The 144,179-nt window shown below is 41.5% G+C and overlaps 1 protein-coding gene and 1 pseudogene across 1 annotated transcript; one reads left to right on the top strand and one right to left on the bottom strand.

Moving 5' to 3' along the window:
• Positions 1-7,987: 7,987 nt before the first annotated feature.
• LOC111143577 lies at positions 7,988-9,639 on the bottom strand (annotated as a pseudogene).
• A 13,505-nt stretch (positions 9,640-23,144) lies between these two features.
• Positions 23,145-102,151, top strand: LOC111143587 (leucine rich repeat containing 8 VRAC subunit C). The gene is made up of 3 exons (XM_022497413.1): positions 23,145-23,194; positions 69,185-69,325; positions 99,139-102,151. Exons 2-3 carry the CDS (start codon positions 69,188-69,190, stop codon positions 101,410-101,412), a joined length of 2,412 nt encoding a protein of 803 aa, XP_022353121.1. The 5' UTR covers positions 23,145-23,194; positions 69,185-69,187; the 3' UTR covers positions 101,413-102,151.
• The last annotated feature ends 42,028 nt before the right edge of the window (positions 102,152-144,179 follow it).

Consider the following 144,179-nt stretch of genomic DNA (forward strand, 5'->3'; position numbering starts at 1 on the left):
ACCACCATTTTAATGCTTTTTCACCATAGAGATTTTTAACATAAAATCAGAGGAAAATAATGCTTTTTTTTTTTTTAAGATTTTATTTAGTTATTTGGGAGAGAGAATGAGTAAGAGAGAGCATGAGCTGGGATGGGGCAGAGGGAAAAGCAGACTTCCCACGAGCAGGGAGCCTGCTGTGGGACTCTATCCCAGGACCCTAGGATCAGGACCTGAGCGGAAGGCAGATATCTGCTTAATGACTGAGCCACTCAGGTGCCCTGGAAGATAACATTTTCAGGTACAGTATCAGGATGACAATCCACACAAGCAGAAATTTTGCTCTTGGATCTTTCCTTCATGGTTTTTTTTCTTTTTATTTTGATTCTACCTGTGAGAGGTACTATTTAAAACAAAGGAACAAGTAATATCTGAGCCTGACTGACTGAAAATATACCAGGTTTCCAGAGTTGAATGTCAGGCTCAAAAAATATAAAGCAAAAGAAAAAAAAAAAACCTGCCTATTGCCATCAGAAACATGCTCTCCAGTGTGACAGTCCCTAGCCATGTGTGGCTATTAAGTTCTTGAAATGTGGCTAGTTTTAATTGAGATGTTCTGTAGGTATAAAATACACACTGGATTTCAAAGAATTAGTTAAAAACAGAATAGCATATATCGATATTTTTATATGGATTACATGTTGAAAGGATAATACTTCAGGTTTAATAATATCAAAAATCAATTTTATTACTTGTTGTTTTAAATGTGTATACTAGAAATCATAAAATTATCTATGTAGTTTGCAATATTTCTCCTTGGTAGCACTGCTCTAAAATGAAGTCTCAACTTTGCCTCTACCTGATCCTTAAGTCTCTAGGACCTTAGAAACATTTATATATATATATATATATATATATATATATATATATATATATATACACACTAATATATAGTAGTATATATAACTAATATATATAGTATATATATTATATATAGTATATATATAACTAATAACTAATATATATATTAGTACCTAATATAAAATTAGTATACAATATAAAAATATAAATGTATTAATATATAAAGTGACTACATTCATATCTGGAAATAAGTACATTTGTTATGTACCTACTAAGAGTACAAAGACTAATAACACAGGGTTCTTGTCCTTAAGAAGAAGTGAACTAAGATTCATTGAGTCCTGCTATGACCCAGGCCCTGGGCAACCTTGCAAACAAGATATTATAATTATGATTTTCACTATACAGCTTGACTCCAGCTTCCCAGTTCTCTTTATTTGGGGGCCTGAAAGTTTGTTCAAGCTGAGATGAGCATAGGTACCATGGTCTTCTCTACATCCTTAGTCATAAATATCCTCCTTCCAACTCTGGCCTGTATGTCTTAGTCATTTGGGATACTATAACAAAATCCCACAACCTGCGTAGCTTCTACACAACATTTATTTTTTGTAGTTCTGGAGGCTGGGAAACAACATCTGGTGCCACATGGCTGGGTTCGAGTGAGGGTCCTCTCCTGGAATGTAGACTGCTGACTTCTTGCTGTGTCCTCACATGGTGGAAGGTGCAGGAAGCTCTGTGGGAGCTCTTTTTTAAAATATATATATACATATATATATATATATATTAAAAATATATATTTTTATTAACACATATTATTTGTTTCAGGGGTACAGGTCTGTGATTCATCAGTCTTGCACAATTCGCAGTACTCACCATAGCATATACCCTCCCCAATATCCATCACTCAGCTTCCCCATCCCTTCCAACCCCCTCCCCTCCAGCAACCCTCCATTTGTTTCCTGAGATTAAAAGTCCCTTATGGTTTTTCTCCCTCTCTGGTTTCATCTTATTTCATTTTTCCCTCCCTTTCCCTATGATCCTCTGTCTTGTTTCTCAAATTCCTCTTAGTAGTGAGATCATATGATAATTATCTTTCTCTGATTGACTTATTTCACTTAGCATTCCATCCATGTCACTGCAAATGGCAAGATTTCATTTTTTTAAGATTTTTTGATGACTGCATAATATTCCATTGTACATATACGCCACATCTTCTTTATCTATTCATCTGTAGATGGATATCTAGGTTCTTTCCATAGTTCGGCCATTGTGGACATTGCTGCTATAAACATTGGGGTGCACAGACCCCTTTGGATCACTACGTTTGTATCTTTAGGGTAAATACCCAGTAGTGCAATTGCTGGGTCATAGGGTAGCTCTATTTTTAACATTCTGAGGAAACTTCGTACTATTTTCCAGAGTGGCTGCACCAGCTTGCATTCCCACCAACAGTGTAGGAGGGTTCCCCCTTCTCCACATACTCACCAACATCTGTCATTTCCTGACTTGTTAATTTTAGCCATTCTGACTATTGTGAGGTGGTATCTTATTGTGGATTTGATTTGTATTTCCCTGATTCTGAGTGATGTGGAGCCCTTTTTCATGTGTCTGTTGGCCATCTGGATGTCTTCTTTGCAGACATGTCTGTTTGTGTCCTCTGCCCATTTCTTGACTGGATTATTTGTTCTTTAGGTGTTGAGTTTGGTAAGTCCTTTTGTGGGAGCTCTTTTATAAGGGCACTAATCCCATGTATGAGGGCTCCGCCCTTATGACTTAACCAACTTCCAAAGGCTCCACCTCTTAATACCATCACATTGGGAGTTAGGATTTCAGCATATCTGTTTGGCTAGGGTGTGTGTGGAGGGAGGGGGAGTGGGGATACAAACATTCAGACTATATAGCACCATGTAACTTTCATAAAGAAACCAAATGAATGGGTGGGTGGATGGGTGCTTTCTCTCTCTCTCTCTTTTTTTTATTAGAGAGAGAGGGAAGGACAGAGGACATGGGAGAGAGAGACTCTCAAGCAGGCTCCACGCCCAGCATAGAGCCTGATGTGGGGCTTGATCTCACGACCCTGAGATCATGACCTGAGCTAAAATCATGAGTCAGACGTTTAACCCACTGAGCCACACAGGCACCCTGGATGTGTGCTTTCTTTATTGTATGTTCCCATGACAAGAGCTTCCTTTACCTTTAAATTTGTGAACTTTTGGAATCCCTTTAGATAATTAACTGCAAGGAGATAACGATAATAGTGACCATGCAAGGAAAGCACAGAAGCTTCATTTCTCAAAATGACTTACTTCTCAGGCATCTTGGCTTCTCACCACACAGTGAGAAGACGTTGCTCTTTTTTTTTTTTCTTGAAGACAAAAGCAGTCATTCTTTCAGATCTAATTCATTTGATTAAGTTTTACTGTGTGTTGAGCAGCATGTTTTCGTTGTATCCATTTGGATTACCTATTGGCTGTTCACACTTCCCATGCACCCAGCTGAATTCCAGATGTGCCATGCCTCCCCACTTGTCCCCCTAAACTACTGTCAGTCGCAGAAAATGAACACTCCTTTCTTCCTGGTAACCAGGCTAAAAACCATGGAGTTGGCCTTCCCTCCCTTATTTCTTTCCCACCCATCTCTCCTCTGGTAGCCCCAGCAGCTCTACCTTCAAAATAACATATAGGCTACAGTTCAAGTGCTTCTCACCACCAGATGCCAAGTCCCCGGGTCCCACCCATCACGGGGCCTCCCTTCAGTTGTGGCGATGGCAGCCCGACCCCGTCACTGAAGAGGGACAGCCACAGTTACCTTGACACAACTTAGAGCATAGCTCCCCTGCTCAGAACCCTCAGAGAGCAACCACAGGCAAACCCTCGTTGGTGGCCTCTGAAACCCCACACTCACAGATTCTAGCCATTTCGAACTTCTTGCCATTTCTCAAAAACAGAGGTAGTCCCCGACTTGAGGGCCTCCCCTGCAAAATGCTCTTCCTCTGCCATCCCCCCGGCGCACCTCATACCTGCTTCCGGCCTCTCGTCAGCGGCCTCCTCTCTCAGGAGGACTTCCTACCCCAGTGTATTTCTCATTTACAATCATCCTGCACAAACACTCCCTTGCCCTGTTCTGTGTTACTCCATGACCCCTATTGTCAGCTAATGTATTATGCCTTTTACTCATTTGCATCTCTCCCCCACAAGGGTTTTAAACTGCACAAAGGTGGGGATGCTATTTTATTCATTGTTTCCTTCCCAGTGCTTAGAACAGTGCCTACCACAAAATAGATATTCAGTAAATATTTGGTAGGTGACTGAATGACATTTTCATGATGAGGAAAATGAGGCCCGTGAGCTGTTTTAGCCCAAGGTCACAGGAGTCGTGAGTGCAAGGGTCACACCCAGGACTCGGCTGGGGCACATTCCACTCTCTCCATCTGGGTCAGGAGGTAAAAGGGGCAGCTGCTCTGGAAGAGAGGCACACACCAAAGTTCAAATGTGTATCTTGCTGGAAGCACGGAGCTGCAATAGAAACAATGATTCTGGAAGCATTTTGGACAGTCTCTGAGATTAGAGAAAGTCATTTGAAGGCATATGCGGAAGCTTTCTAGTTTTAAGACTGGCTTTAACTATTTTTCTTTCAGCTGTAGCTTTCTGGGGTAATGAATGTACCATATGTCGATATCTCCAGGTTCTCATACAAATTAGGGAACTAAAAAAATGCCAGATGACTAAAACAGATTTCTGCTTGTTTCCATGGGAAATCAACTGCTGGGGAACCTTAGGAAATGGGAGGGAGAATTTGTTCAGTTCGAGGTGTTCGTTCTCTGGTGAGTGGTGACCCTCTGCCTGCAGCCCAGGCTCCAGCCCCCGGGTCTGTTCAAAATTTTGGACAGGCAAGACACTGTCCTAGGCTGCTGCTGTGCTGGTGGCCAAGTAACACCGAGAAGATCAGCATGTCTTGTGTGTCTCAAAGTGTCCTTTGAGCGTCCACTACCAGGGTCTGGCGCTACACTCCAGGCCCCCAAGTGTCAGGGCCTGGCCAACCACGCTACAAAGGCACCTGCTAATGACTCATAGACTCTTGATAATGTAGGTCCTCCAGCCTCAACCTCCCAGGGTGTTTTCAGCATGTTTCGAGCCTTCTAGAGAATCTTCTGGCAGTCAGAGGGATGCACCATCAAGGATTCTTGCTGAAAGAGTCACTGTTTGCTACTTGCAAGTAGATGGAGCTAATTCAGGGGAATGGGGGGAGCACTCTGGAAACACGGCCAAGTATGCCCTGGGAGGCTGTGCCAGCAATGTCTCCAGGAGGCTGTGAGGAGGACTCATTCCCGCCTGCCCAGAATTAGCACCAATTACTTCAGTAAGAGAATGCTGAGAGAAAAGACTGCAAAAGATTTCAGTATTTTTTTGCCAGTGGCAATCTCTGGCTTGTCTGGGGGTAACTGGTTCAGGAGCATACTCTAGACTAAGCTGAAAGGGAAAAGGTAACATTTCTCTGCTTTCTTCACCCAGAGTGTAAGTCAAGCCTGCCAAGTTGCGGCCCAAAGCTGACACATCATCTGTCATCTGTAACAGAGAATGGGGGGGTTTAGATTTGGGTTCAGACAACGCTGAATTCTCCTACTTCTTCTCTTACGAGTTGGGAGACCTCCAGAAACTCACAGACACAGTTTGGGTCTCTGTGAGGTGGGATGATCAAGCCTCCTCCTCCTCCCCAGGGAGGTTATGAGGATAAAATCAGCTAATTTAAGTCAAACCACTCACTGGTAGGCAAGAGGGGTGCAGTGCATTGGAACTTCTTTTTTCCATCCCTCTGCCGCCATGTTTTACTGCCAAAATTGGAAACTGATACCTTGGTGAGCAACAAATAGACAGTGGCCTCTCTCTTGCCATAACCACTCTCACTAGCACCAGCAGCTCGATTCTTCTCAGAAGTGCTACTAGGATGTAGACAGCCCAGAAAACTCCAGATCTTCACACAGAACATACCCATTGACTTATAACTTGTCAGCCAGGCTCAGTTGTCTTGCCAAAGTGGAATGTTCCTCAGAGAAACTAAGTGGAAAAGGACACTTATGTTGTCTTTGTCAAAATAAGCCATTGGTAGGACCCATCCCATGGAATCAAGACCATAGATCATAATGCATTTCAAATGCCTTCCGCTAGGCTAGTCAAAATATTTTGATTCTTCTTTCTTCAAATGACTCACAGGCATGGTTCCTCAGCATGAGGCCAACCTAACTTCCGGGTTCTGCTTAACCCAGAGCACAGGAAGTGGTATTATCATTTTGTGGTCCCAGGAGCCTTTTAGTAAATCAATCTTTCCATTACAGCTATGATATCCAAAGTCATGCTCTGGTTCCATGGTCTATTTCTGTAGATTCCAGTAATAGCCACTTAATACTGGATTTTGTTTCTACCCAACCCAGTTCTGACACCGACTATCTGGAGTTGGTGCAGACTCCACAAGTTCAGGGCAGAGCCCTCCACAGGACTGCCCTCCCATTAGATGATAGTCACAAGTTTCAGGGAGTCCCCGGGCCACCAAAACTTCTGCCCAACTGCCCAATGTGAGGGTTCCGTGACTCTTTCAGGTTTGATAATTCACCAGAATGACTCATAGAACTCAAGAAAATGCTATACTTATTACAGTTGTATTCGAAAGGTTACAACTCAAGAAGAGCCAAATGAGGAGAGCCTAGGACAGAACTCAGCTTATGTGCCCTCTCCCCATGGACTGAGAGAGAATGTGTCAGCCTCCAGGCACTTCTGTGAGTTCACCAACTGGGAAGCTCCAATGAGCCTTGATGTCAGAGTTTTTATTGGTGTTTCATTATGAAGACATGACTAATCTCAAACTCACCCCTCTCCAACTTTCCCTACAACTTTCCCTCACCCCATGTGAGGCTGGGCCAAAACTGCAACACTCTAATCACATGGCTGGCCTCTCTGATGTCCAACCCCCATCCTGAAGCTATCTGAAGGCCCAGGCTGATGAGTCATCTCATTAGCTTAACAAAGACACTTCTATCATTCGGGAAATTCCAAGAGTTTTGGTAGCTCTTTTACCAGGAACCCGGGGCAAAGGCCAAATATATTCTTTATTATATCATAGTCTTTTTTTTTTTTAAGATTTTATTTATTTATTTGACAGACAGAGATCACAAGTAGGCAGAGAGGCCCGCAGAGAGAGAGGGGGAAGCAGGCTCCCTGCTGAGCAGAGAGCCCGATGCGGGGCTCGATCCCAGGACTCTGGGATCATGACCTGAGCCGAAGTCAGAGGCTTTAACCCACTGAGCCACCCAGGCGCCCCATATCATAGTCTTTTATTATTATTTACAAAACATTAGGGCTCAGAGTTTAAGCTTTTTCCTTTGGGCAATGTGGAATCACTTAAAGCAAGTGATTTTCTGAGCAGCTACTATGGGTGGCTCATAATATACATGCTGAGAGCTATACTTTTGGAAGATAGATGATTGTATGGAGGGTGGTCTGCATGAAGTGAAGACAAAAGACTAGGAAGGAGCCAGTAGCCCCCGTGTACCCATAAAGCAATGAGAGCTAACTAACCTAGGGGGTACAAGTGGAAACGGAAAATTTTGGAGGCATTTGAGAGAGGTTTTGAAGATTTCAACTCGCAATCTTTTTTTGTTTTTGTTTCTATAGAACATTCATCAATCTTTGTTAGATTGGATAAAAATTTGCATTATTAAAAGACAGGTAATAAAATTTAAGCTTATGTTGAACCTAACATACTAAGTTCTGTAGTATTTAGAATAATACATAAGAAATGTCAGCTGGGGAAACGGGTAAAAGCATCACTATATCTGCAGGTGTTGTCCATAGTGTGCAACCACATAAAAATAATCCCAGGGACACTGCAATGGACTTACATTTTGTAACGTGTTTTTCCTTTTGGGGTGAAGAAGGGTGGCAAAGAGGAGCAGGAAATGAAAGGCATAAGCAGAATGGCTTCTCCCATTTCAAAATGGTAATAAAAATATTTAGATCGTGGCACTAGGATACCTTTGAGGAAAAAAAAAAAACACACCTTGATCAGAGTAGGCTCATTGTATAATTCTTTAGTAATATCTATAATTTTTGTGTAATGGAGAGGGCTTAAAGAACAATTTTACTTTAACTGTGTGCTATCTACTTTTCTTCTCACTTTCTGGGGTTTGATCTATTTCAGCATCACACAGATACTTCACACACTTTCTAGAAAAGCAGACTCTTATTCTTGAAACACCTTCTATCAAAGGAATCATCAAGAATTTTACCTCTAAGCAATCAGTGTCATAACCATCTCGTGGCTGAAAAGAACTCCCGTTTCTATATCTTTATTTGAAGCTCTTCAGTAAAGGGGCTTGTGAAGAAGGTTTTCATTCCTTTTGATTCCTTTAGTCAAAGGATAGCAAGTACCACTAGAATCTTCTACTGCTTTATACTGAAGGCTTCGTCTTCTTCCTTTTTTTTTTTTTTTCCCCTAGAGTCCATGGTGGGGAGCGGGGAAGGAGAAAGAATCTTAATCAGCCTCCACACCCTATGCAGAGCCCAACCTGGGGCTCAGTCTCATGACCCTGAGATCATGACCTGAGTAGAAATCACAGGTCTGATGCTTAACCAGCTGAGCCACGCAGGCTCCCCCAATTCTGACTCTTTTATCTGTTTTTTGTCTCAATTGTTCTACTGTTAAGTTCTACTGGTGACAGCCTTCTGTAATTGGCCACTCTAGCCCATCTCCTTCAGGGACCCTGACCATGTAAATACCCATTTAAAGTTCTTCCATCTACTTCCATATCGTAAGGTAAAACCTCATCTAGTTGGTAATATTTTTTTTTTTAAGATTTTTTATTTATTTATTTATTTGTCAGAGAGAGAGAGGGAGAGAGAGCGAGCACAGGCAGACAGAATGGCAGGCAGAGGGAGAAGCAGGCTCCCTGACGAGAAAGGAGCCCGATGTGGGACTCCATCCCAGGACACTGGGATCATGACCTGAGCCGAAGGCAGCTGCTTAACCAACTGAGCCACCCAGGCGTCCCTCTAGTTGGTAATATTGAATTTAATCTTTAGCCTTTTCTTCAACCTAGGATTCAACAGAAGTTTTGTTTGTGAAAATTGTTTTCATCTGGTTACAAAATAACATCCCAACAGCGATGGTTGTTCCTAAAACTAATCTCAAGGCAAACAAGGTGACCGCAAATGCTGCTAACTCGAAGGGAATAATTGGAGAGGATCCTTGGAGAGGATCTCTCCAAGCTGCATTCATATCAATCTTCAGCGTATTTCTCCCAAAGGAGAGCCAACTATAAAGCTGTGTAAACATAGTCATAACAAAAATGAAGGCAGCATGAATACAACCCAGGGGTGCTCAAGGAGAAACAGTGTGGAGGAAGCATGATTTTGGGAACTATAGCAGTTGTTCATCCAAGGGAACCAATGGTACATCTTTATCACACACCTGTTAGATCTTCTGCAGTGATGCAATCATAGTGCCTTATATGCTTGGCGGGCTTTACTATCCTGAGAATTTTCTGGTTTCCACCCCAAAGGGACAAACCCAGGACCCATAAACACAGCACTGGAGTAATTAAAAAGAATTTTATAATTTATAACTCATCAACATGATGAAATAAAGTCACACTTCCTCCAGTGATATGCAAAGGCCAGGACCACAATGCAGGGTCAATCATGGCCATGGTAGAATGTGTTGCTATATCCCTAAGGGCTCTGATGGGACTCCAGGAACACAGTCTTCTTAGAAATTTTCAGATTTGATAACCAAGCAGAATGTAGACATTTTGGTGGGAAAGAATGAATGTCCTCCTATGTTTAGAAAATCATAGGTCTCTTTTCCTGTGCACACATTTTCCATGTGCCACAAATCTATGTGTGTTCTTTCATCATCATGCCTTCAAACTATGGGATGTTAACACAGATTATGCCATTTTCACTTTTAACATGCACAGAGCTCTTTATCTTGACCAGAGGAGTCCAGGATCTTGACTTAAAACCCAATCTCTGGTCCCTGGTGCCTGTCCCTCAGCCATTGCATTTCCTGTTCCACCAGGAACAAGTTTTCCCCTTCTCAGATAACTCCATCTGGGTACCTCAGACCAGTGCAAGCCAAAAGCAAATACTTGTTGCAAGAGGGCAGAATGTAGAAACTGCCCCAGCCAATCTCGTCTTCCCTCCAGTTTGCTCCCCAATTCAAAGTTTTGTCTCCATTACAAACTACTATGTGAAGACTAGAGGAGACTAGTTGAAGGGTTAAACTACTTTCTAAAGAAATCCAAGTAATACTGATAAACTAGCTCCTTTGTGATTCACAGAGCTTTGTGTTCTAAACATTGAAAATTCAACTAGCAGAAAAGATCTTAGTATTTTAGCTCCTGAGCAACCTTCAGCACCTCTGTCCTGGTTTTTAATGCCATATTTCCATTATTCTTCTGAACAAAAATGTTGACTCCTCTTGTCTTCAAATGGCTGAACTATTTCTGTTTTAAAATTAACATGGTCAGTTTTTACCCTTCAAATGGACTTTTGAAATGTGTTCTCTTTGGAGCGCAAGGCCCTCCCTCCCCCTGCAGATCACAAATTCCTGAAGCAGCTGGGGGAATGTTGGAATGCACCCCTGTGGAAATCAGGTACAACAAGAACCTGTAACATTGATATGTTAAAACTGGCTATTTCTTCCTACATGCAGATTTCGGTAAACAATAAATGTAGTATTTCAAAAGGTTCAGTGAATACTTTTTTTTTCCATAACATTAACAAAAGACACTGAATCACTTTTATTCACAGAAGTTCTGCAACATGATATTTTACACAAGAATTTCTCAAAAAAATAATTTCATGGGTTTCGATTGGGGAAAGAGAACTAATTATTATTTTATATATCATGGGTGTTATGTTGAAATAGAAACAAAAGTATAAAAAATATACTTTATTATGTTTACTTTTAAAAAAAATTTATATATCAAGCATCAAGATTTTGGCTTTTAAGAAAACTGGCAACTGGCAGTTCTTCATGTTTATCAGTTCATAATTTTCTTTTCTTAAGTAGACTCCACACCCAACATAAAGTCCAACATGGGGCTTGAACTCACGACCCTCAGACAGAGAACTGAGCTGAGATCAAGAGTCAGATGCTGCTCAACAGAGCAATTTATTTATTTTTTATTTTCTTTTTTAATTTTTTAAATATGTGGTTTATTATTTTAAATAATTTTTTATTTTTTATTTTTTTATTTTTAATTATTTTTTAATTTTTTAAATTTATTTTAAAATTTAATTTATTTTTTTAAATTTATTTTTTTAATGTGAATTTATTTTTTAAAAAATGTGAAGGAAATACTCCCCCTTTGACTCAATGTTAAAATAATTAACTCAACAAATAAGTTTTGAACCTCAACTATGTGGGAAACGAAAAAAATATAAAGTGTCAAAAAAGAGAAGATATAATTAACTGTTGAATATTAATAAAAATTGACACATTGCATATTTATGATCAGGCACACATATTAAATCACCTCATCCTCTCAACACACTATAAAGTACTGTAATTATCCCCATTTATCTATGGAGAAACTGAGGCTCAGAGAAGCTAAGCAACTTATCTAAGTTTTCACAGCTGTGGAAGCTAAAAAAATGATTAATTACTATAAGAGTTTTCAGAAAATAAAGTGTTAGAAACACTTCACGGAGCTAGGATTTGGATAGGGCATTTAAAGACCAATACAATTTGGAGGGGAGGAGAAAGAGGAGAGAAGAAAAGTGAGAGAAATTAAAAGGGGGAGTAAAGATACATACAAAATCAAGGAGGTGGTGAAGAGCTGTGAAGCCACTGAAGGCACATGCAAATCTGATGGCGGCGTTCCCTCAGAGTAATCCAACTGTAACATTTGGGAACTTGATTTTGCCAAAAAAAATTGGGTTTGTAAGAATTCAGTTATATGGGTTTTTTGTTTGTTTGGGGTTTGTTTTTGTTTCTGTTTTTTGTTGTTGTTGTTGTTTTTTTAAGCAGCGCTAGTTAAAATCAAGATAAATCCAAATCCTTTTAGTTAAGGAATTACAATACTTCTGTGCAGCTGCTTAGGACCCTGAGATCATGACTTGAGCCGAAGGCAGTGGCTTAACCCACTGAGCCACCCAGGCGCCCCTGTGCAGCTGCTTAGGGTCCCAGAAAGATTGGAAGATGGATTCATCTGTGATTCTCTTGAACCTCTAGCTTCACTCTATTTATCAGAAGCAGACAGGCAGGAATCTCCACTCAACTCTTGGCTTTTCAAGGCCTTGACAGGAAGAGGGAAAAATCTCCACAAAAATTGTTCCACAAAGACCATGCTGACTCCCTCATTTTCCTCTGAAAATGTTGGCAGGGTGCACAGAAGCGTATTTCCCTCTCACATTTGAAATTTGTACCATGCCATTTGTCTTCAGAACTCTGAACAGATCTAATCGTGCAGAAAGTTCTGCCTAACTTTGCTATCACTAGTTTTCAGAAATATTTTGGAATTTCAGAGGCTGGGCAGCAATCTATAAAGGCTGTCCTCACCATTCTAAGAAGCAGTCCTCCAAGATTTTGAAAATTCTGTTCCCCTTCAAGCGTGCCAAAGTCCCCTAGTCTTCCCACCTCCATGCTCCTTGGGAGATTGGAGGGGATAAGGGGCCAGTCTGATTTGAGGAAAAGCATTGTGATGCTATTGCTGGTCTAGACAGAGTCACAATGTGCCCATCTGGGGACTGTGGCAGTTGTGGTTGATTTGGTATTACCTACCACTCCTGATCATGAAAGATTAAAGCTTACCCAAGTACATAACTGATAACCTTTAATATATTGTTGCTTTTTTCTTCTTCTCTCAATACAGACTTAAAGAGAAAACTCTCTTTTAGATTATTAAATCTATAGTCTTTTAGATTGTTAAAAGATTTTTCATGTTAGGAATTCAAGATAAATCAAAATCTTACACAGAAGATTTCAAGGTGGCTTAACTGTAGTGTCTCCCCACTCAAGTGGGCTACATAGTATCTCCTTTCTCTGTCCACATGGGCTGATGACAGACATAATTCACCCTTAGTGGTCCTGAGGTATATTCCTCATAGAAAAATGAAGCATTATATCTGAGAAAATAATAATCTAGAGATAAAAATCAGAAGAAGTAAGAAAATTGATGTTGATTTCTTTTAAGAATTCTAAGAGGGAAAAAATCACTTTCCAGCAGTTTAAAACATTGTGATGTTATAAAGTAAAAAGGGAGTAGTAAGAGTACAGGCTTTGGAGTCAGGTTGCCTGGATTCTGTTTTTGGCTCTGCCACTTACTAGCCACGTGACCTTAGGCAAATGACATTACCCATCTGTGCCCCATCCTTTCCGTCTGTGAAATGGGGACAGTGACAGTACCTATTTTATGGTATTGTTACATGGGTTGAGTGAAATAATACATGTGAAATGCTTAAATGGTGCCTGGCATGGAGTATTAAACAAAGCTTACTTTACACCCTATCTGTGGCATTCAGATCACTGTAGCACGTTATCAGACTACCACTTATGATTTCTAGACTGGGTTTCCAAACCAATTTCTAAAGTCCCTGCAAACATTTTCTGATTGTTTCAAAGCAGCTGATCGGAAGCGTTGTTATAGAAAGCACGATTTTGACTTCTGGTTTAGCCAATGAACTCAACAGTTAATGTGAAATGACATCAGATCAGACTGTTGTCAGGAGCATTTTATAAGCTGAAGAATATTGAGGACGTTCAAGAAAATCTGGATGTTTTCAGTCTCCTAAAGAAGGCCATGATTGTTTTCATGTTGTAGTAAAATGATCCTCCCTTTGGTCACGTAAAGCAATTTATCTTATCTGAACTCGTCTTTTTCTACATTGTTTTTGGAAGCAAAGAGTGCAATTAACTCGGAAGTTTCCCTGACACCCCCTACCCCCACCCCGCCCTGTGCTCACACACACACACACACACACACACACACACACACACGTCCATTCTTTACTATAAGATGGTACTTCCTTTTCATTGAGGATTAATTTTTCAATTTCTTTTGAAAAACGAGATCACATGTAAAATAATTTCTAAACATTTTAATGAAATGTTATCATGCTGAGCAGAATTCCTGGTGTCTTTCTTTGAAATTTCATGATCAGAGCATGTCACTTCTAATAGCCCTCTACTGAAAGGACCTCAGAAACAAGGAGAGACAACCATAAATGCTACAACAGGTCTAGAAAGGCAGTCAGAGAAGAGAATAGTCACAAGACTGGGGATGATTCTGGGAGGGAGAACACCTAAGGATACAAACTTATTCTACCAATGTCCAATTCATAGAGGGAGGAAAAAGCCAGTTATTGTCAGAACTGTGGAGGATCTGAGACTTTATCACTTGCAAGCTTAAAAAAAAAAAAAAAAAGGCCACCACAGTTTCTTGGATGGTGATAGAAGACAGGAAACTCCTGGATCAGATGAAAGTTCATTACTCAGCAAAAGCAGAAGCCAGAGTATTAGCAATTTTGTGTTGGTTACTTGGGTCCCAACACAGTAATAGGTTGTGCTATAGGAAAGGAACTATGAGCTTAGGGAATGTGAATGTTTTATAACAAGTGTGAGTACACCTGCCTCTTCCTCTGAAGAGAAACATTATTATACTGGACAGTAGGTTTGATTGCCTTTTGCTCCAGAGGGAGACATTTTCTTTATCTTCAAAGGTTATTCACTCTGTAAGTATCCCTGAATTTTACAGTCTGGAAGAAAGGGCCTTGCTTACAAGACGGGCAGTGCCTTGTTCATAAGATGTGTGAAAATACTAGAAACCGATGGAGAACTATCTTCCAAGACATTAATAGATAAACTATTCCACGCCATGTTATTTGTTATGCTCCACAAATAAGTGAAACCGTATGATAATTGACTCTCTCTGCTTGACTTATTTCACTCAGCATAATCTCTTCCGGTCCCATTCATGTTGCTACAAAAGTTGGGTATTCATCCTTTCTGATGGAGGCATAATACTCCATAGTGTATGGAGGACATGGGGAGATGGAGAGAAGGGAGTTGAGGGAAATTGGAAGGGGAGGTGAACCATGAGAGACTACGGACTCTGAAAAACAATCTGAGGGTTTTGAAGGGGCGGGGGGTGGGTGGGAGGTTGGGGGAGTCAGGTGGTGGGTATTAAGGAGGGCACGTATTGCATGGAGCACTGGGTGTGGTGCAAAAACAATGAATACTGTTACGCTGAAAAGAAATTAAAAAAAAAAAACTAGATAAAACTAAAAAAACAAAAAAAAAAACTATTCCACGCCAGCCCTTTAAGTACTCAGAATGTTTGTGTTTGTCTTAAACCAGTTTCAGGTTTCTAAAAGGTGTCAAAGAACCCAGGGACTAATAAGAATATGTAAAGGCAAGGAAATATTCCTCAATGTAAAGGAGGAAGGCCACACTTACTGGTGAGAATGGGTGCTCTTTGTCCTATTAGAGATGAAAGGCACTCTATTTAGGGCTGATGTTTGGAAGGAAAGTAGCTATGGAAAACATCTACCCAGAAGGCTTATATTGGTAAGCATTCATTAAATGAATTAATAGGGCTGATAATTTCCTGTGCTTTCCAAAGAAAAAAGGTCACACAAAGGTTCTGCCGTCTTCAACTCTGGAATAACAGTTCAAATGTTCTATTCTGAGAGATTTTGTTCTTCCTGGAATGTTGGTAGTTGTGACAAAGGAAACAGCTCCATTATCAAATAAAGCTAGAGAAATGCTAGGGTCAGCAAAATTAAACAAGTATTTTTAACTCAGGACTACTCAGAGTGCTAAGCGTGTTAACACACATTGTGAATCTCCAAAAGGGAAATAGTATCTTCCAAGGGAATTTGACCATGGACACCCTATTTCTCCAGAAGCTCAAAGGAGAGAGTTCTAAGAAGAGATGCTTGGAAATGCCTCAGCAGAGGAATGGCCCTAGCTCACTGGCCATGGATGGTGAATGACAACAGTGCTTTGGGAAGATGTTGCCTGATGGGTCTGCCATGCTCCAGGCAGATTTCCTATGGATTAGAGCAATGTGGGGCCTTCCCCTTTCCTTGATCAAATGTTGGTGATTATATCCATTACTGACGGAAATCTAGGGAGGATAAATATGTATCATTTTAAGATAGATCTGAAAAGTTTTGGCACTGAATAAGCCCTAATAAATTACCTATTCCAACCCCTTCAGTGCAAGTAAGGACACTGAGGATGCAAAGACATTAAGAGACCTGTCCCAAGTCCCAGAGTTAGTTAATGGCAGATCCACACCTGGAATCTAGGTCTCATTAATCCCGATTTACGCTCTCTTCACTAATAGCGATAAAAATGACCATTAATGACCATTGCCATTGATACTGAGAAGGAAAACCAGGCTTTCTTAGTTTTTTGTTTTGATTTTGTTTCTTTTTTTCCCAGAGAGGTAGACAACATGGGTAAATTCAGGAAATTATTAAATGAACTCGGGAAAATGCATCATATATCAGTATGAGTGATGGCTTTAAGAAGAGATCATCTGGGCGTGGTTTTTAACATTTTCTAAATACACAAAGCACCTTTCATGATCGTTTTCCTTTTTTTTAAGATTTATTTTATTTATTTATTTATTTATTTATTTATTTATTTTAGAGAGTGAAAGGGAGGAAGAGCCCATAAGTGGGGGGAAGAGCAGAGGGAAAGGGAGGGAGAGAATTTCAAGCAGACCCCAAAGCCAGCACAGAGCCTGACACAGAGGTGGATCTCACAACCCTGAGATCATGACCTGAGCCAAAATCAAGAGTAGAGTGATTAACTGAGTCACCCTGGGTGTCCCCATGATAATTTTCCAAAGAGAGTCATGTTTATGTGAGTAACAAGAGCATCTTCAATTTCACTACCCTGGTAAGGTTTCTTGAGCCATCGATAGCCATGCCTCAGGGAGCAAGCAGCTTCTTAGTGAAAGGGAAGAAGCAATTCCTTAGGCTTGAAATTAGGTGCTTTGTCAGGGCTGATGTCACTGAAATTTGAAACAAGTCAGTGTTAAACTGTGATCTGAGATGTTCTATAGTACATTCTATATGCACAATAAGATATGGAGTTAAAAGACTGGAAATGTGGAGTCCTGGGAAAATTGAGTTACCTTCCTTAGGAGGTACAGCTTAGTGTTTTGTTCTGTTTTAATAAATAAGGATGTTCCAAACCCCTTAAGGATGTTTCATTACCTTCAGAATAATTCACTGCATGGCTACAGCTAGTCATTTCAGATTTAATTAATGAGTTCACACATGTAAAGTTCTTCGAGCAGTGGCTGCACGTGCTTCATAAATAGTAGCAGGAAGGTATTATTTAATATTAGAATTATAGTAGTGAGATTCAGATGCAAAAAATAAAAGCCACCATTGAGAATGTCAGACTCATTTTTTACTGTAAGCTTTTATCATATATGTATTACATGAAAGTTACTTACTTATCACTGGCCCATATGAATAATAATTGTAAGAATGAGTTTATCTACCTGGTATATTTCATATTGCCTAAACTCAAAGCCACAGACACTTTATGATCTTTCATTAAGAAGTTTGTTTTCATTCATAAAATGCTTTTCAGTTAGAGTAAGCTGAAAAAATCTCATGAAGACACATTTGGGATGTGAGTAGGCTATTGGGAAAAGCACAAACTAATGCCATTTCAAAAACTCCTTGAAAAGTACCTTATCAAATATACTTGATGTATTCAATTTTAAAATATTCATTTTCCATCTGATTGAGCAGTGGTTAAGCAGAAGAACTCTGAAATTGGACTTGCCTGGGCCCAAATCCTAATTTTTCTACTCATTGGTCATCTGACCTCTGATTAGTGACTTGCTTATAATGTGCCTCAGTTTCCCCCTCTGTCAGTAGGAGGAAATAACACTGCTTGGATAGCGAGGTTAAATAAATCAGACAATACGTATAAAGCTAGTACCTAGCACACAGTATGTACCTAGCAAGTGTTTATTATTATTATTTCCAAACTATATCACAGATTAGTGGGGCTGACCACTTCAATCTTATGTGTCTGTGTGTGTTGATGGTGGGTGGGGGTTGGGGGAGTGATGGTAAATAAACAAGACTGATTTTAGAAGAATTTGGCCCATAATTTTGTAGTATTTTATCTTTAAATCCTCAGCACCAACAGCCTCTCCTCTGGCACACATTCAACTGCCATTTTAGGGTCAAGACCACATTTGACCACATTACCTCTTGTGCAACTTCCTGCTCACACGACATTTTCTAGGGGATGTTTTATTCTCCCGGTCTTCACATTTTTAATGGCACAGAGTCAAGGATTTCAAAACTGTTGCTAAAGGTGGGTTTTAACTGGCAACCATTAATTCAGAAACTGCTAATTGTTGCAACAGTGCTATAAGAGCTGAAACTTAAAACAACAATGCTTTCTGTTAGCTCAGGACCTTCCCACAAAAGCTCAGAACCGCTCTGGGGAACAGATGTGCATAGGGTGGGTAGAGAATGCTGGGTTAAACCCTGCTGGTGGTTTTGGTTTAGAATTCAGATTTTACTTTCACTATTACTAGGCAGGATCAACTGACATCAAACATAAAACAAAACAAGCATAGCAGGTTGGTCTTCAAGAACAGGCCCAGCACTGAAAAAGCAAGGTTTAAGCACATGCATATACATAATACATAATGTCAGTATAAATTCTATGAGCTAGAGGATTTCGCATTCTAGAGCCTGATGTTTAATACAAATTATTGTATACTGAAAGTCAGAACCAGTAAAAAATTTCTGAAAATTTAAAAAACGCATTCTTTCAACATTTAATTCCAAGCTCTGTGCTAGGTGTTGACAAAGAGATTGAAAAAAAAAAAAAAAAGTACAGTAGTGAAACAAAAATGCAAAGAGATAAATAGTACCACATCATGGTAAGTACTAGGGGAACACAAAGAACGGAGAATTACACTCGCCTGGAGCCTATAGAAGCTTCACAGAGAAAGCAACTTTTGAAATATGCCTTCATGGAATGCTATAGCCCAGCCTGCATTTTATTATAGCTAACAGCAAAACGATATAATTACCACTTCCGTACTCTTTCTAAGTCTCACCAGAACCTTAAAAAAATGTAGGTACTGATGTTCAAATAGACAGATGCAGAAACTGGGGTTCAAAAATTAAGGCCAGGGCCACATAGTAAGAGTGGACTGAGGACTTGAGCCCAGATCCGTATTACCTCAAATCTGTTACCACGCCCCCACACTGCCCAGAAAGATCCACTTCAGCTCCCTACTGCCAACCAGTGCACGGTGAACTTGTAGCTGTGTGGAATCTTGGTGTGGGAACTCACTTTTTTTTTTTTTTTATTTCTTTTCAGCATAACAGAATTCATTGTTTTTGCACCACACCAGGTGCTCCATGCAATGCGTGCCCTCCATAATACCCACCACCTGGCTCCCCCAACCTCCCACCCCCTGCCCCTTCAAAACTTTCAGGTTGTTTTTCAGAGTCCATAGTCTCTCATGGTTCATCTCCCCCTCCAATTTCCCTCAACTCCCTTCTCCTCTCCATCTCCCCACGTCCTCCGTGTTATTTTTTATGCTCCTCAAATAAGTGAAACCACATGATAATTGACTCTCTCTGCTTGACTTATTTCACTCAGCATAATCTCTTCCAGTCCCATCCATGTTGCTACAAAAGTTGCGTATTCATCCTTTCTGATGGAGGCATAATACTCCATAGTGTATATGGACCACATCTTCCTTATCCATTCGTCCGTTGGAGGGCATCTTGGTTCTTTCCACAGTTTGGCGACCGTGGCCATTGCTGCTATAAACATTGGGGTACAGATGGCCCTTCTTTTCACTACATCTGTATCTTTGGGGTAAATACCCAGTAGTACAATTGCAGGGTCATAGGGAAGCTCTATTTTCAATTTCTTAAGGAATCTCTACACTGTTCTCCAAAGTGGCTGCACCAGCTTACATTCCCACCAAGAGTGTAAGGGGGTTCCCCTTTCTCCACATCCTCTCCAACACATGTTGTTTCCTGTCTTGCTAATGTTGGCCATTCTAACTGGTGTAGGGTGGTATCTCAATGTGGGAACTCACTCTTGAAAGCCCATTGAGAATGTCAAATTTTGATCTAAAGAATTGGGTGAGTGAAAGGTGAAGATGGTGGGTCTATATACATAGTTCACCGAGGTATAGTGCCCTCTCCTTACTCTGAAAAGCAATCACATTTAGTTCGAAACTCTTTGCTCTGACTCATGGGCTGCCAGATTCTGTCTCTCAAGCTCTGTGAATACCCTGAAGTCAGGGAATAAGCCTCATACAGCATTCCCCCCCCCCTTATCTGAGGTTTTTTTCCATGGTTTCAGATGCCCAGTGAACTGTGGTCCAGAAGGAGATGATCCTTCCTCTGACAAACTGTCAGAAGGCTAACATTACATCATAACGCTTATGTCCCTCACATTACTTTATCTCGTCACGTAGGTATTTTATCGCCTCACATCATCACAGGAGGAAGAAGGGGGAGTACAATACAATATGATATTTTGAGAGAAAGGCCATATTTACATAACTTTATTAAAGTATATTGTTATAATTGTTTTATTTTATTACTGTTGACTTCTTACTATGTCTAATTTATAAATAAAACTTTATTATAGGTATGTATATACAGGCAAAAAACCAGCATCTATAAGGTTTGGTACTATCTGCTATCCACTGGTGTATTGGTGCTTCTTTCCCACAGATCAGGGCCTCTGTGGTGCTTCTTTGAGACCCTCAGAGGTCAGCACTCACAGGAGTCGGCTGTGGATTCACCTGATGGTTTTCCAAGGGCTTGATAAGTGTGGATGTTGATTTAAGTCAGGTTGACTGAGGTGAGGTGACTAGACTTTGGGTGTACATGCTCTAAAATAAGAAGACATGATCTAAGCAGTATAACAGTGGTTTTCAGATTAGTGCCTCTCAGACTTCACAGTGCATGTCAATCTCATGACTATGTGTAGCCCTACCCAATACACCCTATTTAAAAAGAAAGAAAGGAAGAAAGAAAGAAAGAAAGAAAGGTCATGTCCAGACAAAAGTATTGCAATTAAACATGTGACAGAGGCAGGAGACTCAATTTTCAGGATTCATATTCCATTTCCAAGCCTTGTTGCCATTCCTCATCCTTTTGCTTTCAGGTCTATGAAGAGTAGATTAAGTCCATAACAGCTACCATTTATTGTGTACTTACAAAGCGCTTGGCATTGTTCTTGCTGCTTTAAGCATGTTATCTAATTCACACAGCATCCTAGAGTACTATCCTTATACTGCAGATGATGGGGGGAAAAAATAAAATTAGCAGTAACTCCCTTACATTTACACAGGAAGAGTAGGGATTTATTCCTGATTCACCTGAGTCCAAAGTCTAGTATAATAATTCCTTGCCACTGGGTAATGAGGAAGCATTTCAGGGATGTGTAAGCTTGAAGTCAGGATGGGATGGTACAGAAGGATGGAGATGCTCAGAAAGCGCTTGCATAACAAAGCCCCTGACAGGAGGTTTGTGCCCTTAGTATTTGCCTCATTAGAGCGTTTAAATCCACGGGGGGGGGGGGGGGGGTGGTGCTTAGGAGCGGGAGCTACCTCAGATACTATCTGGTAGCTTGCAAGGTGCTTGCAATTTTAGCACATTGCTGAAGCCAGCCTCTCCCTTTCCCCAGGAACTCTCCACTAATTTTTCCTCCTGCTATCTAGGAGGAAAGCTCCACCCTAGATTTTTGTGAGGAACTATGGAAGTTAAGGCTGGTGGTGTTAGAGTCAGAGGATTTAAGGTTGACTTCCACAACATACTGGATTGGAAAAAAGTGTGGTAGTTTGCCCAGCGAGCGGGGACGGGGGTGGGGGGGGGAACACCAGAATAACAGTTGAAAGCTTAAGAGAACAACCTCTAGACAAATTGTCTTTTCATTTTGACTTGGAACTAGAAATGGGGTTAAAGGAGGTGCCTGCTTTGTTAAGGTTTGCTTGTAAGCACCAGTCAACTAGTGAAAGACGATTAGGAATATCAGCCTTTTCCTGACTGCCAGGACAGAGCAGTAGGTTCATTTTCAGTACTCTTGGAATAACTAACATTGAGAAGGCATCCCAGGAGACTTTATATAACCTAGTAATGTTGTCTGCACATTTTTCACTGGGAAGGAGATTTTCCATCGGAATAGCTGTCAGCTTTCAAGAACATAGTTTGCTTTTTCATCCTGAAATTGGGTAGGAGACTGTGGAGAAGAAAATCATGCTTCAGCTCAATCAATAGGGAGAGCCCCTCCCCCCATACTCTTAATAACAGGTGGTTTTGATGAGGACGGTCAACTCCTTTATGCACAGTTCACAATTGTAGGCGGAGCGTTCAATTTCAGCGTCTCTGAACCTGTTGCTGAGAGACGAGGGAGCCCAGCTCTCAGTGTCCGGGAACATGGGGTTTCCTGCTGAAGAGGAGACGGAGGTGTCCGGGGAGATTGGTTTTAACCATTCTCCCTCAATGCCTTACCACCCCACCCCCGCCCCGACTCATTTTTGTGTTCTTCTGGGGTCCTTCTGTTCTCCTGAGGAGCGGGAAATGAGGAGGAGGGATGATCTCCATCCTGACCCCAGTCCTGCAGGGGAGTTGCCAGAAGGGCTATTTTTAGTGGTAGCTGCTCCCCTCTAACACCCAGGGGAGGAGCTGCGGCAGTGGAGCTGCCGCCCAGCGCAGAGAAGGCTAGGTTTTCCGCGTCCTGTTAGGGATGGGGGAGGTATTAGGCGCAGCCCGTTCCCCAGGCAGAGGCAGCCAGGTGGCCGCCTCAGAGGCCCGGGCGGCCCCGCCGGGAAGCGCGGGAGGGTTCGTTTTCCACATCCAGGGGAAAGCCTCCGGCGGCCAGCGGCAGCCTCGCCGGCCAGTCCGGGCGCGGGGTGATCTCCGCAGAGGAGGAAGTTCCCGGGCACCGCGGCCTGCGTCACAGCGGGGCTGGGACCGCGGGGCGGGCGGGCGGCGGCAGCGGCGACCCCGGGGCCGGGCGCTGGGCGGCGCTGGCTGCCGCTGGCCCGGCTGCGCGCGGGGCGGCGCTGGAGGCGGCTCTGTCCGCGGCCGGGGAGGCGGAGGGGAGGAGGGCTGCGGGGCTGGGGCGGTAGCTGCGTCCCGGCTCGGAGCCCGCGAAGAGGACGAGGAGGAAGGCGCCGCGGTAGCCGCGGCCGCAGTGCTCCGGGAGCCACACGCCATGAGCAGCGGCCCCACCGACGACCCCGCTGTCGCTGGCCGCCGCTGAGCCGGACAGGGAGACAGCTCGCCGCTCCCCAGCACCCTCCCCGCCGGCACCCTCGCGCCCAGAGGTAAGGGCGGGGACCGCCGAGGGATGGAGAGGGGTGGCCCGCCGAGGACCACCGGGCTGGGTCCGCTAGGTGCGCGGGAGCCACTGCTCGCCCCGCCTCGCTCGCGCCCTGCCTGCTCCCGCTCTCGGGCGGGCGGAAGGTGGTCGCCTGCCCAGTGTTTGGTCCTTGCAGCCACGCGCTATTGGGGCTTTGGGACCCGCCAGCCCCTACCCCACCCATCCCAAGCCAGCCCCAGCGTCGGGGCCGGGGACCCCAGCCTGGCGCGGAGCACCGCGCGGCAGCCGCAGGTTCTGCGGACTTGGTGGGGGGTGGGAGGGATTGGGGGGTGGAGGACGAGGAGAAAAGGTGGCCACCGCCGGGGCGCTCGTCCTTCTTCCCTACCTGATAACCCGGTGAGACCCCACGGCCTGTCCCTCCTGGTCTGCTCTCCCTTTGTACCCCCGAGTCCCTGAAGTTAGCACTTTCGGGGGGAGAGGAATTTGATGGTCTCCGACGGGAACCGGAGCGCCGTGCCTGCCCCTTTGCAGGACCGGAGGGGAGAGAGGGTTTAGCCGGGTCGGGAGAGCCCCAGAAGCCAGGTGTCTAGGCCGGCGGTTGAGACCAGGACTGCCACCTTCAACCCAAACCCAGAGTCGCCGGTCTTTCCCTTTCCAGCTGGTTCCAAGCAGCGAGATGCCTAGGGATGGAGTTAGCAACTCCGGAACCTTGGGATGTGCTCCTGTAGACGCTAATTCTATTCTTTTCTCCCCAGCCAGTTCTTCCCTCCCCCACCCCACGCCTGCCGGTGTACATCAGATTACAGTTCCTTCAAAAGCTCGCACGGTACCTAGCTCTGAATAACCACAGACACCTAGCCCACATCCCAGGACGGGTATTTCAGAGTGTGAAGATCAAACTTCACTTGGTTTCAAATTCTTTTTAAACATTTGAAACTCAGCAAACCCGTTAGGTAAACACTTGCAAGTCCCCATCCTCCTTAAAGTAAAAAATAAGAACCAGTCATATTTGTGGGAGTGCTGGCGTTGGGCAAAGGGAGGGTTGAGTGGCCCTATTTATTGTAGCTTTATGGGGGAGGAATAGATAAAAAAAATGGCAGTCTTATTTTATTCACATACTTCTTATAATGTAAGAAATGGAGGTTCGACCCACGGGCACATTTACGGACAGGTATGGAGTGCTTTCCTAAGGCATCTGTGAGGCTTCTTCATGGACTAGTCAATAAGATGCCATCTAGATGGGAAAGGAGGCAAAGTGATGGTAACCCCCTTGCTTGGGCCAACACTGCAAAATCGCTAGAACCAAGGAACTTTATACGTGTGTACGTTTTTAAATTTTTTAACGATTTGTGTAAACCCAAAATGTAGATTTAACTTCCCCAAATTTGCTCAGATTCATAAACCGTGTGTTGGGCATGTGGATATAGATAACCCATTAGGTGTATACAGCTCTAATCTATGATATTTGTATTTCTTCTGAATTGCTTAATTAGGAAAGACCAGGGGTGTAACCCTGACTTACTTTACGTTGGAGTGATTAATTTAAATACACTGTTGAGATCAGTTTGTTTGTTTGCTTTTGAGGGGCAGTTGGGGACCAGCTTTGCAAGGATGGCTACTTTTCATGGTTCACATAATGGATTGTCCACAGATGGTTCCTACCACTTCAACAGTGCTATCAGAGACAGCAAGCATGTTTAACAATTTTCTTAGTAATAAAATTATCAAAGTCTTTGTTAATGGTACTAATCTTTTATTTCTCGGATTGACTAAGCACTTTGTTTAATGGAATGCTTTTAGAAGAAAATGCTTTTAGTGGAAAAAAATATGAGGGAGTATAAAAGAATGAATAATTTTCCATTTATGTAAATTTTAACTTTTAAAAACAATACAAGGTTAGCAATTTTTTAAATGCCTAAGGTGTCTAATTTTTACCAAATTGCTGTTACGATTTTCCAATAGTCTGTTGTATTTTTAAGTTATAGTCACCAGGAACATTGTAATAGAGCCCAAGTGTAAAACAAATGGGGTGGAAAGTTATACAAATTTTGCCAAGCATTGTGTTAATGATTTAATATGGTGGGTACATTGTTATTATATAGCCGAGCACTGTAGGTACCTAACCTACATTACACTTAGATTCATAAAACAAATTCTTTTTTTTTTTTTTAAGATTTTATTTATTTATTTGACAGCGAGATCACAACTAGGCAGAGAGTGAGAGGGAAACAGGCTCCCCGCTGAGCAGAATATGCGAGGCTCCATCCCAGGACCCTGAGGTCATGACCTGAGCCAAAGGCAGAGGCTTTAACCCACTGAGCCACCCAGGCGCCCCCATAAAACAAATCCTTAAAGTAGATGGTGCCATCAACTTTTTACAGAAGAAAGAGGGTCAGAGTTTGTGACTTGCCCAAGACAAGATAGCTAGCTTAATGCCTGAATGAGGCCAAGCCTCTTTAGCCTTATTGATGTATTTTTTTTTGTTATCCAAAGCTGCCTATCTTTTTTTCTACAAAAATGTATTGTTAGCTTGCTGTAATGACTCTGTGAAGAAGCTGAGATTAAAGAAGTAGAATCACCTGTCCAAGGTTTTCCATGGAACTAGTATATAGCAGAATTCACATCTGGAATCAGGGCCATCGATTTCCTAAACCCCTCTTCTTGCCACTGATTTCCATTAAATGACAGATTAAGAACTTAACCTAATGGACATTTCACTTTTTTTCATCAGCTGTTCTCATCCACATGACAGTGACGGTCTCATAGGCTCCATTACACTCGCAAGGTTTTATACTCAGTCCCTGGAGTGCTGGCTGTATCTCCAGCCCGAGATCACTGATGAAAGCATATTTGCAACCAATGAGGGTGACATGACTATAAAGGTATCTTTTTTTTTTTTTAAGATTTTATTTATTTATCTGACAGACAGAGATCACAAGTAGGCAGAGAGACAGGCAGAGAGAGAGGAGGAAGCGGCTCCCTGCTGAGCAGAGAACCCGATGCGGGGCTCGATCCCAGGACCCTGGGACCATGACCTGAGCCGAAGGCAGTGGCTTAACCCACTGAGCCACCCAGGCGCCCCTAAAGGTATCTTTGAATGGACTTCATTTCTCTTAAAATATAAATCAGGCTATGTTGGCATGGGGGAAAGAGCATGGTCTCAAGATGGGAAAAGCTGGTATTAGATTTTGGCTTTACTGTCCAGTAGGAGTGTAAACTAATTCCTGCCGTGGAACTTTCCTGAGCCCATTTCCTGACATAAAATGGAGTTAATAAAACCTACTTAGTTGGAGTGTTATCCGGACTAAATGTAACAATCCATATAAAGGACAGCTCCTGTCACCTACTAGGTGTTCTGTAAATGGTAGGGATTAGCACCCCTGTATCCCAGTACTGAAGAAAATTGCTGCTGGATTTTGTTCCATCTATATTTTACATGCATATAGTGATTAGTCATTGCTATCAGTGATTCATTCTTCATATGGCTAGACAAAGGTCTAATCTAGTCTCTAGCATCTTTAACTTTTGAATCACATCCTTTTTTGTAGTCCTGACTTACAAACATTTACTCACCTTACATAGTTTTTCATTTGCTCCACTCTGCATTTTTTTTTAGAACTTTATTAGCCATACTTCAGTGAGTTGGAATTTGTAATTTTTGGCAAACACACTTTCCTGTTTTCTGTGTCTTCTGATTTCTCAGCCTTGCTTATCACCCAAGGCACCATGACAATCCCACTATCTTCCCACCACATACCTCACCCCTGACCAGATCACCACTAGCAGAAAAATTCCCTTGCCCTCAAAGAGTGTACAGACTCTTTGAGGGCAAGGGAATTTTTCTGAGCTGAAATCAAGAGTCTGTTGCTTAACTGACTGAGCAACTCAGACATCCCTGGAAGATCATACTTCTTAAAGGCTTGGCCATTTGGGACCAGATAAGATAGCTATGTTTCATTAATAAATGGCTCCTGTGGTGGTATAGAAAACTCATTAATTTTGCAAGTACTGAGCCCATCAACAGTATTTGAGTAGTTTGGTATTTCCAGTGGTCCAGATGGATTTCTTTAATTAGGAGTAGGATTTACCCGAGGGAAAGGAATACCTGCCTTGAGAGAAGGTTGAGGTAATGAGCAAGGAGGATTTCAAACCCCTTTGGTTGGTAATAGGACTAACCATGGCACAGTGCAGAGACTGCAACCAGAAGTGACCTTCATGAGAGAATCAGCACAGGGAGAAGACGCAGACCATTTCCCACAAATATGAGAGGTGGGAAAAATGGAAGTGGTAACAGAAATGAAGCACAACTACAATAGTATATGACTGAGGCCTGCTAGATAGATGGTATTCCTGGAGTGTAGAAATAGGAAAGACACTGTGAGGCAAGATAGGCAGGAGAGGAGAGGAACTAGGGTGGCCTCAAACGCCCAGTACCTTAATATATTCTCCTTTGCTGCCTGGGCTGGCCCAGAAAGACAAGAGGATAATCTCAGAGGTTTGCTTACAGTAGATAGTTTGGCAGGAACATATTGAAAGTTTCCTAATTATCAGGAATAGAGAATGACTGAACTCTTCAATAGAAAATCTGGGCTATCTGCTTAGAAGTGTAACACACTGACAAGTTCTGGGAGTGAATTTAGGATCACTTTATGGTGTTAGATGGGTATTCCTCTAAAATATGGTTCTTTAGGGGCTCCTGGGTGGCTCAGTTGATTAGGCATCTGCCTTTGGCTCAGCTCATGATCCAAGGGTCCTGCATCAGGTTCTCTGCTCAATGGGGAGTCTGCTTCTCCCTCTCCCTCTGCTCTCGTGCTCCTACTCATGCGCTTTCTCTCTCTTTCTCTCTCAAGTGAATAAAAATAAAAAATCTTTTAAAAAATCAAATAAATAGAATAAAATAAAATATGGATCTGTAGTCTGTGGTGTATCAAATTGTGAATGGCAGCTGGTAGAGAAATGGTAATGTGGATTCAGAAAATCAATAGGATTTCGAAAAGGGGCAACCGGCAAAATTCAGAAATCATTTTTAAGAAAGATGCCTTAAAGCTTAGGGAAGTATCTGAAGATGTTTCAGATGACTGAAGTATTTTGAGTCAAAGGAATCCAGAAATATATGTTGTTTGAAGAACTCTTCTAAGAACTGGGAAGAACCAGAGCTATTCTGTTGGAGAAGGGCCGGAAGGTAGAGCAAAGAGGAGCTATTTTGGCTAAGCCATAAAACTGCCTGAATGCTTGAAACACTAGGGAGAACATAATGGAGCTCATAGAAAAGTGTTTCCAATCTTTTTTTTTTTTTTTCATTATTACTCTCCCTCCATGAGTTTTTTTTTTTTTTTTTAGATAAATTGTAATATTGCAGATATGCTGTATATCTGTTCATGAACTGTGGCCTTTTGGCAGGCTACAAACAATTATTTAAGATTTTTTTTTTTTACCCTGCCTTTCAAAACTGATTTTTGACAGCGACTAGATTGCCCCCCAGTTGAGAACATATGCTGTGGCATGGTTCTATATTATGCCCGAAAATCACAAAAGGGCCAGAACTATAGACATAAAGAAAAGTCAGTATATGTATTTGTATGACTGTGTATTGTAACTTAATTCACAAATTCTCTGGAATTAGATTGTTCTTTTCTTTTTTTGCCTTTATAAAGAGAAGCATACTCTATCGGCTCTTAAGCTGAAATATACTTGTAAAAAAAATAAGGCTTCTTGTTGTCCCAGTTCTCCCTTGGCAAAATTATTAAATTTATAAAGTTATCTTCCAAAGCCCCCTCTACCTGCACTCTTTTCTTTCCTGGATAGGAAGCCCTCCCCAGACTTTAAATGCTCAATACCCTTTATTTACTTATGTTATGCTGGGAAGGCTCTGCTATTCACTATTCATTCTTGTATCCGGTCATTTATACATGAGCATAAATTAGTTTGTCTTTAATAGAGCATTTGTATTTTAAGCCATTTATTTATACTTATGAAATACTACGTTCCCTTCCAAAGAGATTTCAGTTCGTAACAAGTAGATATTTGCAGGGGAGTGGGGCTGTGATGTCATTCTTTGCTTTTTCATGTTCTGTTCCTTACTCCAGTTCCCTAGGGAGCATAAGGCTGGGCTTCTGGTGTCCAGTCTCAGGAGCTGCAAGCATTAGAAGAGCTTGGCTTTTTTGTATATTGACTTCTTTCAGCATTTGGAGCCCATCAGCCCTGGCACGGTCCCTTCCCTGCAAAGAGCTCATCCTCGTCTCCTCCAGCTTTTGTTTTAACTATATTGTTCTTTTTCCTTTCCTTCACTGTCAAACCTCCAGTAATTGTTTTTCAGCATCTTTCCTTTATCATTTTTGGAGCTGCACTGAAACCTCCCTGAGGGCAGAGACTGTATCTGTCTTGTTCAGTTCTGTACCCACAGCACTTACACGGAGTCTGGACATAGCTGCTCAAGACAGTTGTGGGATAAATATTTACTGATAGATGTTACAGTAACATTTCTAAGCTACCAGTTTGGAGTGTATCCTTCTCCCTTTCTGTTATTTTAAATTCTGATTATGAAATTTGATAGTGTAACTAGAAGTTATCCTTCTTAATAGGGTCATGAAATATGTACAGGGAAATATTTCTATATGTGATTGGAAATTAGGGGCTAGCATTACATAAAATATATCTGAGGCAAAAGTCACTAAATAAGCTAAATGAATGAAAACTCAGGAGTCCTGTGATTTCATTCTGTGTACTTGAAGAACTTATCAAACCAACAAAAATTATTAAGTACTCTTTCTCAAATATTGTTGAGGTTTATGAAAATTAGGAAAAGGTTCAGGGGGTGCCTGGGTGGCTCAGTCAGTTAAGCATCTGTCTGCCTTCAGCTCAGGTCATGATCTCAGGCTCCCTGCTTGGTAAGGAAACTTCTTCTCCTCCCTCTGCCCTATTCCTTGCTCATGCTCTCTCTCTCTCTCTGAAATAAATAAATAGTTTTTTTTTTTTTTTAAAGGTTCAACTATCTTTTTTTTTTTTTTAATGGGAAATATAACCAATAAATCCAACTTCCGGAAAAGTATTATAGAAGATTCTTAAGCTAATAACACCTTGATTTTTCTAAATAACTATGAAAATAGCTTCATTAGAAAAACACTCCAAGGCTAATTTGTATTATCTCCCTTGACATTAGCTCTAGGATAATGTTCTTATCAGCAAAGTTGGGAAATACTCTCCAGCACACACAACTTTCTAGTTTGTTTGAATATGTTCATTTCTGTATCACTAGTATTTAGAATAGTGCCTCATATGTAGCAAAGGATCAATAAATATTTGTTGAATGAGTAAATGAATGAAATCCAAGATGGAGAAAGACTAACCAGCATGAGGGCAAAAGCAAATTCATTCCTAAGGAAATGGTGCCAGATGACTAGTAGACTGAATAGACTGTTAGAAAAACTTCCTAGACAAATCATTTATTTATGAGCATACGTTAAAGTTCTATTCCAGTCTGACATATAAGAGAAAAGTTTTCTGGTAAGACAGTTTGAAAATTCATTCTTACTAGGAACATCTTATAAAAGTAATGGATGGTTAGACATCATTATGAGACTAGATAAAGAATGTGGGTTGAAGGTTATTAGACTGTGGAGTAACAGTTGGCAGTTAACTGAGTGGCTTGGTAGCTGGTTTCCAAGGACAAGCCTAATCCCCATTCCACATTATACAGGAGGCTAGCCTGTGCAGTAAGGATGAAAAAATTAAGACATAAAGATGAGAAAGGGTGAAGTAAAAGTGTCTCTCCTTATAAACTTTGTGATTAGAAATTAGGATATCATATACTAAGGAATCTACAAAGCAGCAATTAATAATAAGTGCCTCACTAATCTCTAACTGACCTGCAGGTATTTAAAATTTACCCAAAAAAACTTAGAAGTAAATATGTTGACAGTCATTATTTCAGTCAATCCTTGTACATAAACGTGTAGAAGATTTTACTTGTCCCAAGAGTGTATCCTAAAAATGTAATCACATTAATAACATTTTGTCTAGTAGCTTTTTTCCCCCCACATGACAGCTTTCCCCATAATGTGATTACAATAAACAGAGGAGCCTACTATTGACCTAATTAAGGAATTAGGGAGCAAATCAATTAAAACTAATGATCTCCAGCCTTCTCTTTTACTTATGAATGCCATGTTCTGGATTATAGGAGAGGGAGGAAACCTTTGATGCTACCTAGAGACTGTCTAGTGTATATCAGATATATTCTGAGTATAAAAAAATCTCCTGTCTGTATTGCTCCAAATTTGGAACATAATCTTAAGACAACATTGTAAAATGTTGTCAGAGAAAAATATAGATGTCCAATGATAAGATAAGGCCATATTGTTGGTTGTTGCATTAACTACTAACCACTTAAATACTAACCACTTAAATAAACCACTTAAACTACTAACCACTTAAATAAGTCTATTTTAAAAAGTCAGAATTCTAATTTCTCTAGAGGTCAGGAATCTCTAATTATTCTGCTTGTTGACTTTCATATATTTACAATTTCAATTCCAAAAAACAGTATAAAAACAAAAAAGCTGGGGCAACTGGGTGGCTCAGTCAGTTAAGCATCTGCCTTTGGCTCAGGTCATCCTGGGATGGAGCCCCACATGGGGCTCCCTGCTCAGCGGGGAGCCTGCTTCTCCCTCTCCTTCTGTCGTTCCCCCTGCTTGTGCTCTCTTGTTTTCTCTCTCTCTCTCAAATAAATAAAATTTATTTAAAAAAGCACAAAACCTAATTGCTTCTTTTGAAAGAACACATTGGGTTGGGTAAAGACAAAAATAACTTTTGCTACCTGGGTAGGATATATAAGTAAATAATTTTACAGCCTCACATTGATAAAAGTCCATCTCAAAGGTTATTTTGAGTTATTTATTCTATTAAGTTATTTATTTTATTAGTTATTTATTCTATTAAGATACTTTAAGAAGTAATTTTATCTCAGTATGTGTTATTTTTCGGATAAATCACATAAGCTAAGCTAAGCCATAGTGGATGACAGTATTTAAAATTAAATTAAATAGTATTTAAAATAAAATTAAATAAAAACTTTACTTTTTAAGATAAAATTAATTTTATAGAGCATGTTATAAAATGATTATGACCTTCTTTGAGTGTTATGAAGAACAGATAATGTTTGTATTTATGATATGTAAATTTAAACTATTCCTTGATAGTATTTTGTCAAAGATTATTCATTCATTATCTAATTTTAATATTAGTCCCAAGCTTTAAAATTAATTATCTTGAATTACAATTTACACTGCCATTTAAAAATAGTATGAGGGTGTCTGGGTGGCTCAGTCAGTTAAGCATCCAACTCTTGATTTCAGCTCAGGTCATGATCTTGGGGTTGTGAGATCAAGCCCCAAATGGGGCTCCATTCTCAGCCCAGAGTCTGCATGAGATTCTCTCTCTCTCTCTCCCCCTTTGCCCATCCCCCCATGTGTGTACAGGCTCTCTCTCTTTAAATAAAGAGATAGGAGCGCCTGGGTGGCTCAGTGGGTTAAAGCCTCTGCCTTCGGCTCAGGTCATGATCCCAGGGTCCTGGCATCAAGCCCCACATCGGGCTCTCAGCTCAGCAGGGAGCCTGCTTCCCTTCCTCTCTCTCTGCCTGCCTCTCTGCCTACTTGTGATCTTTGTCTGTCAAATGAATAGATAAAATCTTTAAAAATAAATAAATAAATAAAGAGATAAAATCTTTGAGAATAGTATGATTCCTATTCATATTAAAAATCTGTCAAATAAATATGACATTCCACAGTTTCACTTTACTGCAGCATTGCCTAAATTTATAACCACCATTAAAAAAACATACTAGCTGTAATTCAATTTTGTTGAACATATCTACAAACACTTAAATTTTTAGTGTAAATAATGATCTGACCTATGATATAAATACAAGGAATTTAGTAACTTCCAATTAAATATGCATCTTATCAGAGAACAGATCAGTCATGCATAAGCTAAAATGCATTTTAACTGCTTTACTGAGATATAATTTCCATACTATAACACTTAGCTTAAAGGATACAATTCAGTGTCTGTTAGTATAATTACAGAATTCCTCACCATAATCTAATTTACATTTTTGTCACCCCAAAAAGAAACCTGTACCCATTAGCTGTCCCTCCCCACCATGCCCCCCCACTCTCCCTCCTCCCAAGCTCTAGGCAGCCATCAATCTGTTTTCTGTATCTATAGATTTGCCTATTCCAGACATTTCATGTGAATGGTATCCTACAGTACATGGTCTTTTGTGACTGGCTTCTTCACTTGGCATCCATTTGAGGTTTATCCATGTTGTGGTATGTATCAGTACTCCATGCCTTTTTATTGCCAAATAATATTTTATTGTATGGATGTACCATATTTTCTTTATCCATTTATCAGTTGATGAATGTTTAGGTAATGGTCTCATGAATGTTTGAATACAAGTTTTTGGGTGACATATGTTTTCATTTCTCTGTTGGATAGATTTATGTAGAAATGGAATTGCTGGGTCATGTATAACTTTGTGTCTCAAATTTTGAGGTGAGTTTGATGTAAATGAGGTATAATTTTTGCATCATGTCCCAAACTAGAATAAAATCAGGGCTGAGATATTAAATTCACTAATTTTCATTAAAAAAAAAAATAGTTTAACTTGTCCAAGTATTCATCTTTAGGAATATCCATTGAACTTTGAATTTTAGTATACTTCAACCACAGTTTGCAAAGTACTATTAAAGCACCGCTAGATCTCTTTAAATTTTGGATTAAAAATTCTGGTTAAGAAATACAGAAAAGGAGGCACCTATGTGGCTCAGCTGGTTGAGCATCCAACTCTTGATTCCACCTCAGATCACAGTCTCGTGGTCCTGGGATCAAGCCCCACATTGGGCTCTGTGCTCAGAAGAGAGTCTGCTTGGGATTCTCTCTACCCGTCCCCCTGCTCATGTTCTCCATCTTTCTCAAAAATAAATAAAATCTTAGGAAAGAAAAAAGAAATATAGAAAGCACGACTGAGGGCTAACTCTATAGCTATTTTTATATTTTTGGATCCCTGATCCTTAGGAACTGAACACCACCGGTTAATGCCAAACTTCTGTGCATTTTCCCCCTTTTTGTTGTATGGTGGAGGAGGGATATTTTTCATACCCCTTACTCTAGAAATAAGTGTGTATTAGCTTCTGCCTAGAAAATGTGAACTCCATTCATTTGAAAGTCTACTGTCTTGTTAGTTTCCCTCTGGAAAGGGGTAAAGTCACCTATAAAATTAAAATTTTTCTTATTGGTTAAAATTTCTTTCAGGTACTGCTCTTTTGCCTGGGATGGTGATAGAGAGGCTGTCTTGATAAATTGGATCTGTTTCAGTCTATTTCACACTATTCTTCTAATTCACTGTCAGACCAAGAGCTGGCAGAAATTTACCTTAACCCTTTCTCCCCACACCCTTGTAAAATCACCTAGACAGATTTCCCTTTTCCCTTCTTTTCAAAGTGAATCTGTTTGTTTAAGGAAGTATTCTCCTAACACACAAGAGACAAACTCCTGCAACCACTTAACCTTCATTCTTAGAGGTGTCCTAAGCAAGTGGGAAGGAAGCTAAAGGTCTAGAAGGGGCTCAAGGGACTCACTCACCATAAAAACAGAATACTATAAATAACCGCTTCCAAACACAGGCGAATGAACAGAAAACCTCTGAAAAAAATTCCTATGTACAATTTTCACGGTTAGACAGATGCAAATATCTACACATTCCGACCACAAGCAAAACACAGAAAACTTAAGACTTCTATGAATGTTGTCAAAGGATAATTTTCAAAAAGTTGAATGTGACTCTTAATATAGAATGAACATGTTAAGGATTTATTCAAGCTCTTAATAAAGAATCCATCTGGTTCAAAGAGCATTCAAGAAACTATCTGAAAAAAGAATCTTAGAATAACATTGCTAGGTGATATAGAAAAACTAGGTAATGTCCTTCAGGGCCATGAAAAATAAACAATATTTGGGATTTTCTTTTATACTGGGAAAAAAATGTACAAGTCTGGAATTTAATCAGCAATATTTAGCAAGTCCAAGAAAGTTATATTTCTCTAAATCTTTGGGTGAGCCTGTCAAACAGGTCTTTAGTATTACATCAAAATGGCGTACTGCCTTCCCTTTGTCTCGTTTCCAAGTTTTGGGTAATTTTTTCTTAATAATGCATACTTTTGCTCACCCTAAATTTTCTTTTTAAGGGCTTTGACTGTTTCTTAGTAAAGTAACAGACATTTAGCCATGGAATATGTCAAATACAAAACACTGGCCATGGAAATCCTTAAAACATGGGACAGAAACTTTGGGTTCTACACTTGACTCCTTGGGAGTCCTTTATGTCTCTCAGATGTCAGTGTACCTCTTTAACCTCGTTCTGGGAAGGAGTTCTATTTGAACTTCAACCCCATGTTCAACCACTTCGTAGGGCCTAGACTGCTCTCCAAGCTCTCAACTTGGATGGCAAGTCATCTAAGCCCAGTAGAATGAGAATCCATTCAGATGGCCAGTAGACTTGGGCATTCAAGTGCTCAAATTGCCATAAACCAGCAAAAACTCCAAGGCTCAGGAAGAGAAACACAAAGCATGTCAATAGTATGCATGTCATGAAGTCTCTTAATCCAGAGGCTACTTCCAGCTCTGCCTCTTCTGAGCTGAGTGAGTCTCCATTGAACCTTCAAGAATCATTACACTAGGCATTGGCAAACTGTGACCCACGTAGTTTGGGTCTGCAACCTGTTTTTTATCTGGCCCACTTGCTGAAATTGGTTTTTACGTTTGTGAAGGGTTGTTTAAATTTTTTTTAAAAGAATATGCAACATAGACTATATGTGACCTGTAAATCCTAAATATTTACTATCTCTCCCTTTTTAGAACAAGATACTTATACCTGCACTTAAAAAAAAAAAAATACAACTTTGTTGTTAGTATGTATCAAAGTTCTATAACCAACTTCCTGTAAAAGAAAAGCTTTCTTGTTGGCTATAATTTAAAGATTTGCTCTTGATAGGGACATTTTGTGGGAAAACAGAATGGTTAGAAAAGCATTAGATTTGACATCAAAAGAAAATAATATTTGTTAAAGGGCACTAAACTTGGTTGACAGTTGGTCAACTGTGTGGGTGGTAACTTCCCAGAACAAGTCTTAATGTCATTAAAGTTCATGAGAATCAGTTACTTGAGGTTGTATTGAGAGCACATTTCTTTCTGGAAAGAGGTTGCAACTTATATCATAGAAACAGATTAGGAACAGTTTTTCTTTTACAAGGCAATGTATTGTGTATTTTAAAAGCATACACTGGGATGCAGTAAAAGAAAAGTAGGCTTTAGGAACCTTTGATGCCACACTAACTCTTACAGTTTAATTTGGGACTACATAAATAAATAGGAAGATGAAAAATTTGGAAGGGAGTCAGAAGACCATCACAAAGAGGATTAAAGCATTGAAAAACTGAATCTATGTGGAAAAAATGAAAGGAATTGGATGTTCCAGCTAAGATGAGGATGACAAGGAGAAATCTAACAATTACTTCCATGGGTATAAAGGGGACTCCAACTGAACATGAAGAGCAATTATACATCTCTTCTCAAAAGAGGTAAAAATTTAGGGCACGTGGGTGGCACAGTCAGTTAAGCATCTGACTCTTGGTTTCAGCTTGAGTTATGATCTCAGGGTTGTAAGATTGAGCCCTACATTGAGCTCCGTGATGAGCATGGAGTCTACTGGAGATTCTCTCTCCCATTCCCTCTGCACATCCCACTCATGCTCTCTCTTTCTAAAACAAATAAATCTTAAAATGAAAAAAGAGGTAAAAAAAAATTAACTTGCAGCATGAAGATGACATCAAGACATCATCCTTTACACAAATTTTCATAGAGCCTGGGTCTTTAAGACACTTTAAAAATAGAGTAGAATTGGGGCTCTCTGCCATGGGTCGAATATGGTCTTGCCTGAAGGCTTAGTCAGATAACCCCTTGAGTTCATGTATTTTTCATTTAAGACCATACTGGATACAAGTCATCAGGTCTGCTATCCTTTGAGGAGATTAAAACCAGCATTGTCCCTGAGGACTTACTCTGTGCTGGAGAGGGTAAGGTAAACAAATATATGAGTGGCAAAGGTAAGGGGTAGCACTACCACAGGGGACAAGGAAATATTTGCAAGTATTTTAAATATCTGGAAAGAGAACCAATGAAAAATATGGCTTAGAAGGCAAAGACCTGAACTCAGGGAGAGAGCCATCCCTATCAGAAGAAAGAGCAATCCAGGCAGAGGGAATAGTGAATCTAAAGGTGTATCCTTGGCATGATGAAGAACAGTAAGAGGGTCAGGGTGAGGGAAGGCACTGAGGGGGGAGAATAGCAGTAATTAAGAGAGGATATTGTAAAAAGAAAAAAAGAGAGAGAGAGAGAGGATATTGTAGGCTCAGGGAGTGTCTTGCCCACTTCTTCTTCTTCTTTTTTTTTTTTTTAAATAAGAGTTTAATTTTAGGTAATCTCAACACTCAATGTGAGGCTCAAACTCACAACCCAGAGATCAAAAGTCAAATGCTCTACTGATTGAGGCAGCCAGGTGCCCCCCTACCCTTTTTAAAAGATTTTATTTTTGTCCACTTCCAGTCTGAGTGAACTGAGGAGCTGTTAGAGGATTGCGAACAATGAGGGGGAAAATCTAACTTAACTTTTCAAAAGATTATTCTGGCTGCAGTGTAGAGAAGCCCTTAGCCAATTTTTTTTGGCCTTGGGCCCTTCACTCTTACAAAATTATTGAAGACCCCAAAAGAGCTTTGTGTGTCTTATATCTGTAGATATTTTACTATATTAGGAATTTAAAACTAAGTATTTATTTTAAAATGACAATAATGAAGCCACCACAAGTTAACACAGATAATGTATTTTAATGAAAATAACTGTATCTTCTTCCAAAAAAGAGATAATAACATTGTTTACATTTTTATAGTTTCATCAGGGTCTGTTCAGCCTCTTCACTGTCAGATGTCATGTAGCTTCTAGAAAACTCCACTGTATACTCAGGAGAAAATGAGAATTAAAAGGCAAATAATGTGTAGTATTCACCTTACTGGTCCCCTGAGAAGGCACCCTTTGAGAAAAAGAGGCAGAGAATGGACCAGACTATAAGAGGCAAGTGGAAGCAGGGACTAGTTAGGAAGCTGTTGCAATAAACCATGAGATATCCACTGGTGGCTTGGGTTGTAGCAGTCAATGTGGTAAGAAATAGTCCTATTCTGGAGATAATGTAAAGGTTGACCCCAGTAGGCTTTGTGGACAGAATGGACCTGGTTGTGAGAGAATAAAGTCAAAATTCCAGGTTTTGAACCAGAAGAACTGAAATGTGGAAGATTGTGGGAAGAGCAGATTTGGGGGTTAAAGGAAGAGTTCTGATTTGGACTTAATAATTTTGAAGTATCTATTAAACATCCAATTATAAATATCAAGTCTGCAGCTGGATATTTAAAGCTGGGATTTAGAAGGATTTTTAAAAATTGCCTTTAGATCCCTCAGTACTTTTTATTTTATTTATTTATTTATTTATTTATTTATTTTTATTAACATATAATTTATTATTTGCCCCAGGGGTACAGGCCTGTGAATCGTCAGGCTTACACACTTAACAGCACTCACCATAGCACATACCCTTCACAATGTCTATAACACAACCACCCTCTCCATACCCCACTCCCACGGCAACCCTCAGTTTGTTTTGTGAGATTAAGAGTCTCTTCTGGTTTGTCTCCCTCCTGACCCCATCTTGTTTCATTTTTTCCTTCCCTACCCCCCAAACTCCCCATGTTGCCTCTCAAATTCCTCATATCAGGGAGATCTTATGATAATTGTCTTTCTCTGATTGACTTATTTTGCTAAGCATAATACCCTCTAGTTCCATCCATGTCGTTGCAAAAGGCAAGATTTCATTTCTTTTGATGGCTGCATAGTATTCCATTGTATATATACACCATCTCTTCGTTATCCATTCATCTGTTGATGGACATCTAGGTTCTTCCCATAGTTTGGCTATTGTGGACATTGCTGCTATAACCATTCAGGTGTACATGCCCCTTTGAATCCCTACATTTGTATCTTTAGGGTAAATACCCAGTAGTGCAATTGCTGGGTCATAGGGTAGCTCACTTTTCAACTTTTTGAGAAACCTCCATGCTGTTTTTCAGATTGGCTGCACCAGCTTGCATTCCCACCAACAGTGGGTTTCCCTTTCTCTGCATCCTTGCCAGCATCTGTCATTTCCTAACTACCATTCTGACTGGCGTGAGGTGGTATCTCATTGTGGTTTTGATTTGTATTTCCTTGATGCCGAGTGTTGTGGAGCACTTTTTCATGTGTCTGTTGGCCATCTGGATGTCTTCTTTGCAGAAATGTCTGATCGTGTCCTCTGCCCATTTCTTGATTGGATTATTTGTTCTTTGGGTGTTGAGTTTGATAAGGTCTTTATAGATTTTGGATACTAGCACTTTATCTGATATGTCATTTGCAAATATCTTCTCCCATTCTGTCAGTTGTATTTTGGTTTTGTTGACTGTTCCCTTTGCTGTGCAAAAGCTTTTGATCTTGATGAAGTCCCAATAGTTCATTTTTGCCCTTGCTTCCCTTGCCTTTGGTGATGTTTCTAGGAAGAAGTTGCTGTGGATGAGGTCAAAGAGATTGCTGGCTGTGTTCTCCTCAAGGATTATGATGGGTTCCTTTCTCACATTGAGGTCCTTCATCCATTTTGAGTCTATTTTTGTATGTGTGTAAGGATATGGTCGTTTCATTTTTCTGCATGTGGCTGTCCAGTTTTCCCAACATCATTTGTTGAAGACTGTCTTTTTTCCATTGGACATTTCTTTCCTGCTTTGTCAAAGATTAGTTGACCGTAGCAGTGAGGGTCCATTTCTGGGTTCTCTATTCCATTCCATTGATCTATGTGTATGTTTTTGTCCTCAGTATCTTTTAAAGAAAGAATGCATAAAAGTAACTTTTCTGAGCCTTTAAGTGTTAAAAATCTATTATTTATTCTACTCTCAGACTTGAAAGTTAGTTTGGCTGGATATTGAACTCTAAATTAACAATTACTTTCACTAAGAATTCTAAAGGTTTTCTTTTTTACCATTATCTTTTGGTATGTAGTATTGTCACTGAAAAGTCTCATGCTGGTATGGGTTTTGTTTCTTTGTGTGTATCCTCTAACTTCTCTCCCACAGAGGCTTTTGGGATTCACCTCTTTATCCCTGAGTTCTGAAACCTCATGATGGCAAGGTATTTATATCCATTCATTGCTGGACACTTTGGTCAGCCTTTTTTAATATTGAGTCTCATATCCTGCAGTTTGGGAAAATTTTGCATTGTTTCCCTGGTAGGTTCTGCATTCATTTTATCTTTTTACTCTATGAACTTTCTGTCTTTTAGCTGTCAGATCTGGAATCTATATATCTATTTGTTCTTCCCCTTTGCCTTTTTTATTTGACTTTAAGATGAATTTCCTCAGCATTATAATCTAACCCATATATTGACTTTTTTATTATCTTATTTTTAATTTCCAAGTTTTTTCTGATATGTTTGTTTTTTGGACACAATATCTTCTACTAGTACCCTGAGAATATTAGTTATTCATTTAAATGGGGTCTGTTTGTGTGTTTCTCCTGCTTTTGGTTTTTCTGTGCATTCATTCACTGTTGATTATGTGTTTATATCTGAATTTCAGGTTGGAAGCATTCCCCAAATGGCTGGTAATCTATAATAGTGTTTTCACATTTAATAATGAAGTATAGAAAGCTGTTTAGGAGTATTGTGTGAATTGTAGAATTTATCCACCGAAGAGCTTCCCAGTGGTTGTTGAGATGGTAAGCAGCCTTTTGAGGAAAGCTTCCACTTAGACAACATTGTTCCGGGATTACAACCTAGCATCTCATTGCCTTTCAAGGTCATGTCTACATCATCTTTATCCCACACAAAACCCAGTAGTGTGTGTGTGTGTGTGTGTGTGTGTGTGTGTGTGTGTGTGTGTATAATAGTGTATATTGACTGGACACATAGGGGTGAGACTCTTTTTATTGATGAGAAAATACCAAGCCTGTAGGACTTGTCTAATATAGTGTGGTCAGAGGTGGAGTTTGGTCTCGAAACTTGAACTTCCAGCCTACTGTTCTTTCTACAACTAACACTCTTCACACTTTCCATCAGAGCCTCCCACAGGATAGAAGAGATTTTCAGAAATCAGACTTTCAGAATTTCAGCTTATTTCAGAAATCTAGAGTAGAGCTAGAAGCATTCTGTTGAAGGACCAATTTTCATTTACTATCTTGTATTTTAATTTTAAAAAGTACATTTAACTACACCCTTGTTGGTTTCAATATAATACTTTCTTTTAATCCAAAATCTTTGAGTAACGTCAGTGTGCCTATAAAATCTGCCATGTGTATCCCATGGCTTCTCATCCTCCCCATCTGGCGTGCATTCACCTCCTCCACCGTGAGCACTGGCCCATGCAACTAGAGAGTTAGGATATTATTGCAAATACTCTTAGAGTCTCTGCTTTCTCCATCCCTAACAGTGACTGAAATAAGAAAGGACATTCTTTCTTTCTCTCTCACACCAGTGGGAACATAATCCTCTGGGTATATGATGTCAAGGTTCAGCCTCCTTGCCTTTACATTCCAGCATTGGTATCATGTATCCCTCACTGGTCTGATTGAAGATGATGAATACGAAGCCTTCTTCCCAACTCGCAATTGGGGAGGAGGATACTTAGAGGGTATAAGTGCCCTTGCCTTGAAGGGCACAACTCAGAGTTGATTATATTTTTTTCTCTTTCTATTTCACTGGCCAGGACTAAGTCACATGGTCACCCCTGGAGGACTGGCACATGTACTTACCTATTATCATGTAAAAAGGAGAGACTGGATGTTGGGAGACAATAAGTGATCTTCTCTCCCACCATGATATTGCTGTCTTATAGCTGAAGGCACAAAAAGCATAGGCGCACACATTGTTGACCATCCCATAGGCCCCAGAAAGGCAGCTATGTTGGTAGATGGCAGTAGTCAGAGGAACAGCCTTTCTGAAGTTGTGTGTTCTTCACAGAAGCAGGTCTACCCACCTGACGGTGTGCAGTAGGAAAGGATTTGTCCTTAGGTCAACTGCTCAGTTAACCTTATCATCACTTTATCATTATCTTTAAGATTTCCTTCTACTCAAGAGTTTCCTAAAACTCCAGGTCATACTCTGGACATGCTTGGTGCTGAGTGAGTAAGCTCCAGGAGCCAATAAGCTGTGGGGGACCTGACAGATTTGCACATCTGAGACCTCTGGATTTGCAGACACCTGGTTCAAGAATTGAGGCAGGGCGGCATTTTCATGGGGTTTGTTTCAATATACCCATGCAACAAGGACAGGTAACACTTGGAATTGGGATGGTTGATTGGAAGAAACTGGGCCATCTTGAAAAAAATTCATAAACATTTTAAGAAGGACACCACAATTTTGGGGTACTTTTTGGACCCTCTCCATAAGCAGTAAATATAGAGAAACATACAGTAAATAGGATTGTTGAGGACCCAAAATCTTCCAAAGAGAGAAGCCTAGCTCATATTTTCTTAATTAAATAATGAGGTTGATAATTGTCATATTTACTGCCAGGCACTTTTCAAACTGTGCATAATTTAAAGATGTTGACACAGGGCTAAATTTTAAACCCAGGTCTTCTGGCTGTAAAATTTGCATTGTAACCACTACATTAGGTTGAACAAAATGGTGAGTGGGGATGACTTTTTATTTTTGTAGATGAATGTGGCTGTTCATGACTAAACTTCGTGTTCTGGGAATGTCGATGTTCAGTGATGTAATATATACATGCAAGGTTAATAACAAGGGTGTTATTTATTAGTTTTATTGTGGGCATATAGTTGTTTGGGACTAAGGACTTTAGATCACCCTAGATACACAGAACAGCTGTAATCACTTCACAGAGAAGGAAATTTGCACAAACTACCTTTACATTTTATATTAAGATGCTCTGAAATTCATGCTGTGTCCTAAGTAGGAGCACATCCTTTCTTTGTAGGTTCACCTAAGGATGGTCGTGGGCTCAGTAAGCAGCGGCCCCTGGGGTTAGAAGAAGGATGCTGAATTTGATGAGAGCATGCCTCTGCAGAAATTTTCAGGGGATTTGTTCTGCCATAGAAGAGAAAAAAAAACGTTAGACCCAAACTGGAGCCACACACAAAGGAGCATGTCACGTTAGAATATTTTATATACATACCCAAAAATGGTGTAAGGGAGGCGAGGTGTGTTCTCAATGTCAAGCAGCAAACATATTTATAGAGAACCTCGGGAATGTGAGTGTGTGACTTCGAGCATCTTTACACTGACTCAGCTGTATTGAGATTTTTTTGTAATCGAAATACACCACCGTGCTTTTCAAAAGCCCCCCTGTGCCACATCCAAATACGAGCAGAATAGGTCCCTTATATGAAGAAACCACAAATCTTGAAAACAGTGGTGTTCCTTGATGTGCTTTGGCCACACTACTGTTTGGCTTAACTAACATTTTTGGTAATGGAATTGCTTGAGTCTCAAAATTAGTTTGCTTAGAATTTTTATGTTTCTGCCAGACCTCTTCCTGTTGATATATACAAACTGAATCAAAATTATTTGCATGACATCATAAGTAGTGTAAGTATAGCATCTGAAAACAGCCTAAGGCTTTGATAGATTAATTAATCTATTTGGGTGTGTTTGCTTGGAAACCTGGAGCAAAGCCTGTTGTAAAAATATATTTGTTTTTAGAATATAATCTGAAAAAGAGTTAGAAAGTTTGTAACCTCCATAACATTTTAAAATAGTCATTCCCAGGAGCCTGGGTAGCTCAGTCAGTTAAGCAGCTGCTGTTGGCTCAGGTCATGATCCCTGGGGTCCTGGGATGGAGCCCCAGCATTGGGTTCCCTGCTCAGTGGGAAGTCTGCTTCTCCCTCTTCCTCTGCCCTTCTGCCTGCTTGTGCTTGTTCTCTCTTTTGCAAATAAATAAATAAAATCTTTTTAAAAATTAAAATAAAATAGTCCTTCCCCATCTCTCAACATCTTGTACTCCAACTAAGACATTTATTTTGTGGAAGTGGGGAAGGTAGAGAAACACAATATTTTAAAAATAGACAACTATGTCCTCACTTTAAAAAAGATTTTACCTAAGCACCATCACTGTTTTTATATTAGAATCACCTCTGAACAGGATTGAAGAAATCTTCCTTGCCTTTTTTTTTTTAAGATGTTATTTATTTATTTACTTACTTAGAGACAGCGTGAGTGGGGTGAGGAGCAGGGGCAGAGGCAAAGGGAAAGAGAGAATCGCAAGTAGACTCCACACTGAGCGTGGAGCCTGAGGCAGGGCTCGATCTCAGGACTTTGAGATCATGACCTGAGCTGAAATCAAGAGTCAAATGCTTAACCGACTGAGCCATGCAGGTGCCCCTTCATTGTCTTTCTAAAACTAAGCAATTGGTATAAAAACTGAACCTGTATCTTATTCTTCATTATTAAGTGATAAACTATGTTTATTAATAATATGGACATTCAGTATGCTGAAAATGGACAGTTTTCTCACAGGAAAATGGACTCTTCATACTCTCATTTAGCTATTGGATGAAGTAGATTCTACCCTTTAAGTTCTTTACAGTTATTAAGTGTTTGACCAAGAGACTGAAGAGCTAAGAGATTTAATGCCAGAGCGTTAGGAGCCACTACCAATAGAAAAGCAAACAGAAATTTAAAAGAAAACACACACTAGTGTAATACACACACACAGAGTAGTTATTATCCCCTGAGTATAATATAAATTTAAAAGAAAGCATCTCCAATATGATAATGTAAGCTAATAGGAAATTTTAAGTAGCACCACTCCCGTTTTTAAAGAAATTCTGTAGGGAAAACACCCTTTCTTGTTAACGGTTTCCTAAATTAAATCTCAAAGGAATTCAGTCTTCAATTCTGTTGTTTCTATTATCTGTGGAGTGTTAAGTTTAGTGACTGAGAACAGCTGGCTGTAAAAACAGATTCACTCGCTGTAGTCAGGCTTCTCTGCTTACCATTGTGTACCTCTGGGCAGGACATTTAAACCTTCCACAGACGTGATCTCTTCTATAAGCGTGGGCTCACGATACCTGGAGCCTGGGGATGTTTGGGGATGAAGTAATATGTTACATGCCAAGGTCCAGACCCTGACCAGGTACACAGCCAACCATAGGTCACGTTGTGTTAGAAATGCGTTTTCCTTTATACGTGAAGAGATCTTTGCTAAGTAAGCTCAATACTCACTGTCATTCTAAAATAAAATGACTGTAAAATTAAAATGGATTGCAGTTCTAACATTGACAAGCATCGTCTGCATTTCGAGAATGTTCTAGAAGGGTAAATCATTGCTGCCCGCGTGGAGCTTCTTGTCTATGTCCGACAGTGACTGCTCAAACTAGGGCAGAGGCTCAGAGTGCCAACATGAGCAATGCTCTGCCCTTGCAGAGCGTTTGGGGATGAAGTCCTATGTTACATGCCAAGGTCCAGACCCTGACTAGGTACACAGCCAACCACACGGAGTTCCTGTGTGGGAGGGGCAATAGATGGTGTGTAAATAACCCAGGGAGGGGAGTGAAGGATGAACAGAGCAGGTAGGGAAAGTGTTGATCCTGGGCTGCATATGAAAAGACTCAGCCACAGGCTTCCAAAATAGGACTCTGCCCTTATGGTAGAAGACCCTCGCAGATGTCCTCCAGTGGCATGCATTTTGCATGGAAAGGGGGCCACAGGGAGAACCTGTCTTGAAGTGCTGTTCTGGGGAAAGAGAGGGTTGGAGGTACACAGGAACTGAAGATGTGATTAACCTATTCCTTATAACTATAAAATATACATGTATAGAGTGCTGAAGTCCTTCTAAATAAGTGAGTTCTGCTATGATAGGCCCAGATGAAGCTCTGGTTTTTCCTTCAGATTTCATCTAATGTTTTATCACAGGAAGAGGAATTAAGGTGTTTGTAGGGAAATAGGTCTCAACCTCAGCTGCGTGTTAGAATCACCTGAGAAACCTCCTGCCCAGGGGCCACCCCAGCTCTTCTGACTTCATGGACCCAAGCATCAGTATTTTTAGCGCTTTCTAGCTCATCCCAGTGTGCAGCCAACAGTGAGAGCCGCCCTGGGTAGCTCTACCAACCATGGGTTTTGTTTTCCCCAAGATGTTCTAATAAGTTTCAGAAGACTGGCTCAGCCCAGATTCTGTCAACAGGTTTTCCAATTGACAGTTCATAATTTCCTATCTGGTCACGTGTTTTCCCTTTGGAAACACATGCCACTTTCTGCCGTTTCGTAAGTGACGCTGGCTCCCAGGGAAAGATTTATCTTGGGCTCTGACTGGAGTGGCAGGGGGCTTTTCTCAGCTGGCGTTCTGCCTCGAGAGAGTCTTGCCTATTTTTTCACATTTCCAAGGCATGACCAACTGACAGGTTTTGTTCTAGAGCCTTCTATTCAGTCATTTAGTAACGGGTTCTTCCTGTCTACCATAAACTTCTCACCTAGCGGTTTGAAGTCCATTTTTGTACCCAAAGTTGAAGCATTTTGTATCTGGTACCTTAGTCTGTCCATGCACTTAAAGGTTCTTGACTCACCTGCTATACGTCTATATTCCTTTGTTTATCTCAGTGTATGTGACATTCCTGTATGGGTTCTGTTTCTACTACCTTTTCACTTAGCAAATATCTATTGAATGACAAATATGAGCCAGACCCTCTCCTAGATGTTACAGACAAAAGAATGTCCAAAGCAGGCAAAAATTCCTGCCCCTGTGGGACTTACATTCAAGTGAGAGGGAACAGAAGAGGAATATATGGGTAAAATATGTGGTGTGTTCAAGGTGCTAAATGCTATAAAGAAAAATAAGGCAGGGCAGGAGGCACAGAGTGCTGGGGCTCGGGGTGGTTTGTGGTATGAAATCAGCTTTGCCATGTTTTCCAAGCAAAAGCTGGTGAAGTCTTGGACCAGAGCATTGGTGACAGAGATGGTGAAAACTGGTTAGAATCTGTATATGTTTCAGCGAGGCCTTCAGAAAGCAAGGGATTGAACCAGGCAGATATCATGAAGGGGAGAATTCCAGGCAGAGGGTACTGCAAATGTCCTGAGGCAGGAGTGAACCTGGAATGTTTAAGAACCTGTAAGAAGGACCAGTGCCCTGGAACAAAGTGAGAGTGATGGAGAGGGATAGGAAACTGATATTGGAGGGAGGAATGGTGTAGACTGCATGGGGCCTTATAGAATTTTGGTAAAGCTTATGGCTTTTTTTCCCTCTAAGTGAGATGAGCAGAGGAGATGTCTAGGAGTGTCTCAGGTGATTCTAACACGATCATCTGGCCGCTCTGTTGAGACTTAATCTGCATGGGTCAGTGGTAGAAGCAGGGAGATCTGTTCTAATAGCAATAATCTAGTTGAGAGATGATGGCTTGAACCAGGGTAATAGCAACAGAGATGAGTCAGAAACAGTTGGATCTGGATAGAATTTGTAGAATTTGTTGCTCTTAAGTGTCTGATGTTTTTCCACATTCCTCTTAAGAGAGTCTCAAACTCTAGTAACAGACCCAAATCATTATAGTTATAGGAAAAGATTAACTTTCTGGCTCTTGAATACCCCAAATTCAGTATCCTGTTGTTGTTTTTTTAAAGAGCAGCAGTATTGCTGATTTGTTCTACTTCTGATCCACCTTAACTTCTCACCTTTTCCTGCTCTCGGGCATTACTGGTTCTGTTGCCGGCAGACTATATTGACACAAATAATCAGTGATCACTGTTGCATTGCTGTTGCCTAGTAAACACCTGTTCTTCCTTTCTTGTGGCCTTTACCTGATTCCGTGGTAGGTCCCTGGAAGGTGGCTTAGGCAGGCAATGGGAATAGAGGAAAGAACATAATCCTACTAATATTTTTATAAAGGAACCTTGGGTTCAGAATAAGCCAGGCTGAGAACACCTCTTTTCCCACTCCCATCTTCCTTCTCCCAACTCCTTGAACAAGACAAAAAAAAAAGTCCTTTTCAGCCTCTTCATAAATCTCTCGGGGGGCTTTGGATGCATTCTTTGCATCCCCTTTGCCTCTATGTGGAGTGCAGGTTGCATGAGAAATGCAGTGTGTTGTAAGCCATCTGGGGTTCTCCTCCCTAAAACTAAGTGCACTTAACTCTAAATCCTGGTATTCACAGAAATATATCTGTTACACATTTTTAACCACTGGGAGAATTTCAAAATAAGTATATGTTTGTCTTTCGTTCCACAACTATTTATTGAGTACTTTCTATGTGCCAGGCACTGTTTTGCACACTGGGAGATAGTAATGAACAAAATAAAGTTCCTGTTTCTTATAGAACTGAGCTTATAACTCAGGAGACAGACAACACAAGTAAACAAGGGAGTGCATATGTAGGACATCTGTCAAAGATAATGCTGTTGAGAAAAGTCACTTAGAATGAAAAAGGGAATGCTGGACTGGTGTGCTACTGGCCCTAGCAAGTTAGTATTCATATTTTAAATAGGGTGACCAGAGAGGCACATGGGTGGCTCAGTTGGTTAAGCGGGTATCTTTTGATTTCAGCTTAGGTCATGATCTCAGGGTCATGGAATTGAGCCCCACATGCAGCTCTGTGTTCAGCAGGGAGTATGCTTGAGATTATCTCTCTGCCCATCCCACTTGTGCTCACTTGTGCTCTCTCTCTCTTTCTCTCTCTCAAATAAATCTTAAAATAAAATAAAATAGCGTGACCAGAGAAGGCATCTGATAATACGACATTTGCACAGAAACCTAAGGAAATGAGAGTGACTCAGTCCCACATCTGGTGGGAAAATTCTCCTTGCTACAGGAAGTCCTTAGACAGCTTTTGTCTCGCTATGCACTTCCTAAGTGACTTCATCCTGCCCCATGGCTTTACCTACTTCCTGTAGGGTGATGACTCCCACATTTGTATCTCCTGCCCAGATCTTCCTAGCTCCAGCCTACTGTATCCAGCGGTGAGTGGAGCCTCTGATAGGTAGCTCAGACTTAACAGGTCTCTAACCAAGCTTATCACTCCCCGAACCTGCTCTTGCTGAGGCATCCCTCTCCTCTTAGCAGATGGCAATCCTATGCTTTCTCTTTTGCAAGTCAAAAATCTTGGTGTCATCTCCCTCTCTGAAACCCCACATCTCATGCATCATGTTGATCAGGATTACTTATATTGGGGAAAACTGGAAAAGGTGGAAACTTGGAGAGCTGGGAGAAAGCAAGTGAGATAAAGCAGAAAGCTTACCAGTAATGGAAGGATCTGCAGGGCACTCTTTGATGGTGTGAAGAAAACTGAAGCTAAGGGAATGTGCGCCCTGAAACTCAGTTGATGTGAAGCTATGTCATAAGCCAGATGTGTCCCTAAAAGAGCTACAACTTCGGAGTGGTCCACTATATTTGGATATATCTTAACATCAAAAATTAGCTGGCACAACTAAGGCTATAGCCCCAGGGAGTGGAAGGAGACTTTAGGTACCCATGAGAGTATTCACATGAAATTCACCTGAAGTATTTTTGTAAAGTTTATTTATTTGAGAGAGAGCCAGGGAGGGGAGACGTGGAAGCGGGGTGAGAGAGACAGAGTCTTAAGCCAGCTCCACACTGAGCGGGGAACCCTACACTGGGCTCGATCTCGTGACCCTGAGATCACGACCCCAAGCTCAAACCAAGAGTTGGACTTTCAACTGCCTGCACCACCCAGTCACCTCCACCTGAAGTATTTTTCTATCCCTGCCTCGGGAAACTTTGTGGACCTGTATGGGGAAGCCAAAAATACAGAGTCATAGTTTTAAAAAGATGGTGAATGTTAGAACCATTTTGTAGAAAAATCAGTGCCCTTTGTGGGCATATCTGTACTAAAGCAAAACACTTTGCTGGGGCATCAGGGAAGGGAAATTCTGATAATTTTCTAGGGGCAAGAGATGGTTAATAGTTAAGTGTGTTGGCCAAATTAATTTGAAAAAGAACAATGAAAAGGAAGTAAGTAGTCGCTGTCCTTCTATTTTAATTTGGTATACATTTCCCAGTATTCAAGTTTTCAGTACAGAAGGTTCTTGCTGTTTGGCTACTCTGAGTTCCTGGAAATCACATGGGGATTCCCCCAAAAAGAGATTGGAACAGTATAAAATTTGAGTATGGCCTTCTCCAACCAAGGGTTTAGTATCAAATGAAAAATAGGTATAACCAAAAGTATAATATTAAGGACTCTCTGTGCCTCTGGTAAAATTCTGTTTTTCTAGCTATTTATGATAGAATAATAAGTCTCATACCAGTTCCTCCTTTCCAGAGAGAAGCTGAGCCCTTTATAACCTTTAAGAAGATCTTACCTGGGGCGCCTGGGTGGCTCAGTGGGTTAAGCCGCTGCCTTCGGCTCAGGTCATGATCCCAGGTCCTGGGTTCGAGCCCCACATCGGGCTTTCTGCTCAGCAGGGAGCCTGCTTCCTCCTCTCTCTCTGCCTGCCTCTCTGCTTACTTGTGATTTCTCTCTGTCAAATAAATAAATAAAATCTTTAAAAAAAAAAAAAAAAGAAGATCTTACCTCAGACTGGATTTATTTCTCAGTGCCAGAATTTAGACTAGAGTGAGCAAATTGCAAATATGATTGCCCTGAATTCAGTCCTCAGATAGCTAACTCCTCAAATAGGTGTTGTTGCCCATGGATGACAAGGCTGAATTTCCCGTAAAGGAAGTTGTTAGAGACTGAAATAATTTCTCTAATGAACTACAATGAGCTTGGACATTGGAATTTGACAGACCCAAGTGGGAAGCTTTGCTATGCCATTAACAGTCTTTGAAACTTTGGAGAAATTATTTAATCTCTCTTTGCACACTTCCTCTTCTGTAGAGTAAAGATAATACTACCTCATGGGTTTAATGTGGAAGCCCCACAGAAAGCGTGTTTAACGCCTGGCAGTTAGGAGACACAAAAATATTAAATAGTCATTACTATTACGCTTTTCCTTTTCCATCTAACAAAAATGATTCAAAGTTTGTTTCTTCTGTTTTTATAAAGAATTGCTCTGTAGTGTGATACCCCAGGTTAGAACTGAAGGCTCCAAACACCAAGGAACTCTTATTCTTGCTTGTAAGTATCACACTTACCAAATTTGGTTGCTAGCTTTATCGATAGTATTAGTAGCTGTCATATGTTGAGTGCTATAGTATTGCAATTAGTGTTTGCTGCAGTTCTCCCAGTAGTCCTGTGAAGAAAGATTCTATCCTTTTCTCCATTTTAAAGAAGAAACAGATTAAGTAAAAACTGCTCATTGTCACCCAGCTCACAAGTAGGCAGAACCAAGATTCACACTCAGGTGCTTTGACTTGCATGCTGTGCCCCCCATCACTGTAATTCTAGAGGAATATGTTAAAACCCTCGTACTACATTAATAATGACTGTCTATTCTTGCCTTCATCACTAGGGACATATCACCTCCCAAAATGCGGAGCTTGGGCTTGGAAAATGTAACCTATTCCTTATGTTTGTTTCTTTCTTTTGTCTTTTCCTAAAGCCAACACCCTAGAATGTGTGGAGGTACCATGCCATTTGGGGAAAAAGGAGTGGGTTGGAAATAATACATAAAGCTGCACTTCTAAAGTCATTTAAGATCACACATTACCGAAGAAAGTCTCATCCGATCCCTGTAGACCCTTTGCCTTCCCCCCGTTTAATTCTGGGAGTTAAAAGAAAGGTACAGAATGTTTATTAGATTAGCTTAGTCCTTATTACTATGGTTCTACTCCCTTGAATATTCTCTTTCTTTAATCTGTTTACATGTTTTTTGCCTGTTGCCATGGTAAAGCTCATTCCATGAGTGAGAAACCTTAGTGCTAAAGGAGGTTTTCTTAATGTTAAATCTTGCATTTTCACTTCCACATTTTATCTTGGTGTTACTAGGGCAACCCAAATAATTTCATTTTCTCTTTGAAGTTGATGCCTTTAAAGCTGTTATACCCTCATGCTGACTCATTCATGTTCTTACTTCTTTTCTAGTTTAATTCCCACTGCTACTTTCTTTACACAGATGTTTTCTGCTTTTCTGTAGCCACAATGGCTGAGGTAGTGTTGGTATAGAAGTTAAGTATATGGGGGAATTACAGATCCTACTGAGGATTAGAAAAGGGCTATGGACCTTCTTAGCAGAGGAAAAAATAAATGCCAGATTAAGAAATAATGGGTGAATATACAATGGGGAAAAGACAGGCTCTTCAATAAATGGTGTTGGGAAAACTGGACAGTTACCTGCAAAAGAATGAAACTGGACCACTACCTTATACCCCACAAAAAAGTAAACTCAAAATGGATTAAAGACTTGAATGTAAGGCTAAAGCCACAAAACTCCTAGAAGAAACATAGGGGATATGCTCCTTGACATCAGTCTTGGCAATGATTTTTTTGGATTTGACACCAAAAGCAAAAATAAACAGGTGGAGACTACATCAAGCTAAAAAGCTTCTATGTGGGAAAGGAAACCATCAATAAAATGAAAAGACAACCTAGGGAATAGGAGAAAATACTTGCAAATCATATTTCTGATAAGGGGTTAATATCCAAAATATGTGAAGAACTCATATAATTCAATAGGTGGAAAAAAAGCAGTTCTATTAAAAATGGGCAGAGGATCTGAATAGTTCTTTTTCCAAAGAAAACGTACAAATGGGCAACAAGTATATGAAAAGTGCTCAACATCAGGGAAATGCAAACCAAAACCACACCGAGATATCACTTCTTGTTATCTATCAACCACTTACTTGTTAGAATAGTTACTATCAAAACAACAAGAAATAACAAGTGTTGGGAAGATGTAGAGAAAAGGGAACCCTTGTGCACTATTGGTAGAAATGTAAATTGGTGTAGACACAAATGAAAACAGTATGAGAAAACAGTTCGAGGTTCCGGAAAAAATTAAAATAGAATTACTGTATAATCCAGCAGTTCCACTTCCGGGTATTTATCTGAAAGAAACAAACGAACAAAAAAAACTAACTCGAAAAGATAGCAGTACCCCCCATGTGCATTGCAGCATTGTTTACAATAGTCAAAACATGGAAAGAACCTAAGCATCTATCGATGGGCCAGTGCATAAAGCAAATGTGGTGTGTGTATTTATGTATAGTAGAATATTATTCAGCCATAAAAAGAAGAAAATTCTGCCATTTTTGAACATGCATGGACCTTGAGGGCATTATGTAATGTAAAATTAGGAAGACAGAGAAAGACAAGTACTGTGTGATCTCACTTAAATGAGAAATCTTAAAAAATAAAACAAAATTTGTAGATACAGAGAAGAGATGGGTGGTTACCAGAGGCAAGAGTAGGCAAAATGGGAGAAGGGGATCAAAAGAAATGAACTTCCAGTTACAAAATCAGTAAGTCTTGAGGATGTAATGTACAGCATGGAAACTATAGTTAACAATACTATATTATATATTTGAAACTTGCTAAAAGAATCCATCTTAAAAGTCCTCATCATAAGAAAAAAGTTTTAACTATAGATGGCTGGTGTGTATTAACTAAACTGATCTGGGTAATCATTTAACAACATATACACATATATCAAATCATAGTATACACCTACAGAAATACAGTGTTATATGTCAATTATACCTTGATCTAAAAAAGACATGATGAGGTGTCTATGTGGCTCATTCTGTTGAGTATCTGACTCTTGATTTCACTTCAGGTCATGATCTCAAGGCCCTGGGCTCAAGCCCTGCATCAAGACTCCCCACTCAGTGGGGAATCTATCTCCCTCCCCCTCTACCCTTCCCCCTATGCACACGTGCACGTGCTCTCTCCAAAATAAATCTTTTTAAAAAGACATAAAAATATGGAACAAATATTATTTTTCATTATCCAAATTTATTTGGGTCTTGGGTTTTGAATAGCAAGTTGCAAGGGTTTGTATAGCAAGGGATTCATCAAAAAATCTGTCCCACTCTATTCTAAGTTCAAATTGTGAAACGTTAAGGCCTCTGTTCACTTCTGCTTTTGTTTTTCCTTCATCCCAGGGCAATCTTCTGTTTGGCTTTATATCTCTGTCCTGTGGCACGTCCCTTGGCACACTATACCTGCTGGAGTTAAATGGCTAGCTGGCATGCATGTTTCCCAGTGCTGGTCTGGCTCATAAACCTTTTGAGTTTGAATTCTTGCAAAAAACTGAGGAGCAAAGAGAAAAGTTTAACAGATCTGTGGCCCACCTCTTTGACTATAGCTTCTTATTTATCTTTTATCCCCAGTTCTTGACATACAGTAGTTGGATAACAAATGTTGAAAGAGGGAGGGAAGGAGGAAAGATGGAAGGAAGGGGGAAGAAAGTAAAGGAAAGAAGAGGAATATATTCAAGGGAATTAAGAAAAGGAGAAAATTTAAAAATAATAATAATAAACCACCTGTGTTCAGTCCCAGGAAGTTACTGAACAGCCCCTCCCTGGACATGACTGATCTGCTGAGATTCCGAACAATGTTCACTGTTTGTGGTGAACATTTCATGAATTCAGTACCAAACATGGCCTCCCCACCCAGAACTTTGGGGCATCTTTAGCCAATTAACAAGAGAGTGAAGGCACTGTGTGGGGGATAATTCCGGAGATCCAGTGGAGGTTGGCTCATGTGTTTTAGAAGGAAGTTCACCAACAAAGTACAAGGTGAAGCTGATAAGGTCTCCATACTTCTACAAAAAGGTTGCTTTGCATAAACTTTTAGGAAACTAGAAAAAGACTCTTGGTGAGTCTTGGTGCCTTTGGCATTTCCGTCTAAGAACGTGTAACTTGTTGCCCTCTTTGTCTAACAATCTGGACCAGCTTGGGCTACCCTATGTCTCCAGGATTGAAAATATCAGATCTAACCTTATTCCAAGTACACAGAAATGAAACAGTTATGGCAGAGTGATGGAGGGCAAAATGATACATCTTAAAGGGGAAAAAAAGAGTCATCATATTACAGACTTTTCATTTTGCCTGGAATGTTCTTCTGGTCCTGGCTTCCAGCTTTACCTAGATAACTATTCCTACCTCTGCTCCCATGCAGACATCACTTCTTGAGCCCCCAGTAGCTCAGGTATCTCAGTATGTGTCAGTGTCCTAAACTTCTACTTCATCATACCTATCACAACTGTGATTAGATGGTTGTCATTATTTACTGTCTCGCCACCATAATGTAAGGTTCATACGGACAAAGGTTATGTCTGGCTTACTCACTGGTATATCCACACAGGTGAGCTCAATACCTTGCAGTTTAAAGCTACTCTAGGGCTTGTAGAAAGAAGGAATAAGGGGCACCTGGGTGGCTCATTCGGTTAAGTGTCCAACTCTTGATTTTGGCTCAGGTCATGATCTTGGGGTTCTGGGATCAATCCCTGCTTTGGGCTCCACTCTTAGCAGGGAGTCTGCTTGAGATTCTCTCTTGCTTTCCCTCTGCCTACTCCCCTCCCCTCTGCCCTGCACCAAAATTAAGTAAATCTTTGGGGGGGGGGAAATGAATGAATAAAGCTGCCAGGTGCTGTGGTAGGTGCTAGGGATACAAAGCTCTTAAAGACACTGTGTCTATCCTTGAGAAACTGTGCTCCTGAAATCAGTATATCCAAAGATAATTTATCCCTTTCTCAGCTTCCAGAGGGCAGAGAGCAAGGGTGAATCACGATGGCATGGCTTTCTCCACCTCATCTTCCCAAATCCAACTTCTTTCCCACAAGAATCCCAACATGGACTCTTTGTATCTAAGGACATGGAGTAGAAATGAACCATCCTATCTTTCTAATATCTGGTTCTTTGTTAAGTGGATATTTATTTTGGTTTTGCCAGAACAATTTAAATTTATGTCTAGAGAGACATTTTTTTGGTCCTTAAAACATTAGTCTATTAACATGGGTCATCTGAAAATAGAATCAAACATTACAGAACAAATAAAAACAAATCCCTACGGTTGTTGTTCCGTAAACCTTGATTTTTCCCTTGGACCTGAGCCACCCAAAAGATCATCTACACATTCCTAAATCCCATTTTACTTCAGAACTTCCAGAGTCTCTTAGCTTTGAAATGTTTGACTTCTAAAAGTTAGGGTTTTTTGTTTGTTTGTTTGTTTCTTCCTTACTTTTTCCAACTAAATCTAAGGTTTTAGATAAATTCCTGTGACCTTTCTACACAATTTTACATTTTTCAGTATTTTGATTAATACATAAAACCTCCCAATTTGGGATGCGGGGTGGCTTGGTCAGTTAGGCGTCTGCCTTCATCTCAGGTCATGATTCCAGGGTCCTGAGATGGAGTTCCACATTGGGGTCCCTGCTCAATGGGCAGCCTGCGTCTCCCTCTGTCTCTGCCTGCCACTCCCCTGTTTGTGCTCTCCCTCTCTCCAACAAATAAATAAATAAAAATCTTAAAAAAAAAAAAAACCCTCCCAATTTAACAACTACTGAACTAGTTGTGCTCCTTTCAAGCCTCCCTAGCCCACCCACTTTTTCATCCTACTGATGAAGTTGTGGATCAAAACAGCTTTAGATACCAAAAGGCACCATGCAAGTTGATAGATTATGGGGCTTCGGTATCTTGTTTTCTAGGTCTTTCAACCATTTTTAAAAAATATATTTAAGGGCACCTGGGTGGCTCAGTGGGTTAAAGCCTCTGCCTTCGGCTCAGCTCATGGTCTCGGTGTCCTGGGATCGAGCCCCACATCGGGCTCTCTGCTCTGCGGGGAGCCTGCTTCCACCTCTCTCTCTGTCTGCCTCTCTGCCTACTTGTGATCTCTGTCTGTCAAATAAATAAATAAAATTTAAAAAAAATATATATATATATATATATATTTAGCAGGGCCCTCCATGTCTTTGAGATAATTTTCTCAGGAAGGGACTCCACTGGCCCTAAGCCATCTGTCTTACTAATAATAGCAACTGCAAGTAAACAATTTCATAATACGATACTGTTTGTCTATAAAGATGGCACTACTTTGGGTCTTATTCCATGTTAACTGATGGGTTCTATGTTTTTTCCTCTATTTTCTTTTTGCTGACAAAGTATTTCAATGAATAAGCCTGAGATTTCACTCTTAAATGGTCTTATAGCTCTGTTTTTAATTATTCATTTATTCGACGAATATATGTCGAGCACCTGTTACATGCCAAAGACTTAGGTAATGGGAATAGAATGGAGAGCAACATTCATCCAAGAGCCACACAAATGAGTGGACAATGGGGTCTGTGATAGAGGCCACCTTGGGAGTCCAGGGTGCTTCTGAGCATGCGAGCTGGGTTGGACCCTGCTGGGGAGATCAGGGGTGGCTTGCCTCGGCAAGTGCTGGTAGAGCCAAGGTCTGTAGGCTGCATAGGAATCTGCAGAGTAAGGGGGTAGGGGGTGGGGATTGCAAGGACATTTATTTCAGTCCTAGGATGAACCACAAGGCCCTGCTACTATGGCTTCAATCTCCCTCATAGTGACTTTTCAAGAGCCACACAGATCACTGGACCTTTGCAGTCATGTCATGTGTGTCACCTCCTGTCACTATTTCTTTTGGGGCTGAGAGTAGTTTTTTTGTTTTTGTGTTTTTTTTTAACACAAAAGAATCTATTATCTTCAGAAACAGATATACTTTAACTAGTTGATTCATATCTTCCAAGTTTTTCTTTCATTTAGATTTTTGGCACATTCTAGGTCTGAGAGGCAAGGAGCCTTTGAACATATTCTCCTAGAACCTTCATCCAAAGAAACTGTTAATTCCCTCTCTCAGCTTCTAGAATGCAAGCCTCTAGGAGTATCAGATATCATCATGTTAGAATTCATTTAGCTTTGCTGTGAGAAAATAAGAGAAGAGGGAACTCATATAATATCTAACTCAGAGAAGATGGACCATTAAATCAATATGTTAAATTTAGAGCCAAACCCAACAAATATTTTTCCTGTAGGCGAAAAACCTTGCATTAAATATTTATTAGTTGGATGAACAAAAACTAATATTCTAGTTTTTAGGTGCATCCACATCCATTTTAATATTCTGACAGTCAAATATGGTGGTTGTTAATTTTCTTACAAAGAGTCATGTCTTCCTGGGGCCTGGAGGACTTGGACTTCCTTCCATCAGGGATTTTACTGAGCACATCCAACAGGAAAGACAAACCAAGAGCTGATTTCTTGAAAACAACGTTTTTGAAAAGCTCCAAAGAGGATTATTTAGCAGTTAATGTTTTTCTGCTATTATCAAACCTTCAGTGTAGCTCCCTGTAAAGGGTTTAATAAAAAGGGCAATCAAAAGGTTATACTATAAATCCATTAGTCTTCCAGTCTCTCACTTTAAACGCCAATATCTGGTTTCCTGAGTAGTGTGACTTTGTTTCCTAGTTGTTATATTGAACATAGCTAGAAATTTTTAAATCTTATCACACTTAAAACAAAACAAAAACAGCTTAGCGGGAAAGTTCTTAGTAATGAGTTACTTTAGCTGCCTGTCACACTTTTGGTTGACTCTGTTTTTTTAGGTATCAGTCTATCCATGGTTGTCAAAAGTATTTATAAAACATGGCAAACTGGGACGCCTGGGCGGCTCAGTGGGTTAAGCCGCTGCCTTCGGCTCAGGTCATGATCCCAGGTTCCTGGGATCGAGTCCCGCATCGGGCTCCTTGCTCAGCGAGGAGCCTGCCTCTCTCTCCGCCTCTGCCTGCCTCTCTGCCTGCTTGTGTTGCTTTCTCTCACTCTCTTTCTGACAAATAAATAAATAAAATCTTTAAAAAAAAAAAAATGTCAAACTGCCTACTGGAACAGATGAGACAACTACCCCCTCCCCCAGACTCATTAGGAATTCAACTTAAACAATGGAGCATGGTAGGCCCTGGAGCTAACAATATGAAACCAAAGGCTACCTCTGGCTTTCAGGCCACTTTAAACTCCAAAAATCTAAAAAATGAGTAAGAACTTTCAGTGTTGATGTTCTGAAGGACGGGGTCTCCATGTCTCCCCACCATCCTCTGCTGGCTGTCTTCTGTCAGAAAGGAAGCAGAGTCCCAGGTGGACTGACCTCTTGGCCTGGCTTGTTTTGTCTGCATTTTCTGGCTGGCTCAGAATGTTCACGGTGCATCTGCCACTTAGGACTGCTATGTTTTCTTTGCTCAGGCAGGCAAAACTGGACTGGCGATTAATGTTTCTCTTTTTCCATTAAAGGAAGAGATAGTCTTCAAAGCAGTCATTATGCATCTACTCAAATGAACCCTAAACTTAGGTTTTAGAAGTCAAGACTGATAAGATGAACTGAAATCTTGTCTCCATCATATTTAAATGATATCAAGGGTTGGAAGGGAAACACGCAATCTTTTCAAGGGTTTAGAATCCCATTAGGGAAGGGGTGGAGGTTTGTGCATACACGGTGCCTCCTGCAAGACTGTTCCTGCTTTAAAGGAAAGAGAAACAGCAGGAAATGAAGAGGCGACCAGGAAGGCCAGTGGGATGCCTGAGAGCCAAAGCCATATTTTCTCAGAGAGACTTTCCGTAAATTTGCAATGACAGAGGTGAAGGCAGTGAGTAACATTTGATGATAATCCTTTATGATCACTTTTTAAGACTATTAGATCACAATGTAGCCTCATTTTAGAAAAAATTTGTGAATTCACATTTACTTGAAATATACACCATAAGCATTAAATAGTAACTAGTGTCATACAGATGGAGCTGAAGCTCTTTGACGAAAATTCTAAAGAAAGCAAAGCCTTCTTTTAAGATCTCGCCAAGATTTAGAAGTGCACTGTTCCAAACCATTATTATCATAAACAAGACTGTTACGTATGGATCTGTTTTCTGTCTCTTATTTCTTAATAGAGCAATGTTCTGATAAGGGAGTTACAGAAGTTGGCCATTGGGTACACGCTGGACCTCAGAAGTCATTATTGATCTACAAATCCCCTTTAGCATTCATGACAGAATATTGTGCATTAAAATTTCAGTGATCCTTAACTTTGAAATTATAAATTATTCCTGACTCTTTTCTTCTTCTCACTCTCTCCAGTAGTGCATGCTCTTTGAATAATCATTATTTACAGTGTGAAGCTATATGGTAATAGTCACTCTATACTTTATAACAGAGGAAAATAACAGAAACAAGAGCTTGGTCCTTACTACAAAATGCTCCAATGGGTGTGTATATCTGTGTGTGAGTGTGTGTGTATATGGAGGCCTAGTTTGATTTAACAAATGTGAATTGCAGTCCATTCTAAGGCTTTGTATTGTTTTCTAGAAGACACAGAGATAAACAAGATTTAAACCCTATCTTCAGCGAAATAAAAATAACCTTTTTAAATGCAACATTGACATAGGAAACACTAATCAGTCACATTTACAAAGCAGACCAATTAAAATTCATGCTTTCATAGGAATTTCTTTAACACGGCGGTGAGGACAGGCACCTTGTCTTCTGTTTTGCTCACTTCCATTCCCCTGGCACCTAGCTCAATACCTGACCTAGCTTACACACTCATGATTCTATAGCAAGTACATGAGCTCATGCTTGTGAGAAAAAAAATTCAGCTGTGGATCATCATATATAACAAATTTTTAGTGGATTCAAAAGCTTCTGACTACAATAGAGATAACTGTGGAACCACCATGTAAAGTAAAGTCCTTGAGATGTGGGGCCTGAAGTAGAATTATGAAAGGGATTTTTCTTTAGGTATGTGAAAGGTATAATGAGGAAGAGGTTTATCTTTTTTTTAAGAAAGAGAACTGCTAAGTAGGAGTAATTTTTGCTTCCCACCATCACTACCACTCTCAGAAAAACAGGTGAAGCTCAATTTGAATATTTTCCAAATGACGTGACTGGAACATTAATTTAACCTATGGCGTCATGGAAATATGCAAGGAGATAATAACACAGATGTATCCATTGGGTTGCAACTTTCACTTGCCTCTTCTCACTCTGCCTTAGTCAAATTCTTGCTTTTTGGGACTGTAAGGCCAGGAGAGCTCAAGAATCATTTAAATATACTAATAATAGCTTTTTAAAATTTCATACCATCAAATAGGGATATGAAAAAGAAAAACTGAATGCAGAAGAAATTCTGCTTAAACTCTTTGTTTCTTAGTATATTTAAAACTCTTTACATTCGAATCATCTCGATGCAGTATTCACTAAGAGCTATAAAGGGTGAGATTTGGTTAGAAGTTATGGCTCACCACTGGCTGTGTTCCTTGGGCAAGTCACCTAATCTCTCCGGTCAAGTTCTTCACTCATAAAAGGAGAGTTCTTGACGAGATCATCTCTGAAGTGCCATTCGGGTTCTAAAATTTTATAACTCATTTATGGATTTCTTTTAGTGGCATATAGAACCATGGAATTATGATCTTCTTTGGTGGATTTTTCTAGAGCTATTTTGTCATGTGTACCACAACTACAGAGTAAAACACAATCTAAAGTCATGTTCTCCCAAGAGAGAAAGTTATCATTTTAGGAACTGGAAAATTTGGCATTTTCTCCTGTTTTTTATCTCCATCGTTGCACTGCCAGAAGAAAAGCAGTTTGTTTTATTTTTGTAATTGATGTTTTGAGCATATCCTGATGACTTTGTTTGGATTTATGGAGCCTTTGGGTACAGCTGGAAAGAACCCCTAAATAAATCATGGTATCTCTGTGTTCTTCCTCACTTGCACTCCTTCTCCACACGAGCGTCAGGACACCAGCTGATGTTCTGGCCCCGCACTGGGGATCTTCCTCCCATGACATTACTCAGAGACACGCTTTGCCTTTATAATGATTATTTCTAAAGCTAAAGTCAACTGCACCCCTGTTCCTCATTAAAATGACTACATATCCCCTAATTTATTTAGCAAATATTGAGTGTCTTCTATATGTCAGCATTATTTTCTGGGTAGTTGGGATACATCAATGTACAAAATAGAATTAAAAAGTACCTACATTTCGTGAATGTAAGTTCATAAAACTTACATTCTTGCAGGAGACAGACAAAAAATTAAGGAACACAATATATTTTGGCAGATTGGATGTGATGTAAGAGACAAAGAACAGTCAGGGATGACCCCAAGGTTTTTAGCCTAAGCAACTGGAAAGGGAGTTCTATCAACTGAGATAAGAGAGTTACAAGAGAAACAGGACTTTGTTGGAGTTCGGAGGAGGTAGGAATAAGGGGATAGAACTGGAGTCGGTTTGCATTTAATGTGTCTGGTGGATATCCACAGGGAGATGTCAAGTAGACAGTTGGGTCCATGACTCTGGATGAAGAGATAAATTTGTGTTTAGTACGGATCCTCTTTAAAACAATGTGACTAGATGCAATCACCAGATGATGAATGACTTTGGGAAGAGAAGAGGACCAAAGACTGAGCACTGAGCACTCCAGAGTCAGAGGTCAGGAAGAAGAGGAGGAAACAGCAAAGGAGTTAAAGAAGAGGCAACCAAGGAAAGAGGAGGAAAACCTAAAGGCTGTGGCATCCTGAGAGTGAAATAAAGAATGGTCAAATTATGCCTATTCTGCTGATATCCTGATAGCGTGAATAGGAGAGGACTGAGAATTGGCCATTTGATTTAGGAACATAGATGAACAATGTATGTGGATTTCTTTTCTGTAGAATTCATATTCTATGTGCTTACATTCATTTTTAATACCTGTTTTCATTTGGAATTGGCTCTTGTTCCTTTGAGTGGTGTCTGGTTGTACTGTCTAAAGCTGATGCCACTTTCCAGCTGCCAGGAAAATGTGGAACAAAGCAAATGCTGGCCATACCTGCCAGTAGGCATTGGAGAACAATGTTAGCAATCAGGTTTGAATCAAAGTAGAATAAGTTTCATATTCTTTTTTTTTTTTTTAAAGATTTTATTTATTTATTTGACAGAGAGAAATCACAAGTAGGCAGAGAGGCAGGCAGAGAGAGAGGAGGAAGCAGGCTCCCTGCTGAGCAGAAAGCCCGATGTGGGGCTTGAACCAGGACCCTGGGATCATGACCTGAGCCCAAGGCAGATGCTTAACAATTGAGCCACCCAGGCGCCCCCACATTTTGCTCTTAACCCATACTCTGTTGTCTTATCAAGAGGATGCATACTCCATTTGCAAATAAGATTATGAAGTCTTTGAGGACAGGGGCTAAGTATGTAAGTTTTCTGAAATCCCCTTTTTTTTAAAGATTTTATTTATTTATTTGACAGAGAGAAATCACAAGTAGGCAGAGAGGCAGGCAGAGAGAGAGGAGGAAGCAGGCTCCCTGCTGAGCAGAAAGCCCGATGTGGGGCTTGAACCCAGGACCTGGGATCATGACCTGAGCCGAAGGCAGCGGCTTAACCCACTGAGCCACCCAGGCGCCCGAGTTTCATATTCTTAAAGTTAAGGATTAGTAGAGCAGAATTTGTTCTGTGTAATTAATTCTGGAGAAGATGATACTAAGATTCTCCTGAGAGGGAAGAAGACGGATTGTTCAGGAAGAGCCAAATAAATGAAAGAAATAAGAAACTCTAGGTTTGCAACTAACCTTACCGATATTCTTTACCAAAGGATTATATGATACAATCTTTTGGAGAAGTAAATTTTGTAGAGCCATTAAAAGGACTTTTGGAAATAAGTATTTTTTTTTAAAGGTTTTATTTATTTATTTGACAGAGAGAGGGAGAGAGTTCACAAGTAGGCAGAGAGGCAGATGGGGGGGTGGGGAACAGGCTCCCTGCTGAGCAGAGAGCCCAATGTGGGGCTCAATCCCAGGACCCTGAGACCCTGACCTGAGCCGAAGGCAGAGGCTTTAACCCACTGAGCCACCCAGGTGCCCCAGGAAATAAGTATTTTTAATAAGGAAATGCACATGGATTTCTCCAAAGGGACATGGGGCAGATATTTAACATAATGTAAAAATTATATAATTTTAATTAAGACACCAGAATCTCATGACTGAATTGAAAGCTGTATTTCCAAAGACATTATTTAATTAGGTAAACTAAACTCTTACATAATATGTTGGAAATCCACGTTGGAAGAAATATAGAGATAATCATTTATATTTCTGAAATAGAAAAAAAAAGAAAATTATGCTGATTAATGTTTAGGGGGAAAAAGAAACATTTAAACCCAAGCAGTTTATTTTCAGAAGTGACTCCTTCAGCTTGAAACACTAACTCTTGAAATGGTAACAAATCAATCGGAAGCTAAAATAATAATGAAAGAGAAATCAAGTGTAGTCCGGGTTACGCATCTGTGTCATCAGAGGTGCTGACATTCGTGAAAGAATACAAAAAAATTTTTTTCAACCAGTGAGCATAAGGTCCATCTGTCCTCTCTTTAATTATTGGAGTTTTGTAATCAACTTCTTTTTTCCTACCCTTTTTTTGCATCAGAAATAATTCCAAGGATTATTGCTGTGCTGGATATCACCTTTGAGTGAGATTATGATATGTTAAAATTATAAAGTCTATGTGTGTGTATGTATTCTACATCTGTCTATATACCATTCATATGTAATATATATGTGCACACATATGTGGTATGTACATAAGCATGCCCATATACATAAACTTACCCAAAAGAGGTGAAGCGTGTTGGGGACTCGAACACTAAAAGGCTGTGTCATTTTGACCAGCTATTTCTCTAATAACCCACCTTTTTAAAAAAATTATTTAAATTTAGTTAGTTAACATACAGTATATTATTAGTTTCAGAGGTGAAGTCAGTGATGCACCAGTTGCATATAACACCTGGTGCTCATTACATCACATGCCTTCCATAATGTCCATAACCCAGCCACCCCATCCCTCCCCCAACACCCCCCAGCAACCCTCAGTTTGTTTCCTGAGATTAAGAGTCTCTTATGGTTTGTCTCCCTCTCTGATCTCACCTTGTTTTATTTTTCCCTCCCTTACCCTATGCTCTCTGTTTTGTTTCTTAAATTCCACATCTGAGTGAGATCCTGTGATAATTGTCTTTCTCTGATGGATTTATTTCGCTCAGCATAATACCCTCTAGTTCCATCCACGACTTTGCAAATGGCAAGATTTTTTTTTTTGATGGCTGAGTAATATCCCGTTTTATATATATACACACACACACACACACACACACATACATACATACATACATACACACACACCCCGCATGTTCTTTATCCATTCATCTGTTGTTGGAAGTCTGGGCTCTTTCCATAGTTTGACTATTTTGGACATTGCTGTTTATAAAAACTGGGATGCAGGTGCCCCTTCAGATCACTACATTTGTATCTTTGGGGTAAATACCCAGTAGTGCAACTGCTGGGTTGTAGGGTAGCTCTATTTTCAACTTTTTGAGGAACCTCCATGCTGTTTTCCAGAGTGGCTGCACCAGCTTGCATTCCCACCAACAGTGTAGGAGGGTTCCCCTTTCTCCGCATCCTCACCAACACCTGTTGTTTCCTGACTTGTTAATTTTAGCCATTCTGACTAGTGTGAGGTGGAACCTCACTGTGGTTTTGATTTGTATTTCCCTGATGCCGAGTGATGTGGAGCATTTTTTTCATGTGCTGTTGGCCATGTGTTATGTCTTCTTTCTAATGACCCATCTTAATTAGGCTGTGCCAGTAGTAGGAGGCAGTGTACAATACTTAGGTTTCTTAGAATCCTTAGTTTGTCTAATCACCACTGGAAAGTTTGAATTTCATTTCAGGCAGCAAATAGCATCAGTGGCTTTTCTTGAAGCATTAGGCTCACTTTATTCATTTCTATAAATTATCTTCCACATACTAAAGTCTGAAAAACCAGTTATTTTATTCAAATAAAAGTGGCATACTATAATAAAGTAGCTAATTCAGCTCTCAATTCAAATAAGGACTTTTTGGGATGCCTGGGTGGCTCAGTGGGTTAAACCTCTGCCTTCGGCTCAGGTCATGATCTCAGGGTCCTGGGATCGAGCCCCACATCGGGCTCTCTGCTCAGCAGTGAGCCTGCTTCCCCGCCTCTCTGCCTACTTCTGATCTCTCTCTCTCTCTGTCAAATAAATAAATAAAATCTTAAAAAAAAAAAAAACAAATAAGGACTTTCCTTTGGGACAACCATCGTACTGTGGAATGCAGCAGAAATGCTTTATGTATTCTTCTCCATCATATAGTGCATTAATACAATATGTAGTCATGGGTTGTGAGTTATTGAAGTAATTTTTATTAGGTCAATAAGGACATTAAATGAAACTGGTATTTTTTTTCAAAGTTGTAAGTGTATGCCAATGAAGAATACAATCACCACAGGGATGCCTGGGTGGCTCAGTTGGTTAAGCAGCTGCCTTTGGCTCAGGTCATGATCCCAGCGTCCTGGGATCGAGTCCCACATCGGGCTCCTTGCTCATCAGGGAGCCTGCTTCTCCCTCTGCCTCTGCCTGCCATTCTGTCTGCCTGTGCTTGCTCTCTCCCCCTCTCTCCCTCAAAAAAAAAAAAAAAAAAAAAAAAAAAAAAGAATACAATCACCACAGTACAGTCTGAAATCTCTATCTTGATTCATGCTAAGGTGCCTTACCCACCATTGCTTTTGCACCACGAGTTAAAAGAGGCAAAAACAAAAACAAAAACAAAACTTAACATTAGTTTTGACCGTGTGGACTCCCTAAAGAGGTTTAGGCCACTAGGGTTCCATGAACCACACTTTGAGAAGCTTTGAGGTAGAGGCTTACTGTTCTTTTCTCTATCTGCAGCTCACATTAAAAAAGCAAACCCTGGGCACTCAAAATAAGCGAGGTTCTTTGAGTCCTTGACCAAGTTGCCTTTACAGGCATTAGTCTCTTAATATGGAAAATAAAGACAAGATAAGCCCAGGTCCCCCTAAGTATACAGGCCTTACTGTGAAGGAAACAACCAAAAAATCCGTCTGAGAATGTAGACCAGAGCACCAGTGCCGTCCTTGTTAGCGTTGCCACAGCGGCTGGATCGACTCACCCCAGATCTGATTTGGAGGAGCACTGCTCCACGCACAAGCATTGGAATCCACGTATTCAACAATACTGGTTTAGGGCCTCCTCCTGTTTGCCAGGTACTGTGGTAAGTGATGGGAATGCAAAATAAAATAAGACAGCAGCTTCTGAAGCAGAACTTGGAGGCTAAGAGGAGTGAGAGCCTCTGGGACTGCCCCTGAAACCTTCAGGACTAGGAAACATTTGGGGCAGTGAGGTTGTAATGATTCACTGAGAAGCAAAGAGGTCATGAAGTGTCGGGATATCAAACTTTGGACTAGTCTGAAATGTCAAAGACTCGAGGAATCTGCAAAGTTCTTTATTTAGCTTGTGCGGCTTGCCGGCAACATATGTTTTGAGAACACACATGCATGATTTATAGGATCTCCCTTCAAGAAGCTTGCAGCCTAGTCGTAGTAACAGAATGGAGTTAGGCAAGTTGGGTTTCAATAAAATGAGAAAATCATTAAAAAAAAAAAAAAAAAGTCAAGGGACGCCTGGATGGCTCAGTGGGTTAAAGCCTCTGCCTTCAGCTCAGGTCATGATCCCAGGGTCCTGGTATCGAGCCCCGCATCTGGCTCTCTGCTCAGCAGGGAGCTTGCTTCCCCCTCTCTCTATTTGCCTCTCTGCCTACTTGTGATCTCTGTCTGTCAAATAAATAAATAAAATCTTAAAAAAAAAAAAGTCAAATCAAATGCTACACAGATGTCAAGCAGGTAGGTCATAGGTGAGAGTGGCACTGGGCAGTTGAAATTTTCAACCTTGTGTTAAGGCATAAATCCAAAAAGAAGATGTAGCTCTGCTTAAGGAAGTCAGCTAAAGCAGCAAGACAGAATGGGTAACATAGTAGTTTCCAAAGATAAACCACCTGTGAACTCAAAGAGGCTTGGCTTGGCTTGGCTTGGCTTGGGACTGTTTACTGTATAGCTGTTAATTCAGTATTCAGGAAGGAAAGATCCAAAACACAAGCAGAGCTTGGGAAATTGGCTGCCAATGTAGCCTTGCCCTTGCTTTTTAATGAGGACTGAGTAACAAGGACAGATGCAGAGAGCTAGATTACTGGTTCCAAAGGTGCCAAACAGGAGAGAAATGTTATTTTTGTCTCTCATTGGCTACCCTTATTTGTTACCATAAGAAAAGAACATTCCTTCTCACAGTAGCAGGATGATAAACTTCGAGTCCCGGATCACAGTAAAGGCAGTGGGGTTGAGCCGTGAGAAAGTACAACGCAGACTAGAAGAGGATGGGCGTCTTTCCCCTTCTCCCCCAGAGCCTCGGGTGCTCTTATTCTTTTATCTTCTGTTATTTCGCTAGAGATAGACATTTCCGGAAGCAACTGATTTCTCATAGGAGAAAATCAGGATGAATTTGAGGTTCATGGTGAAAGATGAGAATACAGAAAATAGAGAAAAGAAGTCAAAAGCACAGGGACAAAAATGGGAGGCAAGAAAAAAATGAAGTCCTTTCCAAAGTATCCCCTCCCCCTACAGCAACCACCACCAGGGAGATCTTCCCTCTTACAGGACAAGGACTATGTGGCAAAGTGCTTAGCCTTCCCAGGGAGCAAGCGCTTTTCTTTTACAAAGAGAGATCAGTAAATAACACAAACCAGTGCTGAGATTGCACATAAGAGTTTAAGCAGCAACCCAGGATGGTAAGGTAAATAACAGAAACATTTCAAAGGTTGGACTCTTTTCCCTCTAGCACCTTCCCCTTTTGTTTAGGGGGAGGGAGAGTCCAGGAAATAATGCTCTGCCCTGGCCATGGTCTCTCCGGTCCACATGCAGCCAAAAGGAACCCACTTACGGGATAATAGTCAGTAAAGGACTTGCCTTTTCCATGAGGAAACCACGCTACTGGTGGTTTGTTTGTTGGCTTAATAAAACACTCAGACGCCATCACAACTCCTGGACAGATGCGGACTGTTTCTCACGGTTGAAGCGGCATCTCCAAGGCTGTCAGTGCAGTGTGTTGTGCACGAAGATGAACTAACCCACAACCTCTCCTTTCTCAGAACATGATTCCGGTGACAGAGTTCCGGCAGTTCTCTGAGCAGCAGCCTGCCTTCCGGGTGCTGAAACCGTGGTGGGACGTGTTTACCGACTACCTTTCGGTGGCTATGCTGATGATCGGTGTGTTCGGATGTACTCTCCAGGTAGGTGCCTAGACTCGGGTCCCAGCGGAAGCCAGAGCAAGACGCTCAGCTATTGAAACCTCTAAAAAGAGCTGGCAGTGTGATTTTGAACCATGTAAGTACTAGTTGCCCTTCTCTACCTGTATATGGTGTTTGTAGTCACGGCAGGAAGCCCAAAACACGTATTTATTGAATGTTCCTAATAAGGTAAATGGGGTACTTGTAAGATTTCACTGAGCCCAGATAGCCATTGCCTGTGATCAAGTAATACTTGATGCCACTGACATCAAAGGGAATCCCTTATCTTTCAGAGTTGGCTTTATAGGAAAATCTAATATGTACAGCCACAGTGTCATTTATATTGCCCGAATGGAAGCTTTTTCTTTACCTCTTATACTAATTCCTGATAGCATTTTCTGAAAGAACTAGCATTTTGAGAAGATAAAATTATTTTATCTACTGTTTAATTATTTTCAAAATATGTATTTACTTACTTATTTTAGAGAGAAGAGAGAGAATGTGCACATCTGTGCACTTGTTTCGGGGGATGGGGGAGGGGGAGAGGGAGAAAATCCCAAACAGGCTCCATGCTCAGTGCAGAGCCCGATGTGGGGCTCGATCTCATGACCCTGAGATCATGATCTGAGCCAAAATCAAGGCAGATGCTTAACTGACTGAGCCACCCAGGCACCACCCCCCAGATTTATTTCTGAATTAAAATGTAACCCAATCAAAATTTATTCTGTGTAGATGCTATATATTCATATATTGAATCCAGATGCTTTTGCTTACTTGTTATGTGCCAGGCACTGTACTTTAAGGAGATGCACACACACATATATACATACACACACACAGCTAATGTCTCAGGTAAAACTAAACCAGCAGTTAAGTGTTTTACTATGATAGAGGGATATAAAGCAGTAAAGGATTGCAGAGATGGGGCACTGGGCTTGGAGAAAAGAGAAAAGGGGATGATTGTATTAAAACTTGGAAAACCAGGGAGCATGGATGGCTCAGTCAGGTAAGCATCTGCCTTCAGCTCAGGTCTTGATCCCAGAGTCCTGGGGTCGAGCCCCACATTGGGCTCCCTGCTCAGCAGGGAGTGTGCTTCTCCCTCTCTTTCCTGCTCTTTCTTGCTCTCTCTCAAGTAAATGAATAAAATCTTTAAAAAAAACCTTGGAGAATCAGCGATAGTCAGGGGGAGGGAAGTGGGGGTTGAAAAAGGTGCCAAGGACAAAGAAAGTTCTAAGTCATGGATGTTGGGAAGAACGTGATTTCTTTGGGAAATTGTCAGTAGGACTGACATCTGTTGGGTGTCATGAGTGTGAGAGTTGAAGCTATCTCTGCCTGTGAATGGAATCACCAAGGAGAATGTGGCAGGTGACATGATGTCAGAAGTATCAAAGCAAGAGTGAAGGAAAAAGGGGTGCCCCTGCAGGAGACTGAGAAGGGGCATCCACACAGATAGGTGGTAACCAGGAGAGAGGAGGGGCTCAAAAGTCAGGAAGATCGTGATGGTAGACATACAGCTAACTCATGGACTAAGGAGAGAAAAGTGGCACATAGGTCATTCGAAATCATAGTTTGAGTGGTTGGAAAAGTGAATAGAAATTAAAGACTGTGGGGTAGATGTGACTTTCAAGTAGATTAGCTGAGAAGAAGATAAACTTGGAAGAAAGGAAAATAACTAGAAGTGGTGCAGAATAGAAATAAAGGCCTTTTAAGTGTTGACTTTTAAGAGGTGTCTGGGTGGCTCAGTTGGTTAAGAAACCAACTCTTGATTTCGGCTCAGGTCATGATCTCAGGGTCATGAACTAAAGCCCTCATCAGGCTCTGTGCTAGGTGTGGAGCCTGCTTAGCATTCTTTCTCTCCCTTTCCTTCTGCCCCCCCCCCCACTCCTCCGCCATCCTCTTTTAAAAAAAAGTTGATTTCAATAATAGTTACCACATAGTGTTTCCCAAGTGTCAGGAGAGTTTCTGAATACTTCATACATATTTTAACTCATTTCATCCTCATGGCAACTGTAAGATGTAGGTACTATTATTATCCTCATTTCCAGTGAGATAACAAAGGCTCAGAGAGCTTAGGGAAACTTCCAAGGTAAATGCCAAAAACCCAGGCAGTTTGGCCCCAAAGTCTCTGCTTTTAATCTCTAAGCCCATGCTGCTTTTTATTTGTAGCTTGAAAACATTTTGCCCTTCCTCTGCCCCCCAGAAAGGATGCCAGTGAAAAACTAGAACTTGAGAGAAAGAATATATGTTCACTAGTAAATAAAACAAATGGTTGTTGAAGAAACCACAGTGTCCCAGGCACTGTCCTAGGTGCTCAGAATTACCAAGGCAGGAGGAAAAAGTAAAAGACAAATATCCCTGCCTTATGGAGTTTAAATTCTGTGGGAAAGCCAATAAGAAAAACCAGTTAGTGGATTATATGTTAGAATATTACATTATATCATATCATATCATATTATATCATATTATATTATTATAATATTATATATTAGAAGGTAATAAGGACAGTGGAAAAGAAATGAGAGCATATGAGGATGGTCTCAGCAGGTAATGTTAGGAGTTGCAATTCTCAAGCAGGAAGCCTTCATTGGGAAGGTGACGTCTGATAAAGGAACTGGAAGAAGTGAAGGAGGAGGCCGGGCCAATGTCCAGGGAGGAGCCTCCCTGGAAGAGGGAAGAGCAAAAACAAGAGACGCGTGGACAAAGTGTTCACAGATCCCTTCCCCTTCTCCAGGAGAATTTGACATTTGACTTTCTCAACTTTCTAGCTCTGTTGCCCTGGAGACCTGATAAAAGTAGAATGTTAGCCGTGTTACTAGGCAACGGTGCTGATGGTAGAAATGACTGCTGTTTGGTCAATGGCGGCTGGGCTGGAAGAATGACAGATGCCTGGGAGGAAGCCACACCATGGGACTTCTGTGATTATGGGGACACCTATAACTGGGCAGGCACATCCTTTGATACACCGAAAGGGTATCTATTGAGTTACAACAGATTATCAGTCCCTTTGGAGCATAAGGCTTTTAAGACAGGGTAAAGGCAGACCCCCACCTCCAGCGGATCTTTTTTCCTTGTGCCTGAGATGATCTGGGGAGGAGGGGCTTGCAATGAGGTCCTGGGCAGGGCGTGGACCATACACAGATGTGAAGGTTCTTCCAAAGGTAGGAAGCCTGATGCTGCTTTGCTGGCAAGCTGTGACTTACCTCCTGGATCTTGCTAGGTGATTCCACAGCCAGATGAGTGTTAGGCTCATCTTAGAGTCTGAATGTTGAGATGAACCTAGAAAGACCCCTGCTGACGTTCCAGGCCTGAAGCAGGGGTGTCCGTGGAATGCTGAAGGAAGAGCCGTGAGGCCAGGGTCTGGAGCAGAGGGAGGGAGGAGCAGGGTAGAAGAATAAGGCCCAAGAGGTACCAGCTGTGGTTCACGTAGGACCTTGTTGTCCCCTATGAAGGGTTAGGCCTTGCTCGAAGTGAGATGGGATATGTTTGGAGGTTCAAGCAGAAGGTTGTCAGATTCTGACTTGTGTTTCAACAAGACCACTCTAGCTATTAAGAATACAGTATAAGGGGCAAGGGTGGAAGCCGGGGGATTATTTAGAAGGCCAGAGCAGTAATTTGGGCAGAACAAGAATCCGATGGCTTGTACAAGGATTGAAGCGGTGGTTCTGGATACATTTTGAAGGATAAGCACTAAGATTTGATGAAAGATGGAATGTGATATATGAGAGAGAAAAAAATCATGACTGTAAGGTTTTTTAGGCCTGAGCATCTGAGAAAAGTTTGGTTTTGAGCATAACTAGATATCCATAACTAGATATCCTATAAGACCTAGGAGTTCAGGGTGGGTGAAGAAGGACGGTCCTCTTCACGAAGAAGGAGGTGATGGATTCTGGTCCAGGTGGCAGGATAACCCTTGATTTGTGGAGAGGGTCTTCCACCCGATCTATGAGGAATGACGGCTACAGATGCGTTTTGTGGGGGGAGAGAGAGAGGCTTAGGAAGATGAAAGTCTATGCCTCATGGCTTCTGTGAGGTAGAAAGTGACACATCTGCAGGGACCTGGTGAGGTCAGGGGGGTGGCAGCATGTGGCAACAAGGAAGGCATGGAGTAGGGTCCTCCAGGAGAAGGGCAAATATTTCAAGTGGCCAGTTTGGGAAATAGAGAGGGAGGTGACATGGCCAGGAGGACTCCCATCTGTTTTACTTTATTACTATGTCACGGTGCCTGGCCCGGCCACAAGACCTACTTACAGAGTGCAGGAATCGTTTCTCTCATTTGTGTCCCCATGGCAGGATGAAATGCAAAAAAGAGAAATCACACAGAGGGTCTATAAACACTAGTAGTTTGGGGCACCTGGGTGGCTCAGTTGGTTAAGTGTCTGCCTTTGGTTCAGGTCATAATCCCACGGTCCTGGGATCCAGCCCCACATTGGGCTCCCTGCTCAGAGGGAAGCCGGCTTCTTCCTCTCCCACTCCCCCTGGTTGCACTATTTCTCTCAAATAAATAAATAAAATCTTAAAAAAAAAAAAACAACTATTAGTTTACTTGGAACAACATGAAAACAAGAGCATGAACCTATGAAAATGTCTATAATGAACATCATTTAAAAAGTGTGCCCAGGGACGCCTGGGTGGCTCAGTTGGTTAAGCAGCTGCCTTCGGCTCAGATCATGATCCCAGCGTCCTGGGGTTGAGTCCCGCATCGGGCTCCTTGCTCAGTGGGGAGCCTGCTTCTCCCTCTGACTCTGCCTGCCACTCTGTCTGCCTGTGCTCGCTCTCGCTCTTCGCTCTCTCTCTCTGACAAATAAATAAATAAAATCTTAAAAAAAAAAAAAAAAAAAAAAAAAAAAAAAGTGTGCCCAGAGGGGCACCTGGGTGGCTCAGTTGTTAAGCATCCGCCTTCGGCTCAGGTCATGATCTCAGGGTCCTGGGATCAAGCCCCGCATCAGGCTCTCTGCTCAGCAGGGAGCTTCCTCCTTTCTCTCTCTCTGCCTGTCTCTCTGTCTACTTGTGATCTCTCTGTGTCAAATAAATAAAATCTTTAAAAAATATATATATAAACCAATAAAATTTAAAAAAAAAACAACTATTAGTTTACTTGGAACAACATGAAAACAAGAGCATGAACCTATGAAAATGTCTATAATGAACATCATTTAAGAAGTGTGCTCATAGGGACACCTGGGTGGCTTAGTTGTTAAGCATCTGCCTTCGGCTCAGGTCATGATCCCAGCATCCTGGGATGAGCCCCACATCAGGCTCTCTGCTCAGCAGGAAGCCTGCTTCTCCCTCTCCCACTCCCCCTGCTTGTATTCCCTCCCTCACTCTCTCCCTCCCTCTCTGTGTCAAATAAATCTTTAAAAAAAAAAAAAAAAAAAGGAAGTGTGCCCATAGGGGGCTCAGAAGGGACAAGCAAAGGAGTTCAAGTGAGTTCAAGCACGACTTGGTCATCTCTTCCTGTGCTGCAATCACAGTCATCTTCCTGGAGCACAGCCCTGTCATGTCTCTCTATTGTGCAGTGGCTCTTGGTGCTCCCCAAGGAGCACCCCACCCAGAGCCACCACCGCATCTCAGAGAGTGACCTACCCTAGGCCCTTCACTCACAGGCCTGTTTCATCCTCACAGCCTTTAAAAGAAAACAGACCTCAGTTAACTAGATCCAGGGAGTATAGTCTGAGATGTCAAGGCTCTAAACCGTGGGAAATGCCTCAAAGGAAGATTGTGTCAGAATATGAAGGCTTCCAGGCTCCAGATTCAGACAGAGTAGACCATTCGATCCAACAAACATCCCTACATACCCACAATATGCCAAGCATGGTGTGGGGTGCTAGGTGCTGGAAGAGAACTACAGAACAGCCCCTGCCCTCAGTCCTAAGAGTCTAGAGACCAGAGAATATCTATGTACTTTGGCTCTTTAGAGGGAAACTGTAGAGGTGGATTAGTCCCATTTTTCGGATGAGAATTTTCATCTGAAAGGTTAGGTAATCTGTCCCAAAGCCAAAAGGAATGCAACGGACATTCAGATCTCCTGCTGATTCACCCCTGTGCACTTGCACAAATCATAGGGCCAAATACTACTTGTAAAACAGGATCTTCAGTATAAAAGCAAATACAAAATGACTAAAAGGGAAAATAGAAAGAGAAAGAATTAATTTCCCCAATTCCGTCTTAGATCTTCTAAAAGATTATTCACTGTACACCTGCCATAAAAAAAAGAATAACTTTCAATCTATAGTAAACATTGAAGAAACAAAAAAATAAAATATGGTATAAATTACCTAAGAAAGTAAAAACATCCCATATAGCCACATTACAAATGAAAGTAATGTTCCTTAGGGGAAGATTTTGAGCTCTTATTTTAGTTCTCCTATAATCCTCTGAAATTGGCTTAATGACTGGTAATTTCATAAACAAAAGCTTCTCTGTGAAACTAAAATTCCTTTCCCAATTCCAAGGCAATTGTTTAAATACTTAAATAGGGGTGCTTGGGTGGCTCAGTCCTTGTGTCTGCTTTCAGCTCAGGTCATGATCCCGGGTTCCTGGGATCGAGCCCCGCATCAGGCTCCCTACTCAGTGGGAAGCCTGCTAAGTGAGAATCCCTCTGCTATGCCCCCTGCTTGTGTTTCCTTTCTTGCTGTCTCTCTCTCTGTCAAATAAATAAATAAAATCTTAAAAATAAATAAATAAATACTTAAATAATCATTAAAATCATATCATAAAATAGGTTTTTATGCCTTGGGTTTCCCTTTGTAAAATGAAAGTGTGATCTTTCTTTCTGATCTTATTTACAAAACAAGTTATTCCTATGGTTCAAACACATGACAAAGCAAATCTAAGGTAGGGTTACAAGAACACTCAGTGGTGATAAAACAGTAGTCTGATAGCTTTTTGACTTTTTGAAATGGCTTCTTCCAATAGCAAGTAAAACTTGATTGTTTATTCCTAAAATATTGTGTTTAGCGGTGCCTGGGTGGCTCAGCTGGTTGCGGGTCTGGCCCTTGGTTTCAGCTCAGGTCTTGATCTCAAGGTCAGTCATGGGATCAGGCCGCACTCAACTGGGAGCTCAGCATGGAATATGCTTGGGATTCTGTCTCTTCCTCTCCCAACCTGTCTCTCCCCTGTGCATGTATGCTCTCTCTCTCTCTCTCTCATTAAAATAAATAAATAAAATCTTTAGAAAATATATTGTGTTCATAGAGGTTTAACACTTTGTATTCTGAGAATACTGGGGAAAGGAGGAAGTTATTACCTATGAATCAGTTGTTATCAGTGTCCTTTTTTATTTTGCCCTGATGTAAAGGGTTACAGTCAACATGCGGGTCTTACTCTTTGGACAAATATTTGTCCATTTCCAAGCAAGTAGCTATTTTCAAGACTGCCATGCAATAAGAGCACGTATAAAAAGCATTCCTTAGATTACATCAGTGCACATTAGAAGCAAATGTAAACTCATTGTAAACCAGGAGACTGTATGTATCCTATTCCTGCACAGTCACACACCCTTGAGGACCAATTGTGTAAACACCCAACTTTGTGCTATAAACAACACTATTCAAAACTCAACACACTCAATAAAATGGAACAAATCCTGAAAGGTCAACACATTGCTTCCTGGAAAAATAAGATTGCTTTAGATCTCTGCTCCGTGACTCCAGGTTATCTTATTATGACCAAATCCAAAACAGCCCACAGGCAGGCTGTTACCAAATATAGAGTTAGTAGTTAGAAACCAGAAACAGGAACTGGACGCAACAAGCCCCCTGGAAGTCCAAAGGGACTGCATTGTGACTGTTACACAAGAAAGACATTTCCTGCTTTCTGAATTAGGAAAGAATGCCAAGAGAATGATTTCAGTGACTTGAGAGCACCTACCAAAAACTCCTTGGGGATGTAACCCAATACTCGGGCTCAGTCTGGCCAGCAGGGTCACCCTGGAGAAGACTTTGGGACATCTGAGTCTGTTGTTCAGAGTCAATCCCCACCTTGATTTTCGGTGCTTATTGAAGGTAACTTCTGCTTCTCTGAGAGCCATCAGTGTCAGCGTCACAGCAATGGCCTGCAGGTGAAGAGACTCACAGACGGTTCCCTGGAAAGTAGAGGTGAAAACATAAGAGACTCCAGAACGATTCTGGAGGAGTTCATTTTGATCACGTGCCCTGAATTCCAGCTTTTGTCTCCTTCCCCCACCCTCTGTCCTATCCTGCCTGGATTTCTAGTAGATGTTTGTCTTTAATCAATTTTTTTAAAAGATTTTATTTATTTGACAGAGAGAGAGAGCACAAGTAGGCAGAGAGCCAGGGAAGCAGGCTCCCTGCTGAGCTGAGAGCCCGACACGGGGCTTGATCCCAGGACCCTGAGGCTTGGCCCACTAAGCCACCCAGGCGCCCCATGTCTTTTGTCAAATTTGAATTTAGAGATCGAGAGTCAGAAACTCCTACTCAGATTAACCTCGTGTTTTAGGTAAAACTCAGAATTCTGATGAAAGAGCAGGTGGCCCCAGTGGGGAGGCTGAAAATGAAGCCCTGATCTAAGATCTGTTTTATAAAGTTTCTGTGTACCATCGTATCACCATTCTACTTTAGGTCTTTGAGGAATATAAAACAGAAATCATCTGATGGGGAAAATAATTTTAAAGAGCAACCTTTCCTATCTCTCTAGGATGGTGGTGGGTGCTGTAAGGGAAACACTATTTCAAAGTCCTTGTTGCATCTAAGTAACTAAAATATGCCTTAGTTAGGACTTCTTGTTAAGCTGGTTTATTCAAACTGATACTTTTGATCTTCCCTAGAACTTAACTCTTGTCATCTATCACCTTGACAATTTAATGTGCAGTGAATTCCTGGCCATGAGAATAATATATGAGTGCCTTTCACCTCATCCTCTTGGGTTTAACATGGGCATGAATTTAAATGCTTTTCTTTTTTTTTTTTTTTTTTTAAGATTTTATTTATTTATTTGACAGACAGAGATCACAAGTAGGCAGAGAGGCAGGCAGAGAGAGAGAGGTGGAGGCAGACTCCCTGTGGAGCAGAGAGCCCGATGCGGGGCTCGATCCCAGGACACTGGGATCATGACCTGAGCCGAAGGCAGAGGCTTAACCCACTGAGCCACCCAGGCGCCCCTAAATGCTTTTCTTAGATCATCTGGTGCTGTCCAATGCCAGTTAATGAATGAAGAACATTTCCTTTTATCTTACTATTATGTATTGTTATGATCATGTTACCTATTGATTGTTTAATAATGCATCTTTTCCCTCAAATAACATAGCACTGATAGACTTTAGGGGTGTGTGTGTGTGTGTGTGTGTGTGTGTGTGTGTGTGTGTGTGTTTCTATAAGAAGCCAATGAGATTTACCATATATTTAGTCTCTGTTGTTCATCCTGAGTTATAAGTCACCAAGACCTGTGTTTAAAGGTCTCTGTCAAGTATGTTTGCTCTGATATGAAGGGCATGGTCTTGTGTTTCTGATCAGGGCACTGCACTTGGAGACCCTCTCCAGTCCTCTAATCCTATCAGCCAAACAGACCCACTAGTCCTCCTTTGTTTTCACTTGGTTTCTCTCGAAGTCCCCTCCTTCCCATTTCACTGAGGACACTGACAGCATATGGGTCCTCTCATCCACACAGGGACTCTGAGGTAAAGATTTGGCTAAAACCAGGACTACATTTTAATTGTAAGGCTAATAAATTTCTAGGTTATATCTGGAGTCTTCTGCTTAATATAAAGAGTGCTGTTCTTTCTTCCTCCACTGTACTGTTTTTCTGTATAAACACTTGCATTTTTGTTATGTTTACTTTATAATTTCTATTGTTTTGGAACATCTAGCCTTAGTATAGTTTTTAAAAAAAATTAACCCAGTATTGTTTTGTGTTCATTTTTTAAAATATGTAATAAAACACTCCCAACTAGAGGATACATACCAACTAGAGGATTTAACAAAAAATAAGATACCATTCAAAATAGCCACTATCACATGTATAGGAATTAAGCTAACCAAGAATGCACAGGAACTTCACAGAAAACTTTAAAATGTCTAGTGAATGACATATAAGACAATTCAAATTAATGGAGAGATATTATATGTCCTCAGATAGTACAGAATTGATATTGCAAAGGGTCTAGTTCCCACAAATTATTTTATAAATTTAAAGCAATATTAATAAAAATCTAATTTGAATTTTTTAGAAACTTGATAAATTTATACCAAAGTTTATAAGATAAGTGCTCACTTAATAGCAGTGATGGGGAATAGAATGACATAAAGGGAGAAAAAGAAAGAAAGAAAGAAAGAAGATAGAGGAAGGAAGAGGCACTGTAAGAATGATAATTACTATGCACTGAGGAATATGGATAATTCAGCCCTCTGTCCTTGAGCCTCCCCTCTCCCTGTCCCCTTCCACACACACCACCCCAACTATATGAACTAATTATTTAAATATTCTTTATAGAGTCAGGTGCTCCATTTAAATCTTATCCTTTTTTTCAGTTATAAACTTCTAAATCTCTGTGCAAATATTTCTGTTGTATTTTACAAGCTGGAAATTTCTTTTTTCTTTTCCAAGCTGGAAATTTCTTAACTCCAAATTCCACAAGTAGAAGAGTCATTAGCTATAAGATTCATCATACTTTTGTTTCAAAAGCAAAAATCTGCTGGAAGAAATACCTCTAAGTGATCTAAACTCCATAAGGTCATGCCTCATGTCAGGTTTATCCTCTATCCCCAGGACCAAGGGTAGTAGCATGCCAGTGTAAGCACTCACTAGAATTCATTCTGTGGAATGAAGGGATGAGTGAACAAGGAAGAGTAGATAAGACACTTTTTGCCAAGTGGTAAGTTGCAGTGAGAATAACAGCTGTAGAAGGGGGCTGATGAGACCTTTGAATCACAAAGATAGGTATATCCATTTGTGGGTATCTCATATCATAACTTCAGAGACTGTGACTAGTGCAAGAGAGAAACACACACCCCCTGAGGCCTGGTGGAAGGTATGCTTGGCCTAAAGTTGAGAAGATTGATGGGAACATGAGAATAGACAGCAAATATGTGTGGAAAGTTGAAATGTCTTAAACTTATGCCCTGTGTCCTAGAACACCAAATAGAACCAATAACAAATTTTAGGAAGGAGGATTTTGGCTCAGTACCAACCCAGACTCTCAAAAAGTCTAGAACTTTCTGAAAATGTCATGTGAAGTAAGGAGTTTTCTTTCCTTGGAGATGCCCTTCTACATGGCCCAAGAATCCGTGTTTCATGCAAACAATGTTCCTTTGTTCTCTGTAATAAATAGTGCTAAGCAGTGAGGTCAGGCAGTGATAAAAAATGACAAATAATCAACTTAAAATACATTAGATAGAAGTGCTTTGTGAAAAGTAAAGCCAGGGGTGCCTGGGTGGCTCAGCGGGTTAAAGCCTCTGCCTTCGGCTCAGGTCATGATCCCTGGGCCCTGGGATCGAGCCCCGCATTGGGCTCTCTGCTCAGCGGGGAGCCTGCTTCCCCCTCCCCCCCCACCTGCCTCTGCCTACTTATGATCTCTGTCTGCCAAATAAATAAAAATTTATTTATTTAATAAATAAATAAAAATCTTATAAAAAAATAAAAATAAATTTTAAAAATTCCAAAAATTAAAAAAAAAAGTAAAGCCATATAAGGAGAGAGAGTGACAAGCATTCTACTGTAAAGAGGGTAGTCAAGGAAGTCCTCTCTGAAAAGGTGACATTTGAGCAGAATTAAAGGAACTGAGAGAGGTAGGGCTGTGGGTATCTAGAGGAAGAGAATGCTAACTATAAAACAGAAGAGGCCAGTGTGCCAGGTCCAGAGGGAGCATAAGGGAGTGCCGCCCCTTGCAATTTTTCTTGTTTGCATCCTTTTCATCGGGTTTGACATCAGCATTAACCTATCTTGAGCATCACCACCAGTACTTGGGAGCACTGCGCTCCCACAAATATCAGAAGTCTTAGAGTGAAGCTTTCAGATTTAAGTCTGACTCGTGAGATTTAGGACAAAGAACTTAATCCTACAGCTTTGGGGACCTAGGACCTTATGAATTGCCAAAGCAATTAGCATGACCCTTGGTCGACACTAGCCGGAGTGTGTGGCAGAAAATGTCAAGAGCATACCTCCTTGTCCCTACAAGACTTGAAGTTGCTAAAAGGCAGGATGCATGTCTGATTCATCTTTGTGCCCACCTGCATGTCTTAGACTTGCCCCGGACTCAAGAAATGTGTGGGGTAGATGCATTAATATGCTTCAGCAGCCCGAAGAATTCAGTGACTATCTTAATAAAAACAATTATGTGAACGTGCAGCTTAAAACTGAATCATAAACTGACAGAGGAAAACTTGTGTGGGATAATTAATGAGGAGTAATAAAAATCAGATCTTCCCCCAAAAGTAGAAAAAGCAGCCAGTAGCAAGTAATCTTCCTTTAGAAATATCAGAGGTTAAATGCAGCCTTCTAGAACTGGGTAAGCACAGAGGAAGCATCATTCTTAGAATAATCAGCATAAGCCTAGTGACAAAGAAGTGAGATAAGCCCTACGTTTGAGCAACAGACTTGGAAAAACAAGTTATTTGAAGATATATTATAGCAATGTGCTACAGATCAACACAGCCTGACTTATATGTGGTTATATGCCCTCGTGTGCTAGAAAAGTACAGCCAAAATTTGTGTAGGAAAAAATCATGCTCTTTTAGCAAAGAAACTTCCAGAAATTGAGGTACCTACACAGAAGAAGTTATAAAGTCAGCTCTGCGAGACCAGTGGGATATATTTTACAGAACTGAGAATTTGTTATGTTTTGACCATATGTGGTTGTTTTATAATAAAATCGTAGTTGACTGCCGTGGTGAAAACCAGGTTTTTCTTATCCAGACAGTTGCCCATTTATTCAGATGTTGTGCAGAGAAGTATACTGCCAACATCCCGAAGTAAACCATATTATGGGCACTGATTAAGTTCTAGAACAGTATTAATACTTGACCTTGTACCCAAGGATGTGATTTTATGAGCTTCCCTAGAAGTCTGAAAACCTCCATGTTGTTTTGTGGGAAAATGATTTCTTCATTCTAAACAACCAGTCCAAACATTCTAAACAACAAAAGTCCAAAAATGGACTTTTGAGGGTTGTTGTTTTTTTTTTTTTTTTTAATGTTCATTAACTCTTTATTATACTTTAGTCTTTCAGGGATCTTTAAAAATTAACTTAAAATTTAGTGGTTCTTGAGTAATGGTCATACTTTCATAATACTTGGTTATTTTATTCTTTAAAGTTTATAGTCCCGGGGTGCCTGGGTGGCTCAGTGGGTTAAAGCCTCTGCCTTCAGCTCAGGTCATGATCCCAGGGTCCTGGGATCAAGCCCCGCATCGGGCTCTCTGCTCAGCAGGGAGCCTGCTTCCTCCTCTCTCTCTTCCTGCTTCTCTGCCTACTTGTGATCTCTGTCTGTCAAATAAATAAATAAAATCTTAAAAAAAAAAAAAGTTTATAGTCCCACACTAATTAAATTTCCTTAAAAAATAAACACAACAGAATTTCAGAATTGCCAGGGGATTTAGAGGTGATTTACTATAGGTTCCCATCCAATTGACAAATCTCTTCTATAACATCCTTGACAGATTAATATCTAGTTTCTATTTGAGTATATGTAGTGATAGGGAGAAGTATTCTGTTCAATGGAATTTTTGCGAATTTCAGCAAAATCCGTATGTATTTATTGAATGATGACTAGGTGCCGAGGACTATGTTTGGCTTTATGGGGAAAACAAAATAATTACGGGTCCATCTCTGCCCCAGGGAGCTTAAGGAATAGTTGGAAAGGCAAAATAACATATTCTTTCATTCATTATACCATTTTATTTCACATGCTCTGTTACATGCTAAGTTCTAACAACACAAAACTTGGTCTTGGCTCTGAAGCTGTTTGCACTGTTACAAAGATAAACATTCATACACATCCATCTAAAGTGTAAGATAGTTGTAGCATGTGTGTACGTTCATGCTCACATGTGGTCATGTTTCAATGACCATTGTTTGCAATGGCTACGAAAGATGGAGAACAGTTAAGTCTACCTGGGGAAATCAAGTTTGTCAATACTCATTATTCAATGATTTTTAAATTACATTCCTGGGGAAGAAAGGGTTATGGTGTGTTACAAGGAATACGATTTGTGAGGCAAAGTAAAATTTAATATATGTTCACTTGGAAGATTCTATAGCAAATGAAGACTCAGGGTTTTTTTTCTTTTTTCTCTTTCTTTTAATGTTAACAGGGTTTCTTCTCCCTAAAGAATAAAGAAATAAAGTCTCTTAAATATGCATAGTGACTTTTCATCATATAATAGCAAGTCCTAAACATTAGCTTTCCTAAGAAGTAAACTATGCTAACTGGCAATATTAGGGTCAGCTATTTTAAAATTGAGCTCCAAGCATATTAGTCCTTCAGACTGGTGAGAGTCTTTGCACTGATACTTAAAGCTAAGGCTCTGTAGCTTTAAGTTCAAACATGTTAGCTTATGTTTTGGGATAATGATGTTAACTTTTAAAATATAGGTGCTATATAGAACACTTTATGTTAACTGAAATTAAAATAAAAATTTAAAGGGTGCCTGGGTGGCTAGTTGGGTGAGGGATGGCTTTTGGTTTCAGCTCAGGTCATGATTTCAGGGTCGTGGGATCAAGCCCTGCATCGGCCTCCACGGTCAGCATGGAGTCTGCTTGGGATTCTCTCTCTCCTCTCCCTCGGCCCCTCCCCTGCTTGTGTGTGCTCTCTCAAATAAATAAATCTTTAAAAAATAAAAACTTAATTTAAAAAAAGAAGAAAATAAAATGTAGGTGCTACATATTAGACTCAGAAATGCTTAATGCATGATGAGAAAATGTAGAGATATCTCCTTCTGGATCACTTTTGTGTATGACTATATTGGTTAGTCACTTAATTTTATATTTTTAGAAATTCTACACCACCAACTGCAAGGCTTTTGTCTATTAAACAGACCATCAATTACTTCATCATTTACCTTGTAAGAAGGCTCATGCTCACTGGAAATGCAAAACCTGAGTTGATTTTTATAATTTCAGCTACATCAAGTAAATTTAAAGAGAAAAGTGAAGTCTTTCCCCCAGATTTCAAACAGAAAATATGAATTCTCCCATAGATGGGTTTTTAGGTAAAACACATGGCTTTTCTGAACCTCAGTGTTATTAAATGAGCAGGATAGTCATCATCTTCATTTCACAATTTATTGTGAAAAAGTGGTGATAAAATAGAAATGTATTATTTTTAGTCTCTTTAACTATATACTTCAAATGCCTTTATCTGGTGCATTTCCTTATAACCCAAAGTGTGATTAGTTGGGTCCTCTGCGAAGCAGATTGAGAAGGGTCTAAGATAAAGGCCAGATGCTCAATTCTTTTCTCTCCCAGAGCACCACACAGGAGCTTGGTAAACAAAGGACAGGACCAGTCAAAAGAACATTTGATGAAAGCTCAGCTCTGGCCCCAAAAAGTCACTATATCCATCTTCTGCTGAGCTAAGGCAGACTTCAGATAAGTCACAAGGCCTCCCTTTGCCTAAGCACTGAAGGCTATGTGATCTGGATGAAGAGGGGCTGAGGGGCAGCTCAAAAAGCTTCATTATCCTCTTTCCCTGCGCTTTAATCTCTGCCTGCCCAGAGCGAGAAAGGGGACACTCAGGCAAGGAAGAGACTGAGGGGAGAATGGAGGGTTAGGAGAGGGGAAGAGATTGCTGATTCACTCTAAAGCCAAGGGGAGAGCTTCTCTGATCTACCTTCCCCAGGCGCTCCTTGGATATGGTCTACTTCCAAGAGAGAGGCAGCTCCAGACCTATCATATCACACCACCTTCAAGGAAGAAAAGAGACTTCAGAGTGGTGACCCCCAGGGGCACCTGGGTGGCTCAGTCATTAAGTGTCTGCCTTAGGTTCAGGTCATGGTCTCAGGGTCCTGGGATCCAGCCCTGCACCGGGCTCCCCGCTCAGCGGGAAGCCTGCTTCTCCCTCTGCCCCTGCTTGTGTTCCCTCTCTCACCATGTTTCTCTGTCAAATAAATAAAATCTTAAAAAAAAAAAAAAAAAAAAAGTGACTCCCAAGGGAAGCTCTAAAGAAAGAGTCCAAATGAACTAATCTTAAGAGCCTGCCACTCTTATGAGCACCAAGCTTGCCTACTTTTCCTTTAATGCTACTGTCACTACTAGCCCCATTTCTCCTAGAAAGTAGGGAGGAACAAAGAAGAGTCTTGCGTTCTGCCCAGAGGTCAACTATCTAGATAAGTCAGAAAAATATCGGTAACTGAAATTCACCCTGCATGGTAAAAGCTATATTTACCTGGAAGGTGTGGAATCCATCTTATCCAAGTTAATGATATTTCTGGAGTCCAGCTAGGTTAGCTTCCAAAAAGCATGATGATTTCCTACCATCCAACAAACCTAATGACTAAGAATTGCTAGTCTTCCGTGATGCCATAACAAGGTACAGGAATTCTCTCATAATCGATAACCTCTGTCCCTTCACATAAGATTGACCACAGCCTTGACATCATTCACTTGCTGAGTACTGTAGCAATTTTTCTTGGATTATTAGAGTAAATATCTAAAATAAATGACCATATTTTTAAAAAATCCCTTCAGTACAATTTTTTTGTTTGTATGCTTGCATTGTTTAGAATTATGCATTTTTGTGCTGGTTTACAGCACAGTTGTCTAGATAGCCCAGAGGATTTATGTTTCTCTTTGTACTCCTCTAATTTCTTTCATCTTAGTCCTGTTCACACATTTATCTGTGAACTACAGGGTGTCCAGGGATAAGTCAGTTGATTGCAGAACTAGGATTTCAGTTCCTGGAGATTGCTTCAAAAAGATCTTTCCCTTCATTATTTCAAGAGCATAACTATAAATATTTTAAATTCCACAGGCAACTGAAACAAACTCTCTCTATTGTGAACCATTTACTGTAGTTTCCTAATGTTTACCCATAGTTTCTTTTAAATCCTCTAAATTCTCTCATGTGGTTTTGACTTTGAAATGCTTTCCACTTAAATCTTAAATTGCCAAGAATCAAATAATTCACTAGTCCACTTGGCTTATGGAAAAATGCCATGAAGCAAAAACAGTTTTGAATCTGATCCACTCCCTCATTTTTAAATTTTTTTTCCCCTAATTCCTTTTGCATCCCGGTGCAGCCAACCTCAAATGGAGAAGAAAACACAATGTAGATACCACTAAGATACAGGAAATGAGAGCATCCTTGATGACTGGAAAGTCTCAGACTCACCAAAGGTTTAAAAAATTAATATTTGGGGCACTGGGTGGCTCAGTCGGTTAAGCAACCAACTCTGGATTTTGGCTCATGATCTCAGGGTCGTGAGATCAAGCTCTGCGTTGGGGCTTTGCTCTGGGCACAGAGTCTGCTTAGGATTCTCTCTCTCCTTCTCCCCCTCCCCCACCACACTCAAAAAATTGTACCCGCGCTCTCTCTAAAAATAGTCAATTAAAATAACATTTATAATATGTGTAGTTGTCCTCACCCTCGAAAAGTCAGTGTATTTACAGTGGTAGGAGAATCACCTTTATTAAGGGAAGTGTCAAATGTAGACGTGATTCTAAGGCAGATGAGATGGTTTCTTTCTGACTGAGGAATAAATGGATGTTGCTTCCCAATTCTGGCCCCCTCTTCGTGTATCTTAAATGAGTAAGCACTCAGCTCCAGCTTTAGGAATCACGAGGCAGACATCATTTGGCAATTTGGAAGATGTGTGAAATGAATTGTTTCATCTCAGAGGAGCATAGCTCGAACACATATTATTTCCAGATGTTCACTGGCATCCGATTTTATAAGTGTGTGTGCTTACCATTGTGGTTTGTTTCCCTTTGGTGGGAAAATGTGTTTGCTTATTCACCTCTTATTTATTGCATACCTAATTTCTACCAGGCAGTATTAGTTAAGGATGGAGTCAACATTTAGAGAGCTTGCTAGTCTGGGAGGTAAAATGATGAGCAATTATGCTGTTTCCTTATCTGCTGTGATGGGGGCAAACCAGGGCTTGAAAGACTCTTCAGGGTTTTTTTTGTTGTTAAGATTTTATTTATTTGAAAGAGAGCGTGGATGAACAAACTAGCAGTGGGAGGGACAGAGGGAGAGGGAGCAGCAGACTCCTGATGGAGCAGGGAGCCCGACTACTGGGGGGCTCAATCCCAGAACCCTGGGATCATGACCTGAGCTGAAGGCAGCTGCCTAACCATTTAACTGACTGAGCCACTCAGGCTCCCTCTTCCTGTTCTGTTTAACTATATGTCCTTATTCTATATGGTAACAACTCCAGAAACTATAACTTTTTCAGTGTTTAATTCTTCTCCCAGACTAATGGCATTCAAATCCCTCAAGCACAGAAGTTTCTGATAATGCAGGGCCGAGAAGAAGTGCTTGATGCCTGGGTTTTAGTCAGTACAGATGAACCCTGTAGCAAGTGAACTATTGCTATACCTTACTACCAAGAGAATTCATGAATTCAAAAATTCACATTTTAATCAGTTCATCCCTCCATTCCCTTGAATTTGGCTTTGAGGACATCGACCCTGCACATCAGAAGTGCCAGGGTATGACTTTTTTTCTTCTTCTCTGTTTCCCGTTGCTGTCGAGGAAATGAGCAACCAATAAAAACAGACATTTTACTCAGCCTTTGTGTTTGTTAATAAACACCTTAAAATGGGCAGTTTGCTTAAGACTGGTGTTTTCTTCTCTCTCTTCCTTGTTACTCTCTGGCTATAGGTACACTTCCTCCATACAGTGTCTTATTACCTGTCCATCACATAAGATTTAAGCGCCATCCTTAAAGAGAAAGCAGATGCAATGCACATGGCACACAGGGAACCCCACACCTCGCAGTTATGCGTTCCCATTTCCCCTGGAGACAGGTGCTGGTTTGTGCTGGTGAGAGGGATGCCGGGTGCGCTGCTTGGAGATGTCTGTGTCTGTGCTTCCGCGGTGACTGCCTCCAAATGTACACACAAATGTACACACACCAGCCTTGGAGAATAGGAAGACATATGAATCAGACATTTGCTGAGAATGAACCCATTTCGGTGTTCACCGCTCTAGAACCACCTTTCCTACCTTTTCAGTTCCTTCTCTTTCTCACCAAGATGTGTTTGTGCCTAAAATATTTCCACCGGTTAGCCCTAAAGTGAAATCTACATTTTCAGAGTGAATCCTGTCACTGATGGAGGCAAATATTGTCTCTTGAGAATAGGTGCTTTCTTTATCTTCTAGCACCTTGTTTCTGGGAGAGTTAAGTTTGTACATTAACTGATAACTTAGAGACATGAACATTAACTTCCTTCCCTTGTATCTCTCCCTTCTCCCGGGAGAATTGAGTCTACCTCAGAGAGAAAGAGCCACACTCCATCTTTCCCTTCTTTTCTCTGGCTCTTCCCATGCAACTCTTTGTTCCTGCCTCTGGACCCACGATGTTCTGACCTTAACCCTCCCATAACCTATCCAAGTCCAGTAGCTTCAAGGTCCAAGTGAAGGTGCTCCAACCCCATGAAGCCTACCCCCCTCACTCCAAGCCTGAGTGCTCATTGTACTTAGCACACCATTCACTTGGTGTATACATGCCTCGTTTGCACCCCTGTGTGACTTTTGATGTGACTCTTTATGTCTCTCCAATAGAGCTGAAGTGCTTTTAGAAGAGTAAACCTTGGTTATGCCTCCTTGATTTTGCTATGTTGCTTAACATAGAGTGGATATTCAAGAAGTTCTAGCTGAGGGGCTCCTGGGTGGCTCAGTGGGTTAAGCCTCTGCCTTCAGCTCAGGTCATGATCCCAGGGTCCTGGGATCGAGCCGCGCATTGGGCTCTCTGCTCAGCAGGGAGCCTGCTTCCTCCTCTCTCTCTGCCTGCCTCTCTGCCTACTTGTGATCCCAGTCTGTCAATTAAATAAATAAAATCTTTAAAAATTAAAAGAAGAAGAAGAAGTTCTAGCTGATAAAACTGAAACTACTCTATCCTTAATATCTCTGAACAAGTCGTGGGAAAGAGGTCTTTAGGATCTGTTTCTTGCTAGGTCATTCTGGGTTAGGAAAGGGTTTTTTGTTGTTGTTGTTTTGTTTTGTTTTTTGTTTTTTGTTTTTTTAATGTCAGATTGGGGGCAAATCTAGATGATTAGCTGTGGGATAGAACCCTTTGGAATCAGCTGTATTTGAATCTATGGAGTGGGAAAAGGACAGGGTTTATCACCTTCATATTGGCCCATCTGCCTCTTTGTGGCTACCATCTACCTGATTGTAACTAGACCATAATCAAGTTAAAATTCTACCTCTTTGGGACGTCTGGGTGGCTCAGTCAGTTAAGCATCTGCCTTTGGCTCTGGTCCAAGTCCCGCCTCAATCTCCCTGCTCAGCGGGAAGCCTACTTCTCCTGCTGCCTGCTGCTGTCTTGCTCTAGCTCTCACTCTGACAAGTAAATAAAATCTTAAAAAAATAAATAAACCACTACCTCTTTAAAGAATCAACCCCAATCTAAAGAATATGCCTGGCTCACAACTTAGCATGTTGAAATAACACCTGCTGTTTTATCATACGCAGCAAAGAAGTTCTCACTTCTTTTAGTGGTAATATAGTCATAATTGTGGCTTAAAGTCTAGATGAGAGAAATAATCTTGGGGTTCTAATGTATAGAAAAAGAGTAATGGACTTAATTGTTGAGGTTGTAGGACAATAAGTACTCTCGTGCTGTTATTGGGAGACACAAAAAGAAATTCAACCTTTGTGTGGTAGGGAGAGGGATTCGGCGTGACAGGTGTACCTTGTCTGGCACTACCCAAGTAATGCTGATTCTTCATAGTCTTGAGACTAAATTTTCATATTAAAACACACACACACACACACACACACACACACACACGCACGCAGATTTTTCTTCTGGAAAAGATCCTAAAGCAAGTGTTGTGCTTCAAAACGCTTGCTCTGTTCAATGTAGGTAGCCACGATAAAGTGTAAGAGGAGACTTTTTAAAAATGCCTACATGGACTTGAAAACAAGAGAGCATTTCTGTGGAGTAGGAATGGACTACTGAGTGGGGCTGAGCTGAAGTGACTGCCAGGCTGTGAGCCAAGGACAGGCAGTAGCAGCCAGGGGTTGCACTCCCGCCAGCAAGGGGAGCTAAAAATGCACGAAACAAGATAAGATACCAGAGCCTGGTCACTGTTTGAAGCCAAAGGCCCCTGCTTCCCAAAAGGAAGCTGAAAAGAATGACAAGTAACTGGGTGGTGGACTGGTGCTTCTGAGGAAACCGAGCCTCCCAACCAGGAACGGAGCCAGCCTGCCTGCTGTTTCCCAGCCGGATCTGTGAGACCCTGCCTGACATGGGAGCAGAACACCAGAACGCCATGATAAGAGCCAGTGGTGGGTTGGGGGGCTGGGGGTTGGGTGCAGGAAACCACAAAAGAGCACACAGGAGATGGTGGGAGACAATCTCCACCTCAGAACCAGCCTCCCACTGAGGGCACAGGAAGAAAACTACTCTCAGAGAAGGCTCTCAGCAAAATTAGCCGATGGTTCATTGATTTACTTGAGACCAAACTACATTTTGAACCAAATAATGAAGTTCAAGTAAATATACTTACAGTGGTCAGAGAGATAAAGATATACCATTAAAAATTGGGGAGCTGTGACAGAAGAGCAAATGGATAGAAAACATTTAGAAATAAAAAAAGTCACTGAATTTGAAATATGAAAAATAAGACTATGAATTCGCTAAGATTCCAGAGTTTACCCAGATTAAAATTAAATTAAAAAGCACCCACACCCATGGGTGATCCCTGAGAGGCTCTAACATCCATCTAATAGGAATGATGGGGGAAAAAATGGAAGAAATGATAGAGCAAGTGTGTAAGCAATCTTTAAGGAAATTTTGGTGAAGTTTTCCAAAACTGAAGAAAGTTGAGTCCTGAGCTACAGATATTGAGCAGGATTAATCCACGTGTATTCAAATTAAAGTGAAATTGTAGAGGATCTGGGATTAAAGGCAAGATCTTAAAAGCTACCATAGAGAAAGCTAGATTGCCCACGAAAGAACAAACTCGATCCGACAGCAGGCTTCCCAGCAGTGAAAATAGAGGCCAGAAGAAGATGGACTCGTATCCTAAAGTGCGGAAGGGAAACTGCTATCAAGAGAGAATTTTATAGAATGAAAACAGTAGAGACACATTCAGATACACAGGGCATATGAACTTGCAGTCCACAGACCCTTATTAAAAGAATTATTAAGGAATTTACTTAGAGAAGATGCAGGAACTAAGAAAACTGATGAGCTCATGATTTGATAAACCTACAAATAACCTCAACCAACTAGAGGTCATTTTTTTTTTAATGTGTGTTTCAGGAGAAAACTGAAACAAAGCCCAAGAACAGCGCAATGGGGTAGTTCACTGGGTAGTTCAAACATGCTTGGGGACAGGGTTGCAATACTGAGAACTTAAAATATGTACGTTTTAAGAAATTATAGGTAGCTTCTTCCTAGAAATACAGTCTACACCTTACTAACCAGGTGAGGCAGGATGGGAACTAGCTAGTAGTATGATCAGTGCAGCAGAAGGCAGGAAGAAGGAAAGGGATATATAAAAATTAAAAAATACAGAAATAAGTCCAAATACTAGTAAATATCCAAATATGAGTGAGCAAAATAATGTAATGAGTTAAATTCACTATAAAAAGGGCAATTAGTTTGGATTTTTCTTTTTTTAAGATCCATAAGAGAGACACCTAAAAAATAAAACAAAATCATAGACAGGTGCAAAGTCTGAAAGAACAATATATTTTTTTTTAAAGCTGGTGAGGTATTGTTATTAGATCTCATTTAACCCTGCCATCTTCAAGAATGCACTCTTTATCAATACAAGGTCTACATCTGAGTTTTGTTGTTTTTTTTTTTTTTTTGGTAAAGATTTTTATTTATTTATTTGACAGAGAGAGATCACAAGGAGGCAGAGAGGCAGGCAGAGAGAGAGGAAAGGAAGCAGGCTCCCTGCTGAGCAGAGAGCCCGATGCGGGGCTCGATACCAGGACCCCGGGATCATGACCTGAGCCGAAGGCAGAGGCTTAACCCACTGAGCCACCCAGGTGCCCCTACATCTGAGTTTTAAAACATGCATAAAACTTGTAACCACCACCACAAACAGGATACAGAAGATCTCAATCGCCCAAGGCATTCTGGTGCCAAAACTTTGCGGAGAACCTCTGGTGACTGCCCGTCGTTCTCTGTCCCATTTTGTAGAATTCCATATAAAGTGAGACGGTGTGTCATTTTTTAACATTGACATTGGTTTCAGTAGAAAAATTACCTAAAGGCATGTCATCATTGAAATGTTTTTAGTAAAGTAAAGCATACCCACCCTAGGAATTCTTTGGTCCTCAAAATGAAATAGAGCCCTGTGTGCCAACGCATTAGGGTCTTCAGGACATAAAAGCTCAAGGTGGAGGAACAGTCCATATAGTGAGATTCCATGCATTTATATGTCATATATCTGCAAATGCACAGATAGAGATCTGGAAGAGTGTCCACCAGACTCACCAGGCTTTCTAAAGAACGGCACAAAGGTAGGAAAGGAGGAAAGAAGGACTCTACCGTCTGTGTTTAAAAAAAAAAAAAAAAAAAAGTTTATGATAGCAAATAATAAAAATATTTAGGCATAACATTAAGTGTCCTAAATGTATGTGAGGAAAGCTATAGAACACTCTTGGAAGTCTTAAAATTGAATGGGAACAAATGGAAACACACCGTGGAGAAGAAGAATCAACGCCATAAAGATGTTAGCTCTTCCTAAACTAATTTATAAGTAATTTAATTCCAATAAAAATACCACCAAGGTGTTTTGGTTTTTTTTCCCCTTCTGGGTCTAGGCAAGTTGATTATAAAGTTCATTGTGAAAGACGAGCAGGGGTTTGAGCAGTTATCACACTGATTGCTGATTAGCTGTCTTTCTCGCGTGCTTGACCTTGAAGACCTTATTGCTCTTGGTAACCCTAACATATTATCTGACATAGAGCAGAGAGGCCAAAATGCTTGCCTTCTCCGGAGGGCACACGCTGAACTACTCCACTCTCCTGTTCTGCCCCTCCCATCAATGTCCTCTCTATCTCGGGAGTGTTAGAGATTAGCTGGCACTTACTTCTGTTGCTCTGTCTTTGTTATTTCAAGCAGCTTCTCTGAAGCTAAGTGGTTTGGTTTTGTTCTGTTTTGTTTTAACCTCCGCTCTTTGGTGTCCCATTCATGCAAATGTGATACTTTTTTGTTACCACAGGTGGGTTCTGCTTTTCACCGCACTGCGCACTGCGGTTTCTGGAAATTGTCTAAATTAAGCAGATCTTGTTTTTACATTATCATAGTGGTTGTTATAATTCTAACAAAGTACTGAGACTCAAATAACTGTCATCAACGCTGCCTCAGACAATCTAAGACGGAGGCATGATCACTAATGCTCTAAAATAGTGACAGCTACCACCCAAAGGCTTGACCGTGTGAGGCATTTCAATAGGTGATGTAGTACGCCCATATTCCACTTAAAAATTCATCTCTTTCCTGGTATAAATTTGGTAATTATGATCTGAAATATTTTATTTCTTTTCCTAGATCTGAGCAGCATTTCAAGCATGGTTTGGAAGGGCCGTTTTCCTTTTTTAAGGCAGCTTGAATTTTCGCTCTCTCTCAAAAACACATCGAGTTTCATTTTTCCCCCCTAAGCGCAGCTGTTATGTTATCTCAAAATAATTTACAAATGAGAATTTATGAGTCCAAATTTTACTGAGCCCATTTCTGCAAACCCTGAAACCCTTGGGTTTCTTTTCCAGAAACATTACCTGGATATTATCACAGTGATGGAACAATTTTACCTGTATATTTTTATCCCTCCGGGCCTTTTGTTGTAAGGCCTTGAAAGAGCATTTTATACATGTTTGTCACCTAGACATTAGCAGCTCCTTATGCTCTAGACCGTGATGGATCAAATTCCAGCCCCCGTACCCATGACCCTCTCCAAGTTCTACAGACTCCTGGAAGGATTTGGTTCTCATGGTCCTCATTCCTGCTGCCATGGAAACAGTTTAGATCACAGATTTTTATCATCGCAGGCAAATTCTCCCTGTCTGTACAGATTTAATCCAAGCATGAAAGTTTGTTCCTTTTTGTTGATTTTTATAAAATTAACTCACAAAAGCTCTGTGTGTGTGTGCATGTGTGTGTCTGTGTCTGTGTAGCGGATTTTACCAAAGTTTTGGGCAAGAGTGAAATGTATTTATATCTCAAAATAGAAATAATGAGTATACACTCCAGCCTCCCACCATGTTGCCTGACCCATTTTCTTTGATTCCAGCCCCTCTCTGCTTTGCTGACTCACCTCCTCCCACCTCCAAGCCTGTTCATCCCAATATAGTATAGGGTTGGCTCTCTTTGTTGCCATGGTGCATCTGACCTTTGCTCTCAGTGACTCACCTTATTCTGGATACCTCCCAGTTCCCAAACCAACTCAGGTATTTTCCTTAACACAGATGATTTTAATTCAAGAATTATTCTTATATTTGCCTTTAGGATAATAACTTTCTCACCTTGCTGTATTTTTGGATTGGATTCTCTGGTTTATCCTGCTTTTCCATTTTTTTTCTCTCCCCCCACCCCATTTTCCTTGCCCCTCCAGTCTCCCTTCACAAACACACATTGTAACTACCAGTCTCAAGCCCTTTTCCTCTAAAGGCATTCTGAGGGTTGCCTCTGGATGAAAATGGTGGAATTCCTCTGCCTTGTGATGTGTGTGTGTATGATCTGTGCATGAGCGAGGGGTGCGGGAGGCGTGGCTTTGTCCCTGCCCATCCCCCAGCCACTCTCCCTCAGTCCTGCACCAGCAGCCTAGAACCCTGAGGATCCATGTTGCTGCCTTTCTATAAGGTTTGTTTGGTGCCCTAATCTTTAAATGATTGATAAATGTACAGAGAAGTGAGGTATATAGGTTTAATTAACAAATTTCTCCAAAAAGCAGAAAAGAGGAAACAAAGAATTTCAAGTTCTTACAAGATACTCTTTTTTACAAAGATACCACAAAGCACCCTGTGCCGTTTGTTGTTGTGGTTGCGGCTGCTGTTTTAGGAAGCCTGGCTGCCTTACTTTTGTCTGTCTTTCCCTTTTTTACCATGCCTTCGAAAACACAGATCCTTCACCCAGTTCTTCTCAATGCTACCATGTTCAGAAATACTGTGTCTCTTTAACATGGAGGAGGCAACTTCCTTCCTCCATCCCGTGGCCATTTTACTGTTTAAATCCTCACGCTGAACCCGCCCTGTTCCTTCTCGTAGTCCTGGATTAGGCAGCCTACTGTCACATTTTTGGGGAGTTCCACTCTGAGCTGCGTCTCTGCTGGAATCTTCCGACGAGATGTTCTCTCAGCCGCAGGAGCAGCTCTTGTCCTTAGCAACTGAATTCCAGCATTTTTTCTACCCTGTGCTCACTTCCGAACAGTTAGCAGCTGCTGGAAAGCAGATCACCGTCCTTCCCCTCCTGCGATTGAAGTAGGCACATTTTAAAAATTGTCTTCGTGAAGACTGAAAAAGAAATCTGGCATCAGAAGACTGAGAGGAACTTGGGGAGGTCAGCTCGGTCTCCCTCCCCTACTCTGGGCTGTTCTCTGTGAAGCCTTCTCAGCAGAAGCTCAGTGAGATGAGAAGACGTGTGGAGGGGTCGAAGAACACTAGACTGTAAACAGAAGACAGGTTTAAATTCCTGCTATGTGAACTTGGACAAGTTACTGACATTCTCTGAACCTTAGCTGGTTTTTTCTTCTGTAGAATGGCGAAAATATGACCTGCCTCCCTCCTTAGCATGGCAGATGCTAGCCAATCGAGTACCTTTATGCAGAATATTAAAAGGTAGCCCCACCGTGTAACCATAGATAGCCCCAAGAGGATGGGGCTTCCATCCGCTGAGGGGAGCCCAGCCCAGCAGGAGCCCACCCTTGTCTGCCCCATTTGCTTAGCACCCTGGTGCAATGCCTATCCTGAGACCCTTTGCAAGCAAGCTCCACACGTCTATCATCTTCCTCCATTAGGAACAAGCCTGGGGAAGTGCTGGGCAAGGGGCCAGGAACGGGGTCTGCTTGGCTGCTTGGCAGGGAGTTAGCACTTTAAGAAGGTGCCTGCCTTTTTACCTTCTGTTCTCGCTTCCACAAACCAAGTCTTCCGTGTTTTTATCACAACACTAACAATGCCATATGAACACAGTAGCTTGAAGGTGTCACTCTTGGGCAAAGTGCTCAGGGAAACACTCCCTTTCCCTGCTCATCTCTCACCCCCACCTTCTGCTTACTACACAGACTGTAGGAGCATTAAATGAGACCACAAGCAGGAATGCATCCAGAACATGACCCCAAAGGCCGAATTGCTTATTTGTCTCCTTCCTACAGTCCTTAAGGGTAGTCTGCCATTTGTCTAGATGTCCTCCTGCTATTTTCTGTTTCAGGGGTTTCCAAGGTAGGGTGCTTCAACCCCTAGAAATGCAAAGGGTGTGCATTGAGATGTGAGATAGAAATGGAAACTCTTATTCAGGCACACCTCATTTTATCACACTTCACAGATACTGTGTTTTTCACAAATGCAAGAGTTGTGGCAACCCTGTGTCGAGCAGGTCTGTTGGCCCCATTTTTCCCACAGCATTTACTCGCTTCCTGTCTCAGTGTCACATTTTGGTAATTCTTCCAATGTTTCAAACTTCTTCATTATTATCATATTTGCTGTGATGATCCATGACCAGTGATTATAAATTGCTCAGATGATGGTGGACATTTTTTTAACATGACACTTTTTTGCCCTCTTAAGAGACTATAGTAGGGGCGCCTGGGTGGCTCAACGGGTTAAGCCTCTGCATCCAGCTTGGGTCATGATCCCAGGGTTCTGGGATCGAGCCCCGCATCGGGCTCTCTGCTCAGCAGGGAGCCTGCTTCCCCTCCCTTCTCTCTCTGCCTGCTTCTCTGCCTACTTGTGATCTCTGTCTGTCAAATAAATAAATAAAGTCTTTAAAAAAAATAGTCTATAGTATAGTGTAAATGTAACTCTTCTATGCCCTGGAAAACCAAAAAATTAATTTGACTCACTGTGTTGCAGTATTTGCTTTATTGTGTGGTAGTCTGGAACCGAACCTGCAGGATCTTCAAGGTATACCTGTATTTATTTTAAGCTTCAAGGGAAAGGAATTAAGGTTTTCTAATATTTCACATATGGCTCAACAGTGCTTTGTGGATATAATTATGAATAGACATACATATACTGAGTGGGCATGCTCAATTTTTTCTCTGACATAGGTAAGTGATAAAAATGCTTGAAGACCGGGGCGCCTGGGTGGCTCAGTGGGTTAATCCTCTGCCTTTGGCTCGCGTCATGGTCTCAGGGTCCTGGGATGGAGCCCCAAGACAGACACTCTGCTCAGCAGGGAGCCTGCTTCCCCCTCTCTCTCTGCCTGCCTCTCTGCCTACTTGTGATCTCTCTCTCTCTCTCTTTCTGTTAAATAAATAAATTTTTTTTTTTTTACAAAAATGCTTGAAGATCACTGTTCAGTTCGCATACCTCTGTGGCCACCAGATTCTAGAAATGCAGTCACATGTGTGAATTCTTCCTTGCATCTCCTGATTGACATAGTAAATAATTGCTCCCCACTTTATCTTCTTGGACAGAGCTTTTGTAACTCTTGTAGTGAGACTTCTTCTCTTCCCCTTAACCTCATTCTTTCATTTTTATCTGCATAGGGTCCTGAAGAAGTAAGCTCTTTTCCTGTAACATAATTTGCACATGCTAATTTATTATGATGAAGTCAAATTGACATCTTTTTGGTTTAATTTTAGAAATGCGGTACAATAAAATAAAAATGTGGGCTCTGGGTCCAGGTGGCCTGAGCAAGATGACAGTAGCAAGTGACTTAACTTCTCTGTGCCTTGGTCTCCTCAATGGTGAGACTGTTCCTCCCAGTTGATTCAAACAGTATTTTGCCTCCTGCTCCCTCATTTGCAAGAAGATGCCCTCTCTCTTACCCAAATCGCAGTGGTAGGAGACTCCTGGACATTCTCAGGGCTTACTGTTTTGTTTTGTTTTGTTTTTTTCCAACAAATTGTGGTATTGGTAGACAGATTAAAGTTTTCAATGTAATGTCTTGTGTGAAAAGCCAGCAAGTTTAAACCTAATTGTTTTACTATGGAGTGCTTCTGTATTCTTTCATACCTCTCTTCGGAGAGATGAAATGGTCTTTATAAAAGCTTAGTGAATTCCCATTATGAAGACCATTTGCATCCATCTATGCATGCAATCCAGGATATGGGTAGAAAGTAAAGGGGAGAGGATCAAGACAGGAATTTCTTCCACATTTCCTCCTGCCAATCCTGTTAATTCCCATACACAACCCCATCTAATCCGGGGAGCCATCCAGTTTGATAATGGGATATAATTCCCACACCAATGACTGATTCTCCCAGGCTCCAAGGAGAGAAGAAATGCAAAATTTTAAAATACACAAATGTTCTCTAAATACTTTGTTGTAAGTTCTTCTGTGGCCTAAGAAAACCACTGTGTTCTATGTCAGAACTTAGACCTGACGAGCAAAGTCAAATAATTCATTTTCCCAGCACGTGGGCAGGGAATGAAATCCTGGTGCCAGAATCAAACATTGTATTCTCCAGGCAAAGGAAATGGACATTTATTGGATGTTATTGCTGCTGTCTTCACACTAATGACATTATCAGAGCTCTTTGAATAATATAATTCAAAAATATTACTTCTGTGTTTCAGGTCATGCAAGACAAGATCATCTGCCTTCCGAAAAGAGTCCAGCCTTCTCAGAATCACTCTTCTGTGTCCAATGTCTCTCAAGCAGTTGCCAGCACCACCCCGCTGCCTCCCCCTAAGCCGTCGCCTACCAACCCTGCCACCGTGGAGATGAAAGGACTCAAGACAGACCTGGACCTCCAGCAGTACAGTTTTATAAACCAGATGTGTTACGAGCGAGCCCTCCACTGGTATGCCAAGTATTTCCCTTACCTAGTCCTCATCCATACCCTGGTCTTCATGCTCTGCAGCAACTTTTGGTTTAAGTTCCCTGGCTCCAGCTCCAAAATAGAGCATTTCATCTCGATCCTGGGGAAGTGTTTTGACTCCCCTTGGACCACACGGGCTTTATCAGAAGTGTCTGGGGAGGATTCAGAGGAAAAGGACAACAGGAAGAACAACATGAGCAGGTCCAACACCATCCAGTCTGGTCCGGAAGGCAGCCTGGTCAACTCTCAGTCATTAAAGTCCATCCCTGAGAAGTTCGTGGTTGACAAGTCCACAGCGGGGGCCCTGGATAAGAAGGAAGGTGAGCAAGCGAAGGCCTTGTTTGAGAAGGTGAAGAAGTTCAGGCTGCATGTCGAAGAAGGCGATATACTCTATGCTATGTACGTTCGCCAGACGGTGCTGAAGGTTATAAAATTCCTCATCATCATCGCATACAATAGCGCCCTGGTTTCCAAAGTTCAGTTTACCGTGGACTGTAATGTTGACATTCAGGACATGACCGGATATAAAAATTTTTCTTGTAATCACACCATGGCCCACTTGTTCTCAAAACTGTCCTTTTGCTACCTGTGTTTTGTAAGCATCTACGGACTGACGTGCCTTTACACCTTATACTGGCTGTTCTACCGTTCTCTACGGGAATACTCTTTCGAGTATGTCCGCCAGGAGACCGGCATTGATGACATTCCAGATGTGAAAAATGACTTTGCTTTCATGCTTCATATGATAGACCAGTATGACCCGCTGTATTCCAAGAGATTTGCCGTGTTCCTGTCTGAAGTGAGCGAGAACAAATTAAAGCAGCTGAACTTAAATAACGAGTGGACTCCCGATAAACTGAGGCAGAAGCTGCAGATGAATGCCCATAACCGGCTGGAACTGCCTCTCATCATGCTCTCTGGCCTTCCAGACACGGTCTTTGAGATCACAGAGCTGCAGTCTCTAAAACTTGAAATCATCAAGAACGTGATGATCCCAGCCACCATCGCACAGCTCGACAATCTCCAGGAGCTCTCGCTCCACCAGTGCTCAGTCAAAATCCACAGTGCGGCACTCTCCTTCCTGAAGGAGAACCTCAAGGTCCTGAGCGTCAAGTTTGATGACATGAGGGAGCTGCCCCCCTGGATGTACGGGCTCCGGAATCTGGAAGAGCTCTACCTGGTCGGCTCTCTAAGTCATGATATCTCCAAAAACGTCACCCTCGAGTCTCTGCGGGATCTCAAAAGCCTTAAAATTCTCTCTATCAAAAGCAACGTTTCCAAGATCCCGCAGGCCGTGGTGGACGTGGCCAGCCATCTCCAGAAGATGTGCATCCATAACGACGGCAGCAAACTGGTGATGCTCAACAACTTGAAGAAGATGACCAACCTGACGGAGCTGGAGCTGGTCCACTGCGACCTGGAGCGCATTCCCCACGCCGTGTTCAGTCTGCTCAGCCTCCAGGAACTGGACCTCAAAGAGAATAATCTGAAGTCCATAGAGGAAATCGTTAGCTTCCAGCACTTGAGAAAGCTGACGGTGCTCAAACTGTGGCACAACAGCATCACGTACATCCCGGAGCACATCAAGAAGCTCACCAGCCTGGAGCGCCTGGCCTTCAGTCACAACAAAATAGAGGTGCTGCCTTCCCACCTCTTCCTGTGTAACAAAATCCGGTATTTGGACTTGTCCTACAATGACATCCGGTTCATCCCACCCGAAATCGGAGTTCTGCAGAGTTTACAGTACTTCTCCATCACGTGTAACAAAGTGGAGAGCCTTCCCGACGAACTCTACTTCTGCAAGAAACTGAAAACCCTGAAGATCGGGAAAAACAGCCTCTCGGTACTTTCACCGAAAATCGGGAATTTGTTATTTCTTTCCTACTTAGACGTTAAAGGCAATCACTTTGAAATCCTCCCTCCAGAACTGGGAGACTGCCGGGCCCTGAAGAGAGCCGGGTTGGTTGTGGAAGACGCTCTGTTTGAAACTCTGCCTTCGGACATCCGGGAGCAAATGAAAGCGGAATAACTTCTTTTTCTTTAAAGCTTCACTGAACCGTGCTTCTACCAAATACAGTATAAATAATTAGGTAGTCTTAATGCCTTTCCTATTTTATTTTTTTTTCTTTTTCACACAACACAAAATGTACACAGAGATTGAGTAAGGAGTCTGTATTTTTTAATAAAAATTTAATTGTATTTTTTCAATATTAATATTTTAAAGTTTTATTTGTCCAGGAACCTAATGTATCTATTATTGTTTTCTACTGACAGAAACAGGTGGTTCCATCTGGGTTTTTTTGTGTGTTTCATTTCATTCTCGTGAAAGGGAGGGAATTTTAAGTTGCATGCTTTTTGGTCTTTTTTAAATAGATATTTTGCCAAGGTGATTATTTTGCTTGTTTACACCTGTCCAGGGTCCTTATATTTGTTTTCCTTGTGTATATACCAAGGAGTCTGTACTAGTCATCGTCATACTGGCTGCCTTCTGCACTGGCCAAGTCCTCCGTCCTACAGAAGACTCTTCTCTGGAGGGTAAATTCACAGAAGTGCATTGCCACAGACCATTGTTTTCAAAATTTCTCCTCATCTCCAGCAGAACCCCACTTGTGTTATTTCCTCTACTTGACGGTCCATGTGATCGTTAGGCTGGGATTTTGTTACGTGAGTGAAGACAGTAATCTCTTCCATGCTGAGCTGATCTGAATTGGTCATTTCCCATCTAACTGATTTGCGTTCTCACCAACATTTCAAAAATATCGTTTAAAAACAAAATACAGAGGCTCTCCTCCCCCCACCTCACCCCACCCTCCATCTGAATATTGCTATGTAGTACTGGTGAACCACCTTAGAGAAGCTAAATTTATTTTAATTAAAATAGGTAATTAAATTTAAAAATCAGAATCAGAAGCCTGGTTTTTAAGTAATGTAATAATCTTTGATATCTTGATATGTGGGTACATCAGATGGAAAAAATATTCCCCGCTGAAGCACTCTTTGGTAGAGCTGGGGCCCTGTAGCCAGGTGTGCTGGTGGCCCCAGGCGGCGGTGGGGCCAGCCACTGCCTCCCATTCTGCCTGTGCCACCGAATAACCCACATCCCCATAACTGAGCTCCCGTAACCCTGCCCGTGCTGCAGATGCGAGTGATGCAGGCACAGGAACTCCTTCTGCTTTTTGGCTTAAAATAAGCATCTCATCTAAAATGGTCCTGTTACTTTTTTTTTTTAAGGGGTGAACAAATTGCTAAGTGGATGTCACTTAGAAAATAATTTTTGCTTGATGGTCAGCAGGGCTTTTCCTTATCTTTGTATTTAATCCAACCTAGTAGATGCATCTTGGGCAAAATCTGTTCCTGATTCTTCTGCTGTGTAGAACAGGAAAATGAAAACACTTTTTGTGCCCTCAATCCAAGACTGGTATTGCTGATTGTGGGAATTTTGTTTTAAGTAGTAAATTCACACTTGACTGTTTTCAGAACTCTAATCTCATCTAAGAGAGTTTTGTGACTTAACAATGAAAGGAAATAGGAAGATGATTTGGGGTTTCAAAATAACTGCTTTTAAATTTTACGCCTCGATCCCAGTGACTTCGCACAGTGCTGCTCCGAGTCACGTACAGAGCACAACTTCTAGGAACTACACAGCAGACACACGTACCTCAGTCGTGTTTGAGATGCAAAGAGCTGTCATGGTGGGAAGATTTGGGAAAGAGATGCTTTTCATTTGTTTAATAATGAAATCAAGAAGTCTGGGATGCTTTATGGCTTCTGCTCTTGTCCACGTGTCAGAATGGTGATTTTGTATAACTTATTTCCCACCTAGAATTGAAATTATATGTTTAAAAGAGTACATGGCTATATTTCTTGTGGGAGAGAATATTTGATTCCAGAACATAGTTAGGATCCTGATTATGAACAATGTGTTGTATTTAGAAACACAGACCTCTTTGTTTTAAGCAAACAAACTAAAGACTTGGAAGATTCTCCATGACTGAGCATGACAAAAACACCCTCTTGAAAGGTAAGCTTAAAAAACTACTGGTAAAACACTGGGTGCACTACTTTTCTGGATAAAATTTATAGTTATTTTCTATATCACCTTCAAAAGGGATCTATTCAGGTTAAAAATCATTTGTGCTGACGTGTTTATCTGGTATTAATTCATAATCTCACATGGGCTTCACAACTGAAGTAAGGGACTAGTAAGTAGTTTTATAACTTGTAATAATTTGCTCCCAATTCTAAAAGATTCTGATTTGCTTGCTTAATGAGGTCACAGGCTGACCCCTAACCTAAATTCTAAATAACAGTCTGTAAATCAGTATTTTCTGTGACTTTATGCTTTAACGAAGAAGGAAAATTCATAGATGCTTCTATTGGATTTTATAAAAATTCCAAAGTCTCAAACTTCATCTGGAGTCTCAGTTTTCTGACTCTGGCTCTTTTTAATGTCATGAGTTTTGGTTCACATTTATAAGCAAAAAGTATTCAATTGCATTTAGCCTTTAAATGGGAAACTCAGGTAAATGAACTGCTGACTTTTCTAAAGTCCTTTAATGGATCAACTCAGTGTAAAAGGGGTATTTACCTAATCCCTTTCTGTATTTTACAAGTGCTCTTGCTAAAAAGGAACAACTAGCTCTATTTCTCCAACCTCTATAGGATTCATGAGAAACTGCTTCTGTCGGTGAAAAAGCACCATAGGTGCTCATCACGCCTATGGCTGCTTGAAGCCCATGATGGGAGCGCTTTCTGGTCGGTTTTCATGGTTGAGCGGAGAACAGGTATCTGTCTGGTGAGGGTCTGCTTGAAGCAGAGCATAGAAGTATATCCCAGTGGAACTCCCCTAAGAAGACCACACCTCAGAAAACTGGTTATGTGATAGGTTCTTGTTTTGTTGTTTTATGTTGTTCTTTGAACACTCTTAACATAAGTGTTCTTGATACAGTGAAACAATTGTAGATTTTTCTTGTTCACCCACCTTTTCCCTGCCATTACATTTCCCCCGAAGCTGCTGTAAAGAGTTCCAACAACTTACGGGGCATCCTGTTTGGCAGGAAGGCCTGGAGAGTCGCCTTCTAGGAGTATTCGTCCATTCAGAGGTGCCTCCGTATCTGCCCCTCAAGCCGCCATCTTAGAGAGGGTCTGAAACAAGCTGGCGTCTTTCTCAGGCTACGTGAGATGAGGAAGGTCCGAGTTCTTGCAATATGCTGTCTTATGATTTCTGATATGAAGAAAGAAGAAGAGAGATTCTTTATATCTCTTCTTACTATCTCCCCCAAGAAGATTTTTGCCGTTGTTTATTTTTCCAAGTCTATCATTTAAAAAAAAAAAAAAAAAGTCCATTTTTAAGTAGTTTATTCTACTCTCTAATTTCCTACCAACAGTGGACATCCATGATCCATCGTGATGAAAATGGTCAGCAATACTTAGTAGTGACTAGATAAGATAAATGTTCACAGAATTTCAATTTGTGTTCTCCCGTTAATTCTGAATGTGATAATGCTCGTCAAGCAGTTGACATTTTTGGTAGGATCTCAGTAACTCACAGTAGGGCCCCACGGTAACCTTAAGTTAGTAAAACAAGTATACAAAACAGCACAGTTATGAGTGAGGGAATGCCTCAAAGGGTCTATAAGAGATTCTCATCCCTTCTTGTCAAATCAGACACCTTGTAAGAAAACTTGGACAGTCTCGGCCAGACCTGCTGTTGATTTTTCAGATTTAGGCCTCAGTGACATGCTTTGGATACAATTTCACGCCAGCCTTTCAAACGAGGTGTCCCCGCTCATTGTGTCTTCCCAGAGCCATGCATGACAAAGGTAACATCCTGAGGTTCATTCTGGGGAGAGGGAAGAATAGACTCCCACCCCAGGGAATTTTTTCTTTATCAGAAGACTGTGAAAAGGGGTACTTTGAACAACTTGTTGGCCATGTGAAGTAACAGTTCCTATGCATGGTTTTTAATGTAGTTACACAGTTGCTCTCTCCTGAATACTAGTCCCTCTCCCACCTGATTCTGCCTCTTGAATGAATATTTTTACTGGGTTGAAACGCAATGCCTTATGTGCTCCCTTCGTCGGTCTTCCTGCCACTTGTTTTCTCCCACTCTGCTCAGACTGTGTCAAATGCTCTTAAAAACTCTAAGACTCTCCAGAAAATGCTTGAAAGTTGATTCATTGTAGTGCAAATTCCCAATAAAATGTCTTCATGTTATTTGGTTATGTAGTACACAGGAACAGAAAATAACTTAAATAAAGTCATTTTTGTAATTTAAAGTTGAGATTCGTCCTTTCTTGGATTACAGAAGTAATGTTTATCCTTTGCATTTCTCTCAGGCGTTTGCATCTGCCCTTGCGAAGGCTCTCTGGGCTGCGCAGGAAACTAGCCCACGTGCCTTTTTTCACTTCATGTCGAGCTAGTTTCTGCAACCGTGACTAATTATTTCCTCCCTTAATTCCGTGTGCTGCTGCATCTACCTCAGGTGCCCCTGGAGTTCCGTTTGAGTAATTAGCACTCGAATATGTAGTCTGGAGGGCAATGGCGCTGCTGTTGCCAGATCAGATTGTGCGATTGCTGTCTCACGTGGCTTTCACCAAACACTGTTACCGTAATGACTGTGGTTACTTAAAGGAATCAGAATGGTTCTGCTCAGCTAGGAATCGTTTATCACACACGCTCCGGACTTACTTACGGAAGCCCTTTTTAAGAAAATCTCATATACCACTTATGCATAAGAAAATTGTGATTGGTGACTTTTGAAGCTAAATTGTCACTTAGGGTATTTTTCTGTAGTCCTTTGTGACCCCATCGTTTTACTGATCATCAACTGATAGCCCTTGGGAGAAAGTCTACAGGAGACAAGGAAGGATTCTGAGAGTGGCAAGAGGCCCTGCAAATGTGTGCATCAGAAACTCACACAGGCGGGCCCCTGGGTGACTCAGGGGATTAAGCATCTGGCTTTGGCTCAGGTCCCGTGGGCTCCTTGCTCAGTGGGGAGCCTGCTTCTCCCTCTGCCTGCTGCTTCCCCTGCTGTGAGTGCTCCTTCTCTCTCTCTGACAAATAAAATCTTTTTTAAAAAGTTTTTTAAAAAAGAAGCACAGAATTGTGTGGCAGCTAGAGAAATTTTGGAGACGTTAGCTGAGAAATGCAATAGAATGGAGACAGCTGATGATTTGTTGCAATTGCGATATGGAGAAGACTGTCTCCTGGTACCTTCCAATGTCCCATCTTCCAGTCCTTTCATTTATATACAACATTGAGGTAAACACTGATGTTGAATGAATCAAGTCCATCGCTCAGGCTAGTGAGATAGCAGCATTTCTGTTTGGGTCCAGAAACACACAGGAGGGAAGTCACTAAAGACAATTTTAGACTCAGTGGGGGTACTCACCTGGCCTCAGGCCTGCAGGTTTCAGAATGTAAGTTTGAATGTTATCCTCAGTACCCAAGTAGGAAAAAAGTGAGAGGCTGTACTATTTTTGTATGTAAATCTTTGAATACAAGCTATATACTTAAGATTTCATATTTGAGCAAAGCAAGGTACAAACATTTATATGATACCATAGATGGGAGATTATTTTCCTAGTTTAAAAAGATTTTACATAAAAGACACAGCATTAGGCAAAGATGTTATTACCAAATATAACTGGCCATTCTGATAATTTTGATTTAGGGAATCCTGTTAGAAAGTTTGCAAACAAGTAGAAAATGGGCTTTATTTTTTTTATCTTTCGAGGAATTTATTTCAATTCAAGTTACATTTAGACATCACCATTTAAAAAAGTGTTTATTCACTTTTTAGTAATAGTTTCAACTAACATAGTTCTTGGGAACAGTGACAAAAGGGGCAGCATGTAACTCTTGTGTTTTATATCTCCTTTATAGTCTAAGAAAAAAATAATAAACTTCCAGCAGTGATTTTAATATAAAAAGTTGTATTTCTTCAATCTTAATTGCAAAGTTTCTTGGGATTCTTTTATGATTTCATATAATCTTTGTGGAGTAATTTTGTTAAAAATCATACTCTAACATTTGGACAGCCTAATTCTATTAACTCATAGCCCTGGGGCTACGAGGGCCATCATCCCTGTCCAAACTGGTTCTGGGAAGCATTGTTGTCCTAGGGCTGCCATAACTACCACTCGCCAGGTGGCTTCCACAAACAATGTTATCATCTCACAGTGCTAGCTCAAGGTGTCCACAGGGCTGGTGGCTTCCAAGGGCTGTAAGAGAAAAATCTGCTCCACGTCCCTCCTGTCTTTTGGTGGTTTGTCGGCAGTCTCTGGGAATCCTTGACTTAAAGATGCATCGTCATCACACAATCTCTGCCTTCATCTTCATTTGGCATCCTCCCTGTGTGTCCTCTGTGTTCAAACATCCCCCCCAACCCCGATTGTATTTATTTATTTGTGAGAGAGAGAGCACGAGCAGAGGGGGAGGGGCTGATGGACAGGGAGAAACACTCCCCACTGAGCAGGGAGCCCGATGCTGCGCTTGATCCCAGGACCCCAAAATCATGACCTGAGCCAAAGGCAGACACTTAACCAAAAATGAGCCGCCCAGACGCCTCGAAAGTTCCCCCTTTTTATAAAAACTCCGTCATATTGGATTAGGGCCCGGCCTAATAATTTCCTCTTAATTTGATAATCTGCAGAGACCCTATTTTCAAATAAGGCCACATTCACAGGTACTGGGGGTTAGGACTTCATCATTTTGAGAGTGTTGGAGAGAATGAATTTGTGTCCTCTTCAAGATCCCTCTAGGTGGACTAAGAATCAAATTGGTATGAGACAGATTAAGAGGAGAAAATTTTAAGAGCGTACCTAGGGGGAATCCACACAGACTGGAAACTCTAAAAACAGGAAAAAGGAGGTCTATATATCATCCTGAACTAAGGAGAAGGGGGTTGAGGTCTTCAAAGGGAAGGAATGCAATTTACAAAGTAATAAGAGAAAGATCAGGGGAGCTCAGTGGGTTAAACCTCTGCCTTCTGCTGGGGTCCTGATCCCGGGTCCTGGGATTGAGCCCCGCATCAGGCTCTCTGCTCAACAGGGAGCCTGCTTCCTCCTCTCTCTCTGCCTGCCTCTCTGCCTACTTGTGTTCTCTGTCTGTCAAATAAATAAATAAAATCTTAAAAAATAAGAAGAAGAAGAAGAAGATCAGATATTTGGTAATTAGATGTTTGCCCAGCCATAGAGATAGGTCAGATAAAATTTATCTCTGCTAAAAACACTCATTCTGGGAGAGACCCCAATTTAGATCTTTCTATGTAGTTAAGGGAGAGACAAAAAATTTCTCTTGAGCCTGCAGGTCTCAATTGCCTTCAGCTCTAAATAATCTTCATGCCAACATGGCCCATCTTGGGACAGCTTGTCCTTGGCCACTACAGGAGACACAATTCAATCCGTAACACTAGGCAAGATGCTTCTCTTAATAAAACTATTACATTCCAGGTTTATTAGAAACATAGGATTTGGGGGCCTTAAAGATTGGTTCATTCAGAGTTTTCAAATAGTGCTCCAAGAAGTTCTAATGCTCCAACAAAGTATCTCAGGAGGACTCAGAGACCAGATAGTGCTCCCAGTTTCATATCTGTCCCAATTACTGTTGCCATGTAACAAACCACCCCAAAACTTTGTAGGTAAAAACTACTTACTTTCTCACACTCCCAGATTCTGTGGATATGGACTTTGGAGGGCATAGCAAAAACAGCTTCTTTCTGCTCCACAGCGTCTGGGACCTCATCTGGGAAGACTCAATGGCTGGGAGCTAGAATCATCTGCAGTCATCAACACTCCTACATCTGGCATTTGATTCTGGCTGTTGACCTGAACCTCAGCTGAGCCTCTCGATTCAGCCTGAGCTTCCACACAGCATGTGAGCTTCTCGGAAATCAGAGCTCTTATGTAAACCATTATGGCTCCTAGGAGACTATCCTAAAAAGCACAAAGGATGCTGTATCACCTTTTATGACCTCACTTTTGTGACATCACTTCTGCCATAGTATATTGTTTGAAACAGTTGTAAATCTGGCCCCAGTTAGGGGCAGGGGAGAGGGGATACAGACCTCACCTTTCAGTGGGAGAGTGTCAATGTCCCGAAGAACAGGGGGAACAAGAGATCCTGTGATGGCCTCTGTGAAAATGACAGTGTCCCATCATCCACACCAGTCTCTTCAATCAGAGAAGGCACCTCTCCCTGATGAATGTCCACTAGCAACTATAGCTAGTAAATACAGGACCCACGGAGGCCACTAACACTAAGACATTCGACACACTCCTTCAGCAAATCCAGTGACTATCATAGAAAACCAGAAAATTGAGCCGACAAATATTCTCTTCACCCCTTATCCTTTGTTTCTAATTTCTTTGGGCCAGATGGGAGAGCCTGGCAGAATTTGTTACGGAATAACTGTAAGAGAGTGATCATTTCGTTGTGTTGGATTGTATCTTCAAAATCATCAACTTTGGGAGCACCTGGCTGATACAGTGGGCAGAACATGCAACTCTTGATCTGGGGGTCCTGAGTTGGAGCCCTGCTTGGGGATAGAGTTTACTAAAATAATGCACAGCTTGAAAAAAAAAACAAATTTTTTTAAATCTTTAACCTTTTGACGGGGTTTAAGCGAGAGGTTCTTTCACAAATTTTATTTGACTGTCTTGTGTTTCTCCAGGGACAGCCAGAGTTTCCTGCAGGGCTTGGAGACGCATGTGGACACAGGGCGTGCACAGCCCTGGTCTATGACTTAGAGTAACCAGAGGAAAAGTCTCCTCAGTGTCTGTGCTGAAAGGTGGGGAGAGCTGGAGCGGCCCATCAGCCGGCTCCCTCAGCTGAAGCTCTTCTCCAAGCCCCAGACGTGGTCCGGTGCCCAGCTCCCTGCCCTCCCCGGCCTCCCACAGGAGCAGGGCTCAGCAGTCGCCCACCCCCTGCTTCTCTGCAGCCTTCTCTATTAGATCCCGCCCTTTCGGCTCAGAAGGAAGATTTGGGGTTAGGAAAAGTTTTCTAGGAAACAATTACTCACAAGCAAAGAGACCAGAAAAGTCCCAGAGATGTTCTCCAGCAGACAGTTTAAACTAATGACTCGCAGCTGGGCAGTGTGCCCCGTGGGGGCCCATGGGAACCCAGTCTGTGTCATGCTGCCTCAGGATCGGTGTCCTCCCTCCAGCCTACTCATCTTCAAACCATTCACTGCGGGCTCCCCTTGCTCATGTTCACCCTTGTAAAATCCACCAGCATACTTAGTTCATTTGGAAAAAATAACTATTCAATGGCATGTCTTCCCTCATAAGGTCATACCGCCGAGGTCAGCTGGAGTCTGAATGTCTCTTAAGATTTAGATGACATTGGCTATACCCCCATCCCAAGCCTTTTCGAAGTCCTGCGCCCTCCCCAATCCTTCACAAATTTTGGTGTGTGTATGGTTTCAGGTCACTGACTCTGCATCTCTGTTTCTATGGAATGTCTTCTATGCATCCCCTCATGGTTCTGTATGTTTGATCCCTCTTCCAGACTTGGAAGAGGAGTCTGCCCTGTTCCTTGATTTCCCCCAACACGCACGCACGCACGCACGCACACCAAACTTTGGTGCGTCAGGGAGACTCTAGTGAAGGTTTGGAGAGAAAGCAGAGCATTCAAGGGAGCCATGCAAGCCACTTTCCAGCCTATTTGTTAAAACCCTCACCATGTCCATGAATTATTCCTCTGCCTCCCCACCCCTCCTCCATGCCTCTGTTCGCCTCTTCGCAGATTCCCCAGCAGATTCCCCAGCCCCTTTCTCCGCCTCTCACACTCAGTCACAGATCAAATGCCTCAGGCCAGTGAGGGCAGTTTAACTCTCCCCATTCTTCCGTGGCCTTCTGCTATGGACCTCTTCACTCACCTCTTCCACCCCAGCCACTTATCAAAGAGTCTCTCAGCACAATTCCGTAAGAGGAATGCTGGCATCTGCCATTAGATTATTTTCTCAGCCTGTTTGCTACAAGCCCTTGGTCTAGGCTGTGCCCCTCTGACGGCTCCTCCCATCTTCTTCAAAATCCCCTGCCTCTCTCCTTCCCTCTCCATATCCCAAAGCTCCAAGTTTCACCCTCAGCCCTTTGTCCCCCTTGGTCCTCACAGGAGCCTTTAGCGACCTCATGACTTCCAAGTTACATCTGCTGCCTTTCAATAACTCACAGAGCTGTGCCCCCCGTCACCACAGCCCCCCGCCTCTCACCTCCAGCTGCCTTCTGAGCATTTCCTCCTGTTCTGTCGTCTCAGGCTTGACCTGAGAGAAAACCTCATTTAAGCACAACTATTGGCAACAGCCCCCTGGATGGCCTCCCCCACAAACTGCTCGTCCCTCCAGCCTCGCATTCTCCTCTTCTCTATTGCTTGACTGGTTTTCCAAAGTGTAATTCTGATCTTACCATTCCTCTTCTCAAAACCTTCTCACTGTTTTCTTAATAAAGTCGTAGACCTTAGCCTGTGTTTCAAGGCCCACCACAATTGAGGTCTGAACAGCATTTCCAACACAGGCCCTGGAATCCAAAGTGAATTCAGATCCTCACTATCCATTTACCTGATACATAACCTTGAGACTGTTAATGTAAACTCTCTGGTCTCTGTTTATATGAAAGGCATCCATATACTGCCCCTCCCAGGAAGGACGAAAATGTTATGTATCCCCATGCTGGGATTACTTCCAAGTCTGTCCCAGCTAAACTACAGATCTATTTTCATAGTTGATCACCAGTCCTGGTTCCAATCAAGGTAGAGACAATCTGTGCTCTGGAAATTCTACCTGTATCCTGTATCCTCAGCCATAAGTCATAGCTGTTTTCAGGGTCTCTACGGGGTGACCCATGGTTTGAGAGCAAGAGAGTGAAATGAAGTGACAATGTAATCACATATACGGTCTGCTCTGTCCCACAGCTGTTACTGGGCTGTGAGGAGACATGGGTGGAGTTAGGGAGGGATGACTTGTTCCCTTTTCTCCAGAAGTTCAAATGCTCGCAGGTAGTTGGAAATTCCAGGGGTAAAGGCTGCACCCAAGAGCCTGGCTGCCTCATAACCTCTGAATTCAAACCAGAGTTGGCCTCTCATCTCTGTCACTGTCCAGATGCGTGTATTGGAACAAATCCCTTAGCTCCTCAAGTCACGGTCTCCTCATCAGTAAAAGGGACAGCAGGAAGGAGACCCCCGCCTCAAGGGCTGCTGTGGTGGTCACGAGTGTGATGCGTGCCACGTGTCCAGCTCAGGGCTTACTCTCAGGAGATTTGCTGGCATCAGGGGACTGTGAACAGAGCTCTGGGTAACGCAGGAAGTAGCCTATGGTATTGTCCATTTTCCTAAAGACAACATGGATTTAACGCCTAGATGTGCTGGACATTGTCTTAAAGGCAGTGAGCTTGTAGGTGTGGCCTCAAGGAGCTGGAGCATAGCAGGAGAGTCACAGGGAGGCAGTACCCGTGGGCAGGGTGATGAGTGGGGTAGCCAGTACGGAACCGCAGTACTCGGGAAACACGGGCTCCTTCTCCACCAAATGCATTTTCACTATTTTTGAGATGCTGAAGGATCAAGAATGAATATGATTCCTGTTTTTAAGCAGTTCTTGATATGATAAGAAAAGACAGCCAAGTATTCAATAGCTAGAACCAATGAGAAGAACTCACATGACACAGGAGGTCAAGGGAGGGTGTGGCAGATTCCCCTGGAGATAGGAAGGGTTTCTGGAGGCAAACCTGAGCTGAGTCTGGATGCATGTGACCCCCCCCCTCCCTGGCAGAAGTGAGAGCACTGTGGGGGAACTTTCTGTGTGGGTACAGAAGCCTGCAAGACCACAGGGTGTCAGGGAAGGATCATGAGCCATTGTAGACATGGAAGGTGCGGATGGGAAGACGTGGATGCCCACGGGCATCCTGCAGGAGCCACCCACGCCAGAGAGCGGTTGAGCTCATCCTTCAGGCAGTGGGAAATGGGAAAGAATTTAAGCCCATCTTCAGTGACATCCAAAGCCTGGATAATCTTACAAAGTCTGCCTGAGAGCTTCCTCTCTGTTTTCAAAGCCTTGCAAGAAGAAAAAAATCACCATCTGGTCCTGCAGAAAACCAAAAGCTGTGAGGGGAAGCCAAGCATTGTCGGCAGACTGACAATGCCCAGAGCAAACTTGGCCGTGCATAATGAGACTCACAAACAAAGTGTTGCTTGAACTTGTCCTTGGCATTAGGACACATCAGGGAAACCACCCAGCAGACTCATTCTCCTCTGCCCCTGCCTCTTCCTCTTCTTTCACACCCTAGTTTCTTCCTTTGCTTTGCTGTCATTTTTTTTTTTTTTTTTTTTTAAATAGCCCAGCTAATTGCGGGAAATTTGCCCTGTTTCGAGTCTGGAAAGTCATAAAGGAAACCAGTCCATTCAGCTGAACTCTAAGTGTACGTCTCAGGACCTAACTCTCCTCCTTCCTCTGCCCCTGCCCCTCAAGGTATCAGGATGATCATGTGGAGGTGCCGTTGATCTCAGAGCATACAAGGATGTACACACTTTGTATCTCCCTGGACCCTCTGAAGCCTGCTCCTGGGTGAGCCCAGGCTGCCTGCTTGTCCTGTGGGCTGGATAGTCCAGCCCAGGAGAAGTGGAGGAAGGTGTGGCTCGGCTCAGCCAAGCATCCCCATTTGACCTCTTGCTCTTTTTCTGTCTCCAGAGGAAAGGTGGAGCTTTCCTGCCCACAGAACTTCATTTCCTTTTCCCGTTCTTTACAACATTGCATTCCTGTCCGACCTCCTGGGGAGACTGGGACTTGGTGTTTCGTGTGGATAGCCCTCCACAGAATCCCTTTTTTCTCAAAACCAAGGGTTTTGATGGGCCTCCAAGGAAAAGTACAAGTTGAAAAGTAACAAATGGTCCCCCTCCTCTGCTGGTACCATTTCTCAGTGTGTCTCTCACTCCCTTGCCTCCCCCAAGGTAAGGCTCAGATCCTGGCAGGACCCCAGGGAAACTGCCACACCTCCCACTGCCACAGTGGGAGCATCTCTGTGACCTGCGTTCTCCCTGACCAGACCCAGGGAGCCCCTCCCTCTTCCAACCATTTTCAGACACAAAGGAAGCACAGCACTGGTGAGTGTCGAGCTGCTCTGGCCATGGCTGTCCAGAGGGACCAGGTGACACAACCCGGAAGTGGGGCAAATCATGCCCAGTGGGATTTACCTGAACCAAAGACAGGAGACCACAGGGAGCTGACAAATATACTCTTCCTCCTCCAACCAATCATCCCCAAACTCAACTGTTGGGTATACCCTGCTAGAGCTGTCCCAAATCAGCAAGAGCCTGGCTGTGTTTTACCATGACCAACTCATTAACCACTATTTAGTTTGCCCCTTCTCTGCCTTGATTGTCTTTTCTCCTCATTTTTGTAAGCCTCCCATTGCACCTCCCAAAGAAGCATTAGCAGCTAAGCTTTGCCCCAGACTGTTTTCTAAGGAATCTACTACCAGCAGCCCACTGACCACAGAAAAATGCTCTGGACCCATAAATTTGTTGCTTTGTTCCTGGGTTGGCCTGGGCAGGTTTATATCCACCTCTGTCCAACATACTCTAAAACCCCAAAAGAAGGGCATTGCTTGTTTCTTCCTTGGAAAAGTTCAGATCTACAGATCTCTGGAAAACATTTAGTCAGAAGAAGAGCCATCCAACCCAGCACTGTTATCAAGAGCGGGGGCGAGAGGGAGATGGAAATAATTAAACTTCCAAAAAACAGAGAGTGATTTTTTAAATGGGACATTTTTACAACGAAACACTGGATGGACATTGAAAATTATGTTACAAGCATATTTGTTGACATAAAAACTTAGTCATGATGTGTCAATTGTAAAAATTCAAAGTACAGCGTGATCTCACGTTTGCAAGAAACAAAAGTACATATGTCTATGATTTTTTTTTTTAAGTTGGGGGGTTATTTGCCAAATGCATACAGAAATTGTCATGTGGTGGTAAGATTAAGAGTGGGTTATCCATTAGTCTTTATATGTAACAGTGTTTTTTAATTTTTTTCCTTTAAGAAATATGTATTAATTGTGATTTTTTTTAATTTAAAAGGAAAAATGTATCTTGGGCCTGTTGCTCAAAAATGCATATTCTGCCAGTAATATGCTGTAACTTAGAAGGAAAAATAAGATGAAGATCCTGGAATGATTCCAGAAGACTAATGATAACAGATAATTTTCCATAGTCTTTTATTTTTGGTGAAAATTATTAAGAGGATATGGTTTGTAGTTGTTCCAATGATACACATGTTTGAAGTAGGAAGATATTATGTCTATATCTCTCACAAGAGAAAGGGTATAGTAGTGCCATTGTAACTGTATTCTGTGAGGCAGCTCGTAAAGTATACCCATGTATTTTATTACTTTATTATAGTTAATCATTGTATTATTCTTTAAAATATGTGTTGCTCCTTGAAAACCAATTTGGTATACTATTTGGTATACTGCTTGGTATACATTTTACTTCTTGAGAATTTTATTAAAGGTTTATTTTTTTATTTGGAAGTGAGAGAGCACACGCACACAGTGGAGGGGCAGAGAGAAACTCAAGCAGACTCCTCACTGAGGGAGCCCAACATGGGGCTTGATCCAGGATACTTAGATCACACCCAGAGCTGAAACCAAGAGTTGAAGGCTTAACCACTGTGCCACCCAGGCGCCCCTAGTTCTTGAGAATTTTTTAAAAATAAGCCACTGCATTTGCACAGGATGGGGCAAATGGTGGGCAGTCCATAATGTACACCAAGTTTTGTCCATTTTTCAGGAACTATGCTCGGTCCTGCGGAATCCGAAGTTGAAGATATGTACCCTTCCCTCACTGAGTTGGTAGGGAGCAAGAACCAGTGAAATGACATCCGTGGTTGGCCACAGAAGCCATGCTATGGCCTGAGCTTTCTGCGCCACAGAAGAGCCTGCCATCCAGACTAGGGACATGCCTGGTCAGCAGACACTTTCCCAGATTAGGTGGCTTCTGAGCTGTATGTTGAAGCATGTGTGGAAATTAGCCAAAGAAAAGGAGAAAGGCATTTCAAGCATAAGCTAGGTGAAGTAGAAGGGAGCAGACCCAGAGACTAGAAAATGAAATCTGGAGATCAGTGCTGTCCAGAACTATCTGCAGTGATGGAAAAGTTCGATATCTGTGCTGTCCAAAATGATAGCTACCAGCTATGTGTGGTGATCAAGCAAGTAAAGAACTGAATTTTCCATTTTATTTCTTTTTTTAAATTTAAGTTTAAATAGCCATATGCAACTAGGGGCTACTGTTTTGTTTTTTTTTTCTTTTTTTTAACACCACTTTATTGACGTATGATTTGAGGTGCCTTGATGTGGGATCTGGGAGTGAATGGTCAAAAAAGGATTCTTGGGGCATTTTCGGTGCAAAAAATGTGGTTTCGTTAAAGCATGGGAACATGGCCCATGGGCAGAAAGACCCTCACTAGGGTTTTGAGGAGCTTTTGGTTTTATACTTTTTAAGTTGGGGGTGGTGGTAAGACACAAAGAAGTTTCCAAAAATGATTTCCATATGTTAAAGAAGACAGAGGATGCTGGAGGTCTATTATCCAGCCAAGGTTGCTTTTTGCCTTTAGCAGAGTATTAATGCTAAGACAGTTGGGAGTTCCTGGAGAAACGTCATATGCAGCCTATCTCGGGTATTTGTCAATGGGCTGCAAGTTGTAAGGAAATTTAATTTTGTCTATATCTCCTTTTGCCTTTATTCTCCATGTCATAACTGACATACAAAAAAACTGTGAAAAATCCATGTATTCAACTTTATGAGTTTGGAGATAAGTAGACACTTGGGAAATCATCACCTCCAAAGGTTTGCTCTTGTCCTCTTTATTTATTATTAGTGTGTGTGTGTGTGTGTGTGTGTGTGTGTGTGTGTGATTGTTATGCCCAAGTTTTCGCGTCCGAGAGACCACCAAGGAGCCAACACCAATGTAAACACATGAGGGTTTATTCAGCAAGCTTAAGCTTGGGCCCAAGTATACCCGACACAGTGGAGTAGGGACTTGGACCCCGAACCAGATTACAGTCAGAGCTTTTAAAGGCAGAATAGGGGTGGACTCAGTGGTGGGTGAGGACAAAGTGGGTGTTCAGAAGGGCTATCAGGGTAAAGAAGGGACTGTCAGGATACTGGAGGCCTGGTTACTATCAAGCCAAGGCCGTTTTTCCCTCTAATGAGGCACTAACGTGAAGACAGTTGGGAGTTTCCTGGTGGAATGTCACTCACTTGTTAGTGAGATTTAGCACTGGGACATTTGTAAACTGAGGGAGACTCCTGTCTTGCAGGACTGTGATTTCTGCAAGTTAACTATTTGTTCACACATACTACCAAGGGGAGGAGAGCAGGTGAAGAGGGGGTGCAAGGTTCCAGCTTTTGCTTTGTCAAGATGGCTGTACTTATGTCAGGGCCAGACTCAAGGTGGGTACAGCCTTGTTTTTCTTGGCCTCCACATGATAAGAACAGTTAAGGAAAGAGCTGCTCTGGCTATTGTATTGAACAGCACAGCAGCAGGTGAGGTCTGCTGCTAGATACCCTTTTTTTCTGGTAAGTTTCATTTTCATTCTAAAGGTGGAAAGAAGTCACTGCAAAATTTCAAAACAGAGTAATTACATGAGTTCGCTTAGAAAAAAAAAAAAAAGATCACTTGTAAATTAGGAAGTAAAGTAATGTGGCCAGTTTTAGCATGTGTTCATTTTCCATGACCTTCTTAGAGAATGCGACAAAGGAAGATGTAAAACAAACATTGCCATAAAATTCAACTTTGGAAATGGTCTGACTGTGAAAAAGACCAATGAGCTACCTGCAAACCAATCAGTAAAAGATATCCCTCACAGAAGGATATTGTGTAGATGGCGCAAATGGATGATTCCCCAGAGCCTGCATACAAATGGCCAATTAAATGCATAAAACAGGGTTCACCTCAGTAGTATTCAAAGTCATTTCAATGAAAGTGAGATTCCCATTTTCAACAACCAAATTAGTGAAAGTTTTATTTTGAAGACCATATGTTGTTGAAGATGGAGAGGCACTTCCTTAAATGTCTTTAAGAGAATAAGTGTATATATCCATACATTCTGGAGGCCAGTTTGGCAGTATTTTTAGCAAAAGACTTGAAAATGTTTAATCCCTGCCAGCCAGCTATTCTGTTTCTGGGAATTTGCCATAATGATGTGATTCAGGATTCTTTTTTTTTTTAAATTTATATAGATTTTTTTAAACATATAATGTATTATTTGTCCCAGGGGTACAGATCTGTGAATCATCAGGTTTACACACTTCACAGCACTCACCATAGCACATACCCTCCCCAATGTCCATAACCCACCACCCTCTCCATACTCCCTTCCCCCCAGCAACCTTCAATTTGTTTTGTGAGATTAAGAGTCTCTTATGGTTTGTCTCCCTCCCCATCCCACCTTGTTTCATTTTTCCCTTCCCTACCACCCAAAACCCCCATGTTGCTTCTCAAATTCATCATATCATGGAGATTATATGATAATTGTCTTTCTCTGATTGACTTATTTCACTCAGCATAATACTTTCTAGTTCCATCCATGTCATTGCAAAAGGCAAGATTTCATTTCTTTTGATGGCTGCATAGTATTCCATTGTGTGTGTGTGTGTGTGTGTGTGTGTGTGTGTGTGTGTGTGTATCCCCTCTTCTTTATCCATTCATTTGTTGATGGAAATCTAGATTCTTTCCATAGTTTGGCTATTGTGGACATTGCTGCTAGAAACATTAGAAACATTAGGGTGCACGTGCCCCTTTGGATCCCTACATTTGTATCTTTAGGGTAAATACCCAGTAATGCAATTGCTCAGTCATAGGGTAGCTCTATTTTCAACTTTTTGAAGAAACTCCATGCTGTTTTTCAGAGTGGCTGCACCAGCTTGCATTCCCACCAACAGTGTAGGAGGGTTCCCCTTTCTCCACATCCTCGCCAGCATCTGTCATTTCCTGACTTGTTAATTTTAGCCATTCTGACTGATGTGAGGTGGTATCTCATCGAGGTTTTGATTTGTATTTCCCTGATGCCGAGTGATATGGAGCACTTTTTCATGTGTCTGTTAGCCATCTGGATGTCTTCTTTGCAGAAATGTCTGTTCATGTCCTCTGCCCATTTATTGATTGGATTATTTGTTCTTTGGGTATTGAGTTTGCTAAACTCTTTATAGATTTTGGATACTAGCCCTTTATCTGATATTTCATTTGCAAATATCTTCTCCCATTCTATCAGTTCTCTTTTGGTTTTGTTGACTGTTTCCTTTGATGTGCAAAAGTTTTTGATCTTGATGAACAATAGTTCATTTTTACCCTTGCTTCCTTTGCCTTTGGCGATGTTTCTAGGAAGAAGTTGCTGTGGCTGAGGTCAAAGAGGTTGCTGCCTGTGTTCTCCTCAAGGATTTTGATGGATTCCTTTCTCACATTGAGGTCCTTCATCTATTTTAAGTCTATTTTCACTTGTGGGTAAGGAAATGGTCCAGTTTCATTTTTCTGCAAGTGGCTGTCCAATTTTCCCAACACCATTTGTTGAAGAGGCTGTCTTTTTTCCATTGGACATTCTTTCCTGCTTTGTCGAAGATTAGTTGACCATAGAGTTGAGGGTCTATTTCTGGGCTCTCTATTCTGTTCCATTGATCTATGTGTCTGTTTTTGTGCCAATACCATACTGTCTTGATGATGACAGCTTTGTAATAGAGCTTGAAGTCCGGAATTGTGATCCACCAGCTTTGACTTTGTTTTTCAACATTCCTCTGGCTATTTGAGGTCTTTTATGGTTCCATATAAATTTTAGGATTATTTATTCCATTTCCTTGAAAAAAATGGATGGTATTTTGATAGGGACTGCATCAAATGTGTAGATTGCTTTAGATAGCATATACATTTTCACAATATTTGTTCTTCCAATCCATGATCATGGAACATTTTTCCATTTCTTTTTTTTTTTTTTTAAGATTTTATTTATTTATTTGACAGACAGAGATCACAAGCAGGCAGAGAGAGAGAGGAGAAAGCAGGCTCCCCGCCGAGCAGAGAGCCCGATGCGGGGTTCGATCCCAGGACCCTGGGATCATGACCTGAGCCGAAGGCAGAGGCTTAACCCACTGAGCCACCCAGGCACCCCCATTTCTCCATTTCTTTGTGTCTTCCTCAATTTCCTTCATGAGTACTTTATAGTTTTTTGAGTATAGATTCTTTCCCTCTTTGGTTACATTTATTCCTAGGTATCTTATGGTTTTGGGTGCAAGTCAATGGGATCTACTCCTTAATTTCTCTTTTGTCTGTCTTGTTGTTGGTATATAGAAATGCAACTGATTTCTGTGCAATGATTTTATATCCTGACACTTTACTGAATTGCTGTACAAGTTCTAGCAGTTTTGGAGTGGAGTCTTTTGGGTTTTCCACATAAAGTATCATATCATCTGCAAAGAGTGAGAGTTTGACTTCTTCTTTGCTGATTCAGATGTCTTTAATTTCTTTTTTGTTGTCTGATTACTGAGGCTAGGACTTCTAGTACTATGTTGAATAGCAGTGGTGATAGTGGACATCCCTGCCGTGTTCCTGATCTTAGCAGAAAAGCTCTCAGTTTTTCCCCATTGAGAATGATATTCACTGTGGTTTTTTCGTAGATGGCTTTGATGATATTGAGGTATGTACCCTCTATCCCTACACTTTGAGGAGTTTTAATCAAGAAAGAATGTTGTACTTTGTCAAATGTTTTTTCAGCATCTATTGAGAGTATCATATCGTTCTTGTTCTTTCTTTTATTAATGTATTGTATCACATTGATTGATACGCAGATGTTGAACCAACCTTCCAGCCCTAGAATAAATCCCACTTGGTCATGGTGAATAATCCTTTTAATGTACTGTTGGATCCTATTGGCTAGTATTTTGGTGAGAATTTTTACATCTGTGTTCATCAAGGATATTGGTCTGTAATTCTCTTTTCTCATGGGGTCTTTGTCTGGTTTGGGGATCAAGATAATGCTGGCCTCATAAAATGAGTTTGGCAGTTTTCCTTCCATTTCTGTTTTTTGGAATAGTTTCAGGAGAATAGGTATTAATTCTTCTTTAAATGTTTGGTAGAATTCCCCTGGGAAGCCGTCTGGCCCTGGACTCTTGTCTGTTGGGAGATTTTTGATGACTGCTTCAATCTCCTTACTGGTTATAGGTCTGTTCAGGTTTTCTATTTCTTCCTGGTTCAGTTTTGGCAGTTTATATGTCTCTGGGAATGCATCCATTTCTTCCAGATTGTCAAATTTTCTGGCATATAGTTGCTCATAGTATGTTCTTATAATTGTTTGTATTTGTTTAGTATTTGTTTTGATCTCTCCTCTTTCATTCATGTTTTTATTTTATTTGGGTCCTTTCTCTTTTCTTTTTGATAAGTCTGGCCAGGGGTTTACCAATCTTATTAATTCTTTCAAAGAACTAGCTCCTAGTTTCATTGAATTGTTCTACTGTTTTTTTGGTTTCTATTTCATTGATTTCTGCTCTGACCTTTATGATTTCTCTTCTCATGCTGGGTTTAGGCTTTTGTTGCTGTTCTTTCTCCAGCTCCTTTAGGTGTAGGGTTAGGTTGTGTACTTGAGACCTTTCTTGTTTCTTGAGAAAGGTTTGTATCACTATATACTTTCCTCTCAAGATGGCCTTTGCTGTGTCCCACAGATTTTGAACAGTTGTGTTTTCATTATCATTTGTTTATATGAATTTTTAAAATTCTTCTTTAATTTCCTGTTTGACCCATTCATTCTTTAGTAGAATGTTCTTTAGCTTCCATGTATTTGAGTTCTTTCCAACTTTCCTCTTGTGATTGTGTTCTAGCTTTAGAGCATCATGGTCTGAAAATATTCAGGGAATGATCCCAATCTTTTGGTACTGGTTGAGACTTGATTTGTGACCCAGAATGTGATCTATTCTGGAGAATGTTCCATGTGCACTCAAAAAGAATGTGTATTCTGTTGCTTTGGGATGAAATGTTCTGAATATATCTGTGATGTCCATCTCGCCCAGCGTGTCATTTAAGGCCTTTATTTCCTTGTTGATCTTTTGCTTGGATGATCTGTCCATTTCAGTGAGGGGGGTATTAAAGTCCCCTACTATTATTGTATTATTGTGAATGTGTTTCTTTCATTTTGTTATTAATTGGTTTATATAGTTGGCTGCTCCCATATTAGGGACATAGATATTTAAGATTGTTAGATCTTCTTGTTAGATCTACTCATACACTTTGAGTATGATATAGTGTCCTTACTCATCTCTTATTATAGTCTTTGGCTTAAAATCTAATTGATCTGATATAAGGATTGCCACCTCAGCTTTCTTTTGATGTCCATTCGCATGGTAAATTGTTTTCCGCCCCCTCACTTTAAATCTGGAGGTGTTTTTGGGTCTAAAATGAGTTTCTTGTAAACAGCGTATTGATGGGTTTTGTTTTTTTATCCATTCTGATACACTGTGTCTTTTGATTGGGGCATTTAGCCCATTTACATTCAGGGTAACTATTGAAAGATATGAATTTAGTGCCATTGTATCGCCTATAAGGTGATACTGTATATTGTTACCGTATATTGTCCTGCTCAGCTTCTTTATTCTCCATCATTTGGACTTCTATATCACTAATTCTCTCTTCTGCCTCATTTATCCTAGCAGTACAAGCCTCCATTTTTTTTAATTGCACCTCGTTAATAGCTTTTTTATTTCAGTTTGGTTAGATTTTAATTCTTTTATTTCTCCAAAAAGGGCTTTTATTTCTCCAGACAGTTTTCTCTAATATCTTCTGTGCCTTTTTCAAGCCCAGCTAGCACCTTGAGAATCATCATTCTGAACTCTAGATCTGACATATTACCAGTGTCTGTATTGATTAGGTCCCTAGCCTTTGGTTCTGCCTCTTGTTCTTTTTCTTTGTGGTGATTTTTTCCACCTTGTCATTTTATCCAGGTAAAAATATATGAACGAGAGAATAAAATCCTAAAAGGGTGGCAAAGACGCCAGTAAAATGTACACTAACCAAATCAGAACAGACCTCAAATCAGGGGGAGAAGAAAGTGGGTAAAAAGAAAATTTTTTTTTAATTTTTAATAAAAAAAAGCCGTGTGTGTGTGTGTGTATATATATATGTATATATTTTGCACTGGTGAATAGAACAGAGCCACCCACTTGATTTGGGTGTATTTTGGTCTCTTAGAAGAAACTACCTCCCAAATTTTTAAAGAAAGAAAAACTATATGGTAAATGATGAAGGGATGGAATATGACTGTAAAGATGAAAATTTTTTTAAAAAATTCTAAAAACGGAATGGATAAGAGAAATTGGTTGGAGAAAGAAAGAAAGAGAAAGTGGAGAGAATTTGCTCAGGTTGGAGACTACAACAAAGCCCTGTGCCAGATTTAGGGTATATTTTGATCAGAAGAAATTGTATCTCAAAATTTTTTAGAAGAGAAAACTCTATATGTATACAAAAAAATAAAGTTAGATATAATGAAGGATAAAATATGACTATAATAATGAAGGTTTAAAACGATTTTTTAGAGAAAGGTATTGTTAAGATAAACTATTAAAAAAACATTAAAAGAGGAAAGAGGAAAAGTTAAAAAAATCAGAATAAGAAAAAAATAAAATTAAAAAACTTCAATTAACTTTGCAACACTAAAGAATCATGAGGAGAAAGCCATGAATTCCATGCTTTGTTTTTCCCTCCTCTGGATTTCCACTGTTCTCCTTGGTCAGTGAGCTCAGTTTTGGCTGGATGTTCTTGCTGATCTCCTGGGGGAGGGCCTGTTGCAGTGATTCTCATATGTCTTTGCCTGTACCACCAAAGCCAGGGGCCAGGCTAAGTAATCTGCTCAGGTTCACTCTTGGGAGCTTTTGTTCCCTGATCACTTTCCATAGAGCTCTGGAGGACTTGAATGAAAATGGCGGCCTCCCAATATCTGGCCTGGAGGAGCTGAGAGCTCGGCGGCCCACTCCTCAGTGTTTTCTAGGAGAAAAGCGGTCAATCACTCCCATCTCCCTCATCTTTGGCCTCGCTCCGAGATCACCTGGCCTGTGACTGTTTCTGTTTCTGGTGCACAGCCCCATTTGGAGTCTCCAAACCCAGCAGATTCCTGCCACACTGCTCTTCCTGCAGAGGAAGGTGGGCCTCCCTGGATCTGCCACTTGTGGGGTCCCTGTTCAAAGAGTAGGGTCTGACTGTGCTGCAGACCACAGTTTAAGGTAACCCCGAGTTGAGAGCTCATTCCTCGGCTCCATCTCCATAGCCGGCTTCCCTGCTCTGAAACCTGTGAGCTCTGCTACACTCAGACACCCCCGATCCTTCTATGACCCTACAGGACCTGAGACCACACTGTTCCTGTGAGGGCTCCAACCCCGATTAGCCTCTAGAGCAATGTCCCTCAGTGGAGCAGACTTTTAAAAGTTCAAATTTTGTGCTCCAATACTCCAACGCTTGTCAGGAGCCGGCCCCTCCCCCTACGGTCTATCTTCCCGTTGCTTCGGATTCACTTCTCTGCAAGTCCTACCTTTCAGAAAGTGGCCGATTTTCTGTTTCTAGAATTGCTGCTCTTCTCTTTGATCGCCTATTGGGTTTGTAGGTGTTCAGAATGGTTTGATAACTAGCTAAACTTCTGCAACCTGATGTCATCTAGTCTGCTACTCCTCTGCCATCTTGACTCTCTCCCCTGAGGCCTGATTAGGGATTCTTGAAAAGATTTATGCACAACTCTGTCCATGTCTAGATTACATACAACAGTGGAAAAAATGACAACAATCTGAGGTTCTCAATAGATTAAATAAATTATGATACATCTAACAACTGAGAACCACACAGAATTAAATGTCCTGTTGCTTATGAATATTTAACCACATGGGCAGATGTGTGGGATATAATTTTGTGGAGGGGGGGAATATAATTTTTTAGTGAAAAAAAAAATCAAATCCCTATGAGAATGTAAGCTTTCAGTTGACTATTTAAAAATTGTATGAATAGAAAAAATTACTGAAGGATATTTAGCAAAATATTAATGGTATTTATCACTTAGGTGATTTTTACTTTCTTCTTTGTCTCTGTATTACTTTCTACAATGAAAATCTGTGACATTTAAAATAGAAAAGCACATTTTTTTAAAATCAAGGTTTTTAATTATGTAAGTAGTGTTCAATTATAACAGAAGTAATTTAAAGTATGTAATTGCCACACTTCTGTTATACTAGATGAAATCATTAAAGTGGTGGTAGGCATTTGCCAGTCTAGACTTGTGGACAACAGAGCTTTTAAGGAGGCAAAGTGACTTTGGAGTCCTTTCCAGAAATTCTTCCCTGCTGCTGGGAGCAGCAGAAGTGCTTTAATTAATCAAGATAAAATGTTTCAACCAGAGATAATTATGTATATGAAGATGATTTTGCAGCCAGATATGTGGATGGTTTGTATAAGTAGAAGAGATCTTCTGCTTATTAGGTGCTTCCCAATATTTTAACCCTGATGTATCTGGAAAAGAAGAGGACAGTGGCAAGGGAAGCGTCCACCAGAGACTAAACAACCAGACACTCCAGCTAATCAGAAATTCTTCTGCTTTTGACTTTTAGGAGGGAATGAAAAATCTCCAGAAAGTGACTGTAAATTAAGAATTTCTCATAAACAACTTTCAGGACATTTCTCAAGGCTTTGAAAATTCAGACTAGTCTCCAGGCTTTCTACATCAGTATTTGTCATATGATGAAAATAATTCCTAATGATGAACCTGAAATTCCAGTAGGATTTTTATTATCAACTTAAACAGATTAAATTATGTTTTGTATACTCTACTTACTATACAGAAGGAGGGAAGGAAAAGATGGAAGGAAAGAAGGAGGGAAGGGAGGGAAGGAAGGTGGGAGAGAGGGAGGGAGGGGGACTATATACATGGACTGGGAATACTGGACCTCACCCAAGGTTTGCATGTCAGCATCCGAGATCCGGCTTCCAAGGGCCTGGCACATCTCTATGTAGTCTCGCCAAATGTTTACTACCCAGCTCTGCCTAGTAATCCCCTGGAGGGGTATGAGTCCTGCTGCCTCCCTTCTCCTCTAGCTCATCTTTGAGGCTCATAGATTTCTTCATGAGTAAGTGTGATGACTGTGCATCAGAGGTGAACTTCATCACTGAGGGCCAGGTGAGAGGTGGGGGAGGTCTGGAAATGGCAGAGAGACCTAGTGGTTCTGTCTTTGGGAAGGGGATTGGGTTTTGGTATTTGTGTATTTATACTTTATCATAGGTACCACACTTCTCCTTATTGTCTGTGTATATATTAATTTTCTTGTTTATCATATTTTCCCATGCCAGGGTTTGTTTATATTTTTTTCAATGTTAAATTAAATTGATTTGGGGGGCACCTGGGTGACACAGTCGGACAAGCATCTGACTCTAGATGTCAGCTCAGGTCTTGATCTCAGGGTCATGAATTCAAGCCCTGTGCTGGGCTCTACACCGGGCATGGAGCCTACTTAAAAATATATATATTTATTTTGGGAGCACCTGAGTGGCTTAGTCAGTTAAGCATATGACTTGATTTCAGCTGATGTTGTGACCTCAGGGTCACGAGGTCATGCCCCATATTGGGCTCTGCGCTGGCATGGAGCCCACTTAAGATTCTCTCTCCTCCTTTCCCTCTCCCTCTGCCCCTCCATCCATGCCCCCCCATCCCTCAAACACACTCACACACACACTCTCTCTTTAAAAAAAAAAAAAAGCTGATAAGGTTGATGACATGCCATTCTTTAAAAAATACATTGATTTGGGTAATTTTTCTTAAAAAAAAAAAGCCATTTCATGTCTTTCCCTCTCCTCCTCTCCTGTTAGTCAAGCCTCATACCTTACTGTCACAGAGGAGACTCTCTTTGCTCCTGAAATTCCCTCAATGATCTTCTGGTATTCCCTGATGAATCGTCTAGGCAACTCTACTCACACATTTCACTTCCAGTTGTATTTAGTGACAGGACTGATTTCTGTTTTGACATTTAGCAGCTTCATTAATTAGCAATGACTTCTTCATCTCCTCTGGTTCTGGCAGACACTTAGAGGAAGAAAAAGCCATCTTCTATTTTTAAAGTGACTTGGGTGGGTAATGGGGTTTGGGCCCAGAAGAAGAGATAGAGGTTAGTCAATGACAAACAATGGCAACTAGGGTCCGAGAAGACTGTTCTGATGGGTTACTACTATTGACCACACCTGTGAGGGGCAGAACAGGGTATTTTGTGTCTCAGTATGAAAGGGAAAAGAAGGACAGTGTGAGAGGCCTGTAAGGAAACAGATCTACTTATATCACTTTTAAGTGTATTTTAAACCTCTGTGTTGGATAGATGGTGAGACAGAGGCAGTGTAAATCAATGAGCGATTTCACGGTTTTTTGTTGTTGTTGTTTTTTAAAGATTTTATTTATTTATTTGACAGAGATCACAAGTAGGCAGAGAGGCAGGCAGAGAGAGAGGAGGAAGCAGGCTCCCTGCTGAGCAGAGAGCCGATGTGGGGCTCGATTCCAGGACCCTGAGACCATGACCTGAGGCGAAGGCGGAGGCTTTAACCCACTGAGCCACCCAGGCGCCCCTGAGCAATTTCACGTTTTTGAGAGCTCAATTTAGTAAGTCTAATCCTGCAGGAGAGGTGGTGGGCAGCAGGACTCATCTGTTGCCCCCTCCCTTCTCCTGTAGCTATAATTAGATACCTTGGAGACTTCAAATGTACAGTTTATAATATTAATTTAAGCTCCTTGAAAGCCAAACTTGGTTGTATCCCCAGGGCCTACTGCTTAGCATATAGTTGATGTTCAGTAATTATTTGTTGAATGGGATGAATGAGTTGACATGAATAATTTATGTGATCACTCCTACCTTTGATTGTTTCCATAGTTGCTCACCTATGACATTGTTTCCAAATCATGCTCTTCATCTCAGCCTTTGTCCTAGGAAATGACTAGTACCTCCTTGTGGATGAATAATTTAGCCTCTTAAGCAAGGCCGCCACCTGATGGAGCCTCCTCCTTCTGCGCAGCGCCCTCTGTCGGTACAGGGAGGCAGGTGCGGTTCTGCGCGGTTGTCTGAGCCCGGTCCCGGCCGAGCGTCTCAGCCAGGCAAAGTGAGGGCAAGACAGCTGCGGGTGCTCCAGCCCCCAGATTCCTCTCCAAAGGTGAGAAAAAGCAAGCTCTGCAGGTAGAAAGGCAAACCTCCACGTGGAGGCTAAGAACTTCACCACCTCCCCAGCCTCTTAAACGAGGTGCATTCTAGTACAGTGTACCCTCTCGGCTCATTCCCAGACCCCAGCATGAGCTCATTCTTTCTTCTCCAGTGTGATCTCATCTCCTGACTCCCAAATAAAGAAAGCTCATCAATTACTTCAACTCCTTTTCCCTAAAAAGCCTAGCGCAAGCATGATGACCTCCCCTCAAATCCAGCAGGATCAGGCATGACGTCACTCCCACCCCCGTGCCTCTCTTCCATGCTCCTGGCGGCTGCTGGGTTTCCACCCTGACGGCTTCTTAGGAGTGGCTCTGCCCAGAGGTGTGGGCGTCTGACTGGACTCCGCTTCCTGCCAGCCACAGGGCAAGCCCACCCGTCTGAAAGGCAGGTCCCAGTCAGCCAGGACTCACACCCCTGTGACTCAGCGTGCTGCAGCGGATGGGAATTTTACCCAAGGCTCAACATGAAATAAGGAGCTTTGAGGCAAGTCTGGAAGGCAAGGGGAGCCAACCTAGGATGAGGAACTAAAAGGTGAAAGAGGAAATCCAGGGCTGAGAAATTCCTAGAAAAGAAATCACAACCTTGGCCTGGAGGAGAAAGTTGCTTGAGTTGACAGGACTAAGAGGGGATGGCCTCAGACCTACAGCTACTGGCAGGCCTGCCAGCACTCAGGAACCTGGCCATCTGTCTTGGCTCCCTGTGTGTCCTTCTGACTCCTTGGGCAGGCACCGGGCCTCCCATTTATGAGGGACCCCGGCCAGCTGCCCACAGGACAGCCCAGGTGTACGTGGGGGCACTCAGCATCTAGTGAGTAATGTTATTTGAATCTGCAGCCCGGATTTCATTCCTAAGAAAGAAGCAAGACAGGGAAGGTGTTAACCTTGTAAATAAAAAGTCCAGCATGATGTGGATAGACAGGAGGCTGTGCATGTGGGGGGAGCAGGGGATGTATGGGAACTCTGTGCTTTCTAAAGCTCAGTTTTGCTATGAACCTAAAACTGCTCTAAAAAATAAAATCCGCCTTTTTTTTTTTTTTAGATTTTTATTTATGTATTTGAGAGATTGAGACAGAGAGCACGAGCCAGGAGGAGAGGGAGAAGCAGGCTCCCCACTGGGCAGGGAGCCCAGTGTGGGACAATCCCAGGATCCCAGGACCATAACCTGAGTAAGAGGCCGACACTTAACCTACTGAGCCACACAGGTACCCCTAAAATCCACTTTTAAAAATTGGCTGTGGGGGCGTCTCACAGGTTAAGACTCTGCCTTCGGCTCAGGTCATGATCTCAGGGTCCTGGGATAGAGCCCTGCATTGCACTCTCTGCTCAGTGGGGAGTCTGCTTCCCCTCTCTCTCTCTGCCTGCTGCTTTGCCTACTTGTGATTTCTCTCTCTGTCAAATAAATAAATAAAATCTTTTTTAAAAATTGGCTGATTTCTTTTTTAAGTCTATTCCATGACCGCAGAACCCTGCCTAGATCATGCAGAGGTTGACCCTCACTCAAGAAGGAGACGGGGTCAGCAGGCCATCTAAGCCATTGTAATTATAGGAGCCATCAGAAATGTAATTTTTTGGGACCGAGCCCCGCATTGAGCCCCGCATCAGGCTCTCCGCGGGGGGAGCCTGATTCCCCCTCTCTCTCTGTCTACCTCTCTGTCTACTTGTGATCTCTGTCTGTCAAATAAATAAGTAAATAAATAAAAAAGAAATGTAACTTTTCCTCCATCTCACACCTTTGACATATCCCTAACCCTCCCATTACAATTCCTCAACTGTGTATAATTGCTTTGCATTCTATAGCTAGGAAGAAAGCCATAGCAAATATTTCTGGGAGAGATAGACTCTAACATATGAATAGCTAAGAGACCTATTTTTGCAAAAAAAAAAGTTTTTCTAAGCCTCAGTTTCTTCACCTGTAAAGTGAAGATAACAATATTACGTGTCCTACAGAGATGTCATATGGATCAGTCTTCAGGACATCTTCACCATCCACCCTGTTTAAAAGAGCTACACCCCGACCTCCGGGACCCTCACCAGTACTCCCTAGCACCCTTCCTCACTTTCTTTTTCTACAAAGCATTTACCATCTTCTCCATGTCCTATATTTTACTTTAAAAATTCTCTTTATCTCCCTGAGGAATGTACATTCCTTGAGGGTAGGGATTTTTGTCTGTTTTATTTTATATCCCCAGCATCTGGAGCATTTTCTAACATGCTATAGTCCTCAGGAAATATTTACTGGTTGAATGATTCCTGTAATGTGCTCAGCAAAATTCTCAGCAAAATGATTATACATACCAAGTATGTGATACACATTGGTTATGATTTTTTGCATTATTCCATGCTGCAGGGTTCTAAGAGTAAAGAATGAAGAAGTCCCTGAGAGGAGAGGAAGGGACGCAGACAAGAGGGAATTAGTGAGGACCCAGGAACACAACAATGCGTGTGGCATGGTGTTGTTGCTGTGGGCTGGGCCTACAGATGTGGGTGTGTGAACGGCTCCATGCCGGGCCCCCTAAATAACTTGCATACCACCATATAAGGATGGTTCATTGTGTCTCCATCAGATGATATGTGCACATTAGCCAACTGGTACACCTCTTTTTTTTTTTTTTTTTTTAGTTCACATGGCTCTTTTTTTTTAAATGTTATGTTAGTCACTATATGGTATGTCATTAGTTTTAATGTAGTGTTCCAAGATTCATTGTTTACATATAACAACCAGTGTTCCATGCAATACATGCCCTCCCCAATACCCATCATTGGGCCTATCCATCCCAACCCCTCTAAAACCCTCAGTTTGTTTCTCAGGGTCCACAGTCTCTCACAGTTCATCTCCCACTCCATTCTCTCCCCCTTTATTTTTCCCTTCCTTCTCCTAATGTCCTCCATGCTATTCTTTATGTTCCACAAGTAAGTGAAACCATATGATAATTGACTTTCTCTGCTTGACTTATTTTACTCAGCATAATCTCCTCCAGTCCCATCCATGTTGATGCAAAAGTTGGGTATTCATCCTTTCTGATGGCTGAGTAATATTCTGTTGTATATATGGCCACATCTTTATCCATTCATCTGCTGAAGGGCATCTTAGCTCTTTCCAGTTTAGCTATTGTGGTACACCTCTTTTTGATTCTTAGAGCAGAATCTGGTGTGGGCCAATTGTACTTTCCATGGTCATTCTAATTACAAACATTAAAAGCTTTCGGTATTTCATTTAATGCTTAAAAGAAAATATGAAGAATTGTCCAAAACCAACTCCAGTTAGCTGTCCCACAATAGCACCCACAGGAGGCTGTCGGGCTATAAAGAACCAAAGCCGGAGCTCAGAGGGACACCAGAGCAAAAGGCTGGAATTGCCACAGGAGGCAGAACTGTGCTGTGATAGGCAGCAGGGAAAAAATCATCCTAAGTAGATAGTAAGCTATCAGTGCATCCTGATAAGGCATGTTCCTATTATATGAGCTCATAGCCCATATATAGCCCAAATCAATCAACAGTGTGCCTTCCGTCTTGAAGGGAAGTTGATTTTTTCAAAATGTACTTGCATTACCTCACTTCCTACAAAACACACACACACACACACATCTTTGTATATCAAGCTCAGTTTTCTTATTGAAACTCTCTGCTGACCCTCAAAAGGGGAAGGAGGAATTGTTCAAAGTCTTCATACTTTGAAAGGACCAGTGTGAAATTGTTTGGTTTCTTCACCTCAGCTCCTACTTTCTTCACATGGAGGCCCACCCAGGCTCCACACAGGGAGGCCAGGAGCTGAGCTAGTTGTGGGCTGTCTGTGAAGTCCAGTGGCTTTCCCAAGGGAGAAGAGAAGTGCTGTGAGACAGCTATAGGCAAGTGATTCAAGGGCCAGGTTACACACCCAGTGCCTTTGTGTGAACTGTAAAAAGTTGCCTCCTCTAGGCCTGTAGATTGGAAAAATTTTCATTCTCAAGACTGAAGCATCGCTCGTGAGAGAAGCAGGGCTTTATTTCAGCCACTCCTATCCCCTTCCCTTGTTTGGACCTCTCTGTGTGGGACGGAAACTGCCTAACTGTACTTGGTGACTGACTATGTGAAAGGGGGTGTGGCGGGAGTAGACCTATGTGAAGAACAAATGCCTGACCCCTACCGTATACAAATGAGACCTTTTTCCTCTGCAGCCAGAGATTAGCCTTTTATTGGATCTTGTCTAGAAGATGCTAAACTCCTACTCTTTCTCATGCACACTGTCCCTAGCCACTAACCACCCCTGCCTGAGGCCTGTGGTGATATCAATACTCAAACTAGTTGGAACTACGAAGAATGTATTTCATGAGCTTAAAGGTTGAAAAAGTAACTTAAAAATCCATTTCGAAAGGACAATATGGTGTTATGGAATGACTACAGGATGTGGAATCAGCTGACCTGGAATGGTGGCTTTATAAGTGTTAACTTGGTGAGGATGAACTACATTTCCCAGAATTTCTTTCCCTGCATGTTTCCCGTTAGATTGTCTGAAAGAGATGTTCTTGGGTGAGATTGGAAGGGGAGCAGAGAAGCAATAGCCATTTCATAGGTTACACGTATTGCCACTAATCTGTGGCTCACCTCACTGGTTCCACCCCAAAAGTGTCTTTTATTACTGGTCTTGCCTTCCCAGAACCCTCTACTGTGAGAGCAATTGCTGGTGCTAACCTACTTCTCCCACCCCATTCCAAACTTCCTAGTTAAAATTACTCTTGCATTTTTCTCTGACAGCTAAATAAACCAACCCCAATCCTGTCAACTCGCCTCCATCCCCTCCCAGGTAAAACAGCAGTATTTTCTCAGGGTCTTTGAGAGATGGGGCTTTTACACAAAGAAAGGATGTGAATAGAGCTTGTAGACTCAGGACCAGCTGGTGGAGGAGGTATTGTGGGGTGGTTGCCTCCAAATCCCAACATGACTGGCACCATATGCTCTATTTGGATTCACAGTAAAGGTGATTACTTATGATCTGACTAGCAGAGAATATAAATACCTTAAGGAAGACCTCCACTGTTTAAATTCCAGCCTGAGGGGCTTACTGGAATATGCGGTATTCAGACAAGGAGGCCTTTTCCACTCCCTCAGCTCTGTCTGCCCCCTCCACTCCCAATGGCCACGCATACACACTTCCTAAGGTCAGGTTCTCCCTTTCATCCTGCTGTGTTACCACCCTGTCCTCCATCTATCTTGTCAAAGGTGGACAAAGGGGTAAGAGCTACCCTGCGATGGCTTGACACAGGAAAGATGTCCTATCAACATCCCAGATTGTCACAATGAAGTAGTTTAGAGACATTAGCTTTTTGAAAGTCAGTCTTGGGTGGAAAAAAATACTGAACCTTTGACTCATCCCCTGACGATGTGGGAAATTAAATGGGGGAAATAAAAAAGAGAAAAAGGAAGGAAATAAATGTCTTCCTTTTTGCCCCTAGGTATCTTGATTCAGGGCAGCTTAAGAATCTTGGACTACAGTCAGCCGCAATCATGGGTGATTCCCCAAGTGAAGAGGCCAAACGCTGGCAAAAACAAAAAGCAGATTTGGACCACTGCATTCCTACCCTAATGGATGCTGAGAAATAGACGCTCTATAACCACCCACAAATTTCCTGGTACTGCTGCTGTCATTACAAAATTCTGGCTCCTTTAAAGCATTATATCTTGCCCCTGCCAAAGAAAGCCAGCCTTTAAAAGAAACTAAATCCAAGGTCACTTACTTCCACATAAAGAGACTATTTTGCAAGCTGCCAAAATTCGTTTTTCTAATGTACTCTTACCCAATAACTTAAGCCTGGTGTGCTGGGCAGAGTCCAGCTTGGGTAATTCCGTTCTCCCAATCGAATTCCCCCAAGGAGTTTGAACTGGACATGACATTATTCTTCACTTCTTCAGCTATCCTATTATTAATCAAAAATAATGCTTTCATCCCCAAAGCATGATGGAGATATGAGGATAGAATTTCTTAGAATTTAATGAAGAGAGGTTCCGTTATATAAATTTAGTAAAGTTCTTTGGAAGTTGAGTCTAGATTAATTTATTTAATGAATAGTTATTAAAGTATATGCCAAGATGTCTGTAGATCCAGCAGGACACAGAGAAGGTTTTTGCCCTCAAAAGGAACTACTGGAGAGAGGGACAGGAATCAGACTATTTAAGTCATGATACAGAGTTTGGTATTATTATATGTGCAGTTGTAGAGGATTGGTGGAAGGATATGATCAGATTTGGGTTTGTTTGTTTGTTTGTTTGTTTGCTTGTTTTTATAGGATTACCATGAAGAGGAGAGGCCAATAGACAGAATACGTATGGGCCAGGGTCCTAGACTTTTGCTGCTTTCCACTGGAATTGAATCATTCCAGAATCAACACAACTGCGGCCATAATTTCCTCCCAACAAGCCTTCAAAGAGCATTGACTCTTGGTTAACTCAAAGGGCCAAGGAGACCAAAGCCATGTTTGATCACATGGCCATCAGCATTGCACTGTTCCATGACAAATCCTACCCTTCTTCCTCCTAGATGGCTGTACTTCATAGGCTCCCTTTGGTCACATAGGACACCAGACAAGAAGATAAATGAGGAAGAATTATCTCCAGAGTTCCAAGAGCTGCTTATGATCTGCTGAAGTTAGCTCAGTGGCAAAATCCAGAAGCAAAATTTTCTCTACACATACGTGACTTATTGAATGGTGATGTTCTTGGAAGAGCATTACTATTGACAAAGAATCACTAAAAACTTTCTATGTATTTCCCACCCTGTGAACAGTGACAAATATAAGTAAGAAAGTCCCAGAATCTGAAAATAAGGGGCACCTGGGGTGTGCAGACAGTTAAGCATTTGACTCTTGATTTGGGCTCAAGTCATGGTCTCAGGGTCATGAGATCAAGCCCCGTGTCAGGCTCCAAGCTCAGGGGGAATCTGCTTCTCTCCCTCTCCTTCTACCCCTCCTTTCCACATTCTCTATCTTTCTCTTTCAAATAAATTAAAAAAAAAAAAAAGAATCTGAAAATAAAAGGGGCATTACTGGTCATGAAGTCCAACCTCCCACCTAATGTAAGATGCTTCTATGCAGCACTGATAAGGAGTCTTCCTGTGTCCTGTACACCTCCCATGTCAGTTGGGGGCCAAATGAATAGCAATTTAATTGCAAATTGTTCTGTTAGCTAGGAAAGATCATCGACTTTGGTACCTATTGCCCAAAGTTGTTGTCTGAAGGATCAAAGGACAGATAAAGTCACATCTTAAAGAGAAGCCAAGGTTAAGACCCAGAAAAAGAGGACCAAATAAGTTTGTCAATCACAGTAAACAAGGGGGAGAATAAAGGGTACTGAACCATACAGGACGATACCCAGGGTGCTGATGAATGATGAATGTAGAGAAGGTGGATTGGAGGTAAGTAATTCTGAAGAAATTCCTATGGGTTTGTACAGGTTCTCATAATGGAATTTTTAATCCAGTTCTCACACAAATCTGTATGATTGCACCAAGTACTTTTGGAGGGGCTGGAAAGGAATTTATATCCTGCTTCCTCTAAATGGTCACTGCCTCACATGAAAGCCATTGCTTCATTAGGAAGTACCAGTGCTCAGAATATTCTCTGTATCCTTTTCCCTCTGGCCATAGGTCTGTTCTTGCATGACATACAGAACAAATCTAATTCTTTTCCTCATGACAATCCTTCAAATAATTAAAAAACAGTTTTTCTGTCCCCTTTAAATATTTCCTGCTGTAGGCTACACATCCCTAGGGTTTCTTCGACTCTTCTCAGATGGCATAATGTCATAGCCACCAAACTTTCAAATTGGAAAGGACTTCAGAAACTCAAGTCCAGATCTCCTTCTTTACCCAAGAGGAAGGGGAGGTTCAAAGGGTTGGAGTGCAACTAGGCAGGAAGTGCATTCTGCCCAGCGTCACCTGGAAATGGCAGATCCAGAACTTAAACCTGGATCTCTTCATTCCCAGTCCAGTATTTTCCCCATATCTTTCAACAACCCTTCCTATCCCACTTCTGGATTCATTCCAGAATCTTAGATTTCTTCTTTAAATGTAGCTCCTGATCTGAAACCCACTTGCAAGAGTGTTCCAATCAGACAAGAGAATAAGACAATTGTTATCTACTTTATAGTAAACTCTATACACCCATAGGGCTACTATGATTATTTTAGGTTCTTTGGCAGACCCTGATGATTCATATTACATATGTAACTAATTAAAACCATTTGTATGTTTCTCTTAAACTTGAAATATGCGAAGTAAGACACTTTTCACCTTGTACTAAAAGAGTTCATTTTTAATTCAATTTACGTATAGGACTTCATATTGAATCCTCCTAAATACCTCTTTGTTAGTTTAGATATTTTCTTTTACCTGGTTGAGGTATTTTTGAATGCTAGTTCTCCTATCAGACATATTAGCTAACTACCCACATTTTATGAAATTCACGGACTCAACAAGCATACTGCCGCAAAGACAGTTCTTGCCAAATATGCCATGTCCTCCCCTACTTTTCCCAGACTCTGTTATAATTGGGTTGGGGCCATGTGACTACCTCTGGCCAATAGATTATGAACAAAGGTGATGTCACTCTGGGCCAAGTCATTAAAGAGCCAGTGTGATTCTTCTCTTCTCCTATTCACCTGATACAGAGATCTTACAGGCCAGGTGGTCTAGATGCCATAATTTCAGAAAGGTTTACATGAGCCCATGGCAATCCATTAAAGATCGTTAACGGTATTCCATTAAAGTCTCTACCTCCAACTACCATTTCAATTTATTGCCCAAAGACATCATAAAAGACTGAATTAAATGCCTTGTTAAAATTCAAATATATGAAGTCTCAAGGAACATGGTAATCCATTGTAGGATTTTTTTTTTCCATTGTAGGGTTTTAACCATGGGTGCAATATACTCAGATTTGAATTTTAGAGATGCACTGGAGTGGGGTGTGATTGGAAGGAGCTAGAACGAGAAGGAGAGGCAGCTAAGAGGTCAACTTTGGAATGTCTGCAAGGTGAATGTGTTGACTGGGGCCAATGCGATCTTACTAATAACAAAGTTTTGTCAGTGACTTCATTTCCACTCTCACCGTTACTAGGCTGGCATAGCAGAGAAATAACCAAGTCCACGGTCCTGAGCCTGGCTCCACCCTGCTGCTCAGGTGGTCCTGCTCCATTCTCCTTCACTCTTCCAGCCATTTGTACACTTTTCCATTTACTTTGATGCCTTGATGATTCCCTCTGATGCTGGGCTTTTGCCCGAGTCCTTCCTTCTGTTTAGAATGCTTTCTTACCCTGTCCCCCTGTCCAGCCTAATTCCTCAAACTTCAAATTTCAGGTTTTTCAGGGAGGCTTCTGATCCCTGCTAAACTAAGTTAGATCTCTTTGTTTAGACCATTGGCCCCATACCCTTCCCTTTTCAGAACATTCAGTACCCCTGAAATCACCACTTCTTACAAGATCACCTGTTCTCTCCTTGAGACTAAAGGTTCTTTGAGGGCAAAGGCTATCTCTGTTACCACTGAGAATTAGTGCTCAGTAGGGGCTCAAAAAATATTTTTTGAATGAGATTAGCTAATCATTTGTTCTGGAAATGTGCCATAAATCAATGCTAAACTAAATGGATTGCAAATTTTAAAATCTCTTCTTCTTATCCTCTGCCCTTCTCCAGAGTCAGGGTATTTCCCCTTCCCAGCAGGGCTCCTCAGGGATGATCAAGAGTGATTCTTTCAGGTTTCTGGGGTTGTTATTGCTTTGGTGCAGGGATCTACGAACTACAGCCCAGCCCAAATCTGGCTGGCTGCATTTCATAAATAAAGTTTCATTAGAACCGAGGTACACTTGTTTGTTTCTAAATCACCAACGGCTGCTTTCACACTACAAAAGCAGAGTAGAGTAGTTGCAACCAAGACCATGTGGCCCACAAAACCTAAAATATCACCTTTACAGAAAAAATTTACCAACTGCTAGTCTAGTATAAATATTTTAACTCATTGAAGACAGCTGGGTGATTTCTTCCTATCATCTCATCTATATTTGCCTTCTTTTCTTTTTTTTCCCTACCCTTGATCTGCCTTTACAATTTGAAATTTATTCTTTCTATTAAAGAATGCATAACAAAATAGACAGAAGCTTACTGTCATCTGCTGACATACCTTCTGCTCCATATAGTGTCTCTTCCACATTTGTCTTTTTATAATAAAAATCTTTTGTTAAAAACAAAAATCAATATTTCTTTCTTTAGTTACTCAATTCACATTTTCTTTTCTTTTCCAGTTTTATTGAAGTATATTTGTGGGGTTTTTTTAAAGATTTTATTTATTGGGGGGCCTGGGTGGCTCAATTGATTAGGTGACTGACTCTTGATTTTGGCTCAGGTCATGATCTCAGAGTTGTGAGATCAAGCCCCACATCAGGCTCTGTGCTCAGTGCAGAATCTACTTCTCCCTCTCCCTCTGCTCCTCTTCCCACTCACGTGCTCTAACAAATATTTATTTATTTTTAGAGAGAGAGGGGATGGGTATGAATGGGGGAAGGGCACTGGGAGCAGGGGAAGAGTCTCAAGCAGACTCCGTGCTTAGCCCAACACAGGGCTCAATCTCATGACCCCGAGATCATGACTTGAGCCAAAACCCAGAGTCAGACACTCAACTGACTGGGCCACCCAGGTGCCCCTTACTGAGTTATATTTGACTACAACCTTGTATAAGTTTAAGGTATACAACACAATAATTTCATGGATGTATATATTGCAAAATGTTCACTTCAATAAGCTTATTAACACCCATCATGTCTTCTACATTTGTTCGCCTTGCTCTACAAATGTGTAACAAAGCTCATTTTATTGCCCTTAGAATTTCTATAAGATGCATTTTACTCTTAGCTTCCTTCTACAGGTTATATTCTTTGTTGACTCTGAACTCCTTCCACCGACGGTTCTTCCACCACCGATGACTCTTTATAGTAAGAACTCACCAAAGAACTCTCTTTGCAGACACAATAATTCCTTCAGGATCACTTTCACTTGTGCTATCAGAATTTTATTTTTGAGAGTTACTTATGGCTCATGGTTGGATCTTTCTATTATACCCATGAGTTTTTCTTTTCCAGAAGCATGCACACACGAGCTTGAGTTAGGGAAGGGGCAGAGGAAGAGAGAGAGAGAGAGAATCCAAGCAGATTCCTCGCTGAGCCAGATGCAGGACTTGATCCCAGGTCCCAGAGATCATGACCTGGGCCAAAATCAAGAGTCAGAGGCTTAACCAACTGAGCCAACCAGGTGTCCCTTTCAAACTGAAGAGTTTTGAGAGCATGTCAGAAGCAGCTCTCAAATTTTGGACTCTTAAGAGAATCTACTACCTTTCTATGGTTCCCCAACCAATTCTCCCATTTGGTCAGTGTTATGGGTTGAAATATGTCCCCCCCCAAGGGATATGTTGAAGCCTTAATCTCCAATACCTCAGAATTTAACCATGTTTAGAAATAGGGTGTTTATAGAGGTAATCAAATTAAAAAGAGATCATAATCCAATAATAATGATATCTTTATCTCCAGCAAAGAGGAGAAATCCAGACACAGAGACAAACACACCATAAGAAAAATGCCATTGAACATGGGAGCAGAGATGGGGTGAGCATTTGTAAGGCAATGAAGAGAAAAGAGTGGGAGCAAGCCCCCAGAAGCCAAGAGAACGCATGGAACAGTCTTACTCCCAGGCTCCGGAAGGACCCAATCTTTTGGACACCTTGATCTTGGACTTCTAGCCTCTGGAACTGTGAGACAACATATTTCTGTTGTGTAAGTCACCCAATTTTGTGATACTTTATTACAACGGCCCTAGCAAACAAGTGTAGGCAGAATTAGTCCACAGATGTGAGAGTTGGCCCGCTGATTCCTATGTGAACTCCACCTCATCTTCCTGGTTCTGCCTGCTCAAGTTCATCCCATTAGAGCCCATTGTTATCCCACTAAAGATTCTCAGACTTGAGACCTAACCTCCAGATGTGTTTGTTTCAATAACTATAAAGTGGAGCCTAGGAATCTAATTTTTATTAAGACCTAGAGGCAATTCTGAGGTATGAGAAGTAGGAAGGACATAATGGACTTTGTATACTTTAGCCTCCTTCCTGGCCCCAGTGCCATAGCACATCTGAAAATGAATGGATCCTTGGAAGAGGATTCAATCCTGCCGCTGACCTCAGCCAGGATCCAATGGCCCCAGTGACAGCCAGTGGGACCTTGTGCTGCCTGGTATTCTTCCTTGGGTGCCCACTCTCAGGACCAGGCCTAAACTGGAGCCCTGCTCTTCCCTCATTCCCTTGGTATTCCCTTTTGTAGGCCCTGAGAAGAGCCTGACCCTGGACCCCAGACTGGTGGCTAGGCCACGAAATTCTGAGGAGAGATCTCCCAAATGACTGACTGCTCACTCTCCTGCTCCTTGAGCACCTCCTACCCTCGGTTTCCAATGACGCTCTGGTCATCTAGGGGGATTCTTATACCCAGCATGGGAAATATTCTCTGTAACCTGTACCTGACTTAGGAAGGACCCTTCCCTGCCCTCTAGACATGGGCTATGCCAACCTGACTGCATCTCCAAAAGCAAGCCCAACAACTCTTTGGGGGGCTCAATGTGCTAGATCTATACTACACACAGCCCTTTTGGCTTCCATGTTAGGCTTACCATCAAGTGAGGGACACAAAAAGGTACATGAATGCACATTATCTATGAGTACAGGGTTCCAAGGACACAGAGGTGAGGCACCTGACCAGGGTCTGGAGAGTCTGGAGATAGGGAAAGCGGCTTGAAGAAGTTCCCATTTAAAAGACCAAGTAGGGGCACCTGGGTGGTTCAGTGGGTTAAAGCCTCTGCCTTCAGCTCAGGTCATGATCTCAGGGTCCTAGGATGGAGCCCTGCATTGGGCTCCCTTCTCAGCAGTGAGCCTGCTTCCCCCTCTCTCTCCTGCCTGCCTCTCTGCCTACTTGTGATCTCTGTCTGTCAAATAAATAAATAAGATCTTAAAAAAAAAGACCAAGTAAGTAAATAAATAAATAACATTATTTATTAATAATAATAAATAAATACTATATAATATGTCAATATTGTACAATATTGATATATTGTATCAATAGTGTATAAATAAATTATTATAAAATACATCAATATATACTATTAATATAACACATAATGCTACTATATAAATATACAGTAATATATTATTAGCCTATATTAATATAAGTATACAGTATATAATATATATAATATATAAGTATACAGTAATATATTATTAGCCTATATTAATATAATGTTAAGAATATAACATATTATCAATATATGATTATAATTAATAATTATTATATATATTATATATATAATTAATAATAATTAATTATTAATGTTAATAAATTTGGGAGGAGGGAGAGATCTTCAGGCTGAGGAGCCAGAGAGAGCATGGTGGTTCTGGTAAGGGCAAGTACCTGGAGGGGTGGGCAGGAGGCAAGGGTTGCCCAGCCCCATCATGTCCTGCAGGAGATCTTTCCCAGAAGAGAGGTCACTCATGTCAATCACATTTGAGAATACGTCCACTGTCCAGCAAAGCCTCCCAGCACCTGCATGAGGGGAAATTGGGTGGGTGAGCCTCAGCCCATCTGTCCCTCATTCAGTCTCTGACTCTCTTCTTGTCTGCTCGCTTCATCTTCCCAATTGAATTTCTCTTGCACGTGACTCAACCAGCCTCACAAGCCACAAAATAATCTGTGACTATTGTAGGCTGCAGTTTTCTCAGACTTTAGTAGGCAACCTCTTCAACCCAATGTAGCTAACATCTTAGGAATCGAACCTTGGCCACAGCTCTGCACCACCCTTCCCCCATCCCTGACCATTCAGGACGGTCCCCACAGGGGCCCTGCAAGGAGCTTAATTCCTGCTTGGAATTAAATAACAAGAGTTTTCTAGCAATCTAGATTTGACACTCATCACTCAAGAACTTGAGACACTGGACATAAGACTGGGCGTGAAACACTCCCCCCCAGTCCTAGGTATTTGAACTTGCCTGTGATGCAAGTCTTCACCTGGACAGCTTGGGACAGACGCTCTCTTGAACTGCAGGTTATACTTTCCAATTTAAAGGACTATTAATCAGCATGACATGGCAGCTAATATAGACAGCAAATGGTAAAAAGGAAAGGCAATCATTTCCTCACTAAACGAAAGAAGAGATATGAATCTGAGGAACACAATCTGGCACTGATTAAAAGTAAATTACCAGCTGATTAGATGGCTGTAAATACAGGGAGTGAAGCCTCAACGGGCAGCTGGATTGCACAAGGAAGGGGGAAATTAGAGAGGGCACGGGAGGTGCTGAGCACAGCCTGGGCTCGCCGAAGAATAGTGGCAGCTCTGTGCAGCCAAGATTATCGAAGCAGGAAGGGACCTGTAGGAAGTGTTCTGTAGCTGGAGCCAGCGTGCAAGGGTAGCCCCCCACCTTCCACTCCAGTCTCCCAGCCCCACATCCCTAATGAGCCTGAAGATGGTTGTTTGTTATTGCAACACAGGAAGGATCGATGACTTCTGTTCAGTGAGGGAAACCTGTTTTAGGTTATGTGCAATCTGGAAGCCTCTCACTTCCTACCATAAAAGCTACTCTCATAAAAACCACTCACATCCCTGCAGTCTACAGAGAAGGAGTCCATGCAGATGTCAGTGAGAAATACCATCCCCTAAATAGCAGCTGGGCCTGCCTCTGCAGAGAACAAGCACTGAAAGAAGGAAGCCCCATGAACCAAGAGCTCTCTGCAATTAGTAGAAGGATCTTGCCACAAGAAAGGACAGAGTGGTGTACCTAGGAAACTGGGGTTCTCCTGTGCATGCCAAAAAAGATCCCCTCTTCCTCTGGCAAATCGTGGGAGAGAGTCGGGCCAGCCTGGGGGGAGGTTGTTGGGACAGAAATGGAGGGGGAGAAAGAGGATGGCTGTAATTTTTGCCTTAGTGTTAGAAGGGAAGTTTAGTAAAGAGCAGACAGTGGGTGCCTTAGTCCCATGAGAATCACTGTTTCCATAGCCCTGAGCCCTGCCTTACAAGCTTCTCTAATCCCTAAGCAAGGCAGCTGTGTACTCTCATTGTCCAAGGAGAGAATACAGAAAGAATATGCAGCTTCTGGGTGAGATCAGCAACACTCCACCCTCATTTTCTTTGGGTTCTAGCCCACAGGCCCTGGAGATGCTCTCCCAGGAAGGAAGGACTGGGGCACAGGGGACCCGATGGCCACATCAGGTTCAGATTGCATTTAGAAGGAACCATTCCAATGTCTCATGGCAGAAGACTTAAGAGGATGGGTAAGTAATACAGAACAGAGAAAACTGGTGGTGGGGGCGTTTGGGAAGGAGGTTTTTGAGCTTCCATAAAGTCATTTTTTTTATTTGCCCCCCTCCCATCCATTGAAGACTTAACTCCATAAAGTCATTTCTTTAGCCAGATCTGACTAAGGGTGTCACTAATTCTCTAAAATCAAGCATTTGAGCTGACAACACACTGGATGCTTCTTGAAGCTCATTTGGGTGTTACTGAGACAATTAA

Source organism: Enhydra lutris, unplaced genomic scaffold (genome assembly GCF_002288905.1).
Source record: "Enhydra lutris kenyoni isolate GAN:26980312 unplaced genomic scaffold, ASM228890v2 scaffoldscaffold9, whole genome shotgun sequence".
In the NCBI taxonomy this organism is placed as follows: Eukaryota; Metazoa; Chordata; class Mammalia; order Carnivora; family Mustelidae; genus Enhydra; species Enhydra lutris.

Excerpts from the sequence above, each read along its gene's own strand:
- LOC111143587 (XM_022497413.1), top strand. The coding sequence starts at position 69,188 with ATGATTCCGGTGACAGAGTTCCGGCAGTTCTCTGAGCAGCAGCCTGCC. Across the intron at positions 69,326-99,138 it reads TGTTCGGATGTACTCTCCAG|GTCATGCAAGACAAGATCAT; the intron begins GTAGGTGCCTAG and ends TCTGTGTTTCAG.